Genomic DNA, 113,640 nt, shown 5'->3' with positions numbered 1-113,640 from the left:
CCCCCCCCCCCCCCCATTTTCCCCTCCATTTTCGGTGAAGCTGCTCCTCTCCCTTCACCCCAAATCCCCAGGGGACCAGTGTTCCCCTCATCCCAGTTGTCCCAGTTACCCCCAGTTTGCCCCCCCCCCCCCCCGGGGGCTCTTGCCCCGCCTCCCCCCGGCCATGCTGTAAATATTGGTGCGGTTTGGGTTTATTTTTGGGGGGTTGATGCCCCCCTCCCCGGGAGGGGGATGGGGCCGCGGGGACTGGGGGGGGGGGGGGGCCTGGCAGCGCCTGTCTGGGCTCCCCCCCCCCTTTTTTTTAAGCAGACACGAGCACCAGCAATCCCACGGCACCTCCCTGCAGGGTTCTCATCCTCCCCCCCCCCCCCCAAAACACCTGGTGTGATTGGGGGGAACCCCCCCCAGACCCCCACTCTATGGGGGGTGGGGGGGCACGAGGTTTGTCCCTTCTGGTCCACCCCCCCACCCTGTCCTGTCCCCGGAGAGGAGCTGGGCTGGGGGACAGGATTTGGGGGTCCCAGGGAAGGGGGTGGGGGGCACCTCCCCCCCCCCTCGGGCTGGGGGGGGCAGGCTGGGGGGGCTTTTTTCTCTTGTGTGCTTTAACTTAGGCATTTTTCTCTTCACCCAAATCTCAGCTCAGTGGGTGGCTGTGGGGGGGGCAGTGGGGGGGGGGGGTCAAGCTGCAGGTTTGGGGTTTTTCTGGCTGCAAGGGGGGGGGGTCCTACCCCCAGCCACAGCCCCCCCAGGTTTGTTGCTCTCAGCACCCCAAATCCAGCCCCTCCTAAAGACCTTGAGTCACCCCAAAACACAACCAGGGACCCCCTCAATGCTGGGGGGGGGGGGGTGACACCCCCTGTCACGGCCTCTCGCCTCAAATTGGGCTGAAATACCACCATTTGGGGGAAATTGACCCCAACCCCAGGGTGGGGGGGGTGAACCCGGGTGCCCCCACACGGACAATCCCCCCGCGTCCCCCCTGGGACCGGGGTCCCCCAAGAGAACCCGGCCGGTGTGTGTGTCTCCCCCCCCCCCCCCCCATGTCCGTCTGTCTGTCCCTCTGTCTTCTTCTCTCCCCCCCACCCCCCACCGCCTCCATTTGGGATTTTCCTTTAATTTTCTTCCCAATTTTTAATTCCCCCCCCCATCCCCTAAGGGGAAACCCATCCCTTTTTCTGCTGAATGTACCCAGCACCGTCGTGTTTTAGTGGATGTGTTTTTAGTACAAAAAAAAGACAAAAAAAAAACAACCTTTTTTTTTCTTTTTTCTGTTTAAAAAAAAAAATAATAAAAAAAATAATAATAAAAATGAAAAATTCTTACAGCGCCGACAATTGGGGGAAAAGGCGTTTGCGCTGCAAGAGAATTGAACCTGAGTGCATTTTGGCACTGCCACAAAAACCCGGGATCCTTTAGATGGAAGTTCTTGTGAATTACATTAAAAAAAAAAAAAATCAAACAAAAAAAAAATCATCTTTTTTTTCTAATATTTAAAGAGTGTTTTTGTAGGTTTAAAAAAAAGACAAAAAAAATTAAAAAAAAAAAAATAATCCCAACTTGGAATTTGTACGGCTGAGCGGGACGCGGGGGCCTCGCATCTGCGGTTTCCCGGTTTGCTTGGGTTTCGGTTCTTTTTTTTTTTGTTTGTTTTTTTGAGTTTTTTTGAGTTTTTTGGGTTTTTTTTGTTTTTTTGTTTTGGTTTTTTTTTTTTTTTGTATAATAAAGTGAAAAATAATGTTTCTGTTCTCATGTCATTACTATAAAAAATAAAACTTTAGGAAAAAAAAAACCCAAGTGTGAGGAGTGTTTTTCCCCTCCGTGGGGGACCTGTGGGAATCACGGGGGATCCACGCGGATCCACTGCGCGGGGGAGTGATCCCTAGGGGTCACTTTGGGGTCCATAGGGATGGGGGGGGTCCCTAGGGATGGGGTATTCTTGGGATGGGGGGGATCCCTGGGAATGGGGGGGGGGGGGATCCCTGGGGACGAGGGGGGGGGTCCGTAGGGGTGGGGGGGGTCCGTAGGGACTGGGGATCTGTGGGGATCGGGCATCCGTGGGGTCTCTGCAGAGGGAGCCGGGGGGGGGGGAAGCCCCGGCGCACCCGGAGGGAGGCCCCCAAGCCCCGCCCCCCTCGCCCCGCCCCCTCTCGCCCCGCCCACCCCTAGCCACACCCCCTCCGCACCCTCTCCCTCCTCCCGCCCCGCCCCGGCGCCCTCCGACAAGGTGCCGGCCCCGCGCGGCGGCGGCGGCGGCGGCGGCGGCGGCAGCGGCGGTAGCGGCGGCGACGATCGTTCCCATTGGCCGCGCCCCGCACGGAGCCACCCCATTGGCGGTGGGCGCGGGGGCGGGCCGTGCGCGCGCCGGGTGCGGCGCCCCGCCCCCTTCCCCCCCCCCCCCCCGCCGCCTCGGGCCGCCGCCGGGCGGAGGGAGCGCCAGGCCCGGCCCGCCCGCTCCCGCTCCCCGCTCCCGCTCCGGCCCGGCCCCGGCCCCGGCCCCGGCCCCGGGAGGGCGGGCGGCCCTACCGCCGAGCATGGCGAGCCGCCGCCGGGCCCCGCGGTGGAGCGGCGGGGGGCTCTGACCCGGACCCGGCCCGGATCCGACGGGCCTTTCCCTGCCGGTAAGTGACCGACCGATCCACCCTTCTCGGGCTTCCCGGTCAGCAGCTCCCCGCTCCCGGGGTCCCGCCCCGCCGTGGGGCCCTGCAGCACCGGAGGGAGGGGGGGGGTGAGCCAGGGGACCCCGCCCCGCCGCCCCGCCGCCCCGGAGGACCCCGGTCCCGCCCCGCTCTGCTTTGGGCCCCCCCCCGGCCCTCAGGGCTCCCCCGATCCACCCGGCCCCTTGCCGGACCCCCCCCCCGCCCCGCGTGTGCCCCCCCCCCCCAAACCTAAAAGCCCGCCATGACCCCCTCCTGCCCAGCCCCAGCAGATCCCCCGCGACCCCCCCCCGCCCTATGGGGGACCCCCAGACCCTGACAACCCCCCTTTCCCCCCCCCCTCACTCTCCAGCTGCCCCCCCGCATCTTTCCTGCCCCCCCCCCCCCCCCCCATCCCCAGCCTGATGCAGCACCCAGCTCCTGCAGGGGTTTCTCAGCCCGGGGTGTGTGCCCCCCCCCCGGGGGGCTGGCATTACCCCCCCCCCCCAGGCTGGCATCCCCCCGGGGGGGGGGGGTAAGCAGGGTGCAGCCCCCCCCCCCCCCCCCAGCTGGGTCCCTGCATCCCTTTTGTTCGACTCCTCCAGGCCTTGCCTGCAGGCCTGCCTGCAGCAGGGGAGGGGGGGGGGGGGCAGCACCAGGCAGCACACCCCCCCCCCCCCTGCACCCCCAAGGTTCTGCCTGAGCCACACCAGCCTCTCAACCCGGGGGGGGGGGCGCCGGGGGGGGGTCCAGGAGGGTCCCACGGGGCTCGGGTCTGAGCCGATGCCAGCCGGTGTTTCCTCTTTCCGCGGCGGAGGGAAGAAATCCCCGGCTCAGGTCCGGAAGCGGGTGCTGGGGTGCAAGTTGGGGGGGGGGGGGGGGGGCGTGACACGGGACCCCCCCCCCAGGTTCCAGTGGTTGGGTCGGAAACCCCCCCCCCCCCCCCTCCATGGCAACTGGGGGACGCAAACCACTGGCCAGTACGCACCGTTGGTGGGTGCTGGTGGGGGTGTCTTGGTGTCAGTTTGGGGCCCCCCCCCCCTCCAGTCTTTAGACCTGCTGTTGGGGTGGGGGGGGGGGGGGTCTGGGGTGCTTCCTGGGGGGGGGACACGACACAACATGGTGGTCCCCATCCCTGCCCTGTCCCCTCCCTCCATCAGCTTCAAGGGAGGGTGATGCAGCAAAACCCACCCCCCCTCGACGGGGGGGGGGCAGCTTTGGGGTGCATATGGGGGGGGGGGCACCTCGAGTCCCCTGTGCCCACCTGCAATCCAGAGATGATGGTGGGGATGGGGGGGGGGGGGGCTCCTGGGGGGGCCTGACGCCTTGGTGATAGCCAGGCATGTCCCAGGCTGGCCCTGGTGGGGAGGCGGGGCTGGCAGTGGGGGGGGTAGGGGATGGCCCCCCCCCCCCCCCCCAATATGGTGGCCAGTGGGGAGAGGCCTGGTTTATCCAGAGGGAAGGACTGGGGAGCGGCTGTCCCTCCCTGGGAAGTTGGCGGGGGGGCCGGGGAGCGGATCCGAATCCGGGACCCTTCCACGTCTTCCCTTGACTTACCCCACTGGGGGGGCTGGTGCCAAGCTGGGGGACCCCCATTCCCGCCCCCCCCCCCCCCAGCCTCCCCATTCCTGGGGGGTTTAACCCAGGACTCTGCCTTTTGGGGCTTGGAGACGCTCTGGAGATCTTGGGGTCTACGTGTTCCCCAGGGCGTGAGGTGGGTTTTTGGTTTTTGCGGGGGGGGGGGTCTGCTGGCCATGGGTGAAGTGCCAGCGTGGCCCCTGCCTCTCCCCTGTTCCCCCCCCCCCCCCCCACAGCGAGACCCCCGCGCGTCCTGTGCTATGAGCGTTCGGCGTGACTTCTCCGCGAGCAGTTGCAAATGAAAATGGAGGATATGTCTTTGTCTGGCCTGGATAACAGCAAACTGGAGGTAAGCGGCTCCCCCGGGCATGTCCGTCTGTCCCCCTGGACGGTCCGTCTGTGTCCCCCCCGCGGCCCCCACCGCCCTCCCTCATCTCTAACAGCCCCCCCCCCCCCGCCTTGCCCCAGGCCATCGCGCACGAGATCTACACGGACCTGGTGGAAGATGCCTGCCTGGGCCTCTGCTTCGAAGTCCACCGGGCGGTCAAGTGCGGCTACTTCTTCCTGGACGACACGGACCCCGACAGCATGAAGGACTTCGGTGAGCGCCCCGCGGCTCCCCGGGGACGGGGTGACGCTGGCAACGGGGAGACGGCGAGCGTCCCGCTCCCGGTGCCGCCGGGAAAAGCCGCGGGGAGGGATCGGTCGTCCCCATGCGTAGGGATTTGGGCGCAAGCGGTGCCGCACGAGGGGGGATGAAACGCTCGGTAGCCCGAGTGTCCCCCCCGGCAGTGCCGGTGCTGCCGGGACGCGACCGTCCCGTCCCAGAGGAGCCGTTTTTTAAACCCCTGAGTTGAACTGAACCCCAGAAATATTGCCTCAAGCTGCGGTGCTGTGCCCTCGGGGAGCACAGGCGGGTGGGTGGGGGTAGGACAGACCCCCCTCTTGCTGCACTGCCGCTGGTTTCAGGCCCCCAATGCCAAGCTGAGGGTCTGGGAAGGGACCAGCGGCCCAAGGGACACCCGCCCCCCAAAAAGCAAAGCACCGGAGCCGGGGTGGCACGGCCAGCGTCGCCTCCGCAGCAGAAGGAGGTCTCGGGGTGGGGGCTGATGCGTGTGCTTCCCGCAGAGATCGTGGACCAGCCCGGCGTGGACATCTTCGGGCAGGTCTACAACCAGTGGAAGAACAAGGAATGCGTGTGCCCCAACTGCAGCCGCAGCATCGCCGCCTCCCGCTTCGCCCCCCACCTGGAGAAGTGCCTGGGCATGGGCCGCAACAGCAGCCGCATCGCCAACCGGAGGTGAGCGTGTCCCCCTAAAAAAACCGGGCTGGGGGCTCCGGCGGTCCCCCCTCTGTATGGGGAAACCGAGGCGCAAGGGGGGACTGAGGCTGTGGGGCTGTGTCTCTTCTCGGTGCGGGGGGGGACGGTGCAGAGGATTTGGGCACCTCCATCTCGGCGCTGACGAGCCTGGAGTGGAAAGTGGCACCTGGGCTCTCCCCCCCTCCTTGCTTTTCACTGTGGGGGTGTGCGTCCTTGCCCCCCAACCCTGGACTCCCACCTCCAGCTCCTCTTGCTTTAACCTGCTGCTTCCTTCCTTCCCGGAAAAACAAACCGGGAATCCTGGCTTCTCTGTTCCCAGCTTCCCTTAGTGGCTGCTGGGGAACCCTGTCTTGGATCTGGGGCTGGGACTGTCTGGGGTGGGCATGGCAGTGCTGGTGGGGTGCAGGGTGGATCCTGGGGTGCTGGGGAGGATGCGGGATAGATCCTGGGGTGCCGGGGAGGATGCGGGATGGATCCCGGCTGTGGGTCCCTGACCTTCCTCCCCCTCCCTGTACAGGATCGCAAGCAGCAACAACATGAACAAGTCGGAGAGCGACCAGGAGGACAACGACGACATCAACGACAACGACTGGTCCTACGGCTCCGAGAAGAAAGGTGGGGGGACGTGGGGTGCGTGGGTGCCAGCTTGGCCGGGGGTCCCTGGCCCCCGTGAGGGGTGGGGGACACGTCCCGGCTTCCCCGTGGCCCTTGAACCCCAGTCCTGGGCATGCGTGCAGTGGGTGGCAGGGTGCGAGCAGCCGAGTGTGGGGGTCCCCGACTGCCCCACCCCATCCCTGGGGAGGGGGGCCTCCCGGCAGCTAGGGGTGGAGGGTGGGCTGGTGGCGGCTGCTGCGGCGTTTGGGGCTAAATCCACCAGAAGAGGTAAAATTTGTCCCTTCTCTGTCTCTCCCCATAGCAAAGAAGAGGAAATCGGATAAGGTGAGCGGGCGGGGGGGGTGTTGGGGTGCTGCTGGGGGAGGGGGCCGGGGTGAGGGGGGTGTGGAGGACACGGGGGGGGGTACCTTGCACCCCCCCAACGCCCCCCGCTCTCGTTGCAGAACCCCAACTCGCCCCGCAGGTCCAAGTCCCTGAAACACAAAAATGGTGAGGGGGCGTGGCTGTTGTCGCCGGGGGGGGGCGGGGGTTTTGCCGCCCGGAGGCGGAGCATCGTGGCGGGGGAGGAGCGTCGCGGAGGGGGCGGGGTTTGGGATGCTGGCAGGGAATGGGGCTGGGGCGGGGCATGCGGTGGAGGCGGGGTATTTGGGGTGGGCGGGGTCAGGGGGGTGGGCGGGGCACTGACGGTGGGCGGAGCTTGTTCGGAGGCAGGGCTCCCCCGTGGATGGGGCTAGTGGCAGCGTGGGGGGGTACAGAGGGGGCCAGGCTTCGGGCAGGGACCCTCCTCACCCCCCTCTTCTCTTCCAGGCGAGATCGGCGGGAACCCCGATCCCTTCAAGGTGAGCCTAGAGTGGGATGCTGTGGGGGGGGGGGAGACGGTCCCCAGTCCCTCCTCTGTCCCCCCCCCCGGGATGTCCCTGTCCCCCACTGGCCCTGACCCTGCTCTCTGCTCCCCCCTTACAGTACAGCAACTCGGCGGGAATCAACTATGAGACACTGGGTCCCGAGGAGCTGCGGACGCTGCTCACCACGGTGCGTGGCTGGGGGCGCGGGGTCGGTCACCGCGGGGGCTTGGGAGGCACCGATGGGTGCAGGAGAAGCCCCGTCTCCAGCTGGACGGGATGCAAGGGGACTGGGACTCCTGGGGTCTCTCCTGGCTCAGCTCTGTCCCAGCGGGGCTGACTTCCAGGGTGGGAACGGGGACATTTGTGATCTGACCCCAGTGACAGGGACGTGTATCTTCCCCTAGAGAAGCCCTGCACCCCACTGGGCAGAAAAGTCCCAATCCTGGGGGGACGTGGTGGCTGCTCTGTCTGGGGGGACAGGACAGCACTGGGAGGTTGGGGTTCACTGGGACTGGGGACCCCATGGTGGAGCGCAGCCTGGGGGCCACGTGGCTGCTCCTCCGCCTGCTCACCCGTCCCTTCTCTCCCCAGCAATGCGGGGTCATCTCTGAGCACACCAAGAAGATGTGCACCAGGTGAGAGTCCTGGGCTTTCCCTGCTCGGTGTAGGGCTGCGAGGGGCTTTGTAGGAGGTCCCCAGGGTGCCCGGATCGCTGTGGGAGCTGGGGGGGGGGGCAGGGGACAGACAGCAAAATGCCTGACTCAACCCCCTGCCTCTTCCATCAGATCCCTGCGGTGTCCCCAGCACACAGATGAGCAACGGAGATCGGTCCGGGTTTACCTCCTTGGTCCCTCTGCGTAAGTGAGCACAGACACCCAGGGTCCACAAGGTCCCAGGGCCGCTGTCCTGGTGTGGGGATGAAGCGGGGGGGGGGGCTGCGGGGGGTGCTCAGGTGGGGCTGGGGACAGGGACACCTCCTGGGGAGGCTTGGAGGGGACAGGAGCAGAGGGCCGGGGTTGGGACGTGCAACCCAGCTGGGTGGTGGGGAGCTGGGTCGAGCCCCCGGCATCCCCCTTGTATCGAGGGCTGCAGTACTACGGACTCCGTCCCCCACCCCCCGTCCCAGGGGCTGGGGACCCCCGTAACGCCTCTGCCCAGGTCCCTGCCCGAGGCGGAGGGCAGCGTGGAGAACGACAGCTTCGAGGTGGCGGAGAGCCAGGCCATCATGAGCCGGCTGCAGTGGGACGGCTCCTCCGACATCTCGCCCTCCGACTCGGCCTCCTCGAAAGCCAGTGAGTGTTGGGGGGGGGGCAAATCCTGCTGCGCAGACCCCTCTGCGGGGGGAAAAACTGGGTGTTCTTGGTGTCTCCCCAGCACAATAGGGGACAGACAGACAGACAATGGCTACCCAAAGCCACCTCGAAGAGTCCCTCGAATATCTGCTGGGACATCTTGTCACACTCCTTCCTGGGGTGGGGGGAATGTTTTGGGGTACATTTTCCTGTGTAAGGATCGGTGATGGAGGGATCCTCTGTGTTTTGGGGGGGTTCTGCCAGCCCAGCTGTCGCCCAACGCCCCCATCTCCTCCCTTTCTCCCCTCCCCAGGTACAAACAACTCCGAGTCCCGCAAGACCAAGAAGAAGAAGCCCCACTTGGGGCTGGTGAGCGGCGCCCCGGGGCTCGGCTCCAGCAAGAAGAAGAAGCCCAAACCCCCCGCGCCCCACACCCCCAGCATCTACGACGACATCAACTGAGCCCAGCGGAGCTGATGGTGGGGGGGACGGACGGACAGACGGACACAGGCCGGGGCAGCCCCTCCCGCCCCGGCTGGGGCAGCCCCGCGATTCGGACACAAAGCGGGTACCCGGGGCGCGGAGGATGGAGGACTTGGCCATCGCTGCAGGGGGTGGGGTGGGGGTGGGGGGCTGGACTTGGGAGCCCCCATTAGTGCCCCCCTTCCTTCCGCCCCCCCCACCCCGGTGCCTCTATTTATTCTGTGACATAGTTTTTGTACGTGGGGCTCCCATCAGGGTTCTGAGGGGGCTTCTCGCTTGGAGATGGGGGCACAACCCGCGCTTCCTTTCCCACTGCCCACCCAAAAACCAGCTGCGCCCCCTCCCACACGCGCTCCTCCAGAGCACCCTTACCCCAGCGGGGCGGGGGGGGCACCCGGGCCCCCAGGGCAGGTCCGAACCTGGGTGATGGAGGTGCAGATCCCTCCTGCCCCAGGGGTTTGGGGTCACCCTCCAGCCTGGGGCTGCTCCCCCTCTCCATGCCCCGGGCTGGCACTCGCTGGTCGGGCTGGCTCAGCATGGGGGGAGCATGGTGGAGGGGGCTTTTTCCTGCTCAGAAGAGCCAAGTGGGGACCCCCATACACCCCCAATCTGCTGTAAGCAGCTGGATCTGGCTGCTGCGGGTGTTTGGGGCCTGGCACTGCCTGCACAGGGCTTGCCTGGGTCACGGCTGGGGGGGTCCTGCATGCTGCATCCTTCATGTTTGGGGCTGTTTTTGGGGGACACCCTGGGCTACGTCCCCAGCTCGGTGCAGGGGGAGCTGCTGTGACCTTCCCTGCTCCAAACTAGCCTCTTTGTGGGGAGGAGGGACCCCAACCTGCCAGGGACATCCCGTGTGCCTGGCAGGGCTGGGAAATGCACCGTACCTCCACAGCCAGAGTGTGACCTGGGGGGGGGACACAGCCCAGCTTCGAGGCAGACCCCTCCCCTGCTTCGTATCCCCAGGCTGCTGGCCCAGGACAGCTCTGCGTCCCCATCCCCACATGCCTGGGGACCTGCTGCTGCAGTCAGGGGGGGTCCTTTGGGACCCCTCAACAGCTCTGGCTGGTGTTTGTACCCCCATGGACTCCAGTCTTTGGCTGGGGGGGGGGGGGGGGGCCGGGACCAGCGCCCCGCTGTGCGGGCCTGGGGAAGACAGGTCCCTCTGGCCAGATCCAGGTCTCCCACAGCCCAGTGATAACCCCCCCCCCCGCTTCCAGCTGTTTTCCATCACAGTGGCTGTCGGGGACAGCATTGGCTCAGTCCCCTCCGTTGTACCCCTCCAATGGCTGGCTGACACCCCGAGTTCGGCTATATGTCCCCGGGGGGGGGGGGTGCTGCTTCTGTTGTCCCCTCCCTGCCCTGATGCCATGGTGGGGTGGCTACTCCTTTTGGTGGGTCTTGCAAATTATGGTGCTCTCGACTCTGGATTCACTATTGTTTTAAAACTGCTGCTAAAGGCTAGTGCTGTGGCAGGACCTGGGGGAGGGTCCCCATGGAGCCCTGGGCACCCCAAACCCCCTGGGGGGGACCCCCAGCTGCGTGGGGACCCCTGCACTGTCCCTCCCCGCTGCAGTCGGCGGTAGCTCCTGGCATGGCTTTTGGGCTGGGGGGGCTGGCCACCAGAGCACGCCAAGCTGGCCTTCGCGTGCCCTGGGGCCCGAGGACAGGAGTCCAGGCACCCAGAAACATGGGGGACCACCCTGGGCACCCCCCCCAACCCTGCCCCGCAAACCGCCTGGGGAGGGCACAGTGACTGGGGGCAAGCGGACACAGCCTGAGCCCCTCCGGCTGCGAGAGAGGTGCCGCAATTTGGGGTCCAAGGGGTGTAATGGGGCTGGGGGGGCTTGGATATGCCGTATCGTGTCCCCCCCCCAGGTCCGTGTCCTTGCCCATGTGGCAGAGCTGGCGGCCGCCCAGGGCTCTCCTGGGCTCGAGACTTGTATTTTTGCGCACGTACTCCATCCCGTACGGGTAGTTGAGCCGTTGTAAGGTCTGTGTGTCCCATTAGTGGGTTGTGGCTGCCCCTGTAAATAAAACTGCATCTTGACTTGGTATCTCTGGCTCATGGCTGCTGTGCGGTGCTGGCACCCTGCTTAATTAACCACAGGTGATTAAGCAGGGCCATTGTACCCCCACCTCTCATTGCTCAGCCTGGCTCCCACCACTCAATTTACCAAAATCCACTTGTGGGGCTGTCTTTTTTTTTTTTTTTTTTTTTTTTTTTAAACACATCCTTCCCAAAAGCATGGGGAAGGCAGCAGGGTGCCGAGCCAGCTGCGGTTTCACCAGCAGCCACCCCTCGGGCAGGAAGGCAAGCACTCGGGCTGACGTTACACCTTTTATTTGCTTTTAAAAGTCTCTGGGAGGAAGCCACAGCCCGTTCCGGTGCAGGGCCCTGGGCTCGTACCCACCACGCCGTTCACCCAGGCCAAGATCCTGCCCCAGAGCCAGCTCCTCCCCGGAGCTGTGCTTGAGGCCAGGAGGGAGGAGGACAGTGTCTGGGGGGGGGGAGCACAGCCCCTTTTGCGGGGGGACAAAGTCCAGCACCAAGACCGGGAAGGACGCGCCAAGCTCTTGCCGTGCCAGCTCCGGTCACCGTAACGTCGCGGTGAAGAAAGCAGCGCCTGCCCGAGTGCCGCACGGGGACAGGCTTGGGGGGGGGGCGGCCCTGGCATCTCCCGGTCGAGTTCCCTACTGTCCGTACATCCCGAACAGCAGGAAGCTGAACAGGACGGTGAGGCCGATCAAGGAGACGGTGGCCGGGGCGGTGAAGAGCTGACGGTAGTTGATACGGAAATACCAGACGACCGCCAGCACCACCATGACGGTGGGGACCATCAGGTTCCCCCCGCCGAGGGGAAGGCTGCCGGCATCGGGGGCAGCGGCGCTGGGGTCGGGCAGGGTGGTGGCGGTGGTGGCACTCCGGGAGCGGTGGCAGTGGATGACGCAGTTGTCCGTGATGTGGAGCGAGCGGAGCGTCCGCCCCTGGTCCTGCAGCAGCTGCCCACGATAAATGAATTTCATCTGGCTCTCCTGGCCTGGGAAGTATTTGCTGCGGAGGGAGGGAAGAGGTCAGAGATGGGGCTGGGGGAAACCCCCCCATGGTAAAATCAGTGAGGGTCCCGGCTCAGGGGGACAGTGACAGCACTGCCACCATGCGTTGTCTCGTCTTTTATACTTGTCATTTTAAAATCGGCACCTCCTCGTTATTTTTGGAGATCCCTCGGCAAAGCACAGGGGTAGCAGCACAGCGAGAACGGATCAAAACCCTCCACTGTTCTCAGGCAGAATGGTGGGGAGGGGGCTGTTTTGTACAAGGCAGGGGTCACAAGAGCTGCGGCGGGGGGAGGAGGGGGGGTTCGCAACCAGGCAGTGCTCCCTCACGTCCCCCCTCTCCCTCAGGACTTACCTCTTGAGGCCCCCCACGGTGTCCTCAGGCCGGACCACGGCCACCTCCTCTGTGTCGTTAAGGAATTTGAGCCGGATCTTGATGAGGCCGGAGCACAGGTCGCTCTCCCCCGGGGCAGGCGGCCCCCCCTGGCTGCCCAGGGCGCTGGGCTCAGCAGCCGAGGTCCGTTTGGGCAAGCTCCGGATGTCCAGCAGTCGCTCCAGGCTGGGGTCGGGGGGGGCTGCCGCTGTCCCCCTGCTCCACCGCCGGCCCCGCCGCCGCCCCCCCCTTCCTCTTCTGTTTTCTCCTCTACGTTTTCGGGGACCCTGGGGGGCTCCGGGGCTTCGGCCACCCCCACCGTCCCCACATAATGTTCCACGTGGCCGAGCCGGATGACGGCCGCATCCCCCGCCGCGACGATCGTTCCCAAAAGCTGGTTGCTGCTGTCAGCGACGTAGGTAGACAGCCACGCCAGGACCAGAGCCAGGACCAGCACCACGACGCCGGCCACCACCGTCACCTCGTCCCCCACCCCTCGGATGAAGGTGGCAGCGGGGAGCTCCATCTCTGGAGTGGGCTGGAGGAGCCGGGATTCCCCCCCCTCCGTTTTCTTTCTGCCTTAACTCCCCCACGAAGCCCCTGTGCCAGGTGCAAACCGGCCGTGCGGCGGCAGCGGGGACCCCCCCAGGGCTGCTTTGTGGTCACGTTCAGCCTTAAAATAAATCCTGCCGCTGCTCCCGGTGCACGAATTGCTGGAGGGAAGGGAGATTTCTTTACTGCAAACGCTTCTTTTTTGTTACCGAGATACCAAAGCAGCAAAAGCCGGGGCCAGGGTGATGCCGGCGGGGAGCCGTGGGGAGCTCTGAGCGGGCAGGGAAGGTGGCAGCACCTCAGCGATCGCGGGATTTCTTTTAGGAAGCAGCACTTACGGCTCAGGAGTAATTACCTCGTCCCTGCGGGGAGGAGGACGATGCTATCGCTTCCTACGTGCCAATTAGGAGCACAGCACCTGTAATTACAACCCGAGCTGGAATTGGCCGGGGCAGGAATGAGCCGGGTGCTCAGCGGGGCCGCATTCACCTTACCGGGGTCGGCGGAGGCTCCCGGTGGGCTCCCGAAGCCCCTCGGTGCCCAGCCAGGGTCACGCCATCGCCGAGCACCGGCTCCGTTCCTGGAAGGGAGCAGAGCGACAGCCGGCAGCGGGGCGAGGAGGCCGGTTAACGTCCGTCAAAGCCTTCCCGGTTCTTTCTGCAGCGGCCCCTTGCCCGGCCGACACCGGCCCCGGTGGGGAAGGGGCGCAGCCCGGCGGGGGCGGGACAGGGCCCGCCTGGGGAGAGTTAAACCCCCCGGGAGGGAACCGGGGGGGGGGGGGGCGGCCAGGGGCCGGGCCAAGCAGGGGCAGGACGGCGTGGGTCGGTGTGAGACGGTCCCGGTTGGGTCAGTGCGGGAGTGAAGGGGGGGGGGGGGGGCCACGGGCGCTCTGGCAAGCCTGGGGCTGCGCGGGGAGGCCGGGGGGGGGGGGGTCCCAGCCAGGCCCAGGGGGTCCCGGTGAGGTCCCTGCCAGGCCTTGGGGGTCCCGGGGGGGGTTCCCTGTCAGGCCCGGGGGGGTCCCTGCTGGTCCCGGGGGGGTCCCGGTCAGGCCCGGGGGGTCCCTGCCAGGCCCGGGGGGTACTGGGGGGGTTCCCAGTGAGGCCCGGGGTGTCCCGGGGGGGGGTTCCCTGTCAGGCCCGGGGGTGTCCGTGCTGGTCCCGGGGGTTCCCGGTGAGGCCCCGCCCGCACTCACCGCGTCCCGCCGCCGCCCGCGCGCCGGAAGCGCCACGTCACAGCGCCGCCGACGCCGCGGGGAGGGGAGGGGGGGGGGGATGTGGGTGGGAAAGGGCCGCGGTCGCGCACGGAGTGCGTCACGGCCGCACGGCTAAAGCCACGCCTACTGGGCGTGGCCCGGCGCTCGCTGATGGCGCGAGGGGGTGGGGGGCAAGAGGGAATGGGGGGGGAGCGCTCGGGCCACGCCTCCAGGCTGGGCGGAAGCGGGCGTGGCCTTCTGTGCGGAGGGGTGGGGCCTGGTGGGCGGGGCCCGAGGCGGTGTGGGGAGGGGCCTCTGTGCCTCGTGTGTCCCCGGGGCTTGTCACCGCCCCCGGCTGTCACCTCCCCGGGGCCTGACCCCCCCCCCCCGGGCCCTCCCACCCCCCGGGGGCTGGCTGTCACCTCCTCCAGGGCCTGTCACCCCCCCTTCGCAGGCCCTGTGTCCCCCAGGGCCTGGCTGTCACCTCCCTGGGGCTTGTCACCCCCTCCTAGGCCCTGTGTTCCCCCCCCCCAGTCCCTTATCCCACCCGGTGCGGTGGCCCTGGCGGTCCCTACGGTGAAGGAGCCACCTCGAGAGTCACCTCTGCCACGTCCCTTTATTGACACCGGGGCACTTGGGGGGGGGGGACACACGGGGGAGGGGAGGGCCAGCGGGGGGAGCCGGAGCTGCCCCCGCCCCCCCGCTTTGTCACCCCTATTTGGGGGGGGGGGGGGCACCCTCAGGAGATGACCCCCTCGAGGGGCAGCTGGAGGTAGTGTCGCAGTGGGGGTGGCAGGGCCAGTTTGGGGACCGCGGCGTGGCAGCGGGCGCCCAGGTGCCGCCGGACGGCGCAGCGGGCCAGGTGCTGCAGCCGGCGCGGCCGGCCTGCCATGCGCACCGCCGAGGCGTAGAAATCCCGGTGCTCCTGGAAAAGATGGGGGGGAGACAGGACACAGAGGGGTGAGAGAGCTGGGGTTGGGGGGGACACACCCACATCAGGGTACCCCGCACCCCCTTACCTCCCACAGCTCCGGGGGCACGGCCCCCACCCAGCCCTCAGCGGGGGGAATGCGGTCGTAGGCGTTGAGAACCACCTCCAGCGCCGGCGGGTGCCGGCAGCAGAACTTGAGCATCTGCCGACAGAGATGTGTCACCAAGGGGGGGACACACAAACCACCGTGACCCCGTCACCCCTCCCCAGCACGCTCCCCCCCCCCCCCAGATTGCCCACCTTGGGGTGGACGGGGCCGGCGCCGTGGTTGAGGAGGAGGGCGATGGTTTCCTCGGGGCGCTGGTGCCGATATTCCTCGACGGCGTGGAGGGCGCAGTCCATGGGGGTGTAACCGGCGCAGTTGGGGACGGTGGCATCGGCCCCGTGACGCAACAGCAGCCGCACCAGCCGGGCTTGCCCGTTACCGCAGGCGTTGTGCAACGGCGTGTGATCCTTGCGGCCGGCGGCACCGGGATCGGCACCGGCCGCCAACAACCGCTCGACCACCTGGTAGTAACGCTCGGCGTCCTCGGGGCGCTCGGCGGCCGAGCAGGCGGCGTTGAGGGGGGTCTCGCCTTGGCGGCTGCGACGGGCGGGATCGGCGCCGTGTCGCAGGTACAGCTCCACGTGGGCCACCAGCCCCTGCCGCGCCGCCACGTGCAGGGCCGTCAGCTGCCGGTCCCTCGTCCCCAGGTTCACCCGCGCCCCGTGTGCCAGCAGCAGCTCCGCGCACCTGGGGACGGACAGACATGGTTGAGCCGGGGCTGGGGACCCCCCCCCCCAGAGACCCCTGTCACCCCCTGGGGCCCCCCCCCCCCGGGACCACCATCACCCCCTGGGCCTCCCCCCGCCCCTGGGACCACCATCACCCCCGGGTTCCCCCCCCCCGGGACCACCGGGATGCGGGTGGGTGCTGCAGCGTGGGGTTGCAAACTTCGAGTCCCAGCAGGGAACCCCGGGATCTGGAAGGGCGGGGCTTGACTTTAGGGGGCGGGGTTTGGATTTGGGGGCGGGGTTTGGCCAGGGTGAGGGGTAGGGCTTATCGCTAGGGGTTTATAAGGGGTGGGTGTGGTTTGGGTGGGAGGTGGAGCCTGGCATGCAGACGAGGCTGCCTCTGTGGGCGGGGCTCAGGGTGTGGGTGGAGCTTTGCTGGCAGGTGAGGGTGTGGGAGGGGCTTGGTGGGTGGGTGGGGTTTGGCTTGCAGAGGGGAGTGGAGGAGGGGCTGGGCGTGTGGGAGGGGCTGGGTGCCTTGTGGGGGAGGAGCGTGCCGGTCGTGTGGGTGGAGCGTGTTATGCAGATCAGGTGGGTGGAGCCCGGCGTGCAGCTGAGCCCAGCCCTCGAGCAGCGCCTGCCGCGCGGAATTGGCTGGAGCGCGGGGTGGGGGGACGACGGGGAGGAGCCTTATATGCAGATGAAGGGGAGGGCGTGTCGCGCGGTGGGCGGGGCGTACGGGAGGCTGTCGGGCGCGGTGCAGAGGTGCAGCGGGGCCGAGCCCTCGGCGCTCAGCACGTTGGGGTCGGCCCCGAAGGCCAGGAGCAGGCGGGTGCATTCGGGGCGGGGGGCGGCCACGCTGTCGTGGAGGGGGGGCCCGGCCCCCCACCACCGCGTCCACCTCCGCTCCCCGGAGCACAAGGTGCCGGGCACAGTCGCCGTAGCCTCGGCCGGCGGCGATGCGCAGGGCCGATGTCTGCTGCCGGCGGGGGCTCAGCACCCACAGCCCTGTCGGGTGGGGAGGTGTCAGCCGGGGGCTGCCCCAGGTTTGCCAACCCACCCACCCGCCCCTCACCCTCCACCGGGTCCCTCCACCCCCCCGTAGCCCAGCACAGGGTTGTGATCCCCGATATGCACCCCCCCCCCCACCTCCAGCTAGGAAAAGCCCTGGGGGAGCAAACCCGGGATCACCCCCCCCCCCTTTTCCCAGGGCATCCTCCCTATCCCACCAGCCCCAAATTAGAGCAGCCAGCCCTCCTCCCCCCAGCCCACAATGAGCTGCATCCTCAGCCATCGCTCCTTGCCCTGGTTCCCTTCAGCCCCCCCGCCCCAGCTCCCCCCATTATTTTGCAGGGCACTCAGTGGGGAAAGGAAGGGAGACCCCCCCGCCCCGACCCCGTACCCTGCTCGGGCGACCACACCAGCTCCTCGCTGACCGTCTCCATGACCAGGTTGGCGGTGGTCTCATCCTTAAAGATGCTCTTGACACGCAGGAGGTCCCCGGTGTACAGGGCGTTGTGAACAGCAGGGTCCCGGCAGTACTGGGGCCGCCGGCGGGGGGTCAGGGGGGGCCGGGGGCTCGCCAGCAGGAACCGTCGCGTGGCCGATTCCCAAGCCAGGGCTCGCCGGCGATCCTCCTGCTCCAGCAGCTCTCGCTGGAGCTGCAGCGAGCGCAGGGCGGAGGAGGTGAAGGCGAAGGTTTCCTGGGCCATAGGCACCCCGGGAGGGCAGAGGGAGGCTTAGGGGGGCAACAAGCTGCCTCCTGCGCCTGGGTGGGGGTTATAAATAGGGCTGTGCCCCACGCACAAATGCTGAATCAAGAGCCTAAGCCAGGCCACCCTATAAATAACTCACCCGGGGTGGTAAACAGAGTCACGTTGGCGCAGGGCTGCCAGAGAGTTTAACCTGTTGATGGGTGCGAGATGGGGACGGTCCCATGGGGCTGGGCTGGGATCTGGGTACCCCAGAACCCCGCAGGGCTCAGGCCGAGGCTGCGCAAGAGCCCCAAGGGGTAACGGCACCTCCTGCCTGGGAGAGGAGAGGGAGAGCGAGGACCCCCATAGAGGAAGGGGTTGGGGTGCTTGCAGCTCAGCAGAGAAGGGACAGATGGGGCACCGCTGGCTGCGGTGGCAGAGGGGATGGTGACACACGAGCAGACGGAGCGAGGCAGGGACAGAACAGCCCTTTAATGCAGGTTTGGGAGCCAAGAGGGGCCAGCCCGCCCAGAGGATTGGGGACAGGCACTGAGGCCATGTCCACCCGGGACTCCCCAGGTCCCCCCGCTCTCGGCTCCAGAACAAACACAACAGACGTACAGAGAAAGGAGGAGGTGGCTGGCCGGTGCATCGCCTGCTTGCTCGGCCTCCTTGCCAGGCCACGGTTCAGCCCAGGCCACGCCAGCAGTAACCGTCTCCCCAGCCCCATGGCTGTGCAGCTCCCCGAGGTCAGCAGCAGTCAGCTTGGGCCGGAGCGGAGAAGAAATCCTCAGGCAGCTCTCCCAGGAGCCCATCCAGGTCATCTGTACAGGCAGAGGTGGATGAAACGCATGAGTTTTACTTGTGTATAAGGGAGGAATCAACTCCACATACCGGGGATGCAGTGGGACAAGGGCCCCTCTTTGGCATTACAGGGGAGGGGAGACACTGCCCAACCCCAGGGCCTGTTTTCCGCAAGACATTGAACTTTTCCTCCCCACCCAGAGCGGGTCCAACTCACCCATGTCGCAGACATCAGCTCCCACTGGCTCTTCTCGCCCAGGCCCGGGGCTCTGCGGGTGCAGGGCGAAGCCCCCAGGAGACCGCTCTGTGCTGTGGCTGCCCATCCTCGATCGTCCCCAGTCCCCAGGGGCAGGGACATGCCGGAGGGACTGCGCGGGGTGGTCCAGGAGTAGCCCAGCCTGGGCAGGGACCTGCAAAACCCAGCAGAGATTAATTGTTGGGGGCCCACAGGAGGATTTCTCTGTCCCTCCCAAGCCTCCCCCTTCCTCCCCGGTTGCTCTCAAGGGTCCCAGCAGTCCAGACCCCCTAGTAATACCCTTGGAGAGCCCAGCATCCCTGTCCCTCCAGGGCCAGCAGCACCGTGCCCTCCCTCACCTTCTGCTGCGACGGTGACGACTGTGATAAGCTGCCCTCGGGCTCCGGCGGGTAGATCTTGAGCAGGTTGTTGGGGGTGACGTTGAGGTAGTGGTTGCGGTGGGACGGGGAGAAGACGCCCACCTGTGAGGACAGAGCGGTGGGTCAGAGCCAGAGCTCTGGCTATTGCTGGCGCTGCTGGCCACAGGCTGAGGAGGAGCCGGAGGAGCCTCTTGTCCCGTTCCCCCAGGATGGGAGCCTGGCAGCCAGGCACAGTGACTGTGGGTTAGCGGTGCCTGTGGCAGAAACAGCCCCAAACGCCATGCTGCTGCTGGAGATCTGCCTTCGCATCTCCTACCTGCTTCAGGAGCAGCACCGAGCCGGGCCTGAGCTCGCTCTGTCTCTCTTCTAGCAGCAGGCGATGCACCGTGCCCTGTATTTCTCCTGCAGATGAGGATGGGACCCGTTAGCCACAGGGAACAATAGCCAGGAGCCCCAGCCTGACCCGGGCACGAGCATGGCTGCGCTTACCAGTCGGGTCCCTGAACACGGCACCAGCGTCAACATTGGTCCTGGTCAGGGTCTTGATCATTACCGCCATGCTGGGGACCTTGTTCTTCGGGAGCTGCTTCAAGGCTGCCTGAACACGTAGACCCTCATCACACCGATGTCCCCGAGGGCAGCCCCGCGGGGCCACGGGATGTTTGCGGTCAGCCCAGCTCGGCCCCCTCCCCACATTGATGCCCGGCCCTGGAAACAGCTCCAAGGGGCAAGGGGAAAGCCAGGAAGCCGAGTCCCCAGGGCCGGTGCCCTCACCCAGGGCCTCCCTCACCTTCCGCAGCACCATGACCACGCTGTAGGTCCTGAGGAAGCAGCCAGGGTCCCTCTCGTCCAGCCCCAGCTCTGTCTTCATGGCAAGCCACGGGCCCTTCCCAAAATCCTCTTCTGTGGGTGGCGAGGAGCTGGGCAGTCCCTGGAGTCACAGGACAACGGCGGTCACCACCCTGCAGCCAAGCCAGCACGTCTCGCAGCTCCGTCACAGCAAGGGGGGAGCCCCGGGGACCCCCTCCCCTTCCAGCATCACCCTCTGAAAGCTGCGGCCTCAGGGACTGCCCACAGCACCGCCACCGAGATTCATATCCAGCTCTGTGCCAGAGCAGGGGGTTACCTCTGTCCGTGGCTTCGCCACAGCCCCGTGAGCCGGAGTTTGGGGAGCAGAAACAAGGATCTCCTCCAGCAGCTTCCCAGCGTGCTTATGGGGGAGAGAAAGAGAGACATCCAGGGTTTTGCATCTCTTCACCAGCTGCTCCCATCCCATCCCACCCCACCCCATCCCCTGCACCCACCTGCTGGGGCAGGATCCCGGCAGGCCCCGGGAACCGGCGAGTCTTCCCCTGCGGTGGGAGACGGGGGGCAGCCCCGGGTGCTTTGCTGGCCGCCGTCACCAACTGCACGAGGTGGTTGGTGACCACTGGCGTCTGCAGGCTGCCTGGGGCCGGCCTGGGCGGCTGCCTCGGCGGGGGCTCCACACAGCTCATCAAGGCTGGCGGGTTGGCGGGAGGCCCGGGGGGCAGCCGGGGCGGGGGGCAGCTCTGCCGGGGAGTCTGCGCCATGGGGGTCCGGGGCACCCGCAGCCCCGCGGAGGAGCTGCTCGCTCCTGGCCGACATGGGGATGCTTGGAAAGGCCTCAGGGCTGGACCCCTGGGAGCGGGGACAGAGCCCCAGGAGCCACCTGGTGTTCCCAGGGGGATGGTGGGGGGTCCGGGGGGGCAGGCACCAGCTGCGCTGGGCCGCAGCACCAGCTTGGGAGCGGGAGCTGCCTGTGGGGCAGGCAGGGGGTCCTGCCTGTCCTCCATCCCCCCGGAGCCAGGGGAGACCAGCTCCTCTCCCACCCGCAGCTTCTTGGGGGCCCCCCGTTCCTGGGGGCTCTCCTGCCCCATGCGTATCTGGGGGGGCTTCTCCCACCGGCCTGGGGGTGGCCGGGCAGCACCGGTCCCCGCTGGGAGCTCAGGGCCCTCCAGCTCCATGCAGGCAGCCAGGAAGAGATCATTATCCAGCTCATCCTGGGGGGCCGCTCCCCGGGCCGGGGGTCCCCGGCAGCCCGCAGGCTGTTCCCCCTGCCTGGCGAGGGGCCGCAGGCCGGGGGGTTTACCGGCACGGTGACCGAGCTGGGGTCCCAACGGGCGGAGGGGCTGCAGGCTGGGAGCTGGAGACTGCACACTGGGAGAGACTGGGCTATCGCTGGGTGACAAACGTCCGGGGACCACGAACTGGTTCTCTGCATCCTCCACGGCGGAGAGGAAATCCTGCAGGAGGAGAAAGCGCTGGGCAGCAAAACAGCCCCGTCCCCCCAGTCCCTCTCCCGTGTCCCCCCCCTAGAGCCACCCATGGGGTGACCAGGCCAGCACAGGACCCTACCCCGATGGCCCCTGGGGATTAAACCCAAGGGCGAGCCATCTCGTAATAACTCGTTAACGCCGTTTAACGAGTTACCACCACCGGCACCCACCAGCCAGGGGGGTGTGTGGGGTTTACAGCCACCGCCGTGGGTGTTGGGGTGGTGCCAGGCCCCGGCGGTGTCCCCACGGCTGTCACCGGTGCCAGGCAGGTGCCGTCCCGTCCCTCACCTCGTCCGCCAGGTCCCCGTCGGTCCCGAAAAGCTTCTGGAGGCGGCAGGCCTGCGGGGAGGGGGGAGTGGGTAAAGTGAGGGGGCCCCCCCCGGCTGCGGTCATGGGGTACCCCCCTGTCCTGCGGGGACCCCCGAGCCACCCTGTCCCCCACAGGGAGGCCTGAGGGGCTCCCCACTCCCTTCCCTCCGGGGAAGAAGGGGAACGACGACACCCCACGCCTCCATTACCGGTGCCGCAGCCCTTGGGGACCGGAGAAGACCCCGAAGGCCCCACGGCGGAGACCCCAAACCTCCCCCCGCCTTCCCCGGGCCGGGCCCACCCTATGGGGACCCCAAACCTCTTTAGGGGGACCCCAAACCTGGCCCCCCCCCCCCCCGTTACCATAGCAGCGGCAGGGCCCAGGCCCTGGAGGCGGAAGTAGGCCGGGCCGGGACGCGAACCCGCGGCCCCGCTGGGGCGGGCGGGAACGGCCCCTTTAAGGGCCCCGCGCCGCCTGTCGGCGGGCAGGAATGCGGCCGCGCCTCTTAAAGGGGAGGCGGCAGCGCCCACCCCGTCCGTCCGTCCGTCCGTCCGTCCCCAGCCCCGGGGGTCCCTCCTGCCGCCGCCGCCGCCCCGCGCTCACCCACCACCCCTCGGGCACCCACGCGTGGGTGGGTGGGTGGGTGTCCGTCCGCGCGTGTCCGCTGTGCACACGCGTGTGCCCCGCGCCCCCCCCCCCCCCGCGGCCGTGACTCACCGCGGCCCCGGCGTGATTCATCCCCGCACGCCCCCGCGTGGGGCCGCACACGCAGCGCGGCCGGACCCGCCCCCCCCCCCCCCAACACTGCACACACCCCCCCCCCCCCGGGTGTCACACACACGCGTGTGCAATTGCACGAGCAAGTGCTGCCAGCCGGCTGGGGCGGGGAGGGGGGGGGCACACACGCGCGCGTGTCTTGCACACGCGTGTGTGCACGTGTGCGAGGGCAGGCCGGCCCCTCGTGCATGCACGCGCACACGTGCTGCCCGCCGGCCGGCGTACGCACACGCGTGTGCAGCCGCGCGCCAGCCCGTCACACGCGTGATTCCCTGCCAGCCTCTTGCACGCGTGCGTTTACACACGTGTGTTCACACGCGTGCGTTCACGCACTCGTATGCGACAGCGATTGCACACCAACCTCTTGCGCACGCGCATGCACGTGTGCGGCCGCACGCCAGCCTGTGGCACACATGCGGGTGCCCGTCACTCACACGTGTGCCGTTGCGCATCAACCCACGGTGCACACATGCTCGCATACGTGTGCTGTCACACACATGCGCCATCACACACCAGCCCACGGTGCACACACGCGTGTCATTGCATGTCGGCCTACGGTGCACACACACGCTCTTACACGTGGGTCATTGCACAGTAAGGCATGGTGCACACTCACGCATGTGCCATTGCATGCTAGCACGTGGTACACACTCACGATCCACACGTGCACTATCACACACTGGCCTGTTGCACGCTCACATGCGTGCCATTGCACACTCACGTGCGCTCACATGCGTGCCGTTGCACATCAGCCTGTGTTGCACACTCACACGCGCTCCATGTGTGCTATCGCACACTGGCCTGTCGCACGTTCACACGTGTGCCATTGCACGCTAGCACATGGTGCACACTCACGATCCACACATGCACTATCACACACTGGCCTGTTGCACGCTCACATGCGTGCCATTGCACACTCACGTGCGCTCACATGCGTGCCGTTGCACATCAGCCTGTGTTGCACACTCACACGCGCTCCATGTGTGCTATCGCACACTGGCCTGTCGCACGCTCACACGTGTGCCATTGCACGCTAGCACATGGTGCACGCTCACACACATTCGACGTGCGCTATCGCACACCGGCCTCTTGCATGCTCACATGTGTACTATTGCATGCTAGCACGTGGTGCATGCTCACACGCGCTCATAGGCGTGCCATTGCACACTAGCACATGGTGCACACTCACACACACTCCACGTGTGCTATTGCACGCTGGTCTGTCGCATGCTCACGCATGTGCTATTGCACACTAGCACACGGTGCACACTCACACGTGCTCACACGGGTGCCCTTGCACACTAGCATATGGCGCACACTCACACACGCTCCACACGTGCGCTATCACACACTGGCCTGTTGCACGCTCACATGCGTGCCATTGGACAGTAGCACATGGTGCACACTCACGTGCGCTCACATGCGTGCTGTTGCACACCAGCCTGTGTTGCACACTCACACGCACTCCATGTGTGCTATCGCACACTGACCTGCCACGCGCTCACACGTGTGCCATTGCACGCTAGCACGTGGTGCGCGCTCACACGCATTCGACATGCGCGCTATCGCACACCGGCCTGTTGCACGCTCACGTGTGTGCTATTGCATGCTAGCACGTGGTGCATGCTCACACGCGCTCACAGGCGTGCCATTGCACACTAGCACATGGTGCACGCTCACACGCACTCCACGTGCGCTATCGCACGCTGGTCTGTCGCACGCTCACACGTGTGCTATTGCACACTAGCACACGGCGCACGCTCACGCGCGTGCCATCACGCACACTCCACGTGTGCTATCGCACACTGGCCCGTGGCACGCTCACGCGTACGCTATTGCACGCTAGCACGCGGGGCACGTTCACACGCGTGTGTCATCACCCCCCTCCCCTCCCCGCTCCGGGCCCCTTTAAGGCGCTCCCCCCCCCTTCCCCGCCCCGCCCCGCCCCACCACGCCCCGCCCCCCGGGAGGGAGGGGGAGGGGGAAGAGGAGGAGAGGGGGAGGGCGCGAGGCTATTTTTAGCGCAGGGTTCCGTCACGTGACGGCGAGTGACGTCACCGAATGTTGTTGTCGGGGCGGGCGGGGCCCCGCTGCAAAGATGGAGGGGCGGCGGGGCGCGCGCGGGGCGGCGCGGCCGGGCACCGCGCAGGTACCGGGGGGGTCGGGAAATGTGGGGGGGGTCGTGCAATGCCGGGGGGGGGGCCGTGTCGGTGCAGCGGGGGTTAAGGGAAGGGGGGGGGGGGGGCTGCAGCGCTGGGGGGGGGGGGGGGCACCGTGCAGCGGGGCTTGCGCGATGCAATGCTGCGGGGGGGGTGTGCAATGTTGGGGGGGGGGTCTCTGTGCGTTGTCGGGGGGGGGGGGCTGTGCGATGGGGTTTGCGCCGTGTAGAGTACGGGGGGGGGGAGCGGGGGGGGGGCCGTGCGCCAGCGCGGCGGCGGCGGCTCCGCAGCGCGGGCCCTTTGCAGGCGGGGGGGGGGGGGGCCCGTTGCATCGCGCTGGGTTTGGGTCTAACGGTAATGGCCCCCCCCCCCCCCCCCCGCCACGCCGTGGGGTCTGTCGCGCCGCTGAACGTGACCCCCACGCGTGACCCCTCCCGACCCCCATCGCGGGGAGATGCCGTGCGGTGGGGGGGGGGGGGGGGGGGGGGGGCTGCAGCACCGGGGGGGCTGCCCAGCCCTGAGTGTGTGTGTGTGTGTGACACCCCCCCCGCCTCCGTGGGGCTGGGTCCGACCCCGCTGCAGAAGACCCACGGGGGGGGGGGCCACCCGTGTCCCTATGGGGTGGCACCGCGGCGGGAGGGGGGGGGCGGCCTTCCCCACCATCCTCCCCAGGCTCCCCCTTTGTGCCCCCCCCCCCTTTTCCTGCAGAGCCTTGTGTAACACTACCAGCCCCTCCGTGTCCCCCCCCACAGACCCCCAGGTCCCCCTTTCCCCGGGGGGGGGGGCAGTGGGGCCGCATCCTGCCACCGCCGCCTGCCAGCGGATGCTGGGGGGCTGGGGAACGGTGCTGGATCCAGCCCCTGGCTCTGAGCAGCCCAGGGCCCCCCCAGTTTGGTGCTGGGATGGGATGGGAGGGGGGGGGGCACCATGCAGGGTGGGGGCCAAGGGTGCTGACGAGGGTGCTTGGTCCCGCAGGGGTCCCGGGCGGCGTGGGCACAGCCCCAGCACCGCGGCCGGCGCTGACGGTCTCTCCGGATTGCCGCCTCTCCGCGCCCCCCCCGGCACCGCTGTCACCCGCCGGCCACCATGGACCCCCAGAGCGATGCAGGTGAGACCCGGTGACACCGCGGTTTTGGGGGGGGGGGGGGGGGGGTTGCACCCAACCGGGCACCCTGTCCTGTGCCGGGCATCGTCCCCGTCCCCCCCGCGTGGGGGTCAGGTCCCCACCGTGACCCTGGAGCGTGTCCGTCCCCCCCACCCACGACCACCCCAGCACCCATCGGGTGTCGGGGGGGGGACGACACGACACCCCGGTGTGCCACGGCGGCACCTGACCCGGCACGGCACATCAACGCACCGGGCGCCCGCCGCCACCGTCGTCGTCGTCGTCGTGCGGCTCATTAGCGCCCGCGTGGGTGTCACCGTGCGAGACGGGCGCGTGCGGCGGCGGCGGGCGCAGTGCCGGGGCCGTGGCGGGTGCCTTGGGGCTGTGCCGAGCTGAGCCGACCCCTTTCCCGGTTATCCCGGACCCCCCCCGCCCCGGCATCCACCCGTCGCCGGAGCGGGGAAACTGAGGCAGAGGGTCGGGTCGCCGCCGTCCTTGCGGCGCGGGTGGCGGCGGCAGCTCCGGCTCTTTACGGGTGAAATCCGGCGGCACCGCTCGGCGGCGGGTCCTCGCGGACCACCGACGCGCCGGGACGCGGGGTCCCCTCGGTGCCGTCCGGCGGCGGCGGCGGCGCACGGGGACAGCCTGGGCGACCGCGAGCCGCGCCGCTGGCTCCTCGTCAAAGCTGCCCTGTAATTAGCCCGGTGGGAATTCCAACGACATCTGGACGCGCGCTCGGCCGGTGACGAGTGGCTCCGTCGACCCCCCCCCCCCCCCCCCCCCCCCCCCCCCGGCCGCCCGCAGCCTTCGGGACCCTCGGGAGGGGGAAACTGAGGCACGGGGTTGTGGCAGAGCTCCCCCATCCCGCCGGATGGAGCTGGGGACTCGCCGCCGGTTTGGGACAGAGGTGCGTGTCCCCTCTGTCCCCAAACCCCCCCCCCCCCCCCAACCCCCCTGGTGCTGCTCGCCCCCCGTGCTGCCGCCCTCCGATATTTTTGGAGCGGCCGCAGGGCTGGAGCGCCGCCCGGCCGTGCCTGGCACGGGGCTGGCACGCGGCGCGGTGGCACGGGGACACGGCCCGGCCGCCGAACGTCCGCGGCGCTTTTCCTCGGGGGGGTCCCCTCCCGGCCGTGGCTCCGGATCCGGCTGGGGCTGAGCCCTTGGGGGGGGGGGGTTTTGGGGTCCCCTTGGGGGTGAGGCCCTTTGGCTGCTGTGATGAGTTGGGCAGGTCTCAGCCGGGCGTCCCCGGGGCTGCATCCATCGCAGGGACACGGCGGAGGGCACCCCTGAGCCTGGGGGGGGGGGTGTGTGTCCCCCCGATCACCCTTGGGGTGCTCTGTGTCCCCCAGGGCTCTCCGCTTGCACCCCTTTCCCACACTCACCCCAAAACCGGGCTGTACTGGGTGGGTTGGGGGGTCCTGCAGGAGCCGGGGACCCCCCCGGCATCGCACGGGTGACGGTACCATCCCTGGGGGTGCAAGCACCCAGCTCCCCTCCACCCCTCCCGGGGTGCCTGGGGGGGTCCCCACTTTCCCCCCCCCCCCCACAATCCCACAGATGTGCCACCACCTCTGGATGGGGCTGCCCATGCCTGGGCCACCTCCCTGTCCCGGGTGGGTGCCCCGGGGGGGGGGGGGGGGTCCGGCAGCCGGGAGGGCTCGTTCCCGTGGCCTCCTGCCCGCCGGCGGCACCAGAAATAGCTGGGCTGACGTCAAACCCCAAAGCACCCCGGGGGGGGGGGGGGGCCCACGGGGTGGGGGGGGGCAGCCCATAAATATCTCGGCTATTAAAAGTCTCGGCTTGGGATTAACGCGCTGGTAAATAAACGTGGCTGCTGCCGGCGGAGGTGGGGGGGGGTTACGCGTGGACAGAGGGGGGGTGGCGTGGGGTGGGGGGGGGGTGTCCCCATTTTGGTTCATTGTCACCCCCAGGCCTGGCTCCGCTGAGCCGCTTCGGGTCACTGATCCGGCAGAAAATGCGCTGAGTCGGCGTCTGCGTTGTCTTGGGGACCCCCGTCCTGGTGGGGGGAGTCGGGGGGGGGGGGCTCCTGGGTGGGGGGGGGGGGGCCGCTCGCCTTCACTTTCCCATAGTGGGGGCTAATCCCCTCTCCGCATAACCCGGATTTTATTCCTGGCAGCGCTGATGCGGATTAACGTCCCCGGCAATTAGGGACCGTGGCCGGGGGGGGGGACGCACACACACACACGTGGGATGGGGCCGGGGGGTGCCTTGGGGGGGGGGGGGAAATTGTGGTCCTGCTGTGGGCCCCCCCCCCCCCAACACGCAGGGGCAGCCCCTCTCCCCCAGTCCCCAGGGCAGTTTTGGGGGTGCAGCCGGGTGTCCCCGGAGGGGGCTGTGTCGCGGGGGGGGGGACGACACGCACACGACGCACCCCATCCCGCGGGAGCCGTCGTGGCTCCCCCCCGGCACGCTGCCCTATTTATAGCCGGCTCCTCCCGTGCGCCGGCTATTTCCAGGCGCCGGAGAGAAGAGCCCAGCCGGGGGGGGGGGGACACCCGAAGGGAGGCTGCGGGTGAGGGGGGGGGGGGCCACCCGGCTCAGCCCGGGATGGGGGGGCCGGATCCGCTCCCTTCATCCCTAACCTGCCCCCCCATTCCTAGCCAATGGCTCCCTTGTGCCCCAGTGTCGAGGGGGTGCGGTGGTGGCTGGGTTTCGGGGGGGGGACACACACGCATGCCCCAGGGGCCCCCCCCCCCCGCCCATTTACAGGAGGGATGGCTGTTTCTCCGCAGAGGGGGGGTCCGGTCGTGAGCCCTCGCTGGAGCTCCTGTCTTGCGCCCAGCTCCACGCTACCCACCCCACCTCAGGTGAGTGCTGGGGGGGGGTCCCGACCCCCCCCCCCTGCTCCTAAACCCGGTGACATCCTGCCCAGCACCGGTCTGTCCCCAAGTGTCCCTGAGCGTTGGGACATTTCGGTTGCGTGTCATTGTTGTCCCCCCCCCCCCCCACCCCGAGGCTCTCCCTTGTTGCGGGGCTGGGGTGGGGGGGGCACCAGGGGTGTGTGCCCCCCCCCCCCAGCATCGTCCCCGTGCCCGGTGACAACCGCGGTGCTCTGGGCCAAATCCTGCCCGGGGACCCTGGCACCCGCCGGCAGCGCTTTTCCCCCCACCCTCCCTGAGTTTCGGGGTGTCCCATCCCTGGGGTAGCAGATCGGCCGTCCCTGTGCCTGGGGGGGGGGGACACACGCACACGCTCCCCCCAGTCCCCAGCGCTGCGGTGGCCAGTGTGGTCCCTGGCAGGAGTGGGGGGGGGGGACGACACACCCTGGTCCCCAGCCCCACGGTGGGATTTTTAGCTCCCGGCGTCTCCCCGCCGGGATGGGGGTTCCCCGGTGGCTCCGAACCGGCTCTGGGGGTGGTTTTGGGTGGTGGGTGCTGGAGGGTGCTGCCAGCCGGGGGGGGGGGGGGGGGGGGTGGGGGGGGGGTGCCGCCGTGGTGGCACGCGGGGACGCGGGCAGGTGGCCGTGGTTTGGCACGGAGTGGGGGGGGGGTTAAGCGTGGCGCGGCGGGGTGCTGCGGTGGGGGACGGTGTAGGGGTGTGCATGCCCTCGGATGGGTGTGCGAGGGGGAGAGCCGCTCTCCTTGCACGGGTGTGCACGGGTGTGCAAGGGGGACAGCTGCTCTTGTATGGGCGTGCAAGGGGGAGAGCTGCTCTCCCTGTACAGGTGTGCACGGGTGTGCAAAGGGGAGAGCTGCTCTCCTTGCACAGGTGTGCAAGGGGGAGAGCCACCTCCTTTGTTACGGGTGTGCACGGGTGTGCAAGGGGGAGACCTGCTCTCCTTGTATGCGTGTGCACGGGTGTGCAAGGGGGAGACCTCTCCCTGTACAGGTGTGCACGGGTGTGCAAAGGGGGAGACCTGCTCTCCTTGCATGGGTGTGCATGGGTGTGCAAGGGGGAGATCCGCTCTCCCTGTACGGGTGTGCACGGGTGTGCAAAGGGGGAGAGCCTCTCTCCTTGCACGGGTGTGCAAGGGGAACAGCCGCTCTCCTTGCACGGGCGTGCAAGGGGGAGAGCTGCTCTCCTTGTACGGGTGTGCATGGGTGTGCAAGTGGGAGATCCACTCTCCTTGCACGGGTGTGCACGGGTGTGCAAGTGGGAGATCCGCTCTCCTTGTACGGGTGTGCACGGGTGTGCAAGTGGGAGATCCACTCTCCTTGCACGGGTGTGCACGGGTGTGCAAGTGGGAGATCCGCTCTCCTTGCACGGGTGTGCACGGGTGTGCAAGTGGGAGATCCACTCTCCTTGCACGGGTGTGCACGGGTGCACAAGGGGGAGCCGCTCTCCTTGCACGGGCGTGCAAGGGGGAGAGCCGCTCTCCTTGCACGAATGCGCGTGAAGGGACGGGTGTGCGAGAGCAGGCGACCCCAGCGCTGGCGGTGCTGCCCACCCTGGCCTAGCCCCGTGGCGGGGGTCACTGGGAGGGTCCCAGCCCCCCCCCCCGTGTCCCCATTACCCCCAGGACACCCCCCCATTGCACCCCCAAGTGACGGTGCCAGCCCTCGCAGAAGGACCCGGGGGCTCCTCGGTTTGGGGGGGCCCGTGGGCACCGAGGGGTTAAGCAGCCCCCATCCATCCCGGGGAAGGGGCTGGATCCGGCGGGGGGGGGGGGGGGCAGCAGGGTGGTGGCCCCCCCCCCCCGCCCCGGCAGGGTGGTGGCCCAGCAGGGTGGGGTGGTGGCCCCGGCCACTTGCCAGCCCAAAGCCACTTCTGAGCCCCTAAGTGCAGGTTTGGCCGGGGTTGGGCCAGCTCCTGCCCCGGCCCCTCCCGGGGCTATTTTTAGGCCCCCCCCCCAGTGCTGCCTCCCCACCCCCCCACTCCAGGGCTGGGTGCTGTCACCCCCCCCCCCATTGCACCCCAACACCCAGCAGGGTGGTTTTGTCACCACCCCCCCCCCCCCCAACTTGGGGGGCTGTCAGGTCTGGGGGGGGCGCAGGGGCACCCCAGTGTGCACCCCCCCCCCCCCGAAATCCTCCCCCCCCCCCCCCAGGAGAACCAAATCCCCCCCGGAGTTGAATTGGGATGGTGAGGGGGGGCTCGGGGTTCCCACAGCCCCTCTTGCATGTCAAGGGGGGGCTGGCACTGACTGGGGGGGGCTGCTTGGCACTGGTACATACTGGAGGGGGGCTGCTTGGTATATGGGGGGGGCTGGTTAGCTTGTGGGGGTTGCTGTGTGGCTTAGGGGGCTGGCTAATACTGGGGGGGGGGGAAGCAGCGCTGGGGGGGGACTGGTTGGCACTGGGGAGTGCAGTGCGGTACTGGGAAAGGGGGACTGGTAGGTTTTTGGGGGGCTGGCTGGCCGGCTGAGCCCGGGGCGGGGGGGGAGGGGGGGGGGGGGCTGACAAAGCAGGGGGGGGGTCGGTGCCCGAGCTCCGCGGCACGGTGACGTCCGTGGGTCCGTCCCGGGCACACGTCAGTGCCCGACGTGCAGCCGCGCGAGGTTGCGGGAAGGGGGGGGGCCGGGGCGCATTAGCATGCAGCGCGTGCCCCCCGCCCCCGCCTTCCTGTTTGCGTGGAGATGGGGGGGGCCCCCCCTCCCCTGCCACCGTACCCCTCCGTCCCGGGGGGGGTGGTAGGGGGCCCGGATGCCTGCGTTCCATCTCCCTTGTCTTTTGTTAATGGGGGGGGGGTGGTGAGCTGTGCCCCCCCCCCCCCCAATTTTCTTTGGCAGCTCGGTGGTTGCCGGGGGGGGGTTTATGCTCATCCCTGAGTTGGGGCTTTAGGGGGGGGATGGGGGCTCGATCTTGCCCCCCCCCCCCGGCTGCTCTCTGGGCCAGTATTGTTGCATGTTGCAGATGTAGGGGCTCAGCTTGGGGTGACCCCCCCCCCCCCCCCCCGTGTTTTTTGAGTGGGGGAGGGAAAGAGAGGCACGGGGCTGATCCAGGGTGCTTGGAGCTGGTGGGAGACCCCGGGGTCCTCGTGGGAGGGGCTGATCCCTGACCCCCCCCCCTCGCCCCAGCAGCCTCCCTTCCCTGGGAATGCCCAGCCTGCCCCCTGAGCATGCCCCAGCTGTCTCCCATCCCTGGAACACCCCCTAACTGCCCCCTAAATGCCCCCCCCCCCCATCCTTGGGACACCCCCAAGCTGCTCCCAGCTTCCCCTCCATCCCTGAGACACCCCCAGATTGCCCCTTAAACATGTTGCAGCCCCCCCCCCCCCCCCCCATCCTTGGGATACCCCCAGACCACCACTGGCTGCCTCCCATCCCTGGGGCACCCCCAAACTGCCCCCAAGCATGCCCAGCTGTCCCCCCCATTCACCACGACAGCCCCCCAGCTGCACCCTAACTGCCTCTCCATCCTTGGGACACCCCCAGATTGGCCCCCTAAGCATGTCCCAGCCCCCCCCCGACCCTTGGATACCCCCAGACCACCACCAGCTGCCCCCCTATCCCTAGGACACCCCCAAACTGCCCCCTAAGCATGTCCAGCTGCCCCCATCCCTGGAACACCCCCAAACCGCTCCTAGCTTCCCCCCTCCCTGGGACACCCCCAATCTGCTCCCAGCTTTCCCTCCATCCCTGAGACACCCCCAGATTGCCCCCTAAACATGTCACAGCCCCCCCCCCCCCATCCTTGGGATACCCCCAGACCACCACCAGCTGCCCCCCTATCCCTAGGACACCCCCAAATTGTCTCCTGAGCCTGCCCCAGCTGCCCCCCATCCCTGGGACACCCCCAAATTGTCCCCTGAGCCTGCCCCAGCTGCCCCCCCATTCACCAGAACAGCCCCCCAGCTGCACCCTAACTGCCCCCCCCCATCCTTGGGACACCCCCAAGCTGCTCCCAGCTTCCCCTCCATCCCTGGGACACCCCCAGATTGCCCCCTAAACGTGTCCCAGCCCCCCCACACCAATCCTTGGGCTACCCCCAGCCCACCACCGGTTGCCCCCCAGCCCACCCCCTAAGCCTGCCCGGTGCCCGCAGGGGCGGAGGGGCCGGCGGAGGCGCGAGGGGCAGCCGAGGCGTGCGGGGAGCGCCGGGGGCCGGGGCTGGACGCGGCGGCGCGGGAGCGGCAGCTGCAGCGGGAGCTGTTGGCCCTCAAGCAGCAGCAGCAGCTCCAGAAGCAGCTGCTCTTCGCCGAGTTCCAGAAGCAACACGAGCACCTCACCCGCCAGCATGAGGTCCAGCTCCAGAAGCACCTCAAGGTGGGCTGGGGGTGATGGAGGGGGGGGGGTATCACCTGTCTTGGGGGTGATGGAGCCGTTGGGTGGAGATTGGGGGTGATGGAGATGTGGGGTATTACCTATTTGGGGTGATGGAGATGTGGGGTATTACCTGTTTGGGGTGATGGAGCCGTTGGGTGGAGATTGGGGGTGATGGAGATGTGGGGCATCACATGGCTGGGGTGATGGAGATGTGGGGTATTACCTGTTTGGGGTGATGGAGCCGTTGGGTGGAGATTGCGGGTGATGGAGATGTGGGGCATCACCTGTCTTGGGGTAATGGAGATGTGGGGTATTACCTGTTTGGGGTGATGGAGATGTGGGGTATTACCTGTTTGGGGTGATGGTGCCGTTGGGTGGAGATTGGGGATGATGGAGATGTGGGGCATCACCTGTCTTGGGATAATGGAGATGTGGGGTATTACCTGTTTGGGGTGATGGAGCTGTTGGGTGGAGATTGGGGGTGATGGAGATGTGGGGTATTACCTGTTTGGGGTGATGGAGCCGTTGGGTGGAGATTGGGGGTGATGGAGATGTGGGGTATTACCTGTTTGGGGTGATGGAGCCGTTGGGTGGAGATTGGGGGTGATGGAGATGTGGGGTATTACCTGTTTGGGGTGATGGTGCCGTTGGGTGGAGATTGGGGATGATGGAGATGTGGGGCATCACCCGTCTTGGGATAATGGAGATGTGGGGTATTACCTGTTTGGGGTGATGGAGCCGTTGGGTGGAGATTGGGGGTGATGGAGATGTGGGGTATTACCTGTCTGGGGTGATGGAGCCGTTGGGTGGAGATTGGGGGTGATGGAGATGTGGGGCATCACCTGTCTTGGGGTAATGGAGATGTGGGGTATTACCTGTTTGGGGTGATGGAGCCGTTGGGGGGAGATTGGGGGTGATGGAGATGTGGGGCATCACCCGTCTGGGGTGATGGAACCATTGGGAGAGAAACTGGGGGTGATGGAGCCATTGGGGGCAGACTGGGGCTGATGGCGATGTGGGGTATTACCTTTCTGGGGTGATGGAGCCTTTGGGAGGGTTACTGGGGGTCTCGGAGCTGGAGGGCATCGCCTGTCCACAGTGATGGAACTACTGGGGAGAGATTGGGGGTGATGGAGCTGTGGGCCATCGCCTGTCTTGGGGTGACGGAGCTATTGGGGTATCAGCTATGTGGGGTGATGGAGACTGGGGGCGACTGGAGCCACGGGCCATCGTGTTCCTCGGGGTGCTGGAGCTGGGGGGTGTCGTACCCCGGGGCCGACGGAGCCACGTGGGGAGAGGGGGATGAGGGCAGGGTGCCGCGTACCCCCCCTAGGGGCCTGATCCACGGAGGGGATGGGAGATGGGGGGGGGGGGGGGGTACCCATCCCCGAGACCCCCCCCCCGTCCCCGCCGCCTCCGTCCCCGCAGCAGCAGCAAGAAGCGCTGGCCGCCCGCCGGCAGCAGGAGCTGGAGCAGCAGCGGCAGCGGGAACGGCAGGAGGCCCTGGAGCAGCAGCAGCGCCTGGAGCAGCTCCATGCCCTGCGCACCAAGGACAAGAGCCGTGAGAGTGAGCTTGGGGTTGGGGGGGGGGTCCGGGGGGGGGGGGGGGGGGGGCTGCACGAGGCCTGGGAGCGGAGGTGGGGGTCTGGGTGGCAATAGGGACGTTGGGGGCTGGGGTGGTAGTGGGGGCTGGGGGGTGGCGGTGGGTGCAGGAGGGTCCTGGGGGGGGGGCAGTGGGGTTGGGGATGTGCCGTTGTGTCCCCCCCCCCCCAGTCCCAGCTGTGTGTGTCCCCCCCCTCAGGTGCCATCGCCAGCACGGAGGTGAAGCTGAAGCTGCAGGAGTTCCTGCTCAGCAAGACGAAGGAGCCGGGCACCGGCCCCCCCAACCATTCCCTCCCCCAGCACCCTAAATGTTGGTAGGTTACCCCCAAACCCAGACAACCCCCCCCAAACCGGGGCGGGGGGGGACCCAGGCGTCCTAGCGGGGTCTCTGCCGCCTTCGCCCCCCCCCCCCCCCCCACCTCCCCAGGGCTCATCACACCTCGTTGGACCAGAATTCCCCCCCCCCAAACCGGCAGCCCGGGGACACCCCCATCCTACAAACTCCCCCTCCTCGGCACCTACGACGGCCGGGATGATTTCCCGCTTCGCAAAACCGGTGGGTGTCGGACCGCCGGCGCGTGGGTCCCGGGATGGCGGGGTGGGGGGGGGGGGGGGGACGGGGAACGGGACGGGACGGGGGGGGGGATGCCGGGAGCCGTGCTGGGGCTAACGCCGCTTCCTGGGTTCCCCCCCCCCCCCCCCCCCAACCCCCCGCAGCCTCCGAACCCAACCTGAAAGTGCGCTCGCGGTTAAAACAGAAGGTAGCGGAGAGGAGGAGCAGTCCCCTGCTGCGGAGGAAGGACGGCACCGTCATCAGCACCTTCAAGAAACGAGCCATCGAGATCACGGGTGAGCCGGGGGGGGGGGGGGGGGAACACGACACACCACACGGGTCGCGTGCCTCAGTTTCCCCAAGTCACCGAGCGTGCATTTGACGTGCCTTTGACGCGTGCACGCGGGGACTCGGGGCTGCCCCGTCCCTCCCGCGGTCGTCCACCCTGGGAGGGGAAACTGAGGCAGGCGTGGGGGCGGTGGCGGGGGTGGCAGCCCCCCCACCCCCCCCCCCACACACCCCCCCCGTGACCCCCGCCGGCCCCGCAGTGTCCTCGGTGTGCAGCAGTGCCCCGGGCTCCGGGCCCAGCTCCCCCAACAGCTCCCACAGCGCCATCGCCGAGAACGGCTTCACCGGCTCCGTCCCCAACATCCACGCCGAGGTAGGAGCCGCCGGGGAGGGTGGCACACGCGTGTGCGGGGAGCGCGCTCGGGGTGCGTGTGTACGTTTAGATGCGTGCTGCGAGCGTGCTCGGGGGGTGGCACGCGTGCGGCCAGGTGTGTGCCATGAGCACGCTCGGGGCGCGCGCGTACGCTCAGGCGTGTGCTGTGAGCGTGCTCAGGGTGCACGTGTGTGTTCAGATGCGTGCTGTGAGCGTGCTCAGGGTACACGTATGGTCAGGTGCGTGCAGCCAGGGTGCGCGCGTGTGACGCGAGCATCCTCAGGGGTGCACGTGTGCGTGACGCGAGCATCCTCAGGGTGCACGCGTGCGTGACGTGAGCATCCTCAAGGTGCACGTGTGCGTGACGCAAGCATGCTCAGGGTGCACACGCGTACGCTCAGGCGTGTGCTGTGAGCGTGCTCAGGGTGCACGTGTGTGTTCAGATGCGTGCTGTGAGCGTGCTCAGGGTACACGTATGGTCAGGTGCGTGCAGCCAGCGTGCGCACGCGTGTGACGCAAGCATCCTCAGGGTGCGCACGCGTGTGACGCGAGCATCCTCAGGGTGCGCACGCGTGTGACGCGAGCATCCTCAGGGTGCGCACGCGTGCTCAGATATGTGCAGCTAGTGGGTGCGTGTTTAGCGTGCACACGTGTGCTCAGGCGTGTACAGCCAGCGTGCGCAGCGTTCGGGGTGCACCCGCGTGCCCGAGTACGTGAAGCCAGCGCGCGCGTGTCCAGGCACATGCAGCCAGCGTGTGCTCCCAGGACCGCAGCTCGTGCGTGTCCGTGGCGTGTCTTGGCGCACGCGTGCGTGCGTTCACGGCGTGTCGGTGCCGTGTCCCCCCCCCCCCCCCCCCGCAGCAGCTCCTGCCCCAGCACCGAGCCCTCACCCTGGACGGCGCCAGCCAGCTCAGCCTCTACACGTCCCCGTCCCTGCCCAACATCTCCCTGGGGCTGCAGGCCACCGTCACCGTCACCAACTCCCACCTCAACGTGAGTGGGGCCGCCGCGGGGGCTTGGCGTGGGGACCCTGTGCCGTGGGGTGACTGATGGGCAGGAGTGGGGGGGGGGGTTCCAAGCCAGGAACCCCGGTATCTGGGCTCCCCCTCCGTATCCCCCCCTCCCAGGGCTGGATTTGTGCCTCAGTTTCCCCACGGGAGAGAAACTGAGGCACGTGGAGGGGACGACTGCCCGCGCCCCAGCGTCCCCAGTTTGGGGTGCTCCCGGGCTGGGGCGGTGGGCTGGGGGAGGCCAGCGTGCCATCCTCCGTCCCCACAGGCGTCCCCCAAGCTGTCACCGCAGGCGGAGGCCGAACGCCCGGCGGTGGCCGCCCTGCGCCCCGGGGCCGCCCTCACCGGCAAATTCCTGAGCACCTCCTCCATCCCGGGCTGCCTGCTGGGGGTGGCCTTGGAAGGGGACCCCTCCGCCGGCCCCGCGTCCCTGCTGCAGCACGTCCTGCTGCTGGAGCAAGCGCGCCAGCAGAGCACCCTCATTGCTGGTGAGTCCCCTGCCCTGCCTCAGTTTCCCATGCCCTGCCTCAGTTTCCCATGCCCTGCCTCAGTTTCCCCATGCCCTGCCTCAGTTTCCCCATGCCCTGCCTCAGTTTCCCTTGCCCTGCCTCAGTTTCCCATGCCCTGCCTCAGTTTCCCTTGCCCTGCCTCAGTTTCCCCATGCCCTGCCTCAGTTTCCCTTGCCCTGCCTCAGCTTCCCCCTGCCCTGCCTCAGTTTCCCCATGCCCTGCCTCAGTTTCCCCATGCCCTGCCTCAGTTTCCCCATGCCCTGCCTCAGTTTCCCTTGCCCTGCCTCAGTTTCCCATGCCCTGCCTCAGTTTCCCTTGCCCTGCCTCAGTTTCCCTTGCCCTGCCTCAGTTTCCCCATGCCCTGCCTCAGTTTCCCTTGCCCTGCCTCAGCTTCCCCATGCCCTGCCTCAGTTTCCCCATGCCCTGCCTCAGTTTCCCCATGCCCTGCCTCAGTTTCCCCTGCTTGCAACCCCCTTACCCCGCCACCACCCCAGCTGGATTTTGGGGGGGGGGGGGGGGAGGGAAATGTCAGGGTGCTTCACTGACGGCGGCCGGCTCCCCTCAGTGCCGCTGCACGGGCAATCGCCGCTGGTGACGGGGGAGCGCGCGGGGAGCGTGCGGACGGTGAGCAAGCTGCCGCGGCACCGGCCCCTGAGCCGCACGCAGTCGTCCCCGCTGCCCCAGAGCCCCCAGGCCCTGCCCCACGGCTCCCTGCCCCACGGCTCCCTGCCCCACGGCTCCCTGCCCCACGGCACTCTCCAGCATCATTTCCTCGACAAGCAGCAGGTTCAACTGGGAAAGGTGGGGCAGGGGCTGGCTGTGGGGCTGGCTGTGGGGCTGGCTGTGGGGCTGGCGCTGGGTGGGCACGGGGCTGGGGTGGGGTGGGCGTGGGGTGTGGGATGGGCATGGGGTGGATACGGGCTGCATGTGGGGTGCGTATGGGGTGGTTATTGGGGTGGGGGGGCACGGAGCAGGGGGTGGCCGTGGGGGTGGATATTGGGTGGGTGTGGGGTACGGGGTGGGCGTGGGATGGATAACGGGGTGTTGGGGTGGGTGGGTGGGTGGGGGGGGTCGGTTTGGCCCCCACCCACCCACCGCCCACCCCCCAGCTGCTCCCCAAGCCGGGGGAGCTGGCGCGGCAGCCCCCCACCCACCCCGAGGAGACGGAGGAGGAGTTGACGGAGCAGCAGTCGCCCCCCCCGGGTGACGGGGCCACCCCCGGACCCCCCCTCACCCTCGTCTCTCCGGATGCCGGGGACCCCCCGGAGCGGGTACAGGACCCCGAGGGCTGCGGGGTGCCCTGCGAGGAGCCGGGTGACAGCGGGGACGAGGTCGATGTCCCCGGGGTCCCCGACGTCACCGACCTGGGGGTCACGTACAAGCAGGTGAGAGACCTCGGGGGTCCCGTGGATCACTGCCGGGGGGGGGGACAACACCCAAATATCACCAGGTCCCTAAATGCCCCCCCCCCCCCCCCCCCCAAATTCTTGCATGAGCATCCCACGCACGAGCGGCCCCCTTGCACGAGCACCCTTTGCACGCGCATCCCACCCCCGAGCGCCTGGTCCCCGGCTCTCCGGCCAGCCGTGCCCCCCCCACCCCCAGCTTTTTGGGGGCCTGCCCCCCCCCGGCCCAGCCCCGCGCACTGCCGCAGCGATGACTCGGAGGGGCCGGTGACTCATCCACACACACCCCCCCCCCACCTCCGGCCTCCTGGCTCCGCCACCCCCGCGCTGCGGCCCCCCCCCACCAGCCCCCTCCATGACTCATCCCCCCCCCCCCCCCCCAAAAAAACCCTCGGACGTGGCCACCCCCTCCCCAGCCAGGCCAGGGATGTGGCCGTGCCTCGTGCCGGCTGACGGCTGTGGGGGACCGGGGCTGATGGGGGGGGGGCCGGACGCCCCCCCCCCCCCCAGGTGTTCCCCGAGGCACCGGTGCAGCTGTACCCCGCGCCCCCCCTGGGTATCCTGGCGTTATCCCACCCGGCTCTCGCCCGCACCCAGTCGTCCCCCGCCGGCGCCGGCATCAAGCCCCCCGCACCCGATGGGCCCCCCAAGCACCTCTTTACCACAGGTATGGGGGGGGGGCGACGACGATGCACACGGGGGGTTGTCCCAGGGTGGGGGGTTTCTATCCCGTGGGGTGCCCCAGCACTTGGGGGGGGCCAGGGGTGCCTGTGTCCCATGGGTCTGCCATCCCTCGGGGTGACGTGGGGTGCCCCTATCCCATGGGATCCCCCTGTCCCGTGGGGTGCCCCATTCCTCGGGGTGCCCAGGAGAGCCCTTGTCCCATGGGGTGCCCCCATCCCTGGGGGTGCCCCTATCCCATGGGATCCCCCTATCCCATAGGGTGCTCCGTCGCTCGGGGTGCCCAGGAGAGCCCTTGTCCCATGAGGTGTCCCTATCCCACGGGATGCCCTGTCCCTCGGGGTGCCCCATCCCTCCATGTGCCCATGTCCCGTGGGGCACCCCATCCCTCGGGGTGCCTGGGGTGCCCATGTGCCATGGGATCCCCCTGTCCCCTGGGGTTCCCAATCCCTTGGCGTGCCCAGGGGTCCCCTTATCCTATGGGATCCCCCTGTCCCATGGCATCCCTCTGTCCCACGGGGTCCCCCATCCCTCGGGCTGCCCAGTAGTGCCCATGTCCCACAGGGTCCCCCCTTCTCTTATAGCCTTTTCCATCCCTCAGGGTGCCCGGGGATCCCTGTGTCCCATAGGATCCCCCTTGTCCCAGGGGGTGCGGGAGGTTGGGGGTCCCGGGGTGGGAGGGGGTGGGGGGGGCCGGTCCCAGGCGTGCCGCTGTGGCTGCCCGGCGCAGGCGTGGTGTACGACACGTTCATGCTGAAGCACCAGTGCACCTGCGGGAACACCAACATCCACCCCGAGCACGCCGGCCGCATCCAGAGCATCTGGTCCCGTCTGCAGGAGACCGGTCTCCTCGGCAAGTGTGAGGTGAGGCACCCCGCGTCCTGGGTGGGTCCCCTGCTTGTCTAGGAGGGGGTCTCACCCCTGTGACCCCCCTCCCCAGCGCATCCGGGGCAGGAAGGCGACGCTGGAGGAGATCCAGACGGTGCACTCGGAGCATCACACGCTGCTCTATGGCACCAGCCCCCTCAACCGCCAGAAGCTCGACAGCAAGAAGCTCCTGGGTAGGTGCCGGCTGCGGGGGGGGGGGTGCCCGGACACCTGGGTCCCCTTTTGGGGTTGGGAGGGGGGGACACGACGATGACGACACTGTCCCCACCGGCACCCACCCTCCATCACGGCGCTCTCTGCCCCGCCAGCTCCCATCAGCCAAAAGACGTACGCGGTGCTGCCGTGCGGGGGCATCGGGGTGAGTACGTGGTGGCAGCCGGGCTTGGGGGGGGGGGGTGTCCCCGGGATGGCCTGGACCCGCTGACGTGTGTGAGTGTGTGTGTGTCCCCCCCGCCGCCGCAGGTGGACAGCGACACAGTGTGGAACGAGATGCACTCGTCCAGCGCCGTGCGCATGGCGGTGGGCTGCCTGGTGGAGCTCGCCTTCAAGGTGGCCGCCGGCGAGATCAAGGTGAGCGGTGGGGGGGGGGCTGGCACGTCGGCGGGGGTCCTCGCACACCCGCACGCTCGGGGTGCGCGCGCTTACCCCGGGGAGCGGCCCTTGTGCGTGCGCGCGTACCGCCCGCGCGCCTGCTCGCCTGGGGGTGCGACGGCTCTCGTGCGAGCTCGCGCGCACGCGTGCTGCTTTTTTGCACGCTTACCTGGGGGTGCGACGATCCTCACGCACGCTTGCAGGCGCGCGCGCGCTGGCCTTGCTTACCTGGATGCGTGACGGCCCCTGTGCACGCTCGCGTGTGCGCGCGCCGCTCTTGTGCGCGCTTACTTGTGTGTGGAGGTGCTCAAGCGTGCTTACGCGCGTACGTACTGACGCCACGTACGCTTGCCTGGGTGCGTGACGATCCTCACGCGTGTCTTGCGTGTGGGTGCACCGCTCTTGCGCGCACTTATCTGGGGGTGTGATGGTCCTCAAGCACGCTTGCGCGCGTGCGCTACTACCACGCACGCTCACCTGGGTGTGCGTGGTGGCCCTCGTGCACGCTTGCAAGCGTGCGGTGTCCTCGTGCGCGCGCGTGAAGCTCCGCAAGCAAGCTTGCACGTGTGCGCTTGCATGCACGCTCACCTGGGGGTGCGTGACAGCCCTCCCGCACGCTTGCACGCGCGCCCTGTCCTTGTGCACGCTTGCATAGGTGCGCGTGATGGCAGGTGCGCACGCTCGCACGTGCGTGGCAGCCCTCGCGCGTGCTCGTGTGCGTGTCGCTCCCCTGCACGCTCGCCTGGGTGTGCGCCGCCGCCGCCGCCCTCGCGCACGCGTGTGCCACACGTGTCCCTCTCTGTCCCCGCAGAACGGCTTCGCCGTCATCCGCCCCCCGGGACACCACGCAGAGGAGTCCACGGCCATGTGAGTGGGGGGCTGCTGGGGGACGTGGGGCCGGCGGGACCCCCTCCCAGGCTTGGGGGGCAGGCGGGGGGGGGGGGGGGGGTCGACAGCGGTGACCCGGGGGTCCCCCCGGCGCTGACCCTGCCCCCTGTCCCCAGGGGCTTCTGCTTCTTCAACTCGGTGGCCATCTCGGCCAAACTGCTCCAGCAGAAGCTCAGCGTGGGCAGGATCCTCATCGTGGACTGGGTAACGTCCCGCCGGGGAGGGGGACGGGGACCCCCCCCTGGGTGATGGGGACCCCGTAGGATGGGGATTGGTGGCGGGGGGGGGGGTGTCCCTGACACCGCTGGCACCCCGGCAGGACATCCACCATGGGAACGGGACCCAGCAAGCCTTCTACAGCGACCCCGACGTCCTCTACATCTCCCTCCACCGTTACGATGACGGCAACTTCTTCCCAGGCAGCGGGGCACCCGAGGAGGTATGGGGTGATGGGGGGCTGTGGGATGGGGGGGGGGGGTGTCACCCTGCGTGTCCCCCCTCCACCCTGGCTCCAGCAGTGGGGGTCACCCACGGCTGTGCCCAGGTGGGCAGCGGGATGGGAGTGGGCTACAACATTAACATCGCCTGGACCGGCGGCGTCGACCCCCCCATCGGGGACGTGGAGTATCTCACCGCCTTCAGGTGGGTGTCCTGGGGGGGTGGGGGGATGGTCCTGGGCTCTTGGGGGGGGGTCCCCATGCCCTTGGGGGGATCCCCGCGTCCCAGGGGGGTCCCTGTGCCCTTGGGGAGGTCCCCGTGTCCCAGGGGGTTCCCTGTGACCTTGGGCGGGATCCCTGTGCTCTTGGGGGGGGGGGGGTCCCTGCACCCTTGGGGGGATCCCTCTGCCCTTCAGGGGGGTCGTGGGGGGGGGATCCCCATGTCCTAGGGGGTCCCTGCACCCTTGGGGAGGTCCCTGTATCCTGGGGGGATCCCCGTGCCCTTGGAGGGGGGTCCCCAAGCCCTTGGGGGGATCCCTGCATCCCGGGGGGGGGGGGTCCCCGTGCCCTGCCCTGACCCTCTGCCCCCCAGGACCGTGGTGATGCCCATCGCCAACGAGTTCTCGCCAGACGTGGTGCTGGTCTCGGCCGGCTTCGACGCCGTCGAGGGTCACCTCTCCCCGCTCGGCGGCTACTCCGTCACCGCCAAATGTGAGTGGGGTTCGGGGGTGTCCCCAGGGTGGGGACCCTGGCCGAGCCCCTCGTCACCCCCCCCCCCCCCCCCCCCCCCCACTTTGGTGTCCCCCAGGTTTTGGCCACTTAACGAAGCAGCTGATGATGCTGGCGGGGGGCCGGGTGGTGCTGGCGCTGGAGGGGGGGCACGACCTGACGGCCATCTGTGACGCCTCGGAGGCCTGCGTCTCCGCTCTGCTCGGCCTGGAGGTACGGGGGTCACCCGTGGGGGCACCCCCCCACCCGTGGGGATCCCCCTTGCCACCCCCCTGGGGTGTACAGGGTGTATTGAGGTGCGCACCCTGTGCCGTGCCTCAGTTTCCCCCAGGTGGATGAGAGGGGCTCCGGTCCCATCCCCGCTCTCGGCAGGGGGGGCTTTGGGGTTGCTGGTGGCAGGTTTGGGGGTCTTGATGGTTCCCCCCCCCCCCCCGCCTCCCCCCTCCAGCTGGAGCCCCTGGATTCATCCCTCCTGCAGCAGAAGCCAAACGTGAACGCGGTGGCCACCCTGGAGAAGGTCATCGAGATCCAGAGTGAGAACCCGCGGCCGGGGTGGGGGCATAGACCCTGTCGGGGTCCCCCGGGGGGTCCCCGCGGCTGTCCCTGCCACTGGGGGACACGGGAGGGGTGGCACAGAGGGGTCCCCAGGGCTATCCTCACCATTGGGGGACCCCAGCGGGTCTGTCCCTGCCGTGGCGGGGGGGCCCTGGGGACTGCCCTTGCCTTGGGGGGACCTGGAGGGGTCTTCAGTGCTGTCACTGGGATCCTGGGGGGGGGGTCCCTGGAGCTGTCCCTGCCTTGGGGGGGGACCCAGAGGGATCCCTAGGGCTGTCCGTGCCATGGGAGTCCCATGGGTCCCTCTGGGTTGTCCCTGCTACGGGGGTCCCGGGGGTTCCCCGGGTTGTCCCTGCCGTGGGGGTCCCCAGGGCTGTCCCGTCCGTGGGGGTCCCGGGAGGTCCCCAGGGCTGTCTCAGCCGTGGGTGACACGGGGTGGGGTCCCTTGGACTGTCCCTGCCACTGTAGTCCCATGGGTCCCCAGGGGTTCTCCCTGCTGTGGGGGTCCAGGGGGTCCCCTGGGACTGTCCCTGCCTTGGGGGGGGGGCCCAGAGGGGTCCCTAGGGCTGTCCCTGCCACTGTAGTCCCACGGGTCCCCCTGGATTGTCCCTGCCGTGGGGGTCCCGGGGGTCCCCCGGGTTGTCCCTGCTGTGGGGGTCCTGGAGGTCCCCCGGGTTGTCCCTGCCATGGGGGTCCCGGGGGTCCCCCGGGTTGTCCCTGCCGTGGGGGTCCCGGGGGTCCCCCGGGTTGTCCCTGCCGTGGGGGTCCCCCGGGGCTGTCCCATCCGTGGGGGTCCCGGGGGTCCCCCGGGTTGTCCCTGCCGTGGGGGTCCCCCGGGGCTGTCCCATCCGTGGGGGTCCCGGGGGTCCCCCGGGTTGTCCCTGCCGTGGGGGTCCCCCGGGGCTGTCCCATCCGTGGGGGTCCCGGGGGTCCCCCGGGTTGTCCCTGCCGTGGGGGTCCCCCGGGGCTGTCCCTGCCGTGGGGGTCCCGGGGGTCCCCCGGGGCTGTCCCTGCCCGAGCCGGTGCCCAGCCCTGCCGGTGCCCGCAGGCAAGCACTGGGGCTCGGTGAAGCGCTTCGCGGCGACCGTGGGCTGCTCCTTGCTGGAGGCGCAGAAGGGGGAGGCGGAGGAGGCCGAAACGGTGACGGCCATGGCCCTGCTCTCGGTGGGCGCCGAGCAGGGGAGCGCCGACCCCCAGCCCAGGTACGGCTCCCCGGGGTGCTCCCGGCTGCGTACGCAGCCACGCGTGTCCCCGGGGTGGGATGCCTGTTCCCCTGGGGGCGTGCGTGGAGCCGCGCGTGTCCCTGGGGGGCTGCGTGTCCCCAGGGGTGTGCATGGAGCCACGCGTGTCCCGGAGGGGCGTGCATGGAGCCACGCGTGTCCTTGGGGGGGCTGCATGTCCCTAAGGGTGTGCATGGAGCCATGTATGTCCTTAAGGGGGGACATGCGTCCCTGGGGGTGTGCATGGAGCCACGCGTGTCCTCGGGAACACACACGTGTCCTTAAGGGGGGACACGTGTCCCTGGGGGTGTGCATGGAGCTATGCATGTTCTTGGGGGGTACACGTGTCCCCAGGGGCATGCATGGAGCCACGCGTGTCCTTGGGGGGGCTGCGTGTCCTTAAGGGTGTGCATGGAGCCACGCGTGTCCTTAAGGGGGGACATGCGTCCCTGGGGGTGTGCATGGAGCCACGCGTGTCCTCGGGGGGACACACGTGTCCCCAGGGGTGTGCATGGAGCCACACGTGTCCTTAAGGGGGGCTGTGTGTCCCCAGGGGTGTGCATGGAGCCACGCGTGTCCCGGAGGGGGGACACGCGTCCCTGGGGGGTGTGCATGGAGCCATGCATGTCCTTGGGGGGTACACGTGTCTCTGGGGGTGTGCATGGAGCCACACATGTCCCGGAGGGGCGTGCATGGAGCCACGCATGTCCTTGGGGGTGGCTGCATGTCCCTGGGGGTGTGCATGGAGCCACGCGTGTCCTTAAGGGGGGACAAGTGTCCCTGGGGGTGTGCATGGAGCCACATGTGTCCTCGGGGACACACACGTGTCCCCAGGGGTGTGGATGGAGCCACGCGTGTCCTTGGGGGGGCTGCGTGTCCCCAGGGGTGTGCATGGAGCCACGCGTGTCCTTCGGGGGGACACGTGTCCCCGGGGGTGTGCATGGAGCCACGCGTGTCCCCCCAAATTGGCGTGTCCCAGCCCACGGACAACAGGGAACCGGGAGGATTGACGGGGGCGGGGGGGGCGCTGGAGGCAGCCGTACCCGGTGCCGAGCTCCCAGCATCGCTGCCTCAGTTTCCCCGGCCGGGGCTGGGCGCCCGGTCCCTGCCGCAGGATCCGGCCCCGCTCAGGCTCCGCTTTGCCCCTGGCCAGGCCGGCGGAGGAGCCGATGGAGGCTGAGCCCATGCTGTGACCCACCGGCCCCTCGCCGCACGGCCGAGATTTTTTTCCGTTTTCGAAAAAGAAAGAAACACCGAGAAGAAAAAACACACACAAAGAAAATCACGTTAAAAAAAAAACAAAACAAAAAAAACACACATTAAAAAAAAGAAAAGGACAAAAAAAAAAAACCCGAAATGGAAGAAACCGTGAGGAAAAACAGAAAAAAGAGGAAAATATTTTCTTTTTCTATTAAAAAGAGGAGAAAAACACAAAAAAATACCAACTCCCCCGTCCTGTTGGACCCCAGCTCCACGCGGTGTTTGCGGTCGTGTCTCTTGTGAAGCATCAGTTCCACCAGCACCCCAGCTCCTCCTGCCCCCTCTGTCCGTCCGTCCCTCTGTCCGTCTGTTGGGTTTTCCTGTCGCTGCCCCGGGCCCCCCTGGCCCCCCACTGCAGCTCCCCTCTTTTTTTTTTTTTTTAGGGGGATTTCCTTGTTTTCTCCCCTTTTTTTTTTTCCCACTCGGTCCCTCTCCGGCTCCGGTGTCTGTCCCCCCCCCGGGGGGAGGCGATGGGAAATATTCGTGCCTTTAATTCAGTTTTTTTTTAATGCCTTAATTTCCCTGTGATTTTGGGGGGTTTTCTCAATTTTCTTCTTTTTTTTTTTTTTTTCCCCCCCCTTGGCGTCCCTGTTTCAGAGGGGGACATGAGACGCAGGGGACGAGCCCCGTCCCTTTGTCACCCTGGGTCGATGGGTGACGGATCCCAGCGCCTTCGTTGGGATAAAACTTTGTCTGTTCTTAAAAGAGAGGAGAAAAAAGGAAAAAAGACACACCAAAAAAAAAAAAAAAGAGGAAAAAACCACTTTATTTTCCTGTTAACTTCACCAGCCGGAGGGGACTTGGAGCGATTTTAGCTTTAAAAGAGAGGAGAGAAAAAAAAAAAAAACAACAAACCACCCACACAAAACAAAGGTATATAATTTTATTACAGATGTATTATTTAATAGTATTTTTTTAATGGGTGGCACCGGCCACGGGTCCCGGCGCGGAGGGGGAGGATGGGGACAGCGCTTTGTGTTTTAAGTTATTCCGGGGGGGGTTTGGGGTGGCTCTGGGGAGGTCCCCAAATTGGGGGGGTGGTGGCGGAGATGGGGATGAGCGTGTCCCCTGTCACCTCCCCTGGCCCCGGTGGCGGGGCGGGGGGGGGGGGGTGTCACCAAGTGCTGCAGTGATCCCAGTCTGGCTGTCCCCAACACTGGGGACAACACCTTGGCCCCAAGGTGGGGGCTCTGTTGGGTGGTGGTGGCAGCCCGGGACCCTCCTCATCCCTCCCCATCCCAGGAGGAAGAAACACCTCACATAGAAACTAACCACCTCCTGGGGGGGGGGGGGCAAGGGGTGCTGGCCCCCCAGCAGCGAGGCCATCTTGCTTTGGGCTGGTGTCGTCATGTCCCCCCCGCCTCCGTTGTCCGCCCCCTGCCCCAGCCCTGCCTCGGTTTCTTTTCTGTCCGTCCGACGCCCGCTCACGCGCTCTCGATATGGTTTTCAGTTGAGTATTTTGTAAGATGTTACCGATGTTCGTCCTTGTATAAATAAAACTGTTTCTGGCAATACCTGGCGGTGTCCTGTTGCATTTGGGGGGGGCCCGAGGGAGGTACCGGGGGGGGGTGGTGGCAGGAGCACCGGCACCTTTGTGTGCCCTTTCCCATCCCTGTTGGATCAGGACGGACATCCCCAGGGCTTCATGGTTTCCCTGCGTGCCTCAGTTTCCCCACCTACAGCAACAGGGCTGCCCCTTTCCCATCCATCCGGCCCGACATCGGGGTGCGGAGCTGGACCAGCCCGGCTGCGGGGGCTCCATCCACCCCGTTACCCCCCCCCAGCCCAGGCTGTGCCCTGCCCCAGGGGTCCCCAGCCCTGCCCGTGCCCCCCCCCTTTTTGAAGGACTCGGGGGGCTGGCAGATTGGTAACGGTGTTTTTATTTGGTTAGAAATGGGGTGGCCCCTCCAGCCACTGAGGTACAGTGGGAATCCCGGCATGGGGGGGTCCTGGCCCCTTCCCCTCCCTACCCCAGAGGGGGAAACTGAACTGGGAGAACTGGGGCAGCTGGAAGGGGGCCGAGGTGGGGGAGTAGAAGGTGGTGCCATTTGGGAAGGTTGGGACCGTCCCTACGCCGTGTCCCCAGACCTGCTGGGCACGGGGCACCCCCAGCTCTGCCACCCGCCTGTCACTGTGCCCCCTGCCTGCCCCACGCCGGGGGGGGTCCCCGCTGTCCTGGGGGGGAGCAGCGCTGTTAGGGCAGCGAGGGTTAAACAACTGGCCTGTGGTCCCAAGGGGGGACTGTGGATGCCCTCCTGGTATGGAGCCGGTGGCTGAGCTCAGGCCAGGAGCCACCGGCGATGGGCACAGTCAAGGGCAAAGCCAGGAGGGGGGGTGCAGGACTAACCGTGACACGGTGGGGACCCCTACTCGGCGTGGGGGGAGCCCCGTAGGCGGGCGAAGGGAGAGGACGAGCCAGGGCAGGAGAGATGCCACCAGCCAGGGCCCGGCGGCGTACTTGAGAAAGCTGGTGCCGTACCACAGGGTCGCGTCCGTGGGCTGGAGAAGCCGGTGCAGGCCCTGTATGGCCACCAAGGCCAGCACGGCGCCGGCCACGCGTTGCCGGGGGTCCAGCGGCTCCCCCCGGTGCAGGGGGAAGCCAGCGGCCAGCCCCAGCCCCAGGGCACTGCCGGTGTCGCGGCAGATGGAAGCGAAGGGCCGGGTGTCGAGGCGGAGCCAGGAGGGATCGGAGCACCATTTGGTGGCCAGGCGGATGGACCTGCAGGGTTCGGGGAGGGAACTTTGGAGCTAGCCCTCCGCCAGCTTGGGGGGCAGATCCCCGGGGCTAGCCCCCACACCAACCTGGGGGGGGGGCAAATCCCTAGGGCTAGCTCCCCCTCCCGCCACCGGGCACTCACCAGTCGATATCGATGCCGGCGGCGATCACGAGGCTGTGCAGGGCAAGGGAGCTGAGCAGCAGGGCCAGCGCGGTGGCCATGAAGAAGCCCGAGGTGCAGGTGGCCGGGGTGCGAGCCTGGAGCCCCCAGCCCAGGGCTGCCCCTGGACAGCAAGAACAGGCAGATTGGGGCACCGAGATGGATGACGGGGGGGGGGGCTCGAGGGAAGGGGAAGGTGCCCAAAACACCCTGGCCCAGGGATGGGTGTTGGGCTCTGTCTGGGTGGAGGGACCGAATGTTCTCCCGCTCACCTGCCAGGATGCCACCGACCACCTGATGGGGGAAGTGGGCCAGGACAAAGACCCGCGAGAGCCCCACGGCCAGCTGGAGCAGGGTGTAGGCGCCGAAGGGGGTCAGGTTCACCACCAGGCTGGAAGGCAAGGAGGGTCAGCGGCGGGGAGGCGGCCATCGAGTCTGGCTCGGTGCTCCCGAGCGTGTTGTGCCAGGCAGGGCAGGCTTGGCCCTGCTTGGCAGGAGGAATGAGTAAAGCACAGGTGAAGAAGGCAAAAAAAAAAAGGCAACTCAGTGGGGTGGGGGGGGCTTTGCGGTGGTCTCCAGGGCTTTGCAGCTTGTTCCTGCAGCAGCCAGAGCTGCCAGGGTAGAGCTGTGTTCCCCAGGAGCTGCCCCGCTGGGAGGGGAAGGCATCCTTCCCACCCGCTGCTGTGGCTGCTGCCCACGGAAGAAGGTTTCCCACATCACACCTCCATCTTCCAAAAGATGCTCTGGAGATTTCCAAGCACTAGCTTCCCCGTCCCAGGACTCACCTCCTGGAGTGTCTGGATGCCAGCGCCGTCAGAGCGGTGACGAGCGGCCAGAGGGCTGCCCCTGTGATCATGCAGTGGCCGGAGGGGCTCCCTGCGAAGAGGAAGAACAGGATGCTCGACACGGTGGGTCGGGGGGAAGCGTGTCCCAGTGGCGCGAGCGCCCGAAGTCACCCAGGAGAGCTGGGGATGCGTCTGCTGAGCCCAGCCCTCGTGGCTGGGCAGCCCTGCCTGAGCCCCGGGTTCCCTCCTGGCTGACAGCCATGGCCAGCGTGGGGGGCTCGGCTCGAGGATGAGGATGGAATGAGCCGGTGCCCATGGATGATGGTCGCCTGCTCAAAAAAACAGGCAGGGACGTGGGCTCTGTGGGCAGGGGAGGCCAGGCAGAAAGGGCGAGCGAGGCATCCTGCTCCCTGCCGCCGGCAGACTCTCCTGTGGGTTTCCTGGCCCTGGAGCTGCCTGTGCCGTGCGTGCCGTGCCAGCAGCCGTGGCGCCCGGCCCGCTCCCCGCCGCTCGCTCGTTTGCTCTGCCGCGAGGTGCTGGCTGACGAACGGCTTTCCCACTTGGCGTGTCCTGCCAGCCCAGCAGCAGCCTCCAGCCGCAGCATTCCTGTCCGGACAGGGCCTCCCGGCTCCTGCAGCCCTTCCCTACAGATCCCAGGGCCTGTAGGAGATGTGAGGAAAAGCTTTCGCCCATAACTCACCCGGTCCCGTTTCGCAGGAGACAGGGAACTGGCGCAGCATGACCAGCTCCTTGGTGGCGAGCCCTGACTCATGGACCCACCAGAACGGGCGCTCCCCGAATAAGAACCTGGTGGGGAGAGAAACCACAGAACAGTGAACAGCCGAACGCAGCCCAACACCTTCACTGCCCATCCCTCTGGATCTGAGAGCTGAAGCCGGCAGCAGGAGGGCAGGATCCCTGCCAGTTCTTATGGCTCCCAGGCTTTTTTCTGCCGTGAATGCCTGGCAGATGTGTTACCGTGGCTTGGGTGACCTGCAGAAACTCCGCACGCTTTCAGCGTGGCGCAGGCAAGGAGCAACACGCGCCTCTGCCCGCCGAGCCAGAGCCCGGGGTTGTGTTTCTGCTATTGTGAACGTGCCACCACTCAGCCCTCGGGGTGTCACCGGGGTGTGACAGGGATCCTGTGACTCCCAGCTCTCCCCTCACCATTTGAGGACCACGTTGAGCCACTCCGACACCAGGCCGATCCACAGCACCGACACCCCCACCTTGCGGTCGAGAAAATAGGCGAGCGGGAAACAGACGGTGAAGATACTTTTGGGATCGGCCAGGGATGTCACCGAGATCCAGAACTTTTCCAGCCAGGGTGGCCCGGACTGCAGCGCTTCTGCGAAGCGGATCCCGGCAGTGTGCAGGGCATCCATCGCACCGACCTGGAGGAAGAGAGGGAGTGTTAGAGCTCAGGCCTCGGCACAGAGTCCGCCCGACAGGCAGAGACCTTGGGAGGGGGGTGGGAGGTGGCCCCCCGGGGTGGGTGTCACGCTGTGGCTGTGACCCTGAGGGACGCCTTGGAGCGCGACGCCAGCGCTGGCACGGCTTCAGGGAGCAGTTAGTCACCTGAAGTTTGCCCACGAAGGACTCTCAACCTTCACATCCCTCCCGCCTGCAGCTTGGCAGCTCCCGGCGGTGCAGATAGCCACGGTGGGGATGACGGTGCCGGGCAGCATCGCCACGTGCGAGGGGCTGTCTGCCGAGGGCCGGCACCGGGCAGGGCCCTGACAGACTGCCGCTCTGGGCTGACCCAGCATGGGCACATCCCAAGGGTCTCAATGTGGGCTTTACTGGAGCAGCCAGGCTGCCCTGAAGAGACCCGTCCTCCCTGGGGCCAGCCCGGGGCCTCCCTGGGGTCTCCTTAGGCCAGGCCTGGGACCTCCCTGGGGTCTGCCTGGGGGGGTCTCCCTGGGGGGGTCTCCCTGGGGTCTCCCTAGGCCAGGCCCGGGATGTCCCTGGGGGGGGTCTCCCTGGGGTGTCCTTAGGCCAGGCCCAGGACCTCCCTGGGGGGGTCTCCCTGGGGTCTCCCTAGGCCAGGCCCGGGACCTCCCTGGGGCCTGTCTCCCTGAGGTCTCCTTGGGGTCTCCCTAGGCCAGGCCCAGGATGTCCCTGGGGGGGTCTCCCTGGGGTCCTCTAGGCCAGGCCCGGGACCTCCCTGGGGTCTCCTAGGCCAGGCCCGGGGCCTCCCTGGATCCACCGGGGGCTGCTGGGACGGCCCGGCCCTCCCGGGGACACCTGGTGGTGCTCCCCCAGCCACGGCGGAGCCGGGGAGAGTGCCTGAAGGTGGTGTTTGCGCCCCCCCGCCCCGTTCCCATCGCCCCCGCTCTCTCCCCCCCCCCCGCCACTCCCGGGCTCTCACCGGGCCTCTTCCGCCTACACTTCCCAGCAGCCCCCGCGGCACAAACCGGCTACGGGGCGGCGCGAGGGCCAAGCGGCGGGGCGGGAGCGCCGCTCCGCCCCGCCCCTCCCCTCGCGCAAGGTCACCCCGCCCCCTCGTCGCGCGCGGGTGACGTCGCCCGGCGGCCCCCGCCCCCGCCGCGCCTGGCCGAGGCTGAGCCGCGGCGGCCGCTGCGGGGCTGAGAGAAGATGGCGGCGCCGGGCGAGTACTTCAGCGTGGGCAGCCAGGTGTCGTGCCGCACCTGCCAGGAGCAGCGCCTGCAAGGCGAGGTCGTCGCCTTCGACTACCCCAGCAAGATGCTGGCGCTCAGTATCCCTTCGGAAAATGCGTTACCGGGCCCGTTGCGGCCCGGGTTAAGGCCCGCTTGGGCCTCCGCCGCCCGCCCGCCGGGGAGAGCGGGAGCGGGGCGGAGGGGGGGGGGGGGGGTGGCTCTGAGGGAACGGGGGTCCTGAGGGGTGGGGGGGGGTGAGGAGAGGTTTTAGGGGGGAAGCGTGGTGCTGGGGGGGGGTGTGGGGGGGTGTGGGGAGCGGGGGGGGGGACCCGGAGTAGGGGGGGGGGGCTCTCGGTGGGGAGTCCCGTGGAGGGGTTGGTGGGGAAGAGCTCGATAGGGAGGTCTGGGGGGGAGTGAGGAGCCCCGTACTGGGGTTACTGGTGCGGGAGTGGGGTGCCTTATAGGGAGGTTTTGGCGGGGGGGGGGGGGGTGAGGAGCTCTGTAATGGGGTTGTTGGCGGGGGGGAAGTGCTCTATAAGAAGGTTTTTGGGAGGGAATGAGGAGCCTTGTAGTGGAGTTTGGGGTGGGGGGAGGAGTGGGGCACCCTATAGGGAGGTTTGGGGTGGGGCAGTGAGGACCCTTGTATTGGGGTTAATGGGGGGGGAGTGGGGTGCCCTATGGGGAGGTTTTGGGCACCCTGCAGGGTGGTTTTTGGGGGAGTGAGGGGTCCTTTAGTGGGGTTATCGGGAGGGGAGTGGGGTGCCCTATAGGAAGGTTTTTAGGGGGAGTGAGCAGCCCTGTAGTGGTGTTAATGGGCATGTGGGGAGCCCTGTAGTGGGGTTATGGGGGGGAGTGGCGTGCCCTATAGGGAGTTTTTTGGGGGAGTGAGGAGCCCCAGAGTGGGGTTCTTGGGGAGCGGCAGAGCCCTACAGTGGGATAATTGGGGGTGAGTGCCATATAGGAGAGTTCTAGAGGGGAGTGAGTAGCTCCATAGAGGCCTGGGGATGGGGGTCTCACACCAGGCTGTGGGGTTTTTAGGGGAGGCCTTGGAGGTGTGGTGAGGTCCTGGGGGGGGGCAGGGGCACCCTGTGGGGTTCAGGGAGGATGAGGGAGTCCTGGAAGGGGGGAGCTCTCTTTACGGGGGGGATCTTGAGGGCAGGAGGAGTCCTGAGGGGTTCCTGGGAGGGGGATGGGTACCTCTTTGGGGGTGCAGAGGGAGGCCTTGGAGGCACGGTGAGGTCCTGTGTGGCAGGCAGGGCCTGGTGGGGTTTAGGGAGGATGAGGAAGGCCTGGGGGGGATGGGAGCCCATAGGAAATATTAGTGTATTGGGGTTCAGGGGACCCCTGTGGGGTTTGGGGCAGGAGGGGGAGGCCTCAGTGGCCTGTGGGGATTTAAGGGAAGACCATGGAGGCAAGGCTAGGCCCTCTGAGGGTAGTGGGGTTTAGGAGAGATTTGGGGACCCCTGTGAGAGGAACCCGTATGGGGCAGGCCTGGGTGGATGGGGAGCCCTCTAGGAGGGCAGGGGCAGGCCTGGGGGGGGTGAGGAGGGCCGGTGGGTGTGCCAGGAGAAGTGCCCTGTGGCTGGGGGAGTGAAGGGGACGGGGGGGTCTGGGGCTGCTTTGGGCCTCGTGCAGAGGAGAGGCAAGAAGGCAGTGCTCAGGGGTTTAAAATAGAGATACATATACGCATGTGAAAAAAAAGGGCGTGCTTTTGTTTTTAATCTGCAAGTGAGCTGAAAGCAAAGGGCTGCTGGAGAACAGCAGAGGGACTGCAGAGAGTTCAGGAGGGTGGATGCTCAGCCCAGGGACTGCTGTTGGAAGGGAGCTGGAGAAATAAATGCTTGGGGCCCCAGGGGTGGGTTCTGGAGGGAATGAATGAGTGATGGAGGGGCTGGTGACTGGAGGATGCATCTGTGAGAAGTGTGATAGGAAAAGCCCTGTAGGGTGCCTGGGAGTGATGTGGTTCTGGAGCGGGACTGGGCACCTGTCCCGGGTTGAGCTCCTGTTTATTCTGGTGCGGTTTGGCAGGGGGAAGCTCCCTAGGCCCGAGTGGAGGCTGCAGGAAAGTCTTAAATGATGTCCAACAGGTCAGCTTAGGGCGTTGTGCTGCCAGTCAGCTCTGGAGAGGGCCGAGAGTTCCCGTTCTGGCTTTGCCCAAAGTCCGGCTCTTCCTCCCAAAGCTGGGATGCTCCATCTCATCCCCCCGAAGGAAGAGACTGGAGTTCCCCAGGCATCCCTTGTTTTCTGTCCTTTATTGAAAGGCGTTTGCTAGGGAAGGCTTCACCTACACAGCTGGGCTCAGGGGGACGGGAGGAGATGGCGTTGGTGTGGAAGAGGCTCTCCATGCCATGCTCTCTGCTCCTTCCAGCAGCTGAGGGAGCGGAGGGCTAACAACGCAGCCTCCTGGGGGACAGATTGCACAGGAATTAATGTCAGCTCTGGAAGGGTTTTTTTTTTCTGGGGGTGGTGCACTGTTGTCTCATTTACACTTTCCAGTCTTGCTGCGATACCGACCACAACAAACCTCGCTGCGTTCGAGGTGCTGCCCGGGAGGTGTGCGAGGGCGAGGAGGCCTTTCCCAGGGAGCTGCCGAGTAGCTCCTCTTCCATCCGCACTGGGGACTGCTCCTGGGGAGGCTCCAGCTTAGCCGCTGCCTAGAAGAGGAAATAGTTCTGGTATAAATGGTTCAAATTTGAGGTGGGGTGGTTGTTCTGGTTCACTTCCCTGTGCAGACCAGCATTTGTAGGCTGGTGCTTGTGGCAAGCAGGGAAGCAGGCAGCACTGCAGCTGGGGTCCTGGCAGCAGCACCTCTGCACCTCTCTGGCTAGTCAGGACTAAATTGCTTTTTCGGAGGAGACCATGCAGCTCCCCAGGCTGTGTGTGTTTTGGGTACAGCAGTTATTGGCTGAAAAACTCATGCTTTAGTCCGGAAAAACTGAATCAGCATTAAATGGGTCCAAGAAGAGATAGGTCCTGTTGTCGGGGTCTCACAGATGATCCTGTGCTTGGCTGAGCAGGGGCAGTGGAGGAACTCGCTGAAAACCAAATGTTCTCCCAGTTTGCTCCTGGACAGCTCTGTGCATCAGTCCTGTAAATGTCTCCGTCTGGATTTGTTTTCCTTAATGTTTCTTCCCCTCCAGAATGCCCCTCTTCCAGTGGAAAGCCTAATCACGCAGATATCCTGCTTGTAAACTTACAGTATGTTTCAGAAGTGGAAATAATCAACGACCGCACAGGAACGCCTCCTCCTTTAGCTTCACTCAATGTTAGCAAGGTAAGAACCTGCCCTCGTGGGCTCCTGGGAGGGAGGGATTTGTGTGGGGAACTCCCTGTTGGGGACAAGGCAGCTTTTAAACTTTAAATCACCCACTTCAATCACGACTTACCGTGGCTCTGTTAAGGGTTTAAGTGATGATATTTTGGGTGTGTTGAGTCTCTGTGACCTGCTGCTGGGGTTTGTGTAGTGAGGCCACAGCTGGCTGACCCTCTCTGCTTTGGGATTGCTCAGCGAGGGAGCTGAGGTCCTGGGCGAGGAAGAGGGAAGTCCCAGCTTTGTTTCATCCAAGGGACAGTCCTTGTGAGTCTGAATGAGGGGCTGGGCGCTGTGCTCCGCTGGGGAGCTGATCCTGTTGCTGCCCTCTGCTCCCCTGGGTGCCTGTCTGTATTTACACTGTATTTGCTCCAGTGTTGGCTGGAGTTACCAGCGTGGTCCTGCCATGTAGATTTAATTGCCTGGGTGATGCCGCATCTTCCTGCGAAAGCACTGAAGGTGTGTACCAGGAGCTCGGTGAACAGCTCTGCCCTGTGCCAAGCCCTGTGCCCTCTTCAGAGGCCACTCTGCTGCATACTGGCCTCCTGTGGCAGGAGTAAATGTGGATTTCTGCGCTGGCAAGCGGGTGCAAGTTGCTGCCTGAAATGCTGACCGAGAATTTCAGTGTCAGGACCTCTGGAGTGTTTTTAGTAACGTTGAGGCTGCCAAGCACCTTTTTGCTCAGGAAAAGTCCAGTGGTCTCGGGTTCTCCTGGTTCCGCAGCAGCCCCAGCACCTTTGGTAGAGGGATATGGTGCTTCACTGGCCAGAGAGAAGGGAGGATGGAGCCTTTCGTAAACGTGCAACAGGTTCTTCTCCTGACAGCAAATGACTCGAATGTGCAAATCAAAACCTTCCAGAGAAGATGGGCATGGCTGAAGCTGGTACTCTGCTTACCTGAGCCTGTGCTGCTCCTCCTGGGTCCTCTCTCCTGTGACTCCAGGTTAAGAATTTGCTAGAGCACTTTTTGTGCTCCTGTGGATGATTGTAGACAAGGTTTGTGCTTCAGTGGGTGCCCTCTCTGCCTGCAGCCCCCTCCCCACGCAGATGTTGGTCAATCTTCAGAAATGGAATGATTTGGGGTGAAGCCGAACAGCAGGGGCTTGGACAGGAGCGCTGAAGCACGCATGCAGTTTGTTGAATTTTGAGGAACTGCTTTTCATATGTCCTTCCGGATGGGGATTGGTTCTGATTCCCAGTGATGGTGTTAAAAAAAGGGAAGGTGAACCTGAGTCCTCGACACTGGTGTGAGGTGGCTGGAGACAGCCAGGTTCCAGGGAAGCCGGGTGGGGGATCTGGCTGTGGGGCTTCTCAGTTGTCACCTCCTCATCCCACGGGGAAATCTCCTCTCCTGGCGGGCAGGCTCTGCCTGCAGGTCGGTGTTGTGTGGGTGGCACCACCTGGGTGTCCATAGCCCCCATGGGTTCCTTCTCTGTGGATTAGCACATTGGCGGAGGTCTCAAGTGACACAACTGCCGTAAAGATACTACTGTTTGTTCTAATTGCATCGAGCGACATCGTTGGGAGCCAAGCCTGGTGGATGGGCCTGCTGAGGGGAAAATGCCCCATATGACTTCAAATACTCGATTCAGTCTTTCCGGCATCAGAATAATTGCTGTGGATTTGGTGTGGGGTAAAATAATGAATCAAGTCATATCTTCAGTGGATGGAAGTCGGTGTGCAGCCACCAGTCCCCATCTCCAGCGGCAGGAGGTTTTTTCCATGTTGCTCTGACCCATGTCTCCTCTCCTGTGAACGTGCAGGCAAGCTGGTGTCCACTGTTGCTGCAGGACTGGAATATAGATGAGCTGATACTGGTTGTACTGGAGGAAGGAGCTGTTGGCATGCAGGAATGCTTGTGGTGCTCTGGGGCAAGCTATTGCTGCTCTGGAAGGCCTTGGAGAACAAGCAGAGCCCCCAGGAGATGCTCAGCCCTGCCTGGTCCTCAGTGGAGAGAAAATGTTGGGACCAGAAGACTTGCTGGGCTTGGAAGGCAGCAGGATCCAGCCGTGGGGGGTCCAGTCTGGTGGGGGTCCGAGCCCTTGCTGGAAGCGGGCAGGGGTGCAGGCTGGCTGCGGTGGAAGGTGCAGGCAGGAGGAGAGCGGGTTGTCAGCTGCAGGTAGCTGTCGTGAGGCTGCTGCGGGAGGGGTGTCCTGACCACACCGCAGACTCCTCTGGGGGGAGGCTTCAGGAGGGATGCAGGGCGAAAACTGTGGGGGAGAAATGCTTTTGAACCAGGGCATGGGAAGGGGGCAGCTGTGTGGCTCTGCTCCGGCAGCTGAGGGGCCGGCGAGGAGGTAACACCGGAGCGACGGAGAGCAGGCAGCGGTTCAGTCCAGATACAGCTGAGCTCGAAGCTTCCTGCTGCTGACGATGGGCATGGAGGGGAGATGTCGTTGAAGAGGTTGGGGCCCACACTGGTACCTCTGGGGACACCAGCCTGCCCCGTGGGGCTGGCACCTGCCGGGGGACCTTGGCACAGCGCTCGGCTGCGTGGCAAAACCATCTGTAACCATGCCGGGGAGAGGTCAGCTGCCTGGTTTTGGAGGGATCCCTTTGACTTGCCGCCTGGGGTACGCCACGCTTGGCTCTGCTCACCAGGCTGTCAGCACGCGAGCAGGACAGGGGGCCATGCTGGTGGCGGGGGGCCACGGCATGGTGCTCGGTGGCCCTCACCAGCTCTTCTTGCCGCGCGCCACGTTTTCCGTCATTCATACGGACGTGAATAGGGAAGTGACTCATTCATTCATGCCGCTGTTGCACAAGGTGCGTATCCGAGTCTCTTCAATAGCCCTGGTGCCTTCGGGTGCTCGCTGCAGGGGGGCGTGAAGCTGTGCGGTGGCAGGGGCCATGCTGGGAACAAGGGGGCTATTTTGAATGCTTGGATCGGGGAGGCTGGAAGTTGGAGGCTCAGCGTGTCTGATTTGTTTCTTGTCCAGGGTTAGCGGAGATGAATAGGGAGAGCACATCCTATTGCAGGGGAAAGACAAGAGCGAAGGGACCCTGGATCTTGGCACTCGGTTAATAAACTAACCAACTTTGTGTGTGAGTCAGCTCTAGGTGAGGGCTGATGTACTCCAGCTAGAAGCAGGAGGATGAGGTTGGGCTTTGCTGGGTGCTGTTAATCCTGGGGTCTAGGAGTGCGTGATGAAGTAATGTTGGGATGCTACCCGTGATGGCAGTACATGAGGGGCTGCTCTTCGTCTGCACCTCTCTGGGGTTTCCCCGTCTTCTTGCGGTGGCCTCTTGTCACCTGCCTCCTCGCAGGGTTGTCCCCAAAGCTGGACCTGTCTGCCTCAGCGTGCACATCTCTCCTGGGAGTTGCGTGTGAGGAGGCAGGGAAGGAGGAGCTGATGCAGCTGCTGATTTGAGCGGGAGGAGCATCCCGAGGCCTGGTAAAGCGAGTTTTAAAAATGGTCAAAGTGGATCTAAACTTCAGATGCACTCTATGATGGTCTGTGCTGTGAACCCTGCTGCAGGGAACGAGCTGCTAGGTGGGAAGGAGATCTTGCTGGGGGTGAGCCCGTGGTGGGCACGGCAGAGGCGGTTCACGTGCTTCGTGCCGCAGTTCCAGCCCATCTGCATCGTGGCAGAGGGGATGCTTTGGCACAGGCAATAGAGCCGGCTGAGAACCAGGTACGCCGGCCTCGGGAGGTAGCCCTGGTCGGGTGAAGTGTTGGTGCAGCTCCAGAGAAGGCTGGTGGTCGCGTGCACGACTTGGATGCAGGAAGGTTACTGGGGAATGTTGCGTCCAGTCTTCCAAACCAGTTTGGAAGCCTGACTGGTGGTCTTGGAGAGAGCAATTCCTACGTGGAGTGGGGCGAGTGGCTTCAGAGACAGCTTGTGCTGGGGCAAAGAAAGGATCCTCTCCCCCTGTTAAGGCTTCCCTTGCTCACCAGGAGGCTGAGGAGCACATGGTGAGCAAACGAATGCTGCTGCAGCAAACCCCTCTCACCTGGGCACGGAGAGGAGGTGCAATGGGCTGTGTCTGCCTGGTGGCTGCTGTTTCAGGAGACGGGCTGGCTGGGATAGGGAAACCTGTCCCTTACTGGCATTATTTGCTACAAAAAGTGCCCCCGCTCAGTGGGAACTCAGGCTTTCCATACCCAGAGAGGGCTTTAGAAAAGGTGAAGCCGTCCTCACGCAGCACGGAGAAAGCCAGTCTGGCTTGGGGAGCGCTTGCAGGCGCGAGGAGGAGGAAGAGGAGGGCTGGCGTGGGCGGCAATGCTAATGTGGCTCTTCCACTGCGGCAGCTCCAGCTGAGGAAAGGCAGCTGGTCCAGCGCCGCCTGCCCGTATCCTGCCTCCAGGCAGCTGCAGCTCCTTCTCCTCCTGTGGCTGTGGGATTTAACACAAGGGATGCCAGGGGTTGGGGTTTCCCCTCTCTACTCCAGGACCCCACCAGTGTAATCACACTTCCCCACACACGGACGTTGTGTGCTGCCAGGGTGACTCCCAAATAACTGATTCTGCTTTTTTTTTTTTTTTTTTTTTTTGGAACAGAGTAACTGCTCCAGGATAAAGTTGCTCATACTCCTGCGTGGTCTGTACGGAGGCTTTTACACCCCACAAGCCCTAACGTAATGTTTATTCTGGGCTTGTCTTTCCCATCCTCATCCCCCGAGTAAACAGCAAGCAGTGGAAGGTGGTTTGGACATAAAATGCAGCAATTAATTTGGAAAAGGCAGAGGGGAAGTTGATGTGCATGCGTCTGACCCCTGGCAGCTGATTTCTTCCCTGTGCCTGAACAGGGGCATACGAAAAGACAGTGCCCACGTCCCCAAAATATCAGGGGGACGCAGACAGTGGTGACGGTGACTCAAAAAGGAATTAGGCCGTGGCGTGAAATCCCTGCGGCACTCTGGAATGTGCGGAGAAAGGTGTAGTGGGAGGGTAGAGATTGCACGCTCATCGTTACCCTGATTTAATTGGTGAGCCGGACAGCGAGCGGCAGAGCTGTATCTGCGAGTGGGACCTGCGTCCCCTTGGAGCTCTCATGGCCGCTCCGGCGATGCTCAGCTGAGCTCCCTCTCTCTTTGTCTCCCCTCCAGCTTGCCAACAAAGCACGGACGGAGAAGGAAGAGAAGATGAGCCAGGCGTATGCAATTAGTGCTGGTGTCTCTCTGGAGGGGCAGCAGCTCTTCCAGACTATACATAAGACGTAAGTCCCCTCGTCGGTCCCACCGGTGCCTCCCGCGCTTTGCCTCGGCCCCCCACGCTGCTGGCTGGGAGTTGCTCGTATCCCTGCGTAGCCCGGGGAGGGGTTCGCATTGCCTTGTCCCTCGGCGTCACCGCGAAATGCTGCCAGCGTGTCCTGGGACGTGCCGACCAGAGCCACGCAGTCCTCGGGGGCAGGATGGCTGCCTGCTGGATCCCTGCCTCTTCCTGGCGCGCACCAGCTGCGTGCCCGTCCCTGCGGGCTCGCACCCATCTCTGGTTGGGTACCCAGGAGGTACTGGGTGGCCTTTGCACCCACGTCACCTCCTCAGCGAGATGTGGGTCTGAGGTGGGTGGTGGGACCATGCTGGGGTTGGGTGGTGGCTTTCAGAGGGGCTGGGGGATGCGGGAGCACAGCCCAGAGCCCCGGGCAGTTGCCTTCACTGACCCTTTTTCCCTTCCCTGCAGCATTAAGGACTGTAAATGGCAGGAGAAGAACATAGTTGTGATGGAAGAAGTTGTTATCGCCCCTCCCTATCAAGTGGAAAACTGTAAAGGCAAAGAGGGAAGCGCGCTGAGTCACGTACGCAAAATAGTGAGTACGGGCAGGGGGGGTCTGGTGGCACTGGGGACGCCGGGAGGGCGTCACATCCCCGGGGACACCCGTGGTCCCTCCTTGGGTGGGCTCGCCTGCCTGCTGCGGATCCCCTGCCCGCCCTGCCTTCGCTAAACCCCTCTTTCTGTCCATCCCACCCTCCCCGCTGGCAGGTGGAGAAACATTTTCGAGACGTGGAAAGCCAAAAGGTAATGCAGCGTTCACAAGCACAGCAGACACAGAAGGAGACCTCCCTCTCGTCCTGAGGCCCACCTCCCGGCGCCGGGGTCTCCCCCGCCGCCCCGCCACCGAGCCACCACCGGAGGCGGGAGGGCGGCGGCGGGGGGGTTCAACTTTTATTTCCTTTTTCGAGCTCGTTAATGGGGAGCTCAACCGATTCCAAACCTTAGACTTTAAAACAAACGAGAAAAGAGAATAATTTAAAAGCTCATGCATTACTTGACTAACAGACTTTCTTTTGTCCGCCATGTTTTCTTTCCTACCAGCCAGTCAGACTTTGTTAGTTTTATTTTTTGACCTTTCTTTTCCTTTTTCCTCCCCCCTTTCCCCTGCTGCCAACCCCGCCCCCCCCCTTTACTTTTCTAAAGGGGGTCTGTCACCCCGTGTCCCCCTTCTCTGCCTGTCCCATAGGAGGATCTCCCCCTGCCCGTCCCCCTCCCCACCAACCCCTCCAAAAATAAAAGTAACGAGCTGACTGCGGTGGCCGAACCGGGACCCTTGTGACCAGCGCGGTCTCGTTTTAATTTTGTTTGCACAGGGCAAGGCTTGAATTAGTCTTATTTTTCTTATCTTTAAATATATATATGAATATATATTAAAATGTTCTTTAAATATTTTCTGCTTCTAGCAGTTTTCTTGACCAGGATCGTGGCAAAAAAACCCTCACTGTCACCCCCCCTACCCCACCCTCCCACCCCGCCGGGCCCGGGGAGCCCGAGGGAGGCTCGGGCGCAGGGTGAGGGGGGGCTGCGGCCCCTCCCTGCCCCCCCCCCCCCCCCCCCGGGTGCCATGCTGGGGCCTGGGTTGGGTTTTTTCCCCCTTTTCTTTTTTTTTTTTTTTCCCCCTTTTTTTGATTTTTTTTTTTAATTTTTCTTTTTTTTTTTGCCATGATCCTCCCCCCCCTCCCTTTTTTTGTTTTGTTTTTTAAAATAAATGGATCAAAATCAAACAATTCAAGCCCTGCCTTTAGAAGAGATAAAAAGTAAAAAAAAAAAAATTAAAAAAAAAAAAAAAGGAAAATTTTTTAGTATTGTTTAGCAAAAACAATAAAACCCGAAATTTTTTTAACCATCACCCGTGTCTGGCGCTCTGGGGGCGGGGCTTGCGCGAGGGGCGGGGCTTCACTAGAGGGGCGGGGCCTCTTGCGAGAATGGGGGCGTTCCCGTAGGGCGGAGCTTCCGGCGCGGGGCCGGACTTCCGGCGGGGCGGGCCTGGCGGTCATGGCGGCGGGCCGCGGCTGGCGGCGGCGGGCGTTGCGGCTGCTGACGGCGGGCGGCGGCGTTCTGCTGACCCGCTTCCCCTTCTGGCACTGCTTCAGCGGGCTGCTGCTCTGCGCCGAGCGCGCCGACGGGCGGCGGTGCGGGACGGGGGAGGCCTGGGGCGGGTGGGGGTGTGCGGTAGGCCCGGGGATGGTGGTGGGCAGGCCTGAGGGTGTGGGGCCGGGGGAGGTGGTTAAGTGTGGGGGGGCAAGTGTGGGGCTGTGAGGGCCTGGGGCTGGTGTGGGGCTGGGAGAGCTGGTTAAGTGTGGGGGGGCTCCTGGGGTAAGTGTGAGGCCAGGGGAGCTGGTTAAGTGTCGGGGGGGCTCCTGGGGTAAATGTGGGGCCCTGAGGGTGTGCGGCCGGGGGAGCTGGTTATGTGTGGGGGGCTCCTGGGGCCTGTGTGGGGCCGTGAGGCTGTGGGGCCGGGGGAGCTGGTTAAGTGTGTGTGGGGGCTCCTGGGGTAAGTGTGGGGCCGGGGGAGCTGGTTAAGTGTGTGTGGGGGCTCCTGGGGTAAGTGTGGGGGGTTCCTGGGGTAAGTGTGGGGCCGGGGGAGCTGGTGATGTGTGGAGTGGCTGGCAGGCTCCTGGGGTAGGTGTGGGGCCAGGTGAAGGGGAGTGTGGTGGCTGGGACAAGGGCAGAGGGGCAGCTGGGGGGGACAGGGAGGGCTGTATGGGGCCAGGGGAGGTCTCTGGCAGATTTAGGGGGTGAGGGGGGGTCTTGAGGGGGCTGGGGGGAGGTTCTGGGACTGAGCGTGGCCAAGGGTTGTTGTGTGGGTCAGGGGCTGGAGCTGCCGTGCCCCCCCCCAGGAAGCCGGACATCCCCGTCCCCTACCTGTACGTGGACATGGGGGTGGCCGTGCTCTGCGCCAGCTTCATGTCCTTCGGGGTGAAGCGCCGCTGGTTCGCCCTGGGCGCCGCCCTGCAGCTCGCCGTGGCCACCTACGCCGCCCACGTCGGTGGCCACGTCCACTATGGCGACTGGCTGAAGGTGAGACACCCCCCCCAACACCCCCCCCCCCGTGACCCCCTCCCAGCCCACCCCGGCCTCGGAGGGGCCCGGGGGGGGTGACGGTGACCCCGGCGCAGGTGCGGATGTACTCCCGGACCATCGCCATCATCGGCGGCTTCCTCATCCTGGCCAGCGGCGCCGGCGAGCTCTACCGCCAGAAGCCACGCAGCCGCTCCCTGCAGTCCACGGGGCAGGTCTTCCTCGGCATCTACCTCATCTGCCAGGTACGAGGTGGGGGGGTCACGGGACACCGCGGGGTGGGTGACAGCCACGTCCTGCCCCCCACCCTGCTGCAGGCAGGGAGGGCTGGATCCGCCGGGGGTTTCCTTCCCTGGGGGAGAAGCCTTAGGCGAGCGCTACCAGTGCCACCAGTGGCACCATTACCGCCGTGCTCCAGTCTCCCTCCCCATCGTCGTTCCCCCCCCACCCCAGGCCTACTCCCTGCAGCACAGCAAGGAGGACCGCCTGGCTTACCTGAACCACCTCCTGGGGGGTGAGCTCGCCCTCCAGCTCCTCTTCATCCTCTACGGCCTCCTGGCCCTCGCCTTCCTCTCCGGTTACTACGTGCGGGCGGCGGCGCAGGTGCTGGCGGTGCTCCTGCCCCTCGCCATCCTCCTCATCGACGGCAACATCGGCTACTGGCACGACTCGCGCCGGGTCGAGTTCTGGAATCAAATGAAACTCATCGGGCAAAACGTCGGTATTTTTGGAGCCGTCGTCATCCTGGCTACCGACGGCTGAGCGGGACGGCTGCCGGCTGGGACTGGGGGGTGGAGGGGGGGAGCGGGGAGGGGGCGGTTTTTTTAAAGAATCACCGCTATTTATTCTTTTTTTTTTTTTTTTTTTTTTTTAATTTGTAAATACTTGATAATTTTGCCAGAGGATGGGGCAGTCGCTGCCCTGGGTGTGTGGGGGAGCTGGGGGCGGGAGGGGGGGCTTCTGCCTGTGGGGTTCTGGCCACTGTGTGGCCAGGCCCCCTCCCCACCGAGGTTTCCCCCCCCCCCCCCCCCGAGTGTATTTTTACTGATGAAACGAGAAATCTTTTACCTCAACCCTGGGCTGTCTCGGCTGTTGTGCGCCAGCGGGGTCGGGCACTGCCGCTTCGGGGGGAGCTGGTTTTGGGGGTTTGGAGGGGGAGCTGTTCTGGGGGGAGCCTCTCTGGGGGGGCTCGGGGCAGGGGTGAAGCCACTTTGGGGGGAGTCGACTGTTCCCCTCCCTTCAGTGGGGAAACTGAGGCAGGGGGACGAGCAGGGTCCTGGGCTGGGTTTTGCTGCCGGTGCCTGGCCGTCCCCGGGGTTCTGCCCTGCCTGCGCGCTGCCTGCGCGCTGCCTGCGCGCTGCCGCAACCTGACGTGGGGGCTCAGCTTGCGGTTTGTGGCAGGAGGATGTGCTGGCATGGGGGGGGGGGGGGGCGTCACGGCAGGACACGGTGAGGGGCTGGCAGACCCCGGGTGTCCCCGTGGGCCACATCCTCGCTGTCCACGTCCTGCCGCCCGGCTGGGCAGGCGTGTGTCGTGTGTGTCGTCCCCCCCCCCTGGCTGGGTGGTGGAAAATCAAACAGGGGCTGATAAGGGCCTTCCTCCGGGGAGGGGGGGGGCGGCATGCGTGGCCCCTAATGTGCCTCCGGCGGAACCGGGGGCCATAAAGCGCGGGGAAGCGGCAGAGCCCTGTTTGCTCTCCCTGCGCCTTTCCGTCCGACACCCCCGGTTGGGGGGGGGACTATGGGGGCTCCTCGCCCTCCCAGGACCCCCCCCCCGGGGGCTGCTTAGGCTCCAGTGATGTACCTTCAGTCCCAGACACTCCTCCGTGCCCGTGGGGAAGATGGGGGGCACACAGTGGACACCCCCTGCCCCATCCCCTTTGGGTACCCCTGGGGCCACCCCTTACCCTGCCCGGGGAGGTGCCGGGGGGGGGGGGATGACACTGCAGCCGGGGGTGGGGGGGGGTGGCATTTCCACCCGCTGGCAGAGCCATCCTGTGACCTTTGGAAAATTGCTGTTTACTGTCACTCGGGGGAAATGGTGCAGAAAGTTATCGCCTCCCTTCTTCCCCCCGCAGCGGGGTCTGCTCTGTCCTGGGGGGGGGGGGGGGGGGGCCACCCGGACCCCGATCCTCCCTCCCGGCCTCAGCTCGGGGACATCTGTGACGATGCAGTGACATTGCCGCTTGTGGGCTTTGGTCCCAGTCCACAGCAATGGGACCGGGGGGTTGGTGTCCCCCTGCCACCGCGCGGTGCCCCCCACCGCAAACCCCATGATGGGGCAGAACCCCCCCGTCGGGGCGCTCCTTTGCCGGGGAGGGGGCTCAGCCCCCACCGGGGCGATGCTGGATTCGGCCCCGGTGTCCCCAAGGGCACGTGGCAGGCCGCTGCGGGGTGGGGGGGGGCATCCGCAGCCCCCATCGATCCAATTAGCCCTTCCATCGATCCGTCCCTTCGTTTGCAGGGACGTGAAAGGTGCTGGGCTGTGGCGGGGGGGGGCCGCTCCCACCCCCCCCTGGGCTCACGAGGGGGCTCAGCCCCCTCTCCCAGGCTAGCGTGGGGCTGAGCACCGCATGGCTGGGGCAGCGTGGACCCCCGCTTGTGTCCCCGCACGCCGGTGTGACGCTGTGGCCATGCTACGGGGACGAGTCGTCCCCCCCCCCCGGGGCTGGGGACAGCCACGGGGCCGGGACCCCCGTGGTGGCAGTGCCATGAGCCGTGCCCCCGCCGCCGCTCGCCAGGGTGATGGCCCGGTCAGGAGTGGGGAGCGTGTCCCCCTCCAGCGGGGCCGGTGGCACCCCACAGGGTCCTGGCCGAGCCGTGTCCCCTCCATCCACCTGGCTGGAGATGTGGCTGCTTCTGGGTGGGAGCATCTTGGGGGCTTTTAGGGACCCCCCCCCCCACCTTCTGCCGCCCGTCCCCATCCCAGCACCCACATGGTGGCTTTGGTGGCCCCTTCCCAGTTTGGTGGGGACGCAGACCCCCCACTCGCAGCACGTCCCCGCCAGGCGCCTTTGTGCCTCAGTTTCTCCCTGGAGGTCCGGGCTGGGTGATTGCTCCTTAATGCCAAATCCATAACGAATTAGTGTCCCCCCCCCCGGCGCGGGGGGCTCATGGCGGGGGAGCGGAAAGGGCAGCTCATCCGTTCTGGAGGGCTGTGACAGCGGTCGATGGCGGTGACGGGGGGCTGCGGCGACGGGGGGCTGCGGTGGCGGGGGCTGCGGTGGCTGCGGTGGCGGCTCCGTGCCCTGCTGCGGTGTCTGGGGAAACTGAGGCAGCTGCGGGCTGTGTCCCTTCCCCTGTGCTGTCCCCCGTGGGGTGGCTTGCGCCAGGGCTGTGGGCCATTGTGTCCCTGCTGTGTCCCGTGTGCTGTGCCCGTGTCATGGCTGTGCCGTGTTCGTGTCCCTGTGTGTGGCTGATGTCCCTGCGTGCCACTGCCACGTCCCGAGGCTGTCCCGGGGCCACACGTGCGCCGTGGCTGCGTGTCACATCCGTGTCCCTGCGCCGTGCCCGTGTGCCGTGGCTACCTGTCACATCTGTGCCTGCGTGCCCTGCCCGTGTGCCGTGGCTGCGTGTCACATCCGTGTCCGTGTGCCATTGCCATGTGCCACGCGCCACGGCTGTGTGCGGCTGCGTGCCGTGTCCCTGCACCGTGCCCGTGTGCCATGGCTGCGTGTCACATCCGTGTCCGTGTGCCATTGCCATGTGCCACGCGCCACGGCTGTGCGCGGCTGCGTGCCGTGTCCCTGCACCGTGCCCGTGTGCCGTGGCTGCGTGTCACATCTGTGCCTGCGTGCCCTGCCCGTGTCCCGTGGCTGCGTGTCACATCCGTGTCCGTGTGCCATTGCCATGTGCCACACGCCACGGCTGTGTGCGGCTGCGTGCCGTGTCCCTGCACCGTGCCCGTGTGCCGTGGCTGCGTGTCGCATCCGTGTCCTTGTGCCATGCCGGTGTGGCATTGCCATGTGCCGCACGCCGTGTCCTGTGGCCGCGTGCCGTGTCCCCGTGTCCCATCCGTGTCCCCCGTGCTCCGTCCATGCCCCGTGCCTGCACCCCGGCCCCTCGGTGCGCCGGGCTCTGCCAAGGGACGGTGACAAGGTGCCGGCACGTGTCCCTGGGGCCGGGGGCCGGTGGAGGCGGTGGGGGGGGTCCTGCCGTGCCCGTGGGTCGGTCACGGGTGAGGGAGGAGCCAGCAGCCCCCCCGGAGGCTATAAAACCCCAGGCGGGTGAAGGAGCCTTCGAGTCCCCGGCACTGTCACCCCGCTGCCAGGCCCTGCCTGTCACCTCCCGCCTCCTCCATCGTGAGTGCGGGGACAGCCCGGGGACGGGGCTGGGGTCTTGCGGGGGGGGGGGGTCCCGTGGAGGGGAGGTGTCCCTTGGGAAGGCTGGAACTCCTGGGAGGCAGATGTCCCCTTGGGGACATGGCGGGGGGGGGCGGTGTCCCTGGAGGGGAGATGTCCCTTGGGTTGAACTGGGGTCTCTGGGGTCCTTTGGGGTGGGAGATGTCCCTTGGGGATGCTGGGGAGGGGGTGTGTCTCTGGGGGGAGATGTCCCCTTTGGGAGATGGCGGGGTCACCGGGGTCCCCGGGAGGGATGTGTCCCCTTGGGGACTTACAGGGGTTGTCCTTGGAGATCCCTGGGAGCAAGATGTCCCTTTGGGGAGAATGGATGAGGTTCCTGGGGGTCCCTGGGAGGGAGGTGGCCCCTTGGGGACATTGGGGGGGGCGTCTGGGGGGTCCCTGGGAGGGAGGTGGCCCCTTGGGGACATTGGGGGGGGCGTCTGGGGGGTCCCTGGGAGGGAGGTGACCCCTTGGGGATATTGCGGGGTGTCTGGAAATCCCTGGGGGTGAGATGTCCCTTTGGGGAGGTGGGGTGGTCTCCGGAAGGGAGATGTCTCCATGGGGACATGTGGGGGGTCCCTGGAGGGAAGATGTCCCTTTTGGGGGGGGGGGGGGCTGGGGTCCCAGGTTGGGGAGGGAGACATCCCCTTGGGGAGCAGGGGGCCCTGGGGGTGCGATGTCCCTGCAGGGGACGGGGTCCTCCGGGTGAGACACCTCTGTGGGCTCGGGGCGGGGGGGGGGGGGGGGGCACGGGGGCTTTGGTGGGGGGGCAAAGCTGCTCCGAGCTGGGGACGGGGGTACCGGAGGGTGACGGGGGTGATGCGCACACAGAGCTGTCCCCCCGTCCCCACGCAGATGATGACGTCCCCGAGGCCGTGGCGCGTGCTGGTGGCCGTGGCCCTGTGCGCCCTGCTGTTCCTGGGCACGCTGGCGGCTGCGTACCCCCCCAAGCCCGAAAGCCCCGGGGACGACGCCTCCCCCGAGGAGATGGCCAAGTACTTCTCGGCCCTTCGCCACTACATCAACCTGGTGACGCGGCAGAGGTGAGCGCGAGTCGAGCGGGAACGCGCGCGTGCGAGCCCGGTGGCGCTTGTGCAAGCTCCTTTGCACGTGGAGGCAAGTCCCCGTTCGCACGCTCGCGCCTGCCCTTTCGCGTCCCCCCCCCCCCCCCCCCCGTGCGCCCTGTTGCACGCACCCGGCGGTTCCCGTTTGCACGCTCGCGTGCGCGTGGGGTCCCGTTGGCGCACCCACGTGCGCTGTGTCCCCCACAGGTACGGCAAACGCGCCGGCCCCGAGTCCCTGGTGTCGGAGCTGCTCCTCGGGGCCAGCAGTGACAGGTCACGGTGAGTGTCCTCGTCCCCGTCCCCGTCGCCCCGTGGACAGGGAAAGGGGCTGCACCCTCTCCTGCACCCTGCGGTGGGGGGCCTGGGGGTAGTTTGGGGTCCCGGAGAGCATTGGGGGTCTCGTCGTCCCCCCCTCTTTTCTCATGCCAGCTCTTCTCCGCAGGTACGACGATGACTCCGCGTGGTGACCGACCCCCCCAACCCCCCCCCCCGTTCCCCAAATCCTCCCCGTCTCTCCGCGTCTCCCTAAAGGACCCGGGGCTCCACCGCAGGGTGGGTCCCAGCACCCGGGGCCAGCGTGGGCCCCCCCGCCGGGAGGGCCGGAGACCCCCAGAGCCTGGCCTGGGGGTTTCCCGCTGGGGGGGGGCCCTGACCCCGTCTCCTCCCCACCGCTGTCAGGGGGGTCCCGCATGGTCCCCCAGCGGCAATAAAGAGCACGATCGTGGGCACCCGTCTGGGCTGTGTGTGCTGGAGGGAGGGGAGCGGGGGGGGTGGAGGGGTACGGGGGGGATGGAGGGGTGCAGGGGGGGTGGAGAGAGAGGGGTGCAGGGGAGATGGAGGGGTGCAGGGGGGATGGAGGGGTGCAGGGGGGATGGAGAGAGGGGTGCAGGGGAGATGGAGGGGTACAGGGGGGATGGATGGAGGGGTGCAAGGGGAGATGGAGGGGTACAGGGGGGGATGGAGGGGTGCAGGGGGATGGAGAGAGGGGTGCAGGGGAGATGGAGGGGTGCAGGGGAGATGGAGGGGTGCAGGGGAGATGGAGAGAGGGGTGCAGGGGAGATGGAGGGGTACAGGGGGGATGGAGGGGTGCAGGGGGGGATGGAGAGAGGGGTGCAGGGGAGATGGAGGGGTACAGGGGGGATGGAGGGGTGCAGGGGGGATGGATGGAGGGGTGCAAGGGGAGATGGAGGGGTACAGGGGGGATGGAGGGGTGCAGGGGGGATGGAGAGAGGGGTGCAGGGGAGATGGAGGGGTACAGGGGGATGGAGGGGTGCAGGGGGGATGGATGGAGGGGTGCAAGGGGAGATGGAGGGGGTACAGGGGGGATGGAGGGGTGCAGGGGGGATGGAGAGAGGGGTGCAGGGGAGATGGAGGGGTGCAGGGGAGATGGAGGGGTGCAGGGGGGATGGAGAGAGGGGTGCAGGGGAGATGGAGGGGTACAGGGGGGATGGATGGAGGGGTGCAAGGGGAGATGGAGGGGTACAGGGGGGATGGAGGGGTGCAGGGGGGATGGAGGGGTGCAGGGTGGATGGAGGAGAGCAGGGGAGATGGAGAAGTGCAGGGGAGATGGAAGGAGGGGTGCAGGGGAGGATGGAGGGGTGCAGGGGGTACAGGAGGGATGGAGAGAAGGATGCAGGGGAGGATGGAGGGGGGGTGAGGCTGGGTGGAAGGAATAAGGGACAGGGGACCCACTGGGGTGCAAGGGTGGAGGGCTGGGGAGAGATGTGGGGAGCGGGGGGGGGGGGGGAAGGGTCCACGGGGGAGTAGGTGGAGGAGTGGAACGGGGGGAGGGACGGAAGATCTGGGGGAGGGGGGTGGGAGTGGGTGCGCTGGGGGGCTGGGGCACGCTGGAGTTGGGGGCTGGGGTGCGCTGGGTGCAGGGGTGCACTGGGTGTGGGGGTAGCGGGGGGGCGGTGGCTGGGGGTTCTGGGGCGCGCTGGGTGCGGGGGGGGATACGCTATCAATGGGTGTTGGGGTGCACGGGGTGTGGGGGTGTGCTGGGTGGGGGGCTGCAGTGATGCTGGGGTTCATGGGGCACGGGTACATTAGTGGTGGGTGCTGGGGTGCACTGGGTGTGGGGTGCACTGGTGGTGGGTGCTGACACCCACCGTGGGGTCCCTGTGGGGACTGTGGCTGTCAGGGGCTGTGTCGGGGCTGGGCTGGGTGTCCCCCACCCCTCTGACCCCCCAGCCTGGCCCGTGGGGGGAGTGGGGGGACAGTAACGTCCTCGGTCATGGCCACAGAGGTGGGCTGGCTGCTGTCCCCCACCCCCAGTTCTGCCGCCCACTGTCCCACTGTCCCTCTGTCCTTCCATCCCCCCCCCTGACCCCCACGTCGCACCCTCCACCCACCTGGCCCCCCCCGCTGCCCATCCATCTGGCTGCCCCCCCCCCAGTGTCCCTCTGTCCCACTCCCCATCCCTCTGTCCATCCCTCACTGTCCCTCTGTCCTGCTGCCCACCCCTCCTGCCAGCCTCCCCCCTTGCACCCCACCAGCCTCCCCCAGCTCTGTCCCTCTGTCCCCACTCCCGTCCCCCTGTCCCCACTCCCGTCCCCCTGTCCCCACTCCCGTCCCTCTGTCCCCACTCCCGTCCCTCTGTTCCCACTCCTGTCCCTCTGTCCCCTCTCCTGTCCCTCTGTCCCCATTCCCGTCCCTCTGTTCCCACTCCCGTCCCTCTGTCCCCACTCCCGTCCCTCTGTTCCCCACTCCCGTCCCTCTGTCCCCACTCCTGTCCCTCTGTCCCCACTCCCGTCCCTCTGTCCCCACTCCCGTCCCTCTGTTCCCATTCCCGTCCCTCTGTCCCCACTCCCGTCCCTCTGTTCCCACTCCCGTCCCCTCTGTCCCCACTCCCGTCCCTCTGTCCCCACTCCTGTCCCTCTGTTCCCACTCCCGTCCCTCTGTCCCCACTCCCGTCCCTCGGTCCATCTGTGGGGCTGAGATGCTCTGGGGACCGACGCCGGACACCCGGGTCCGTGTCCTCGGTCCTGCTGGGACCCCCCCCCCCAGCCCAAGGTCAAACATTAACCAGGGCTATGCGAGTGGCCAGGTGTCCCTGTCACCCCCCCCCCCCCGATGGTCCCTGTCCCCCTCGATGGCCCCTGTCCCGTCCCCCCCCCCGGCCACGTGGCCACCTGGCCACAGGTGCTGTGTGGCAGGGTGACATCAGCGGGGGGGACAAGGGGGGATATAAGGGCCAGCACCGCGGTGGCAGCGGTGTCACCAGGAGTCGACGGCGGCGTCCCCCCCCGTCTCGCCACGTCCCTCCGTCTCGCCGTGTCTCCGTGTCACCGCTCGTGGAAGCAGGTGAGTGGGGCCGGGGACTTGTCCCCGTGGGGGGGACGGGGCTGGGGAGGGGGGTGGGTGGCAGCACCCGCGCTGGGGGACGAGGTGCTGAGGGCTGGGTGGGGGGGGTGCGGGAGCGCGCAAGGATGTGCCAAACGGGGTGCGCACGCGTGCGAGGGGGCGGGGGCGTGCACGAGGGTGTGAAATGGGCGTGCACACGCGTGCGCGCAGGGGTGTGAAACGTGCACGCACGCGCCCGTGCGCTTGAGGGTGAGCTGGGGGGGGGGGGGGGGGGGGGGGAAGCGCAGCTTTTTCGTGCACCCCGGGAGCGGGGAGAGCGTGCGTGTTGGTGCGTGCACGTGCGCCGCTAGACGGGTGTACGCCGGCGCGCGTGTGCTGTAGGAGCGGAAGGTTTGCGCGTGTGCGCGCGAGCGCTCCCGCAGCAGAGACGGGTGTCCGTGAGCGTGCGAGGGGGTGCGCGCGCGTGCGTGGCTGTGCACGCGCGTGGGGCGCGCGGCCTCGGGAGCGGAGGTTTGGCGCGCGCGCCTGGGTGCGTGCCCGGCGCCGCGGACTCAAAGGCGCGTGGCGGGGGGGGGGGGGGGGGGGGGGGGTGTCCGCGTGCGCACACGCGTGTGCGCGTGTCGGCGCGCGTGCAGCCGGGTGGCGTGCGTGCGGCGCGGTGCCGTCGGCGGAGCCTGAGGCCGCTGCGTGCGGTGCAGCCATGGCTCCCCGCTGGCCCTCCCTGCTGCTCCTCGCCTGCGCCCTGGCGCTGCTGGCCGGGCACCCTGGCACCGCCGGCCCTGCGCAGCCCACCTACCCCGGGGACGATGCGCCCGTCGAGGACCTCGTCCGCTTCTACAACGACCTCCAGCAGTACCTCAACGTGGTCACGCGGCACCGGTGAGCGGCGAGGCGGTGGCGGGGGCGAACGGCTGCGGGACCCCTGTGACGCGCTGCCCGGTTGCGACGTGCTCCCCGTTGCGACGTACTCCCTGTAGCGATGCGCTGCCCCGTTGCAATGTGCTCCCTATTGCAACGTACTCCCTGTTGCAACGCATTCCCCATTGCAACGCAGCCCTTGTTGCAAAGCGCTACCTGTTGCAGTCCTTTTACCTGCTGCAACCAGATCTTTGTTGCTCCCCCTTGCAGTGCGCTCCCCATTGCAACGCGCTCCCCGTTGCAGCGTGCTCCCCTTTGCAGCGCACTTCCCGTTGCAACGCACTCCCTGCTGCAGCACACTTCCCGCTGCAACACACTCCGCACTGCTGCACGGTCCCCATTGCAGCCTGCTTCCCACTGCAATGCGCTCCCCGTTGCAGCACACTCCCTCGTTGGAACACACTACCTGTTGCAACATGCTCTCCTGCTGCAACCAGCTCCCTTCCGCAATGAGTTCCCCCATTGCAGCACACCATTGCACCATGCGGCCTCGTTGCAACCTGCCCAACTGCTGCAACCGGCTCCCTGTTGCAGTGCAATTCCCGCTGCAATGCGCTCCCTGCTGCAACTTGCTCCCATTGCCATGCGCTTCCGATTGCAACGTGCTCCCCACTGCAGCGCGCTCCCCATTGCAGCATGCATCCCATTGCAATGTGCTCCCCACTGCAGCACACTCCCTTGTTGCAACATGCTCTCCTGCTGCAACCAGCTCCCTGTTGCAGTCCAATTCCCGCTGCAATGTGCTCCCTGCTGCAACTTGCTCCTGTTGCCACGTGCTCCCCATTGCAGTGCGCGTCCCATTGCAATGCGCTCCCCACTGCAGCGCACTCCCTTGTTGCAACACACTACCTGTTGCAACGTGCTCTCCTGCTGCAGCCAGCTCCCTTCCGCAACGAGTTCCCCCATCGCAGCACACCATTGCACCGTGCGGCCTCGTTGCAACCCGCTCAACTGCTGCAACCGGCTCCCTGTTGCAGTGCAATTCCCGCTGCAACGCGCTCCCTGCTGCAACGCGCTCCCGTTGCCACGCGCTCCCAATCGCGACGTGTTCCCCGTTGCGGCGCGCTGCTCCCCTGCAACCCGCTCCTCCGCTGCAGCCGGCTCCCCCCCCCCGTTGCACCGTGCTCCCCGTTGCATGGCGCCGCCCCCCAGTAACGTGTTCCCCCCTCGCAGGTACGGCAAGCGGTCGGGCAGCCGGGTGCTGTGCGAGGAGCCCTTCGGTGCCGCAGGGTGCTGAGCCCCCAGGTGAGGGGTGGCAGGTGGGGGTCTGCACAGCGACCGAGCTGCGAGGGGGGGGACGGGGGGACGGATGCTGGGTGAGCCCCCCAGCACCACCCGTGCCTCAGTTTCCCCAACAGGCATCATCCTGGGTGGAGGTGGGGGAGCCCCAGGGTGGGGGACGTGGGGTTGGGGGGAGGCTCCGGGGGGGCACTGCGGGGTGCTGGGGTGCTGACCCCCTCTCACTGCAGGGACGCTGCCGGGGCAGAGCGGGCGAAGAGGAGCCCGGCGGGGTGCAGCACCCACGGCACCCACGGCACCCACAGCACCCACAGCACCCACGGCACCCACAGCACCCATCGCCCCGGGGCCGGACTGGTCCCCCCAGCAATAAACCCCCTTGCAGCCACCTCCTGCCTCTGCCTGCTCGGGGGGACGGGGACGCCTGGGGGGCACTGGGGCTGGTGGGGCTGGGGACACTGGGACGGGGGACACTGGGACGGGGGACACTGGGGCTGGGGGCACTGGGGGTGGCTGTGTTGGGGACACTGGGGCTGGGGACACTGGCGGCACTGGGGGTGGCTGTGCTGGGGACACTGGGGCTGGGGGCGCTGGGGGTGGCTGTGTTGGGGACACTGGGGCTGGGGACACTGGCGGCACTGGGGGTGGCTGTGCTGGGGACACTGGGGCTGGGGGCGCTGAGGGTGGCTGTGTTGGGGACACTGGGGCGGGGGACACTGGGGGTGGCTGTATTGGGGACACTGGGGCTGGGGACACTGGGGCTGGGGACACTGGGGGTGGCTGTGTTGGGGACACTGGGGCTGGGGACACTGGCGGCACTGGGGATGGCTGTGCTGGGGACGCTGGGGACACTGGGGGCACAGGGGGTGGCTGTGCTGGGGACACTGGAGCTGGGGGCGGCTGTGCTGGGGCCACTGGGGGTCGCTGTGCTGGGGACACTGAGGCTGGGGACACTGGGGCTGGGGACACTGGTGGTACTGGGGGTGGCTGTGCTGGGGATGCTGGGGCTGGGGGACACTGGGGATGGCTGTGCTGGGGACGCTGGGGACACTGGGGGCACAGGGGGTGGCTGTGCTGGGGATACCGGGGCTGGGGACACTGGGGGCACTGGGGCTGGGGCTGCTGGTACTGGGGACACTGAGGGCACTGGGGCTGGGGACACTGATGCTGGTTGTGCTGGGCACTGTGGAGGCACCGGTGAGGGGGCACTGGGAATACTGGTGCTGGGGACACTGAGGATGCTGGGACTGGGGACACCGGTGCTGGGACATGGCGTGGGATGCCCCACCGCTTGAGTGTCGGTGTCAGCACTGGGGGTTCCCCCCCTCCGTGGGACAAAATGTGGGGCTGGGGGGGGCCTCGTGTGTCCCTGCACACGTCTGCGGTGCGCTCGCACACGCGTGTGTAAGCACACACCCACGTGCACGAGGGTGCCCCGGCGTGCCTGGCCGCCCCACGCCCGCGCGGCCGTCCCCGTCCGTGCCAGTCACGCGTCCCCAGCACCGCCACGGGGGAGTGTTCACCAGGCCGGGGCTTGCACACGCGTGTGCCAGCACCCCTCGGGCGCGCGTGGGGGTGCAGGTGGGAGTGGGGTGGCTCGTGCCGGGAGCCCCGGGGGGGGGGGGCTGCGTGCACGGGGCCTGCACACGCGTGTGCACGGTGCACACCCAGGCCTGGCGCCACGCGTGTGCAAGGCGGAGGGGAAGGGTGGGGGGGGGGGTCGCTCCTGGGAGTGCGCGCGGTTCGCGCGTGTGCAGGTGCGTGTGCACACGAGCGGGGCGCGGTCCCTTTAAATCCGCTCCCCCTCCCCTCCCCGCGCGCGCCCCCCCCCCCCCGCGGTTGCCACGGCAACAGCGCGGACCCGCGCGCGCCCCCCCCGCCCCCCGCCCGCCCGCCCCCTTAAAGGGGCCGAGCCCCTGCTGTTCTCCCCTCCCCAAGCCGCGGGAAGCTGCGTGGCTGCGTGCGTGGGGAGGGGGGGGGGGGGGTCCCACGGGTGAGCACGCACGGGGGAGCGGGTGTGGGTGCGCACGCGGGTGTGCAAGCCGGGGTGAGCGGGTACGGGGGTGTGCATGCACGGGGAAGGCGGGGGGGGGGGGGGGGAAGAGGGGAGAGCACGCTCCGCGGGTTTGCACGCGAGCGTGAGCACGCGTGGGGTGCGGGTGCGGGGGGGGGGGGGGGGTCCTGCACGCGCGTGTGAGCACGCGCGCGCCCGCGGCTCGCCAGGCTGTGCACGAGCGTGCACGCCTAAGGGCTTTAGCCGCGCACACGCGTGAGCGTGCAAAGCCGCGTGTGCAGCAGCCGCACACGCCTGCGTGAGCACACCCACGCACAATTCCCCCCCCCCTTCCCCCCCTCCCCCGCCCACGCGGGTGTGCAAAGCGTTTGCACGCACCGAAGCCGACGCGGCGGCACCGTCCTATGGGTCCCTTGTACACGCGTGTGCAAGGCTCCCCGTCTGCACGCGTGGGCCGGGGGGGGCGCGGTACCCGGATCTTGGGGGGGGGGGGACCGGGGAGGGGGGGGGGGGGCAGGCGGGAGGCCCGGCTCTGCCGCCCGCAGCCATGAGCGGCCCCGGTGGTGGGTCCCCGCCGGCCGGTCCGGTCCCCGCTATCGCCCCCCTGGGCCCCCAAGGTACCGGGGGGGGGGGGGGGCCACGGGGGGGGGCACGGGGGGGGGGGCGGTGGGGGTGATGCCACGCAGGGAGGCTGGCGTGGGCAGGGGGTGTTTGGGGATGGGGTGGGGTGGGGGTAGGGAGATGGGGGATTCGGGGGTGCTGGGGGGGGGTCTTGGGTCACGCTGGGATCTCCTAGATATGGGGGGGCTCTCTGGATTGCAAATTTCCCCCCCCCCCCCGCGGTTGCATGGCGAGCATCCCCCGCCATTGCAGCGCTGCCTCTCCTCGCAGCGCAGCGGCTCCCGCTCGCATCGCAGCCCCAGATGCATCGCAATCCCCCCCCCCCAATTGCATTGGGACCCCCCCCCCAATTGCACTGGACCCCCCCTCCCAATTGCATTGCCGCCCCCCGGCTGTTTTGCAACACCCACATTTGCATTGCCCCCCCCCCCCCCCCGGCTGTATTGCAACACCCATATTTGCATTGCAAATCCCCCCCCATTGCATTGCACCCCCCCATTGCACTGCACCCCCCCCGGCTGTATTGCACCCCCCCATTTGCAGTGCAACCCCCCCCATTTGCAGTGCAAGCCCCCCAGCTGCTGCATGTACTGGGTGTGGGATTGCCCCCCCCCCCCGGGGGGGGGGTTGAGGAATATTCTCCCCCCCCCATCACCAGGGCAGCCCCCCCCAAGTGCTGACTTCGGGGGGGGGGAGCTCTCTGTGACCCCCACCGCAGGGACTGGGGGTACAGTGCAACTCCCTGCAGGTACGGGGGGCTTGGGGGGGGGGCTTGGAGGGGGGGGGAGAGCAGGTCCGTGTGTGGGTGAGCTCTTTGCACAGGGATGGGGTGCTCTCAGTTGGGGAAACTGAGGCACGGGGGGGGGCTGTGCAGCCAGGATTAGACCTTACCCCCCCCCCACGAGGTGTTGGGGGGCTCCTGCCTACACGGGGGCTGCGATGCCCCACGGCCCCCCCGGCTCAGGCAAGGCACGTCCGTTTGTCTATCCTTCCTGTAGAACGAGGTGTGTGGGGGGGTCCCTGCTCCCAGGGGACCCCCACACCGTCCCCCTTATTCCCCGCCAGGTCCCATAACCCCGGAGGGAGTGGGACAGGACGGCCTGGGGCACGGGCACCCCCCGCTCTGTTTGACATTCACCCACATTTTGCCGCTCTCTCCTGCTCTGCCCCCCCCCATGTCCCCATGTCCCCCCCCCCTTCACCGTGTCCCTGTGTGTCCCCCCCCCCAGCCATGCAGCAGGTCCTGGACAACCTGATGGGGCTCCCCGGCACCCCGGGGGCCGCCGACCTGGACCTCATCTTCCTCCGCGGCATCATGGAGAGCCCAATAGTAAGGTCCCTGGCGAAGGTACGGTGACACGGGGGTGGCACCGTGTCCTCGTCCCCGTCCCCGTCCCCCCCCCAGACCTCCCGGTGCAGGTGGCGACCTGTGGGGCACGGGGCGGGGAGGGGGATGTGCATGCACGGGCGGGCACGGGTGTATGGGTTGCACGAGTGTGTGCATGCACATGTGTGCTTGTCTGGAGGAGGATGCACATGCGTGTGGATGCATGTACACGTGCGTGTGTATACCTGCATGTGTATGTGTGCACGTACACGCGTGTCCGTACATGGATGCGTGCTTGCACATGCGTGGGTGCATACAGGGAGGTGGCTGTGCGTGTCTGCGCATACCTGTGTGCGTGTGCATGTACGCGTGCACGTATGCACGCACGCACATGTGCGCGCATGGACGTACACTCGCGCGTGGGTGTGCACGCATGGATGTACGCGTGCGTGCAGGGAGGTGTGTGCGCACGTTTGCACGCATGGAAGTGAGCGCGCGCATTGGCATGTGCGTGTGCGCACGCCCGTGCGTGTGAGGCTGCAGCGCGGGGGTGAGGGAGGGCCACGCGTGGGGTGGGGGCAGGGGAGGGTGCTGGGTGTGCGTGGCTGGGCGTGCACGTGTGCGCGTGAACGCGTGCGTGCGTGCACGTGTGCGCGTGTCACCCGCCGGCCGTGTCGACGGGGTGCGTGTGGCTGGCCCCACGTCCTGCGTGTTTTACGGGTACGTCTGCGTGTATTTGCACGCGCACGCGGTTGTGCGGCGGCGACGCGTGTGCGAGGGCGTGCGCACGCGGGCGTCTGAGGACGTGCCCCTCTGCATCCGAAAGGGCGGCTTTGCACGCGCGCGTGCACGCAGGGCGCTCCGCGCGTGCGAAGGGCACGTCGGCGTGCACGTGCGTGTGCGTGCGCACGCTGGGCCGTGCCACCGACTCCCCCGCTGCGGGCCGGGGACCGTGTCGTGTGTCGTCGTCCCCCCCCCCGGCTCCCCGCATTGAGAGCAGATGCCGGGGGTATTAGCGAGCGGGTGGGCGGCGCGGGGGTCCCTAATCCCCCCCCTGACCCCCCCCCCCCCCCCCCCAGGCCCACGAGCGGCTGGAGGAGACGAAGCTGGAGGCGGTGAGGGACAACAACCTGGAGCTGGTGCAGGAGATCCTGCGTGACATCGGGCACCTGGCGCGGCAGGACAGCGCGGCCGCCGAGCTGGCCCGCATCCTGCGCGAACCCCACTTCCAGGTGGGGTGCGTGATGCTCGCGCGTGCGACGCCTGTGCGATAACGCGCGTGCAACGCCGGTGTGACAGCCCACCCACTCCCCTCCACCCCGGGGTGTTGCAGTCTCTGCTGGAGACCCACGATTCGGTGGCTTCCAAGAGCTACGAGACACCCCCACCCAGCCCCGTTCTGGATCCGGCCTTCAACAACCAGCCCGTGCCCCCCGACGCCGTGCGCATGGTGGGCATCCGCAAGACGGCCGGCGAGAACCTGGTGAGCCCCAGCGTGGGGTGCTGGGGGGTGCTGGGGGGGGGCGTTGCTGGGTGCTGGGGTTGCTGGGGGTGCTGGGGGCGTCGTGGGGTGCTGGGAGGGTTGTCGGGTGCTGGGGCCGTTGCAAGATGCTGCGGGCATTGCAAGGTGCTGGGGCCATTGCAGGGTGCTGGGGGGGGGTTGTTGGGTGCTGGGGATGTTGTAGGGTGCTGGGGCATTGTGGGGTGCTGAGGGTGCTGTGGGGTGCTGGGGACATTTCGAGGTGCTGGGGGGTGTTGCTGGGTGCTGGGGGCGCTGGGGGCATTGTGGAGTGCTGGGCATGCTGTTGGGTGTTGGGGCCATTGCAAGATGCTGCGGGCATTGCAAGGTGCTGGGGCCATTGCAGGGTGCTGGGGGTGTTGTTGGGTGCTGGGGACATTTCAAGGTGCTGGGGGTGTTGCAGGGTGCTGGGGGTGCTGCAGGGTGCTGGGGGCATTGCAGGGTGCTGGGGGTGTTGCTGGGTGCTGGGGGTGTTGTGGGGTGCTGGGGGTGTTGTGGGGTGCTGGGCGCATTTCAAGGTGCTAGGGGGTGTTGCTGGGTGCTGGGGGCATTGCAGGGTGCTGGGGGTGCTGGGGGCATTGTGGGGTGCTGAGGGCATTTCAAGGTGTTGGGGGCGTTGCAGGGAGCTGGGGGCATTGTGGGGTGCTGGGGGTGTTGTGGGGTGCTGGGGACATTTCAAGGTGCTGGGGGCGTTGCAGGGTGCTGGGGGCATTGCAGGGTGCTGGGGGTGCTGGGGGCATTGTGGGGTGCTGGGGACATTTCAAGGTTCTGGGGGCGTTGCAGGGTACTGGGGGTGCTGCAGGGTGCTGGGGGCATTGCAGGGTGCTGGGGGGTGTTGCTGGGTGCTGGGGGTGCTGGGGGCGTTGCGGGGTGCTGGGGGTGTTGTTGGGTGCTGGGGCCATTGCAAGGTGCTGGGGCCATTGCAGGGTGCTGGGGGCATTGTGGGGTGCTGGCATGTTGCAGGGTGCTGGGGGCATTGTGGGGTGCTGGCGTGTTTCTGGGTGCTGGGGGTGTTGTAGGGTGCTGGGACATTGTGGGGTGCTGCGGGGTGCTGGGTGTTCTGGGGGCGTTGTGGGGTGCTGGGGGGGGTGGTTGGGTGCTGGGGCCGTTGCGACACGCTGGGGGGGTTTGCTGGGTGCTGGGGATGTTGTAGGGTGCTGGGACATTGCGGGGTGCTGGCGTGTTTCTGGGTGCTGGCGTGTTTCTGGGTGCTGGGGGTGTTTCTGGGTGCTGGGGACATTGTAGGGTGCTGGGACATTGCGGGGTGCTGGCGTGTTGCAGGGTGCTGGGGACGTTGCGGGGTGCTGCGGGCATTATGGGGTGCTGGGGGCATTGTTGGGTGCTGGGGGGCATTACGGGGTGCCGGCGGCATTGCCGGCGTGACCGGAGGGCGCCGGCTGGGTGACGCGGGGACACGGGCGTTAGGGGCTGACGCGGGGCCGTGTCACCCAGGGGGTGACGTTCCGGGTGGAGCGGGGGGAACTGGTCATCGCCCGCATCCTGCACGGGGGCATGGTGGCACAGCAGGGGCTGCTGCACGTTGGGGACGTCATCCGGGAGGTGAACGGGCGGGAGGTGGGCAGCGACCCGCGGGCGCTGCAGGACAGCCTGCGCCACGCCAGCGGCAGCGTCGTCCTCAAGATCCTGCCCAGCTACCAGGAGCCTCACCCCCCCCGGCAGGTACCGCCACCCCCCCCACACACACACCTTGCACCCCTCCATCCGCATCCCGCACCCAGCACCCTGCCCACGGCTCCCTCTTCCCCTGCCCGTGGGTCCGCGTCCCCCCCCCCGCCCCATCTCCGTGTCCGTGTCGTCCCCGTGCCGCCCCACCTCGTGCCCACGTGCCCCGCGTCCCCTTGCCACGTGCCTCGGCTCCCCACGTGTCCCCTGAGCCCCGCGACCCCCGCGTCCCCCCCTGTCCACGCACACCGGTAGGGACTTGCCCCGTGCCCACGTGCCCCACGGCTAGCGGGACCCCAGTGTCCGTCCCCCCCCCCGCTGTGCCCTGGCGCGCCCGGTGCCAGCGCTGTCCCCATCCCGTCCCCGTCCCCACGCCAGGACCTGGGTGCCCGGGTGGCAAAGGGTGCCCTGTGTGTGTGTGCGTGTCCCGTCCGTCCCCCCCCCCCGCCACCGCCATCCCCTCCCCGTGCCAGCCTGGCACAGGCGCCTGCCGTCACCCCGGCTCCGTGGGGACAAAGAGACGCTGTCACCGCGTCCCCCGGCACGGCGTGTCCCCGTGGCACCCTGCCGCTGCCAGCGCGGGGGAAGAGGTTCCCCCGCGTGCGTGCAAGCACACGCGTGTGCGGCGCCCCGCGCCCGCTGCCGCACGCATGTGCGCCGTCGCGAGCGTGGCGGCGGCGGCGGCGGCGCTGGCCGCCTGCGCGTGCCTCTGCGTGGGCCTGGGGCTGTGCGTGGGTGCCACCGTGGGTGCCCTGTGGGGCGCGGCGGCGGCCGCCGGTGCCGCCTGCGTGTGCGCGGGTGCCGCGCGTGCCTGGCTGCGCCGGACGGCGGGGGAGAGCCGGGGCGGGGGGGGGGGGGGGGGCGTCTAGCCAGTTGCACACGCGTGTGCGTGTCCACGCGTGCGTGCGTGGGGCAGCTCCCGCCTTTCCCCGCTGCCACCCTGGGGAAACTGAGGCACGGGCCAGCAGCGTGCGGGCGATGCAGAGAGGGGAACCCAAGAGTCCGGCGGCCTCCCCTGACCCCCCCCACTGACCCCCCCCCCGGGTCCCCAGGTCTTTGTCAAGTGTCACTTCGACTACGACCCGGCCACCGACAGCCTCATCCCCTGCAAGGAAGCCGGGCTCAAGTTCACCGCCGGTGACCTGCTGCAGATCGTCAACCAGGACGACCCCAACTGGTGGCAGGTCAGGGGGGGGCCCTGGTGGGGGGGTGTGGGGGGGGGGTCTGGCCCTTTTCCCCCCTTCCTGGGGGACCCCCAAGCAGCTGGGGTCCACAGAAGGTCAGGGGTGTCCCTGGAGCTGGGGAGGGTCCTTGGAAACTGAGGGGGTCCCGGGGAGCTGAGGGGGGGGGTCCCTAGGGCTTGGGGGGGGGTCCCTGGGAGGGGTTCCTGGAAACTGAGGGGGTCACTGGGAGGTGAGGGGGGGTCCCTGGGGCTTGGGGGGGGTCCCTGGGAGGGGTCCCTGGGAGCTAGGGGGGGTCCCTGGGGCTGGGGATGGTCCCTGGAACCTGGGGGGGGGGGGGGGTCCCTGGGAGCTGGGGGGGGTCCCTGGGAGCTCAAGGGGTCCCTGGGGCTGGTCCCTGGAAGCTGGCGGGGGTCCCTGGAAACTGAGGGGGTCCCTGGGAACTCGAGGGGTCCATGGGGCTGGGGCTGGTCCCTGGAAGCTGAGGGGGGTCCTTGGGAGCTGGGGGGGTCCCTGGAAACTGAGGGGGTCCCTGGGAACTGGTGGAGTCCCTGGGGCTTGGGGGGGGTCTGTGGGGCTGAGGGTGGTCCCTGGGAGCTCGAGGGGTCCCTGGGGCTTGGGGGGGTCCGTGGGGCTGGGGATGGTCCCTGGAAGCTGTGGCAGGGGGGGTCCCTGTGGGGCTGGGGGGTTCCCCGTGGGGCCGGGGTCCCCATGTGCGGCGCTGTCCCCCCCCCCAGGCGTGCCACGTGGAGGGGGGCAGCGCGGGGCTGGTGCCCAGCCAGCTGCTGGAGGAGAAACGGAAGGCCTTCGTCAAGCGGGACGTGGAGGTGGCCCCCACCTCCGGTACGGAGCCCCCACTCCGGTCCTGGGTGGGGACACGGCCCTGGGGGGGGGGGGGGGAGACAGGCGGTCACCTCCCGAGGGGGAGCACGGTGGGTCCCCTGCACCCTACGGCAACGTCCCCATCGCCCCATGGTGATGTCCCCATCCCCGCGGCACCGTCCCCGCGGCAGGTCCCCGACTCCCCGGGGTGACGTCCCCGCGGCACTGCCCCTCCGGCAGGTCCCAGCTCCCGTGGCACCGTCCCCGTGCCACGGCACTGTCCCCGTCCCCGTCCCCGTCCCCGTCCCCAGCTCAGCCAGCCCTCGTGCCCTCGGCAGGGGCCCTGTGTGGCAGCCTCAGCGGGAAGAGGAAGAAGAGGATGATGTACCTGACGACGAAGAACGCCGGTGAGCGTCCCCCGACGGCGTTCCCCCGCGGAAGGGGGGACGGTCCCCAGGCCGTGCCCATGGCAGGCTCGTGGTGGCACCTCAGGGGATGGGGTGCCTTGGGGTCCCCACGGCACCCGGCTTGGGGTCCCGCCGGGGGTGACAGCCCCGTCCCTCGCCCAGAGTTCGACCGCCACGAGCTGCTGATCTACGAGGAGGTGGCCCGCATGCCCCCCTTCCGCCGGAAAACCCTGGTGCTCATCGGCGCCCAGGGCGTGGGCCGCCGCAGCCTCAAGAACAAGCTCATCATGTCAGACCAGGCGCGCTACGGCACCACCATCCCCTGTGAGTGTCCCCCTGAGCATCGCTGTCCTCCGCGAGCATCGCTGTCCCCGTGAGCATCACCGACCCCGCCAGCATCACCATCCCTCACCAGCATCGCTGTCCCCTGCAAGTATCACTGTCCCCTCTGAGCATCACTGTCCCTGCCGGCATCCCTGTCCCCTGCGAGCATCACCATCCTCATGAGCATCCCTGTCCCCCACCAGCATCCCTGTCCCCTGCGAGCATCCCTGTCCCCGCCAGCATCACTGTACCCTGCGAGCATCGCTGTCCTACACCAGCATCCCTGTCCTACACCAGCATCCCTGTCCCCTGCACCAGCATCCCTGTCCCCCACCAGCATCCCTGTCCCTGCCAGCATCACTGTCCCCTGCGAGCATCCCTGTCCCCTGCGAGCATCCCTGTCCTGCACCAGCATCCCTGTCCTACACCAGCATCCCTGTCCCCTGCCAGCATCCCTGTCCCCACCAGCATCACTGTCCCCTGCGAGCATCCCTGTCCCCTGCGAGCATCCCTGTCCTGCACCAGCATCCCTGTCCTACACCAGCATCCCTGTCCCCTGCCAGCATCCCTGTCCCTGCCAGCATCCCTGTCCCCTGTGAACATCCCTGTCCCCTGTGAGCATCCCTGTCCTACACCAGCATCCCTGTCCCCTGCAAGCATCCCTGTCCCCTGCACCAGCATCCCTGTCCCCACAAGCATCACTGTCCCCTGCCAGCATCGCTGTCCTACACCAGCATTCCTGTCCCTGCGAGCATCCCTGTCCCCCACCAGCACCCCTGTCCCCCATGAGCATCACCATCCCCAGCACAGCCCACCGTGGCCGCCACCGGGGAACTGGGCGTGCGTGTGCAGCATCACAGCCCCGTCCCCGCAGGCTGTGGGTGCTCCCCGGGGTGGGACCCGCGGGCTGGGTGGGTGACGCTCAGATGGGCCATCCCCGGAGCAGACACGTCACGGAAACCGAAGGAAAACGAGAAGGACGGGCACGGGTACCGCTTCGTGTCGCGGGGGGAGATGGAGGCGGACATCAAGGCGGGGCGGTACCTGGAGCACGGCGAGTACGAGGGCAACCTCTACGGCACCAAGATCGACTCCATCCGTGCCGTGGTTGAGGCCGGCAAGATGTGCATCCTGGACGTCAACCCCCAGGTAGGGGACCCGGGACGGGGGACACACCAAGGGGGTGGAAGGGGCTGCCCACCGCCCCGGGGCTCAGTGCCATCCCCTCCCGCCCAGGCGGTGAAGGTGCTGAGAACGGCTGAATTCGTTCCATATGTGGTCTTCATCGAAGCCCCCGGCCCCGAGATGCTGCGGGCCATGAACCGGGCGGCACTGGAGAGCGGCGTGGCCACTAAGCAGCTCACGGTGGGTCCCCTCTCCGGGGAGGGCAAGGGGCGGGGGGGGGGAACACAGGGAGCGATGGGGAAACTGAGGCAGGGTTTGTGCGGGGCAGGAGGCCGACGCCAGGCGGACGGTGGAGGAGAGCGGCCGGATCCAGCGCGGTTACGGCCATTACTTCGACCTCAGCCTGACCAACGACGACCTGGAGCGCACCTTCGGGCGGCTGCGGGAGGCCATGGAGAACTTGCGCGCCCAGCCCCAGTGGGTGCCCGTCAGCTGGGTCTACTAGTGCCCCCCCCCCACAACTTCCCCCCCCCCCAACCCGGGGGGGGGGGTCCCCACCACCTTCACCCCCCCCCCCCCAGCCCGGCCAGGAGGAGGAGGAGGAGGAGGGAGGAAGGCGGTTGTGCACCTGCCGGCTCACCCACTGGTGTGATGAGTTTGCCGTGCTCAGCGCTGGGGTGGGGGGGGGGGGTGGCTCTCCGCAGAGCCCCCCCCCTCGCCCAAGCCTGGTCCCTGTCTCCCTCCTACCCACACCCAGATTGGGGGGGGGGGGGGGGCAGAAGCAGCCAGTGGGGTCCCATGGGGGTGACAGACCCCCCCCTCCGTGCCCAGCACCCACACAGCTAATTCACTGCCAAAACCTCCCCCCTCCCCTGTATGATCCCAGGGGACCGTGCCACCCCCCCAGCCGGGTTTGCTGTGAGCTGGGGGGGGGGCACGGGGAGGATGGGGGTCCTCCAGCACCGTGTGGCTCTGGTCCTTTGTAGCCCCGTGCCTCAGTTTCCCCCTGGGGAAGCCCACCCTGTGCCTCAGTTTCCCCATGGGGAAGCACACCCTGTCCCGGGGCAACGCGTGGGTCGGGACCCCCAGGGCTGGGAGTGGGGGGGGGGTCACACCCAGCTGGAGCCCCATAAACTGCCATGGACCCAGGTGTCCTGGCTTACCCCCCCAGGCTGCAACCCCCCCCCAGGGACCCCCTTTCACCTTTACCAGAGTGGGGGTCCCTCTCTGTCCCTTGTGCCCCCCCCCCCATCACTCCTTCCCAGGTAGCAATAACCCCCCCGAGACCCCCTGCCCACGTGGGTTCTGCCCTGTAATTAACCTTTCATTAACCCTGTAATTAACCCCGGGGGGGGGGGGCTGTGGTTGGGGGCTCACTGGGGCACTGCTGGGGCTATCTTGGGGGGGGGGGCTGTTGTGGGGTGACCCCAAGGGATGGGGACACGGGGAGCGCAGGGCACATGCGTGCAGATGCGTATGCACACGCGTGTGCCCCCCCTTGCCGGTGGCGTGTGTGTGCCCCCCTCCCTCCTGCCCTGAGCCCCCCCCCCCCCCCCCCCGGCCACCCCCTGTCCCTGTCCCCATCCCCAGGTTGGTCCTTTTTGGTACTTTGCTGTGACTTTTATTAAAGATAAAGGTGAGAAAAGCCGCAGGTTTGTCACTTAAGGCCAAATCCAGCTGGTGGTGGGACACTTCTGGGGGGGGGACGTGGTGTCACCAGTGTCACCAGTGTCACCTCTGCCCCACCCTGCCCCTCTCCCACCTGGTGCCGATGGTTTTTTCTCTGCAAATCAGTGTTTTGCCCCAGTTTGGTGCCTGGAGGGTGTTTGTGGGGCTGGGTGGGGGGGGACAGCGTGTATGTGTGTGTGTGCACACGTGTGTGCACGCACACACACGTGTGTGTTGCCATGTGGCTGTATTTGGGGTTTGGTGGTTGTAGGTGCTGGGGGGGGGGGGTTTGGGTGTTGGGGGGGTTGGTGGGAGGAGGGGGGGGGGGTCTGTGTGTGTTGGTGCGTACATGTGTGTGCATGTGTGACATCGCACACACCAGGCCCTTACTGGGTGCTGCCGGGAGAGGTCAGCAGAGCTGCAGGCACTAGAGCTGGGGGGGGGTGTGGGTGTGGGTGTGCACGCGTGGGTGGGTGGGTAAGGAGGGGGTATGGGGGGGGGGGTGAGGGTGTGCAAGTGTGTGTTTTGCACCGGGGGTGTGTGTATGGGTGTGCAAATGTGTGTTTGCACAGACATGCGTGTGTGTGTGTGGGGTGCGTGTGTTAGCCCGTGTGTGTGTACGGTTTGCTTGCACAGGTGCGTAGGTGTGCGTGTGCTTCCTTGCACAACTACGGGCGTGCACGCGTTTGCACAGCTGCATCCGTGCATGCACGTGTGCGTGTGCAGCACCCAGCACACCCCAGCACCACACACCCCTCCACCTCATGCGCACGCCTGTGCACCACCAACACGCGTGTGCACGCACCCTGCCACCCCGGGGCCTGGCCCCTCTCCCGCCGTGTCCCAGTGTGTCCCAGCACCACCACCAAAGAGTTAAGGTGTGTGTGGGGGGCCATGACCGCCCCCCACCGCCAGGACCCCGTGCTTCCTGCACCCCTTGGCTTTGAGCTGCCGTGGCCATAGGGTGCCGTGGCCATAGGGTACTGTGGCCATAGGGTGCCATAGCCATAGGGTACTCTGGCCATAGGGTGCTATGGCCATAGGGTGCTGTGGCCATAGGGTGTTGTGGCCATAGGGTGCTATAGCCATAGGGTACTGTGGCCATAGGGTGCCGTGGGCATAGGGTACTATGGCCATAGGGTGTTGTGGCCATAGGGTGTTATAGCCATAGGGTACCATGGCCATAGGGTACCGTGGCCATAGGGTGCTGTGGCCATAGGGTGCCATGGCCATAGGGTACTGTGGCCATAGGGTGCCGTGGGCATAGGGTACTATGGCCATAGGGTGTTGTGGCCATAGGGTGTTATAGCCATAGGGTACCATGGCCATAGGGTACCGTGGCCATAGGGTGCTGTGGCCATAGGGTGCCATGGCCATAGGGTGCCATAGCCATAGGGTACTGTGGCCATAGGGTGCTGTGGCCATAGGGTATTGTGGCCATAGGGTGTTGTGGCCATAGGGTGTTATAGCCATAGGGTACCATGGCCATAGGGTACCGTGGCCATAGGGTGCTGTGGCCGTAGGGTGCCGTAGCCATAGGGTACTGTGGCCATAGGGTGCTGTGGCCATAGGGTATTGTGGCCATAGGGTGTTGTGGCCATAGGGTGTTATAGCCATAGGGTACCATGGCCATAGGGCACCGTGGCCATAGGGTGCTGTGGCCATAGGGTGCCCTGGCTATAAGCTCCTGTGGCTTTAAGCTGTGGTGGCTGTAAGCTCCTGCGGCTATAAAGTAGCGTGTCTATAATCTCCTCTGTCTATAAGCTGCCGCGGCTATAAGGTGCCCGGGCTGTACGGTGCAGCGTCTATAAGGTGCTGTGCGCGGTGGCAGCCATGTGGGTCACGCTGCTGCTGCTGGTGGCCCTGGCCACGCTGGCGCTGGGGCTGGTGGCCCACCGGCTCCTGGCCCCGGCCGGCAACCCCTTTGCCCGACCACCCCCGGGGCCCCCCCGGCCGCTGGTGACGGACCCGCGGGTCCGCGACAAGGTCCTGAAGCGGGGTGAGTGCTGTCCGTCCGTCCGTCCGTCCGTCCCGTGGCACTCCGGGCGTGCTGTCCGTCCGCACGTCCCCGTGCAAGGATGGAGGTGTGTGTGGGGGGGGGGGGGGCGTTGCTCAGGCACACGCGTGTGCGCAGGGTTCGGCGCCCATCGGGTGCCACCGGAGCTGGACGCCGTGGTCATCGGCAGCGGCATGGGGGGCCTGGCGGCGGCGGGCACCCTGGCCAAGGCGGGCAAGCGGGTGCTGGTGCTGGAGCAGCACGACCAGGCCGGTGGGTGCTGCCACACTTTCCAGGAGCAGGGCAGCGAGTTCGACGTGGGTAAGGACACCCCCCTCGCCCCGGCACCCCCCCCCCCCGCTGCCCTCGGCTGCCTGCCTGCGCCCGGGCGTCCGCCTGGGTCCCTGCGTGCAGGCAGCGTGTGCAGGTGTGTGCAGGCAGCGTGTGCCTGCGTGTGCAGGCAGCGTGCAGGTGTGTGCAGGCAGTGTGTGCAGGCAGCGTGTGCAGGCAGCATGCAGGTGTGTGCAGGCAGCGTATGCATGCGTGTGCAGGCAGTGTGTGCAGGCAGCGTGTGCAGGCAGCATGCAGGTGTGTGCAGGCAGCGTATGCATGCGTGTGCAGGCAGTGTGTGCAGGCAGCGTGTGCCTGCGTGTGCAGGCAGCGTGCAGGTGTGTGCAGGCAGTGTGTGCAGGCAGCGTGTGCCTGCGTGTGCAGGTGTGTGCAGGCAGCGTGCAGGTGTGTGCAGGCAGTGTGTGCAGGCAGCGTGTGCCTGCGTGTGCAGGTGTGTGCAGGCAGCGTGCATCTGTGTGTGCAGGTGTGCGCAGGCAGCTTGTGCAGGCAGTGTGTGCCTGTGTGTGCAAGCAGTGTGTGCAGGCAGCGTGTGCCGGCAGCATGCAGGTGTGTGCAGGCAGCGTGTGCCTATGTGTGCAGGCAGCGTGCAGGTGTGTGCAGGCAGCGTGTGCCTGCATGTGCAAGCAGTGTGTGCAGGCAGCATGTGCCTGCGTGTGCAGGCAGCATGCAGGTGTGTGCAGGTGTGTGCAGGTGTGTGCAGGTGTGTGCAGGCAGCGTGTGCAGGCAGCGTGCAGGTGTGTGCAGGCAGTGTGTGCCTGCATGTGCAGGCAGTGTGCAGGTGTGTGCAGGTGTGTGCAGGTGTGTGCAGGCAGCGTGTGCAGGCAGCGTGCAGGTGTGTGCAGGCAGTGTGTGCCTGCATGTGCAGGCAGTGTGCAGGTGTGTGCAGGTGTGTGCAGGTGTGTGCAGGCAGCGTGTGCAGGCAGCGTGCAGGTGTGTGCAGGCAGCGTGCAGGTCTGTGCAGGCAGCGTGCAGGTCTGTGCAGGCAGCGTGTGCAGGCTGCATGTGCCTGCGTGTGCAGGTGTGTGCAGGCAGCGTGAGCCTGTGTGTGCAGGCAGTGTGCAGGTGCATGCAGGCAGCATGTGCCTGCATGTGCAGGCAGCGCGTGGGTGTAGCTCAGTCTGTGTGCATGCAGGGTGGATGTTACCTACCCTGCCGTGTGTCCTCAGGCTGGTTGCACTCCTGCGTGTGTCCCTGTGCAGCGGGGTTGCAGGCTGGGTGTGTTTGCAATGTGTGCATGCAGTGCCTGTGTGCACGCAGTGTGCGCAGCGTGCCCTGCTTGCACATTCAATCAGTGTGTGTGCACTGTGCACACATGCGTGAGGTGCCTGTGCCTGTTTACAGCATGCACCGGCCAGTGTCTGCAGTGTTTTTGCAGTGCATGCACCGTTCCTGTGCAGCATGCGTGCACTCTTTGCAAGCAGCACATGCGCGTGCAGCACCTGCAGTGCTTTTGCAGCGAGCGCGCTGCTTGCACACCCTTCGTGTTTGTTCGCAGCGTGCCGTGCGAGTGTGTCCGCACAGCCTGCAGCGCGTTTGCAGCGTGCGCGCCGTTTGCACGCAACGTATGCGCACGCATTGTGCGTACAGTGAGTCCGTGCGACGCCCGTGCCGCTTGCGTGCAGCGTGCGCGTGCAACGCGTGTGTCCGTGCAGCGCGCGCGGGCGGTACGCGTGCCGTGCTCGCAGCCCAGGCCACGCCGCCACCCCTCAAGGTGACCCGCGGCGGATGACGGTTAAACACTTAATTCCCCCATCTGTCACCCTGGGGGGGTCCCGTCACCCCCCCCCCCCCGGCCCCGGCCGGCTGACCCCCTGGGACCCGCAGGCATCCACTACGTGGGGCAGATGCACGAGGGCAGCATGCTGCGCGTGGCGCTGGACCAGCTGACGGACGGGCAGCTGTGCTGGCAGCGCCTGCCCGATCCCTACGACGAGGTGTGCCTGGGTCCCCGGCGCTACCAGCTCCGATCCGGCAAGGCCGCCTTCGCCGCCGCCTTGGAGGAGCAGTTCCCCGCCGAGAAGGCGGCCATCAGGGAGTTCATGAGGCTCTCCAAGGTGGGACACCCCCCCCCCCCCCCCGTCGGGGATATCCTTCCGTGGGTGGTGGCGCGTCCCCAGGGTGCGGAGTTGGGATTATTTCAGCTCGGACTGGCCAGCTTGGGATGCGGGTGTGGGGATGGTGGTGGCGGCACTGGTGGGTCGTGGTGGGGACGTGGGTGATGGTCATGGTGGGGAAGGGGCAGTAGGAATGTTGGGAACAAGGGTAATGGGCATGGAGGGGACACAGGTGATGGGCATGTTGGGGACAAGTGTGATGGGCATGTTGGGGACACAGATGATGGGCATGGTGGGGACAGAAGTGATGGGCATGGTGGGGACACAGATGATGGTCATGGTGGGGACAGAAGTGATGGGCATGGTGGGGACAAGAGTGATGGGCATGTTGGGGACACAAATGATGGTCATGGTGGGGACAGAAGTGATGGGCATGGTGGGGACACAGGTAATGGGCATGGTGGGGACAGAAGTGATGGGCATGGTGGGGACAGAAGTGATGGGCATGTTGGGGACACAAATGATGGTCATGGTGGGGACAGAAGTAATGGGCATGTTGGGGACAAGAGTGACGGGCATGGTGGGGAAGCGGCAGTGGGAATGTTGGGGACAAGTGTGATGGTCATGGTGGGGACACAGGCATTGGGAGTGGTGGGGACAAGTGATGGGGCTGGTGGGGACATGGCTGGTGGGCATGGTGGGGCTGGGCGCTGGGGACACGGGTGGTGCTGGGGTCACGGCAGTGACAATCACGAGGACGTGGTGCTGGCAGTGGCCACCATGGAGGTGGCCGGAGGTGACGCGGGGCCGGTCCCCGCGCAGATGGCCTCGCGGCACGTGGCACTGCTGGCGGTGCTGAAAATGGTGCCGCGGTGGCTGGCCGCCCTCCTGGTCCGCACCGGCCTCATCTACTGGATCTCGCCCGTCTTCCGCTTGGCGGCCACCAGCCACAGCGAGGCCGTGGCCCGGCTGACGGCCGACCGCGACCTGCGCGCCCTGCTCAGCTACCTCTTCTACGGTCAGGGGGCCGTCGCGATAGGGAGGGGGCCGTCGCGATAGGGAGGGCACCATTGCGGTAGAGGAGGACCATGTCGCGATAGGGAAGGGAACCACGGTGATGAAGGAAGGCTCTGTTGCAATAGAAGAGGCTGCGTCGTGATAGGGGAGGGCCATATCACGATAAGGGAGGGCCATGTCATGATAGGGGATGTCGCCATCATGATAGGGCTGTATTGTGATGGGGAGGGCTGCATTGCAATAGGGCAGGCTGTGTCATGATATGGGAGGGCCACGTTGCAGTAGGGGAGAGCTGTGTCGCGACAGGGGAAGGCTGTGTCATGGTAGCAGAAGGATACATTGTGATAGGGGAGGGTGCCCTCACGATAGGGGAGGGCTGTATTGTGATAGGGAGGGCCATGTTGTGATAGAGGAGGCCATGTCACAATAGAGGAGGGCTGTATCACGAGAGGGGAGGGCTGTATCACGATAGGCGACAGCTGTATCGTGATAAGGAGGTCACAATAGGGGAGGCCGTATCGCGATAGAGGAGGCCATGTCGTGATAGGGGAGGGCTGCCCCGTGTCGGGGCGGGGCCTGGCTGTGCCTGTCCCCCCCCATCGTGTGTCCCCCTCCCTGTCCCCAGGCACGGCCCCGAGGGACTCCAGCTTCCTGGTGAACATGCTGATGGTGCACCACTACCAACGGGGGGCCTGGTACCCGCGGGGGGGGGCCAGCGAGATCGCCTTCCACGCCGTGCCCCTCATCGAGCGCGCGGGGGGGGGCCGTGCTGGTGCGAGCCCCCGTCACCCGCATCCTCGTCTCCCCCGCCGGCACCGCTGTGGGTGAGCGCTGACCCCCCTCTCCCCGTCCCAGCCCCCCTGCCGTGGTGGGGGGGACACACAGGATGGGGACAGGGTGGCAGTGCCCTGTGCCCCCCCCCCATCACCCCCCCCGTGCCTCCCAGGGGTGGTGGTGCAGAAGGGGCCGAGCGAGGAGGAGGTGGAGATCTTCGCCCCCCTCGTCATCTCCGACGCCGGCATCTTCAACACCTTCGGCAAGCTGTTGCCCCCCCCGCTCCGCAGCCACCCAGGTACCCTGTCCCTATGTCCCACATCCCTGCGTCCCCCGCATCCCTGCGTCCCCAGCATCCCTGTGTCCCCAGCATCACCAGTGTCCCCAGCATCCCTGCATCCCTGGTGTCCCCAGCATCCCTGCGTTCCCGTCCCCAGCATCCCTGTGTCCCCAGCATCCCTGCGTCCCCAGTATCCCCAGTGTCCCCAGCATCCCTGCATCCCTGGTGTCCCCAGCATCCCTGCGTTCCCGTTCCCAGCATCCCTGTGTCCTGGTGTCCCCAGAGTCCCCAGCATCTCTGTGTCCTCAGCAACACCGGAGTCCCCAGCATCCCCATGTCCCTCGTGTCCCCATGTCCCTGGTGTCCCCGTGTCCCCAGCATCCCTGGCGTCCCCGGCGTCCCCACATTCCCAGCATGCCTGTGTCCTTGGCATCACCCACATCCCCAGCATCCCCGTGTCCCTGGTGTCCTCAGAGTCCCCAGCATCCCCGTGTCCTCAGCATCACTGGAGTCCCCGGCATCCGGATGTCCCTGGCATCCCCACATTCCCAGCATCCCTGTGTCCCTGGCATCACCAGTGTGCCCAGCACCACCAATGTCCCCAGCATCCCAGTGTCCCCACCTTCCCCACATCCCCAGCATCCCTGGCATCCCCTCCGCAGGGACAGGGTGTCATCTCCCACATCCCAACCCACGTTCCCGCAGGCATCCGCTCCCGCCTGGCCATGGTGCGACACGGCATGGGCTCCTTCCTGGTGTTCGTGGGGCTGCGGGGCAGCGCGGCCGAGCTGGCTCTGCCCGCCACCAACTTCTGGATCTACCCCCACAACGACCTAGACGCCATGTAAGGGGTCCCCGGGCACCCCGGGGTGGGTGCACGGCGGGTGGGGGTGGGGGGGGGTGCATGGTGGGTGCATGGCTCTGCCCGCAGGATGACCCGCTACGCCGCCCTGAGCCGTGACGACGTCCCCGAAAACCTGGCCATGATGTTCATCACCTTCCCCGCCGCCAAGGATCCCACCTACGAGCAGCGGTACCCAGGTACGGAGTTGGGGGGGGGTCCCCAATGTACCCCCACCCCCCCCCAGCTTTGCAGCTCCGATCCGCTCGGCTTTGTGGGCTCTGAGGCTCCTTAATCCCACCAGCTGGGATTATGGGGTGGGCACCGCCGCCACCACCGCCACGTCCCAGGGTGACACCGGTACAGGGGTCCCCCGCAATGGGAATGGGGTTGTCACCCCCTCCTCGCAGGCCGGTCGTGCATGACCATCCTGACCATGGCGCGGTACGAGTGGTTCGAGGAGTGGGCCGGGGACCCGCGCCAAGCACCGGGGCCCCGACTACCAGCGGTACAAGCTGGCCATTGCCCAGCGCCTGCTGGAACGGGCACTGCAGCGCTTCCCCCACCTCCGCGACAAGGTGACGGGGGTCCCCGTGGTGTCCCCTGCCACGTGGGGTGCCCAGCGGGGAGAGCGCATGGTGGGGACGGGGTGCTCTGCAGGGATGGGGGGGGGGGGGTTGTAGGGATGGAGTCCCCCAGTGCCCTGTGGGGTTGGGGTACCCCTTCAGAGGTGGGGTGCCCCACAGGGATGGGTGCACAGTGGAAATGGGGTGCACAGTGGGGACTGGGTGGCCTGTGGATTTGGGGTGCCCAGCAGGGTTGGGGTGCCCAGTGGGAATAGGGTGCCCTGTGTGGGTGGGATGCCCCGTGGGAATGGGGTGCCTTGTGGGATGGGACGCCCCACAGGGTTGGGGTGCCCCGTGGGCACGGGCGCAGAGCGGACATGGAGTGCAGAGTGGGGACATGGGTGCCCAGGTGGGATGGGGTGCCCTGCAGGGATGGTCCCCGCTTGGTGGGCATGGGGTCCCCAGTGGGGATGTGCCCAACAGGACGGGCTGCCCTGTGGGGTTGGGGTCCCCCGTGGGGATAGGGTGCCCTGCAAAGCCATGGGGCATCACAGCCCCCAGGATTTTTGTATGGGGCGGGCACCCACCAGGTAGACTTGGACCTGCTGTTTGGTGGCATGGGTGTCCCCTGCGTGTCCCCTGTTCCCCATGCACCCCCACGTGCCCTGCGTACCCCCGGGTGTCCCGTGCACCCCGACGTGCCCCAAACGCCCCTGTGCCTCTGACCGGGCAGGTGGATTTCGTGGAGGCGGCGTCGCCGCTCACCAACCAGCACTACCTGGCGGCTCCCCGCGGGGAGATGTACGGCACCGAGCACGACGTCGGCCGCTTCAGCCCGGCCGTGGTGGCCGCCATGAGAGCCGAGACGCCCGTGAAGAACCTCTACCTGACGGGTAAGGGACCCGTGTCCCCATGTCCCCCTATCCCTCTGTCCCTCTGTCCCCGTGCCCGGCTCCAGGCTGCAGACAGTGTCCCCAAGGGCTCCCTGCAGCGCGGGACGTCCTCTCGTGGCGGCGGCCGGGTCCCTGGCGGTGGTGGCTGTGTCCCCCACGGGGGTGGCCGTGTCCCACCGCGGCTCGTCCCCAGGGCAGGACGTGTTCAGCTGCGGGCTGGCGGGTGCCCTGCACGGGGGGCTGCTGTGCGCCTCCGCCGTCCTGGGCCGCCTGCTCTACCTGGACCTGCTGCTCCTCAAGAAGAAGATCAAGCGGCGCCGGGGCCGGCAAGCGGCACGAGTGGCCGGGGACACCAGCTGTGGGGATGGCCCCGTGCCGGGGAACGTGCTTCCCGCTCAATAAAGCCTGATGTCCCGCTGACCCGGGCCTGTCTCTCGCGGTGGGGAGGGGATGGGATGCAGGTGGAAATAGGATGGGATGGGGATGGGATGGGGATGAGGATGAGATGGGGATGGGGATGGGAATGGGGATGAGGTGGGGACAGGGATGGGGATGAGATGGTGATGGGGACGGGGACAGGGATGGGGATGGGAATGGGATGGGGATGGGAATTGGGATGGGGATGGGGATGGGAATTGGAATGGGGATGGGGATGGTGATGGGAATGGGGATGGGGATGGGGAGAGGGATGAGGATGAGATGGGGATGGGGATAGGGACAGGGATGGGGATGGGAATGGGATGGGGATGAGAATTGGGATGGGGATGGTGATGGGAATGGGATGAGGATGGGGAGAGGGATGAGGGTGAGATGGTGATGGGGACAGGCACAGGGATGGGGATGGGAATGGGATGGGGATGGGGAGAGGGATGAGGATGAGATGGGGATAGGGACAGGGATGGGGATGGGAATGGGATGGGGATGAGAATTGGGATGGGGATGAGGATGGTGATGGTGATGGGAATGGGATAGGGATGGGGACAGGGATGAGGATGAGATGGGGATGGGGATAGGGGCAGGGACAGGGATGGGGATGGGAATGGGATAGGGATGGGAATTGGGATGGGAATGGGATGGGGATCAGGACAGGGATGAGGATGAGACGGGGATGGGAATGGGATGGGGATCGGGATGGAGATGGGGATGGGGACAGGGATGGGCATGGAGATGGGGATGGGGATAGGGATAGGGATAGAGATAGGGATAGGGATAGGGATGGGGACAGGGACAGGGTGTCAAGACCCTGGCTGACACACACTCACATGCCACCTGGCAAAGTCCATGCAGTGCCAGGGTGCACCCACAACTGGGGGTGTGTGCAGGGTGCAGAGCCCCCCCCGCTAAACTTTCCCCCTTCTCCCTCTGTACCCCCCTGAACCTCCCCAGCACCCCAAAACCCGCATAGCAGGGAGCTCTTTCACACTTTTTAAAATAATAAATAAAGACACCCCCCCTCCCCATGCTCTAATGACATGGTTTGGGGGGGTGTGGACCCAGGTGTCTTGGGGGGGGGACATGGACCCAGGCATCCAAATGGCTCCTTTTGGGGCCATCTGGATGCCTGGGTCCATGTCCCCCCCCGCAGTGAAGGGTAGCGTTGTCACCAGGCTGTCCTCGGGGGGGTTCACCCCTAGAAGCTGGTCTGGGTAGCGAAGGGGGGCTGAGCCCCAGGGCCGCGGCCACATTCGGGGCACGGCCCCTGTGGCAGTGGGTAGAGGAAGGGCTTCGCCGTCACCTAAGGGTGAATGGGGGTCAGTGGGTGGGTGGGGGGGGCATGTGGCACCCCCCTGGCTCCCAGGACACCGGGGTCCCCAGGGGAAGGAGGGTACCCCCACCACAGGGCTGAACTGGGTACCCTCTTTGGGACATAGCAAGGCAGGGTGCATGGGAGTAGGGGAGGGTGCCCCTGGCTTGGGGGGGGCTTGTGGGTCCCCAAAGTCCCCCCATGCCCTGCTGAGCCCCATAGCCCCACCACCCCACACCACCAGCACCCACCACCCCATAGCCCCAGCACCCACCACCCCATAGCCCACCGCATTCGCCCACGCCAGGCTCAGCCGGGTGCCCAGCACCCACTGCTGGGTGGGACCCACCTCGCTGTAGGGTGGGGGCTCCAGGCCCACGGGGATGGCCCCACCGGGCAGACTGGGAAGCGCAGGCATGGGGGCCAGCGGGGGGGGGCACGGGGCCCTGGGGGTCCCCGTAGGGCGGTGGGGGCACGGGGTCGTGGCAGAGCTTGCGGCAGCCGTAGAAGATCATGATGAGGAACGTGATGGCTATGAAGATGATGATGATGATGATGAAGAACATGATCCTGAGGATACCGAGAGGTGTGTGCTGGGGGCTGGCAGGTCCCCCCCCTCCTTGGCACCCCGGGGTGCCTGCCCCCACCCAGACCCCCCCAGCCCTGTCCCCACAGCTGCAGGGCTCACGGGGCCTCTCCCAGGTCCCCATCCCACAGCCCCCATCCCAAGGGACCCTTCCTGGGCATGGCACCCTCTTCAGGTTGCCCCTGGCCTCTGTCCCCCCCCCCCGTCCCCCCCCGCCAACAAACCCAGGCGTCCTGGCATCTCCTGGCACCGCCGTGCCACCCTCCTCGCCAGAGCCAGACTATGGACCCGGGCGCCCGGGGCACCCCGCTCCCTGCGCCCAGCACCCAGATGCCCTTTGCACCCTCCCTGCCCCACTGCGGAATTTGCCCTGGGTGGGGGCTTGGGGGGGGACCCCTGCGGTGAGGCAATTTGGGGTGAGTTGGGTCACTTCGGGGGCTTTTTTAGGGGTGGTATTATGACAAGGGGTGCTGGCACCCTGCTGTGGGGTGTTGGCCCCCAAACTGGGAGTGGGGGGCTGAGGTCATCCCGCTACTCGGATGGGGGTCCCCGAGGTGCTGGGGGGGTCTCCGTCCTGGTCTGTGTGTCTGTCTGTCCTCTGGTGCTCGGTGCTGCATGTGGGGGGGGGTTCATGGCACGTCGCGGGGTGTCCCGCTGCCAGCCCAGACGCCTGGGTTCCTCGGTGATGGGGGTCCCACACTGAGGGGGTGCAATAGGGTCCCCAGGGACTGGGTGCTTCTGATGTCCCCCCCTTGGGGTGGGCTGGGAAGGGGGACGGGGGGGGCCTCATCCCACCATCCCCACCCTGGCTCCTCTCCTTCCTGCAGCCTGCCACCCCCCCTGCATCTCCCCTTCCACCCCTCCTCCGTCCATCACCCCTCCTCTGGTCCTCCCTCTGTCCATCCCTCTCTCCTCAGGCCCTCCCTCACCCCTCCTTCCATCCCTCCTTCCCCTCCTTCCGTCCCTTTTTCCCCCATTTTGGGGAGCTCAGGGGGACCCGGTTCAGCTCAGCGTCCCCATGCCCTCCTCGGGGGGTCCCCAGTCTGGGGGACACATCCGGACTGGTCCCAACCGCTGCCCTTCCCCACCCCATCTGGCTCCCAGCTGTGGGCTGGGTCCCTTCCCCGCTGCTGCTGATGTGGCAGCCAGCGCGGCTCCGTGTCCCAGTGTCCCCAGTGCCACGGCCACCCCGGGGCTGCATTTCCCATTTGGGGCTGTTTCCCCAGTTCTGCTCCCTGGACCCTCTCCCCACCCCAGATCCAGCTGCGTTGTCGTCCCCCCCCCCCCCCCCCCCAAGTTTGGGGGTCTCTCTTGTGGCCATTGCTGAGCCCTGGCTTTTTGTGGGGAGAGGTTTTGGGGTGCCCCCACATTGATTTAGGTGGGGGGGATGCCAGGGAGATGCTGGGGCTGGGGGTTGCTGGGACAAGGGAATGTTGGGGTGATGCTGGGGGATTACAGGGACTGGGGGATGTTGGGGAGCTGCCGGGGCTGGGGTATACTGGTTTGCTCCCAGTGGTCCCATGGGATATTTTGGTGATGGTGGGATTTGGCACCAGAGCTGGGAGGGAAGCCCTGAGCCCTGCGGGGGGGGGGGGGGGGGGGGGGGGGGAAATCACCCACCTCCCCACTGGGCAGGGAAGGATTTCGGGGCTCTCGCCAGGCTGCGTCTCCCCCACTTCCCAAGGGACAGGCCTCTCCCTTTGGCGGCAGAAAGAGCCACGTCTCCCCAGCCGTGGGACCGGGAGCAGCGCCCGGGGGCTGCCTGGGGGGGTCCTGCCCCCCCCCCCCCCCCCCCAGCAGCCCCAATCCCCCCCCAGAACCAGCCACAGCAGGGTCAGGCAGCCACCGGTTCTGGGGGGGGGGGGGGGGAACCCCAACTGTGGCACCCCCGGGGCTGGTGGGGCAGCAGGAGATGGAGCCTGGGGGAAGGCAAAGGGCTGGGGAGGAGGAGGAGGAGGAGGAGGAAGAGAGACCGGGAGCAAAGCTGGAGTCAGGGAGGGAGCGAGGATGGGACGGGAAGGAGGGATGGGGACGGAGGGTGATGGGGGGCTCTGTCCCCTGGGAGTCCTGGCCAGCCCGGGTACCCCCCCCCCCGCCCACAGCCCCTTCGGGGAGCGGCTGGGCGGGCGCTCGTGGGAGGGGGTGTGGGTGCACACGCGTGTGCATGGTACACGCGTGTGCTTGTGCTCAGTAGTGGGGGTGCGTGCAACGTGGGGGTGGGCACGATGCGTGTGTGCAACGTCTCTGTGTGTGCCACGTGTGTGTGCGCACTGTGTGCGCAACACATGTGCTCTGTGTGCGTGCAACGCGCGTGCAACGTGTATGTGCTGTGTGTGTGCACTGCAGCTGCGCGTGCCCACCAGGGAAGCGCCCACATCAGCGTGTGCGTGTCTGTGCATGTGCGGCGCACACTCGTGGGGGGGGGGTGTCTGTGCACACGTGTGCGTGCAACGTGCGTGTGCGTGTGTGCAGTGCATGCTCGGCGTGTGGGGAATGGGCACAAGGGATGCTTGGGGTGGCTCACGGGGTGCAGGGGGTGGCACAGGGGCTGCCCGGTGTTGCACATGGGGTGCGCAGGATGGCACTGGGGATGCTCAGGGTGGCACATGGGGTGCGCAGGATGGCACTGGGGATGCTCAGGGTGACACATGGGGTGCGCAGGGTGGCACATGGGGTGCGCAGGATGGCACTGGGGATGCTCAGGGTGGCACATGGGGTGCGCAGGGTGGCACTGGGGATGCTCAGGGTGGCACATGGGGTGCGCAGGGTGGCACTGGGGATGCTCAGGGTGGCACATGGGGTGCGCAGGGTGGCACTGGGGATGCTCAGGGTGGCACATGGGGTGCCCAGGGTGGCACTGGGGATGCTCAGGGTGGCACATGGGGTGCGCAGGGTGGCACTGGGGATGCTCAGGGTGGCACATGGGGTGCGCAGGGTGGCACTGGGGTTGCTCAGGGTGGCACATGGGGTGCGCAGGGTGGCACTGGGGATGCTCAGGGTGGGACATGGGGTGCGCAGTGTTGCACATGGGTGGCACAGGGGACTCCCGGCGTGGCACAGGGGATGCCCGGGGTGGCACAGGGGATGCCCATCCATGCGCACCCTCTGGTCGTGCCCTCCTGCCACGCCAGACCACATCCCAGGGCTGAGGTGAGGGTGAGGAGCCGCTGGTGAGGCTGAAGGAGCGGGATCGTCTCGCAGGTGTGAAGAGCCACCGAGCTGCCGGCTCAGGGCCATAAGCTCCCCAAAGCCGATCAGCGCCCTGAGCCCTGTGCCGGGGCGGCTGCTGGCGGCGCTGCCGTGGGATGTGCCTGGGGGGCTGCCCCACGCCGTGCCCCCCAGCACCGAGATGGCGGGTGGCAAGCGGGTGAGTTGCCCAAGGGCAGGTGGGGAAGCGGTGGCAGAGGGGACGCCGCCGGTCGGGGGGGGTGACAAGGGGATGGTTTGGGACTGATCCTCGGTGCTGGGGGAGAAGGGGGGCTCAGAGCCCCCGGGGGGCTGGGGGTGATGGGGCCATGGGGTGCTGAGGTGCTGCCCTAAGCAGGATCATCCCCCTAAGGGGTTTATGGCTGCCCGGGGCACGGGGGCTCCGCTGCACGGGCCACGGGGCGGCTCCGGTGGCGTAATTGGCTCAAGGGCTTAACGAAGGATTTGCCGCCACGCGTCCTCCTGTGCCCCTGGTGGGTCCTACATCGGAGACCCCCCAAAATCAGCCTCTGGCTGAGGCAGAGCCTCCCCCAGTCAGGTAAGACCCCCCCCCCCCCCCCATGCTCCAGCCCTCCCAGCTGCTCCCAGTTTGCCAGGTCTCTGCTGCCGACCACGGGGCTCCTTCACCCCCTTGGGGCCGGCCAAGACGGGGCTACGGGTGCCTGCACCCCGTGCCCACCCCGGGGCCAGGGCTCTGGGTGTACACCCACCCCTGAGGATGAGAGGGTGCCCGGGGCTTTTTTTGGGCTCCTAATTACACGCCAGCCACAGGCAGGGTAGAATTAAATCCAGGCTGGAGGCAGAAATAGCCGCGAAGCCAGGTGGGTGCCGGCGGCCAAGCCCGGCTGGACACGCGGGCACCAAAACGGGGCGGGCGGGTGGTTGGTGTTGTGCGTGCACACGCACGCACACATGCATGCACACATACACGCACACGCATGCACACGCATCCCCCCGGCACACGGAGCCCCTCCCGGCCCCATTGATATCTCCCCGTACCCGCAGGGACCGGGATCCCAGCCCCGTGCCAGCTGCCACGGTGCCACCGGCTCCGGCGGGCACAGCCCTGCCCTGGCAGCGGGGACAAGCGTCGTCCCCAGCCGCTGTCCCCAAATGACCCCGTCTCGCCACTGCCAGTTTCCCAGCCCAGGATGGCGGCGGCGGAGCCGGGGAAGGGGAGGGGGGGGGGGGAATGGCACTGGGCAGCCGGGCACCGGTGCCACCCTGGCACAGCCACGCCAGGGTGGGACACGCCACCGTCCCCATCGTGCCACGAAGCGGGAGGAGCGGGGTGGATTCTGGGCTCCCCGCTCGCCTCCCGCTCTCTCCCCCCCCCCCCGCCCCGCCGCCTCGCTCGCTTTTGGTTGACTTGGCGGCCCTGCCGGCGCTCGCAGACATGCGGTTGCGTAAGCGGCTCTGTCGTGGGCCCCCCGAAAACGTGAGAACCGGCTCCGGCTGCGGCAGGAGCCTCCCGGCGGGGCACGGCCGGGACCCCGCTCGCTGCGGCCAGCGGCGGGCATAACCGGCGTGCCTCAGTTTCCCCGGCAGGGTGGGGGGCCTGGGGGGGGGGGGGGGGCCGAGACGCCGTCGCGCAGATGGATGCGCCCGACCGTGTGTCCCTGTCCCCTTCCCAGGACTCCTCACGCCATCGGGCGCGCGCACACACACACGCTGTGCTCGCCGGCCCCGCGCGCACAAGCGCGCACGAGCGTGCGCGAGCGCGCGTACGCCCGAGATCCCCCAAACGGACCCGGCTGCTGCTCCTGGGGACAGGGACGCCGCAGAGGGGACCGTGTGTGTCTCCGTCCCTATCCCTGCACCCCGTCCAGGCCACCGTCACCCCGACCCCCTCCCCCCCCCCCAACTGGCCCCGTGCCCCCCTTCCCCACCGCGGCCCCTCTCCCCTCCCTCGGCCCAGCCTTTTCCCTTCCAGCTCTGCTGTTTGAAGCTATTTTTTCCACAGCTCCTGCCAAGAGCCGCTAATGAGAAACAAACGGGCTCCTCCGACCACTGCTGCTCCCAGCCCACACACCTCCGGCTGCCCGTCGGATGGAGCCGGAGCACCGTTCTCCTGCGGGCACTTCTGTCCTGCCCTCCCGGCACCATCCCTGGGCATCTCCAACCTTCCCATCCAGCCGCCATCCCAGGGCATCTTCATCCTGCCCAGCCGGCACCATCCTGGGTATCTTCATCTTGCCCATCCAGCCACCATGCCAGGTCACCTCCGTCCTGCCCAGCCGGCACCATCCCTGGGCATCTCCATTCTGCCCATCCAGCCACCATCCCAGGGCATCTTCATCCTGCCCTTCCAGCACCATCCCTGGGCATCTCCAACCTTCCCATCTAGCCACCATCCCAGGGTATCTCCATGCTGTCCTTGTGCTACCATCTCTGGGCATCTCTGTCCTCTTCATCCAGCCACCACCACCAGACATCTCTGTCCTGCCCATGTGCCACCATCCCTGGGCATCTCCATCCTGCTCATCCAGCACCATCCCAGGGTATCTCCATGCTGTCCTTGTGCTACTATCTCTGGGCATCTCCGTCCTCTCCATCCAGCCACCACCACCAGACACCTCTGTCCTGCCCATGTGCCACCATCCCTGGGCATCTCCATCCTGCCCTTCCAGCACCATCCCTGGGCATCTCCGTCCTGCTCAGGTGCCACCATCCCTGGGCATCTCCATCCTGCCCATGTGCCACCATCTCTGGGCATCTTCATCCTGCCCATCCAGCACCATCTCCAGGCACCTCCATCCTATCCACATGCCACCATCTCTGGGCACCTCCATCCCACCGCAGCGCAGAGATGGGCCAAGGAAAGGTCCCACCAGCCCCCAAGCACCGTGTATCCCCACAGCAGCCTCCTCCGCTGCATCCTTCCCCGCGGGGACGTGGCTGTGGCCAGGGCCGGGTGCAGGATTGGGCCGGGCGCAAGAGCGATGCAGGAGGCGGGAGGGACCGAGGCGCGAGGGAGTCCCGAGCTGTCCCCCCCCGCCGGGTCCCCCAGCCCCCCCCCGGCCGCCACGGGCTCAGCCGGGGCCGCAGCCAAGCCCGTGCTGTTCCAGTTGGCCCTGGCCCGGCCCCGAGTTATCTGCAGCTCCACAGCGGGTCACATTTTCCACTGAGTCGTGTTTGTGTTTGAAAGGCGGCTGGGAGGAGGGGAGGAGAGGAGGGAGCGCGGGAGAAGGGCAGAGACCCCCTCGGATTCGGAGCGCGGGAATGGGGGACGGGGTTGGGGGGGGGAAGGTGCATTTATGGGGGTTGGGACGGGAACAGGATTTGTGCCCAGGGAGGGAGGGTTGTCCAGGGATGGGAGCAGAAATCAGAGGTGGGAGCGGTACGAGGGGATGGGACTGGTAGTGAAGATGGGAGCGGTACCCGGGATGGGAGCATGGCTCAGGATGGGCACATCACCTGGAGATGGGAGTGGTACCCAAGGGTGGGGACATTAGCCGGGGATGGGAGCGTCACCTGGGGGTTGGGAGGACAATTTGGGTGTGGGAGCATTCCTCAGGGATGGGAGCAGTACCCAGGGATGGGAGCAGAACCCAGGGATGGGAACAGTACCCGGTGATGGGAACAGTACCCGCTGATGGAGCAGTACCCGCTGATGGAGCAGTACCCGGTGATGGAGCAGTACCTGGTGATGGAGCAGTACCCGAGGATGGAGCAGTACCCAGGGATGGGAGCATCACACAGAGATGGCGCAGGCGTCGTGCGAGCCGAACTCTTCTGCTCCCCTTTGTCACGGCCTTGAGGCTCCCGGGGCAGCCGTGGCCGAGCCAGCCCCCCCCCCCCCCCCCCGGCGGTTGGCTCCCCTCAAAGCCACCTCCTCATCCTCAGGCTCTCCAGGACCCCAGGGAGGCAAATGCCCCCATTTGGGGCTCACCCCACGGCTGGGGCCGCGGGGCCGGGATGGTTCCTCGAGCGAGCGAGCGGCGGCCAGGCGAGGGCTCGGCTGGCGCGTGCCGTGCGCGCCGGAGGGGACGTCACCGGGGCCGGATCCTCGCCCTGCTTCCTCGAAGGAGCCGGCCGTTGCCTGCCAGGGTGACGCTGGCGGCTCGAGGCTGACCTGGTTTTTCTCCTCCAGCCTTTTCTCTCTCCGGCATCCCTCCGGCCTGGCCTGGCCCCGGTGCAGAGCGAGCGCCGAGCGCGCCGACGGCTTCCTGTGGGGGTGGAGGAATTTGGCACCCGGCCGGCGGGGCTGAGAGCCGGACACCGCGCACCGCCCGGCAGCGCAGCCCACCCGGCACCGCCAGCCCCGAGCGCCGGCCGTGGGGAGATCCGTCACCTCCGCCGAGGACGTGCCCGGGGGTCGAGTCGTCTCCCCCCGGCCCTGTCGCGACGGGGACGTGGCCCGTGTGGGGCGACGGTGGCGAGGGGGTGGCCCGCGTGGGGCTTGCTGTGTGTGCAGCCTCGAGCGTGCACACGCGTGACACAGGCATGTGGATCTGGCTGGTGCTGCCCAGCACACGCATGTGCACGAGCAGCGGTTGCACGCGCAGGGGTTGCACGCCCAGGGGTTGCGTGCGCAGGGGTTGCACGCGCAGGGGTTGCATGCCCAGGGGTTATAGGTCCAGGAGTTGCACGCACAAGTTCGCACGTGCAAGGCTTGCACGCACAAACCCACAGCCCTTCTCTGTCCCCTTCCCTCAACCCCTGGGGTGGCTGGGAGCAAAATGTCCTGCTCAGCCCCACTCCCAGACTTGTGTCCCTTTGGGACGTCTCCGTGTCACCGGGGGAGTGCACTGAGGGACTAAGGTCCTGGCTGTGACCCTGTGGTACCCGAGCATTCCAGGTAGGGGGGGGGAACGGAGATCCTTATCCCACCTTGCTGCCCCAGGGACCCCCCCAGGGAAGCCCCAGGACTTTGGGAGATGCTTTTCTCTGCACTAAGCTCGGCTGATCCTGACACAGCCATGAGAGCAGGGAGGGGACGGTGTGGCGTGGGGCCTGGCGGTGGCACACCCAGGGTCGAGGCATCTCTGGCAGGCTCGAGACAGCCGGTGACGGCAGAAAAAGGCAGCAGTGTCCTGCCACATACCATGACCCGCCATGGTCCCCAAGGAGATCTTGGACACGGCAGAGGCTCCAGCTTCCCTCAGGCTCTGGCTTGGGAGCAGAGACAGTGAGTTTCCCAGTCTGACACGCTCCATGAGATTGGGTTTGGGGCCAGAAGGCTGGGGGGGGGGGGGGGGGGGGGGGCGCTCAAGCCCCTATTAGACATCAGAGAATCCCCACCGCTTCCCCAGAAGCAGCTGCACGGCAGTGAGGGCCGAGAAGCTGTGCCGGCAGGACCTGACTGTCCCCGTCCCCGTTCCCATCCCCGTCCCCCCCTCCCAGCCTGGCCAGGCAACTGGAGCAGGAATGCTCAGGGAGCTCAGCCCGGGCGAGCGCCCAAGCGACTCCTGGCAGCTCCCCGGGGACGGGAGCCGGGGGCTGCTCCAGCTGGAAGCACCCCAGGGTGCTGCCGCGGGCAGGGCGATGGGGACCCCGGGGAAGGTGTGAACAGGGGCCTGGCTGCGGTGAGAGGAGGACGGAGGGGATGGCCGGAGCGGCTGATGGAGGCACCGACGGAGGAGAGGGGACGGATGGAGCAGAGAGAGGGAGGGATGAGTGCGTGGGTATGGAAAGGGAGGGGTGGAGGGATAAATAAATAAAGGAATGTGAAGTAGTAGGATGGATGGAGGGATGGAGGATGGGAGAAGGGACAGGTGGAGGAGGACAGAGGGTGGCTGGAGCGAGGGACGGCTGCGTCACGGCCGAGGAGGACATATAACGGTGTGGCATCGACACACCCGAAAAGCAAAAAGCCACCCTTGGTTTCACCGCGAAACCCTTTTATTCCTTCTCTGCCCCCAAACCCCCTCCCTTCTGCAGGGCAGCACTCGCTCCCTGCCACTACCCGCCCCGTCGGAGCTGTGCCCATGGGTGCCGCGGGCAGCGGTGACATCCCGCCGGCTCTCGGGGACGGCAGCCACGGTGTCCCCGCGGCGGGGTCCTGCGTGCCCGGGCTTGTAGGGGCTGACATCCCGGGCCGGTGCCCACGGGACGCGTTCGCTCCCCGCCGTGCCCGCGGGCAGGGGTGGGGGACGTGCCTTAATCTCGCCCTGACCTACATAGTAGGGGGGGGGGGAACCGAGCAGCACCTGCGGAGCTGGGACCGCCTGCCCCGGTGCGTTCTGCCCCACGGCCGGCGGCACCGTCGTGTGCCGGCACCGGGGACGGGCACATCTTGGGCAGGCGGAGAGGGCTCTGATCGTGGTACAGCTAGGGGTACGGGGCAAGATGCTGCCCATGGTATAGCCGCAACACTGCTCACGGTATGGCCCCGACGCTGCCCGTGGTATGGCTCGAATGCTGTCTGTGGCATGGCATTGCATATGCCCAACGCTGCCTATGGCACGGCCCCAACGCCGCCCATGGTATGGCTCCAGCGCTGCCCATGCTGTGTCCCCAAGGACTGCTCATGGCACAGCGTGGCACATCCCGGTTCTGCCCGTGGCACAGCCCAGCCCTGCCCGCGGCACAGCGTGGCACATCCCAGCCCCGCTCATGGCACAGCGTGGCACAGCCCAGCCCTGCCCGTGGCACAGCGTGGCACAATCTCAGCCCTGCCCGTGGCACAGCGTGGCACATCCCAGCCCCGCTCATGGCACAGCGTGGCACAGCCCAGCCCTGCCCGTGGCACAGCGTGGCACAATCTCAGCCCTGCCCGTGGCACAGCCCAGCCCTGCCCGTGGCACAGCGTGGCACATCCCAGCGCTGCCCAGTCTCCTGCCAGCCCCTCGGGACGATGCCCGGACGGGTGGGCCCTGGGCTGCAGCCCCCCCCCCCAGGGGTGAGCAGGGTGGGGACCAGCCCAGAACAAGGCAGGGGGGCCCTCCCTGGCCCCCCCCCCCCCCAGCTCCCGGCATAGCTCCTGGGCCCCCCCTCTGCCTGCCGACGTGGAGGCTGTGCCGGAGACGTGTCAGCGGTGGGGTGGAAGCCAAGGGCATCGCCTGCGCCTGCCCCCAGTTTCGGGGGGGGGGCGAAGGCCGTCAGCAGCTGCCCCGCCAAGGGAGGAGGCACCGGCCGATGGGGGCCAGAGGAATGTGCCGGGCACCGAAGCCGCTCGCCGGATCCCCGCCGGCCGGCCTCCATCGTCCCCGTCCCTGTCCCCGTGTGGGGACGCGTCTGCTTCCAATTAGGGCTCGTGGTATGGGGCCACGCCGGGTGGGCTGGGGGGGGGGGGGGGGGAGCTGGGGGGGGGGGACCCCCCTGCACCCCACTGCAGCCTCTCCTAGGGATCTGTGTGGGCACCAAAGGGGGGGATCCCGGTGCTGGGCACAGCCCGTGACACGACACCAGCTTGGGAATGCCGTGGGCTCCATCGCAGCCCCTCTCGCCCCGCCGTGCCTCAGTTTCCCCTCCCAGGCGGGTGCACACGTATGCATGGGCAGGGACGGGACGAGCCCGGAGTTTTTCGGGGAGGGGGGGAGAGGAAAGCACTTTTTTACTTTTTTTTGGCTTTGCCCCAATTTCATCCTTTTGAAATCCTTTTGTTGAGCGGCCCCGCCCCCTCCCGCACAGACCACGCCTACACAGTGGCCCCGCCCCTTCCCCATCCCCCCCCAACACCCCCCCAACACCCCCCCCCCCCTATATTTCCACGATGGCCGGATCCTGCTGCCAAAGCAGCAGAGCCCAGCCCCGGTGGCTGGGGACGGGACGTGGCGGGGATGGATGGTGGGGGGGCTCGTGGGGATGGGGGACCCCATGGGGATGGGGGGGGACACCGTGGGGCTGGGGGACATGGAAGAAATTGGGGGGACCCCATGGGGTGCAGTAGGCTGTGAGGGAAGAGTTAACCCCCCACCTCATCCATGCTGGTCCCCCGGGTAGGGAACTGGGATGAACTGGGGAGGGAGGGCTGGGAGGAAGGTGCTGACGTGGGGCTGGGAAGCGGCTGGGGAGGAGGAGGAGGAGGAGGAGGAGGAGGAAGAACTGAGGCTGGGCTGCAGCATTGCTGCTGCTTGGGCTGAGCTCCAGCTGGAGGGACCCCTGGTCGGGGGCGGTGGAGCTGGAGGGGCCGGGCTGGGGGGGGCCAGGCTGGGGCCACCGTCCCAGCTCCCCCTGCCAGGCCCCAGCTGAGCCCTGCCTTCCACTGGGATGGACAAATCCTGCCCCCGCAGCTAGGCCAGGCCTTCCACCCCCCAGAACCTCCCAGCCCCACGGATCCCGGGACCCCCAGCTTCGGGGACCCCCCCCTTCCCAGGGACCCATTGCTCCCAGCACCTCCCTGGAGCGTGGCGTGCCCATGGCTGGGGCTGGGGGGGGGGGGGGGGGAGGTTAGGGGACCCCCTGGGCTGTGGGACCTCAGAGGACCGGTGTCCTCGCACCACCCGGGAACATCCACCACATCCACATGCTGCCTGGCCTCCAGCCGTCCGTCCATCCACCCACCCACCCCTGCCACCTCTCACCTGTAAGTCTGGAGGACCCCAGCCCCCAAATCTGAACTGAATCACTCCTAAGAAGATAAACCCCCAAAACACCCCCCCAAGAGCCCACCCCCCAGCCCAACCATCCAGCAATGTCAACCCCAACCCAAATACCCCAACCACCAACCCAACATTCCCAACCACCAACCCAAATACTCCAGCCACCAACCCCAACCCGACGACCCCAACACAACCACCCCCCCAACCCCAGTGCAACAACCCCAACCCAACAACCCCAACCACCTAACTACCCCAGCCCAGCAACCCCAGCCCAACAACCCCAGCCCAACAAGCCTGACCCAACAACCACAACCCAACAACCCAACAACCAACAACCCCAACCCAGTAACCCCAACCACCAAGCCCAGTGCAACAACTCCAACCCAACAACCCCAACCACCAACCCCAATGACCAACCCAACAATCCCAACCAGCGCCCAACTCCCTGCTGGGAATAACACCCCCCTCGCCCAGAACCAGCAGTGGGGGGATTGGTGTCCGACATGCCCAATGTCCTTTGGGAACCAGGGAGCTGCCACCCCTCTTGCTGGCAGGGGACACCCCACAGCTCTGCCCCCCCCCCCCCCCCCCCAAAGCCATCAAACCTTCAGCCCTGCGAGTGCCGGAGCTCCCCCCAGCCCCCCTGGGTGGCTCCTGGGGTTTGTAACACCCCTCCCAAAAGATTTTGGGGTACAGCAGCCCCTAGGGTGCCCCCCACACACCGGGGTCCTGTCGGTCGGAGACGACGGTGGGTGCGAGGTGGGTGCCGGCAGCCCCACGCCCCGGCCACGTGGCACCGGAGCCACCGTCCCAGCCAGGCCCCGGGCGCCCGTCCAGCCCGCGGCGGATGAGGTCACTCGACGAATCTGCGCTGGGAGAAATCCCAGCCAGGCTCCGGTGCCGGCCGGCAGCGTGGGGAGCCCTCGCATCCCCATGCCCATCCCCATCCTTGTCCCTGTCCCATTCCCCATCCCCATTCCCCATCCCCATCCCCATCCCCATCCTTGTCCCTGTCCCATTCCCCATCCCTGTCCCATTCCCCATCCCCATTTCTCATCCCCATCCCTGGGGAAATGAATCTGGCAGCTCCTGGGGATGCTTTTCCTGGAGGTGCAGGGACGAGAGGGTGGGGGGGCTCCCCTTCAAAAGGACCTGGGGGGGGGCTGTGGGGAGGCGGGAGGTGGGGTGCTGAGGGTAGTCCCGCATCCCTTCCCAGTCCCACAGTCCAACTGGGATAGGGCTGGGGAGCATGACCCCGTCCCCGGGCTGCCCCGGGGGGGGGTGCAAGGGGCCGTGCGCAGGAGCAGCAAATTCTTCAATGAAACCAAAAAGGAGAAAAAGGGGGGAAAAAAGCAAAAAAACCCTAAAAGCGAGCAGGGAAGCGAACTGGCAACGGAAAATGTTCAGCGTGGAGCTCGGCCCTCAGAGTTTCCATCCCGGCTCTGCGAGCCCAGACGGCGGGGGCCCGGGCTGGGCTGCTGCTCCCAGCCTGGGAAACGCCCCCCCCCAAACTTCCCTTCCCCCCCAAAATCCCTGCTGACCCCTGGGAGTTGCCCCCCATCCATCCTCAGCTCGGCTCCGGACCCCAACCCTGGAATGTGGGGGTGCAGATGGGGTGGGACGAGCCCCCCAGGAGGGACCCAGCCCTGGGAGGGGGCAAACCCAAAAACCCCAATCCCACCAGACCCATCCCAAGCAGAGGAACCTCCATCCCACTGAGCAGGATGAGGTTGTCACCTTCACGTCCCCCTCTCAAGCTGTGGGGGTCCCCGTGCCACCTCCATGGGGATATGAGCATCCTATTTTTGGGACCCTCCCGGGCAGCCGGTGCCCCCGCCGAGGAGCGGCGTGGCGCTGGCAGCCCAAAGGCCAATTAAGCAATTTGCCCTGCCTGCTTTGAGCGGCTGGAAATAGCCGGGGGAGTCGTTGCCCGTGATTACGGGGTTTTGCCCTGCCTGCCACAATTGAGGGTGCCGAGGGCCGGCCGGCCACCAGGAATAGCCGGGGCGGTGCCGGGCTGCGGGCTGCGGCCAGGCTGGGGGAAACTGAGGCACCGAGCTCCCACCACGTCCCCGTGGGGGGATGAAAAAGGGGGAGCGAGGTGTTTTGGGTTTCAAGCGTGGTGGGGAAATACCCGCCGAGGGGCTTCGCGGTGCCGGTGGGGTGGGTCGGAGCTGGGTTTGGGGACAGCGGGGACGCCGGGGTCCCTTGGGAATGGGGGGGTTCCTGCAATGGGGACCTCAATGGGGTCAAACCCCCCCCCCATGGGGTCAAACACCTGCGTGTCACCACCTCGCGGGACACCGGCTGCCACCGTCCCCATCCTCACCCGGACCACCAACCCCGGGCGAAGCCACCGAGCTGGGGGGAACCCCGGCATCCCCGGTGGGGACCTATGGGACCGGGGCTGGGTGCGGGATGGGGAGCGGGGCGATGGTTGGGTGGGGGGGTTGGTGGTGGTGGGGGGGGGGGGGGGGCCTGGTGTGGGGCTGGCTCCCAGAGCTGCCGAGTGGGGAATGGGGAAAGGGGGGGGGGGGGCTGGAGAAAAAAAGGGAGTTAATCCGATCCATGTGTCTGCGCTGTCGAGGGGAGTTAACTCACACCAGATGCCGGCGTCTGCTCCAGCTCTTCTCAGCACAGGCAAACAAACCCCAGCACCCTCCTCCCCCCCCCCGACCCCGCCAGCCCCTGGCCCCATCAGCTTTGTTTTTCAGTAGGTCCTACCCAAAAGGGGATGGGGGTGGCCGGGGGGGGGGCTGGCTGCCCTCCCTTGCCCTCGGTTCCCCCCCATCCATGGGGCAAGCCCTGCCTTGGATGAGGTCACTGAATTTTTTTGGGGGGCAGCCACCGACTTTTTGGCGTGACCATTGAGTTTTTGGGGTGACCAGCGAGTTTTTTGGGGTGACCACTGTCTTTTTGGGGCGGGCGCCTCTGTTCACGCACCGCCAGCTGCAGGTCCAGTTCGCACCAGTGAAACCAGTCTGGGGTGTGCGGGAAAGGGTCTCGGATTCCCCCAAAGGCTGGGGCTGGCGGGAGGCGGCTGCGGGTGACAAGCCTCCCATCCCGATGTCCCCAAGGAGCAGGACGGTCCCAGGCGGGTACCACCACCCCGGGCAGGACCCAGCATCCCGGGCATCCCCCATCCCGCACCCCGCACCCGCAGGAGCCGGCCCAGGCCTATGCTTGACGTCTCCCATTCCGCTTCCTAGGATCCTAATGACTTTTCCAGGCTTTTTTTTTTTTTTTATTATTATTATTATTCTTATTATTTATTATTATTTTTTTTAAGTGGGATTTCTTCCCTTTCCCCTCCCCGTCCCCAACCGCTGCACAGAACCCTCCTGCATTCCTGGGGCGGGCGGCCGGGGGCTGATGAGGTGGCATCGTCCCGTTCCCCCCCCCCCCCCCCCCCCGCCTCCTCGCCCCGGCTTTTTTTCCTCCCTCTCCATGCATATAAAAAAAAAAAAAAAAAAAAAAAAAAAAGATGACATTCTTTTCTTTTCTGTCATGCTGCAAAAATTAAAGACACATCTTCAGATTGGAGCCCGGCCAGGGGTTTTCGAGTCGCCGAAGCATGATTGGAGGAGTCTTCGCCTGCAACGTGTCTCGGATGCATAGATACAGGGCTTGAAAGCCGGCCAGCTGCTCCCTGCGCGCGCACGCGTGTCCCCGTGTGCATGCGTGTGTGTGTGTGTGCAACCCGCACAGATAACTCCTCCTGGGGTGTGTGTTTTTTTTTTTTTTTTTTTCTTTGCATTTAATTGCAGGCTGGAAAAAAAGACCTGGAGAGGTCACTGGTGCGAGGGTGGGTTTTTTTTTTTTTTTTCTTTTTGCTCTTTCGACGTGTCTCTTCCCCCCCCCCCCCCAGCCCCGTTATTTCATTGTTAAATTGCATTGATTTATTTT

General features: G+C 66.9%; 12 protein-coding genes and 1 long non-coding RNA gene across 25 annotated transcripts; 8 read left to right on the top strand and 5 right to left on the bottom strand.

The window, feature by feature from the left end:
* Nucleotides 1–2,455: 2,455 nt before the first annotated feature.
* ATXN7L3 (ataxin 7 like 3) lies at nucleotides 2,456–10,821 on the top strand. Of its 2 annotated transcripts, none has more exons than XM_030021574.2 (13): nucleotides 2,456–2,618; nucleotides 4,448–4,560; nucleotides 4,680–4,812; nucleotides 5,340–5,511; nucleotides 6,050–6,147; nucleotides 6,449–6,471; nucleotides 6,591–6,636; nucleotides 6,955–6,986; nucleotides 7,111–7,179; nucleotides 7,584–7,627; nucleotides 7,778–7,849; nucleotides 8,151–8,284; nucleotides 8,598–10,821. In XM_030021574.2, exons 2-13 carry the CDS (start codon nucleotides 4,510–4,512, stop codon nucleotides 8,744–8,746), a joined length of 1,023 nt encoding a protein of 340 aa, XP_029877434.1. In that variant the 5' UTR covers nucleotides 2,456–2,618; nucleotides 4,448–4,509; the 3' UTR covers nucleotides 8,747–10,821. The 2 variants fall into 2 exon arrangements, with proteins under 2 accessions (XP_029877434.1, XP_029877435.1); XM_030021575.1 differs by lacking the exon at nucleotides 2,456–2,618 and adding an exon at nucleotides 4,329–4,347.
* A 271-nt stretch (nucleotides 10,822–11,092) lies between these two features.
* On the bottom strand, nucleotides 11,093–13,793 carry TMUB2 (transmembrane and ubiquitin like domain containing 2). The gene is given in 3 exon segments (XM_030021578.2): nucleotides 11,093–11,819; nucleotides 12,177–12,403; nucleotides 12,406–13,793. Coding segments are annotated over 3 exon segments (903 nt in total). The 5' UTR covers nucleotides 12,721–13,793; the 3' UTR covers nucleotides 11,093–11,458.
* A 742-nt stretch (nucleotides 13,794–14,535) lies between these two features.
* On the bottom strand, nucleotides 14,536–18,055 carry ASB16 (ankyrin repeat and SOCS box containing 16). Its single transcript, XM_030021536.2, is given in 7 exon segments — nucleotides 14,536–14,863; nucleotides 14,958–15,071; nucleotides 15,170–15,662; nucleotides 16,380–16,513; nucleotides 16,515–16,648; nucleotides 17,043–17,408; nucleotides 17,956–18,055. Coding segments are annotated over 6 exon segments (1,371 nt in total). The 5' UTR covers nucleotides 17,353–17,408; nucleotides 17,956–18,055; the 3' UTR covers nucleotides 14,536–14,677.
* HROB (homologous recombination factor with OB-fold) lies at nucleotides 17,807–21,878 on the bottom strand. The gene is made up of 10 exons (XM_030021512.2): nucleotides 21,723–21,878; nucleotides 21,339–21,389; nucleotides 20,058–21,017; nucleotides 19,880–19,963; nucleotides 19,544–19,684; nucleotides 19,243–19,351; nucleotides 19,070–19,155; nucleotides 18,733–18,855; nucleotides 18,356–18,548; nucleotides 17,807–18,158 (listed from the first exon to the last, which is right to left on the bottom strand). The coding sequence occupies exons 1-10, from the start codon at nucleotides 21,723–21,725 to the stop codon at nucleotides 18,085–18,087; spliced, it is 1,824 nt and encodes a 607-aa protein (XP_029877372.1). The 5' UTR covers nucleotides 21,726–21,878; the 3' UTR covers nucleotides 17,807–18,084.
* A 2,293-nt stretch (nucleotides 21,879–24,171) lies between these two features.
* Nucleotides 24,172–47,070, top strand: HDAC5 (histone deacetylase 5). The gene is given in 28 exon segments (XM_030021445.2): nucleotides 24,172–24,286; nucleotides 25,272–25,404; nucleotides 28,155–28,229; nucleotides 32,346–32,566; nucleotides 33,995–34,133; nucleotides 34,368–34,482; nucleotides 34,596–34,647; nucleotides 34,649–34,724; nucleotides 34,886–35,017; nucleotides 35,270–35,382; nucleotides 36,244–36,375; nucleotides 36,661–36,880; nucleotides 37,467–37,702; nucleotides 38,011–38,286; nucleotides 38,818–38,974; nucleotides 39,719–39,852; nucleotides 39,929–40,049; nucleotides 40,185–40,234; nucleotides 40,339–40,446; nucleotides 41,279–41,334; nucleotides 41,472–41,559; nucleotides 41,675–41,794; nucleotides 41,900–41,997; nucleotides 42,385–42,503; nucleotides 42,601–42,734; nucleotides 42,970–43,054; nucleotides 44,125–44,278; nucleotides 45,450–47,070. Coding segments are annotated over 27 exon segments (3,273 nt in total). The 5' UTR covers nucleotides 24,172–24,286; nucleotides 25,272–25,382; the 3' UTR covers nucleotides 45,490–47,070.
* LOC115344388 lies at nucleotides 32,577–33,517 on the bottom strand. Of its 2 annotated transcripts, XR_003924516.1 has the most exons (5): nucleotides 33,442–33,517; nucleotides 33,287–33,408; nucleotides 33,132–33,192; nucleotides 32,697–32,789; nucleotides 32,577–32,664 (listed from the first exon to the last, which is right to left on the bottom strand). It is a non-coding gene; the product is annotated as an uncharacterized LOC115344388 (long non-coding RNA). The 2 variants fall into 2 exon arrangements; XR_003924515.1 differs by having other exon boundaries at nucleotides 33,132–33,408.
* Nucleotides 46,132–51,670, bottom strand: G6PC3 (glucose-6-phosphatase catalytic subunit 3). Of its 3 annotated transcripts, XM_030021569.2 has the most exons (8): nucleotides 51,581–51,626; nucleotides 50,963–50,969; nucleotides 50,385–50,613; nucleotides 49,918–50,024; nucleotides 49,218–49,308; nucleotides 48,705–48,823; nucleotides 48,415–48,556; nucleotides 46,132–48,275 (listed from the first exon to the last, which is right to left on the bottom strand). In XM_030021569.2, exons 3-8 carry the CDS (start codon nucleotides 50,600–50,602, stop codon nucleotides 47,867–47,869), a joined length of 1,086 nt encoding a protein of 361 aa, XP_029877429.1. In that variant the 5' UTR covers nucleotides 50,603–50,613; nucleotides 50,963–50,969; nucleotides 51,581–51,626; the 3' UTR covers nucleotides 46,132–47,866. The 3 variants fall into 3 exon arrangements, with proteins under 3 accessions (XP_029877429.1, XP_029877431.1, XP_029877430.1); XM_030021571.1 differs by lacking the exon at nucleotides 50,963–50,969 and having other exon boundaries at nucleotides 50,385–50,611; nucleotides 51,589–51,670; XM_030021570.1 differs by lacking the exons at nucleotides 50,963–50,969; nucleotides 51,581–51,626 and adding an exon at nucleotides 50,842–50,864 and having other exon boundaries at nucleotides 50,385–50,611.
* A 63-nt stretch (nucleotides 51,671–51,733) lies between these two features.
* LSM12 (LSM12 homolog) lies at nucleotides 51,734–61,353 on the top strand. Its single transcript, XM_030021586.2, has 5 exons — nucleotides 51,734–51,936; nucleotides 54,979–55,112; nucleotides 60,198–60,307; nucleotides 60,772–60,898; nucleotides 61,072–61,353. Exons 1-5 carry the CDS (start codon nucleotides 51,816–51,818, stop codon nucleotides 61,162–61,164), a joined length of 585 nt encoding a protein of 194 aa, XP_029877446.1. The 5' UTR covers nucleotides 51,734–51,815; the 3' UTR covers nucleotides 61,165–61,353.
* A 991-nt stretch (nucleotides 61,354–62,344) lies between these two features.
* TMEM101 (transmembrane protein 101) lies at nucleotides 62,345–64,457 on the top strand. Its single transcript, XM_030021583.1, has 4 exons — nucleotides 62,345–62,495; nucleotides 63,204–63,384; nucleotides 63,483–63,629; nucleotides 63,838–64,457. The coding sequence occupies exons 1-4, from the start codon at nucleotides 62,359–62,361 to the stop codon at nucleotides 64,144–64,146; spliced, it is 774 nt and encodes a 257-aa protein (XP_029877443.1). The 5' UTR covers nucleotides 62,345–62,358; the 3' UTR covers nucleotides 64,147–64,457.
* A 3,176-nt stretch (nucleotides 64,458–67,633) lies between these two features.
* Nucleotides 67,634–69,507, top strand: LOC115344385 (peptide YY-like). 2 transcript variants are annotated; one of them, XM_030021593.2, is made up of 4 exons: nucleotides 67,634–67,685; nucleotides 68,580–68,767; nucleotides 68,996–69,067; nucleotides 69,231–69,507. In XM_030021593.2, the coding sequence occupies exons 2-4, from the start codon at nucleotides 68,580–68,582 to the stop codon at nucleotides 69,253–69,255; spliced, it is 285 nt and encodes a 94-aa protein (XP_029877453.1). In that variant the 5' UTR covers nucleotides 67,634–67,685; the 3' UTR covers nucleotides 69,256–69,507. The 2 variants fall into 2 exon arrangements, with proteins under 2 accessions (XP_029877453.1, XP_040981078.1); XM_041125144.1 differs by lacking the exon at nucleotides 67,634–67,685 and having other exon boundaries at nucleotides 68,157–68,767.
* A 2,547-nt stretch (nucleotides 69,508–72,054) lies between these two features.
* LOC115344386 (pancreatic hormone) lies at nucleotides 72,055–74,636 on the top strand. 4 transcript variants are annotated; one of them, XM_030021594.2, is made up of 4 exons: nucleotides 72,055–72,091; nucleotides 72,790–72,970; nucleotides 74,183–74,254; nucleotides 74,479–74,636. In XM_030021594.2, exons 2-3 carry the CDS (start codon nucleotides 72,792–72,794, stop codon nucleotides 74,244–74,246), a joined length of 243 nt encoding a protein of 80 aa, XP_029877454.1. In that variant the 5' UTR covers nucleotides 72,055–72,091; nucleotides 72,790–72,791; the 3' UTR covers nucleotides 74,247–74,254; nucleotides 74,479–74,636. The 4 variants fall into 4 exon arrangements, 3 of the variants coding, with proteins under 3 accessions (XP_029877454.1, XP_029877457.1, XP_029877455.1); XM_030021597.2 differs by lacking the exon at nucleotides 72,055–72,091 and adding an exon at nucleotides 72,303–72,340; XM_030021595.2 differs by lacking the exon at nucleotides 72,055–72,091 and adding an exon at nucleotides 72,544–72,620.
* Nucleotides 74,637–76,218: 1,582 nt separating this feature from the next.
* MPP2 (membrane palmitoylated protein 2) lies at nucleotides 76,219–86,916 on the top strand. 5 transcript variants are annotated; one of them, XM_030021520.2, is made up of 12 exons: nucleotides 76,219–76,295; nucleotides 78,113–78,231; nucleotides 79,290–79,442; nucleotides 79,544–79,693; nucleotides 81,182–81,409; nucleotides 82,465–82,596; nucleotides 83,331–83,436; nucleotides 83,754–83,822; nucleotides 83,985–84,146; nucleotides 85,093–85,295; nucleotides 85,383–85,511; nucleotides 85,600–86,916. In XM_030021520.2, exons 2-12 carry the CDS (start codon nucleotides 78,115–78,117, stop codon nucleotides 85,774–85,776), a joined length of 1,626 nt encoding a protein of 541 aa, XP_029877380.1. In that variant the 5' UTR covers nucleotides 76,219–76,295; nucleotides 78,113–78,114; the 3' UTR covers nucleotides 85,777–86,916. The 5 variants fall into 5 exon arrangements, with proteins under 5 accessions (XP_029877380.1, XP_029877382.1, XP_029877381.1 ...); XM_030021522.2 differs by having other exon boundaries at nucleotides 76,220–76,241; XM_030021521.2 differs by having other exon boundaries at nucleotides 76,274–76,303.
* A 1,771-nt stretch (nucleotides 86,917–88,687) lies between these two features.
* Nucleotides 88,688–96,123, top strand: LOC115344351 (all-trans-retinol 13,14-reductase-like). The gene is given in 13 exon segments (XM_030021509.2): nucleotides 88,688–88,938; nucleotides 89,074–89,256; nucleotides 91,111–91,340; nucleotides 92,163–92,358; nucleotides 92,983–93,113; nucleotides 93,115–93,181; nucleotides 93,304–93,429; nucleotides 94,117–94,255; nucleotides 94,343–94,452; nucleotides 94,663–94,727; nucleotides 94,729–94,830; nucleotides 95,552–95,711; nucleotides 95,905–96,123. Coding segments are annotated over 13 exon segments (1,884 nt in total). The 5' UTR covers nucleotides 88,688–88,772; the 3' UTR covers nucleotides 96,114–96,123.
* The last annotated feature ends 17,517 nt before the right edge of the window (nucleotides 96,124–113,640 follow it).

The sequence above is a fragment of the Aquila chrysaetos genome, chromosome 8 (genome assembly GCF_900496995.4).
Source record: "Aquila chrysaetos chrysaetos chromosome 8, bAquChr1.4, whole genome shotgun sequence".
NCBI lineage: Eukaryota > Metazoa > Chordata > Aves > Accipitriformes > Accipitridae > Aquila > Aquila chrysaetos.
The sequence above is the reverse complement of the archived record's forward strand: the minus strand, read 5'-3'. Positions and strand labels throughout refer to the sequence as shown.

Excerpts from the sequence above, each read along its gene's own strand:
- ATXN7L3 (XM_030021574.2), top strand. The coding sequence starts at position 4,510 with ATGAAAATGGAGGATATGTCTTTGTCTGGCCTGGATAACAGCAAACTG. Across the intron at positions 6,987-7,110 it reads GGAACCCCGATCCCTTCAAG|TACAGCAACTCGGCGGGAAT; the intron begins GTGAGCCTAGAG and ends CCCCCCTTACAG. Across the intron at positions 7,850-8,150 it reads TACCTCCTTGGTCCCTCTGC|GTCCCTGCCCGAGGCGGAGG; the intron begins GTAAGTGAGCAC and ends GCCTCTGCCCAG.
- HROB (XM_030021512.2), bottom strand. Across the intron at positions 18,856-19,069 it reads CGGTGCTGCTCCTGAAGCAG|GTGGGCGTCTTCTCCCCGTC; the intron begins GTAGGAGATGCG and ends CTGTCCTCACAG. Across the intron at positions 18,159-18,355 it reads AGCTGATGTCTGCGACATGG|ATGACCTGGATGGGCTCCTG; the intron begins GTGAGTTGGACC and ends CTGCCTGTACAG.
- G6PC3 (XM_030021571.1), bottom strand. The coding sequence starts at position 50,602 with ATGGATGCCCTGCACACTGCCGGGATCCGCTTCGCAGAAGCGCTGCAG. Across the intron at positions 50,025-50,384 it reads CTCAACGTGGTCCTCAAATG|GTTCTTATTCGGGGAGCGCC; the intron begins GTGAGGGGAGAG and ends TCTCCCCACCAG. Across the intron at positions 48,824-49,217 it reads GCATCCAGACACTCCAGGAG|CCTGGTGGTGAACCTGACCC; the intron begins GTGAGTCCTGGG and ends CTTGCCTTCCAG.
- LSM12 (XM_030021586.2), top strand. The coding sequence starts at position 51,816 with ATGGCGGCGCCGGGCGAGTACTTCAGCGTGGGCAGCCAGGTGTCGTGC. Across the intron at positions 51,937-54,978 it reads CAGCAAGATGCTGGCGCTCA|AATGCCCCTCTTCCAGTGGA; the intron begins GTATCCCTTCGG and ends CTTCCCCTCCAG. Across the intron at positions 60,899-61,071 it reads TGAGTCACGTACGCAAAATA|GTGGAGAAACATTTTCGAGA; the intron begins GTGAGTACGGGC and ends CCCCGCTGGCAG.
- TMEM101 (XM_030021583.1), top strand. The coding sequence starts at position 62,359 with ATGGCGGCGGGCCGCGGCTGGCGGCGGCGGGCGTTGCGGCTGCTGACG. Across the intron at positions 62,496-63,203 it reads GAGCGCGCCGACGGGCGGCG|GAAGCCGGACATCCCCGTCC; the intron begins GTGCGGGACGGG and ends GCCCCCCCCCAG. Across the intron at positions 63,385-63,482 it reads ACTATGGCGACTGGCTGAAG|GTGCGGATGTACTCCCGGAC; the intron begins GTGAGACACCCC and ends ACCCCGGCGCAG.
- LOC115344385 (XM_041125144.1), top strand. The coding sequence starts at position 68,283 with ATGGGGACATGTGGGGGGTCCCTGGAGGGAAGATGTCCCTTTTGGGGG. Across the intron at positions 68,768-68,995 it reads AACCTGGTGACGCGGCAGAG|GTACGGCAAACGCGCCGGCC; the intron begins GTGAGCGCGAGT and ends TGTCCCCCACAG. Across the intron at positions 69,068-69,230 it reads GCCAGCAGTGACAGGTCACG|GTACGACGATGACTCCGCGT; the intron begins GTGAGTGTCCTC and ends TCTTCTCCGCAG.
- LOC115344386 (XM_030021594.2), top strand. The coding sequence starts at position 72,792 with ATGGCTCCCCGCTGGCCCTCCCTGCTGCTCCTCGCCTGCGCCCTGGCG. Across the intron at positions 72,971-74,182 it reads AACGTGGTCACGCGGCACCG|GTACGGCAAGCGGTCGGGCA; the intron begins GTGAGCGGCGAG and ends CCCCCCTCGCAG.
- MPP2 (XM_030021518.2), top strand. The coding sequence starts at position 76,810 with ATGAGCGGCCCCGGTGGTGGGTCCCCGCCGGCCGGTCCGGTCCCCGCT. Across the intron at positions 83,437-83,753 it reads GGAGGTGGCCCCCACCTCCG|GGGCCCTGTGTGGCAGCCTC; the intron begins GTACGGAGCCCC and ends TGCCCTCGGCAG. Across the intron at positions 85,296-85,382 it reads TCCTGGACGTCAACCCCCAG|GCGGTGAAGGTGCTGAGAAC; the intron begins GTAGGGGACCCG and ends CCTCCCGCCCAG.